Source organism: Oncorhynchus gorbuscha, unplaced genomic scaffold, assembly GCF_021184085.1.
Source record: "Oncorhynchus gorbuscha isolate QuinsamMale2020 ecotype Even-year unplaced genomic scaffold, OgorEven_v1.0 Un_scaffold_1284, whole genome shotgun sequence".
NCBI classification, from domain to species: domain Eukaryota; kingdom Metazoa; phylum Chordata; class Actinopteri; order Salmoniformes; family Salmonidae; genus Oncorhynchus; species Oncorhynchus gorbuscha.
Window position 1 is genome coordinate 39,314 of NW_025746105.1, and position 130,231 is coordinate 169,544.

Genomic DNA, 130,231 nt, shown 5'->3' on the forward strand with positions numbered 1-130,231 from the left:
AGACATGATAGAGGTGAATGGTTCACTACATAACATATCTTCTACTCTCAGACATGATAGAGGTGAATGGTTCACTACATAACATATCCTCTAAAAGTAGTCACCCAGTAAAGTTCTACTTTAATAAAAGTCTAAAAGTATTTGGTTTAAAATATACTTAAGTATGAAAAATAAAAGTAGAAATCATTTAAAATTCCTTATATTAAGCAAACCAGATGGCACCATTTTCTTGTTTTTTAAATTTACGCAAAGCCAGGGGTACACTCCAACACTCAGACATAAGCAAAGCCAGGGGTACACTCCAACACTCAGACATCAGCAAAGCCAGGGGTACACTCCAACACTCAGACATCAGCAAAGCCAGGGGTACACTCCAACACTCAGACATCAGCAAAGCCAGGGGTACACTCCAACACTCAGACATCAGCAAAGCCAGGGGTACACTCCAACACTCAGACATCAGCAAAGCTAGGGGTACACTCCAACACTCAGACATAAGCAAAGCCAGGGGTACAATCCAACACTCAGACATAATTTACAAATGAAGCAGTTGTGTTTAGTGAGTCCGCCAGATCAGAGGCAGTAGGGATGACCAGGGATGTTCGGTTGATAAGTGTGTGAATTTGACAATTTTCCTGTCCTGCTAAGCATTCAAAATGTAGTACTTTTGGGTGTCAAGGAAATTGTATGGAGTAAAAAGTACAATATTTTATTAAAGAATGTAGTGAAATAAAAGTAGTCAAAAATATAAATAGTAAAGTAAAGTACAGATACCCCCAAAAAGTTGCACTTTAAAGTATTTTTACCTAAGTACTTTACACCACTGACTACATAACATATCCTCTAGTCCCATACATGAAAGGGGTGAATGGTTCTCTACATAACATATACTCTAGTCCCATCCGAAATTCCTTTTTGATACTGTCGCAAAGCTAACTAAAAAGCAGCATTCCCCAAGAGAGGATGACTTTCACTTTAGCAGTGATAAATTCATGAACTTCTTTGAGGAAAAGATTATGATTATTAGAAAGCAAATTACGGACTCCTCTTTAAACCTGCGTATTCCTCCAAACCTCAGTTGTCCTGAGTCTGCACAACTCTGCCAGGACCTAGGATCAAGAGAGACGCTCAAGTGTTTTAGTACTATATCTCTTGACACAATGATGAAAATAATCATGGTCTCTAAACCTTCAAGCTGCATACTGGACCCTATTCCAACTAAACTACTGAAAGAGCTGCTTCCTGTGCTTGGCCCTCCTATGTTGAACATAATAAACAGCTCTCTATCCACTGGATGTGTACCAAACTCACTAAAAGTGGCAGTAATAAAGCCTCTCTTGAAAAAGCCAAACCTTGACCAAGAAAATATAAAAAACTATCGGCCTATATCGAATCTTCCATTCCTCTCCAAAATTTTAGAGAAGGCTGTTGCGCAGCAACTCACTGCCTTCCTGAAGACAAACAATGTATAGGAAATGGTTTTAGACCCCATCATAGCACTGAGACGGCACTTGTGAAGGTGGTAAATGACATTTTAATGGCATCGGACCGAGGCTCTGCATCTGTCCTTGTGCTCCTAGACCTTAGTGCTGCTTTTGATACCATCGATCACCACATTCTTTTGGAGAGATTGGAAACCCAAATTGGTCTACACGGACATGTTCTGGCCTGGTTTAGATCTTATCTGTCGGAAAGATATCAGTTTGTCTCTGTGAATGGTTTGTCCTCTGACAAATCAACTGTAAATTTCGGTGTTCCTCAAGGTTCCGTTTTAGGACCACTATTGTTTTCACTATACATTTTACCTCTTGGGGATGTTATTCGAAAACATAATGTTAACTTTCACTGGTATATGCGGATGACACACAGCTGTACATTTCAATGAAAGATGGTGAAGCCCCAAAATTGCCCTCGCTAGAAGCATGTGTTTCAGACATAAGGAAGTGGATGGCTGCAAACTTTCTACTATTAAACTCGGACAAAACAGAGATGCTTGTTCTAGGTCCCAAGAAACAAAGAGATCTTCTGTTGAATCTGACAATTAATCTAAATGGTTGTACAGTCGTCTCAAATAAAACTGTGAAGGACCTCGGCGTTACTCTGGACCCTGATCTCTCTTTTGAAGAACATATCAAGACCATTTCGAGGACAGCTTTTTTCCATCTACGTAATATTGCAAAAATCAGAAACTTTCTGTCCAAAAATGATGCAGAAAAATTAATCAATGCATTTGTCACTTCTAGGTTAGACTACTGCAATGCTCTACTTTCCGTCTACCCGGATAAAGCACTAAATAAACTTCAGTTAATGCTAAATACGGCTGCTAGAATCCTGACTAGAACCAAAAAATTTGATCATATTACTCCAGTGCTAGCCTCTCTACACTGGCTTCCTGTCAAAGCAAGGGCTGATTTCAAGGTTTTACTGCTAACCTACAAAGCATTACATGGGCTTGCTCCTACCTATCTCTCTGATTTGGTCCTGCCATACATACCTACGCGTACGCTACGGTCACAAGACGCAGGCCTCCTAATTGTCCCTAGAATTTCTAAGCAAACAGCTGGAGGCAGGGCTTTCTCCTATAGAGCTCCATTTTTATGGAACGGTCTGCCTACCCATGTCAGAGACGCAAACTTGGTCTCAACCTTTAAGTCTTTACTGAAGACTCATCTCTTCAGTGGGTCATATGATTGAGTGTAGTCTGGCCCAGGAGTGGGAAGGTGAACGGAAAGGCTCTGGAGCAACAAACCGCCCTTGCCGTCTCTGCCTGGCCGGTTCCCCTCTTTCCACTGGGATTCTCTGCCTCTAACCCTATTACAGGGGCTGAGTCACTGGCTTACTGGGGCTCTCTCATGCCGTCCCTGCAGGGGGTGCGTCACCTGAGTGGGTTGATTCACTGTTGTGGTCATCCTGTCTGGGTTGGCGCCCCCCCCTTGGGTTGTGCCGTGGCGGAGATCTTTGTGGGCTATACTCAGCCTTGTCTCAGGATGGTAAGTTGGTGGTTGAAGATATCCCTCTAGTGGTGTGGGGGCTGTGCTTTGGCAAAGTGGGTGGGGTTATATCCTTCCTGTTTGGCCCTGTCCGGGGGTGTCCTCGGATGGGGCCACAGTGTCTCCTGACCCCTCAGCCTCCAGTATTTATGCTGCAGTAGTTTGTGTCGGGGGGCTAGGGTCAGTTTGTTATATCTGGAGTACTTCTCCTGTCCTATTCGGTGTCCTGTGTGAATCTAAGTGTGCGTTCTCTAATTCTCTCCTTATTTCTTTCTCTCTCTCGGAGGACCTGAGCCCTAGGACCATGCCCCAGGACTACCTGACATGATGACTCCTTGCTGTCCCCAGTCCACCTGGCCATGCTGCTGCTCCAGTTTTAACTGACCTGAGCCCTAGGACCATGCCCCAGGACTACCTGACATGATGACTCCTTGCTGTCCCCAGTCCACCTGGCCATGCTGCTGCTCCAGTTTCAACTGTTCTGCCTTATTATTATTCGACCATGCTGGTCATTTATGAACATTTGAACATCTTGGCCATGTTCTGTTATAATCTCCACCCGGCACAGCCAGAAGAGGACTGGCCACCCCACATATGCTCTCTCTAATTCTCTCTTTCTTTCTCTCTCTCGGAGGACCTGAGCCCAAGGACCGTGCCCCAGGACGACCTGACATGATGACTCCTTGATGTCCCCAGTCCACCTGACTGTGCTGCTGCTCCAGTTTCAACTGTTCTGCCTTATTATTATTCGACCATGCTGGACATTTATGAACATTTGAACATCTTGGCCATGTTCTGTTATAATCTCCACCCGGCACAGCGAGAAGAGGACTGGCCACCCCACATAGCCTGGTTCCTCTCTAGGTTTCTTCCTAGGTTTTGGCCTTTCTAGGGAGTTTTTCCTAGCCACCGTGCTCCTACACCTGCATTGCTTGCTGTTTGGGGTTTTAGGCTGGGTTTCTGTACAGCACGTTGAGATATCAGCTGATGTACGAAGGGCTATATAAATAAATTTGATTTGATTTGATTTGATACATGAAAGGGGTGAATGGTTCTCTACATAACATATCCTCTAGTCCCATACATGAAAGGGGTGAATGGTTCTCTACATAACATATCCTCTAGTCCCATACATGAAAGGGGTGAATGGTTCTCTACATAACATATCCTCTAGTCCCATACATGAAAGGGGTGAATGGTTCTCTACATAACATATCCTCTAGTCCCATACATGAAAGGGGTGAATGGTTCTCTACATAACATATCCTCTAGTCCCATACATGAAAGGGGTGAATGGTTCTCTACATAACATATCCTCTAGTCCCATACATGAAAGGGGTGAATGGTTCTCTACCAGTGGTGTAAAGTGCTTAAGTAAACATACTTTAAAGTACTACTTAAGTAGTTATTTTTAGTTATTTGTACTTTACTATTTATATTTTTGATTACTTTTACTTCACTACATTCCTAAAGAAAATAATGTACTTTTTACTCCATACATTTTCCCTGACACCCAGAAGTACTTAAATCGTACCGTCTGGTTTGCTTAATATAAGGAATGTGAAATTACTTATATTTTAGCAATTACATTTACCTTTGATAAATAAGTATACTTAAAACAAAATACTTTTGGACTTTTACTCAAATAGTATTTTACTGATTGGCTTTTACCTTGACTTGAGTCGTTTTCTATTAGGGTTTCTTTACTTTTACTCAAGTATGACAGTTGGGTATTTGTTCCACCACTGTTCACTACATAACATATCCTCTACTCCCAGACATAGAGGTGAATGGTTCACCACATAACATAACCTCACCACAACATATTTAACAGCAAATTATATAACATGACATCTCCCTTAGAAAGCTACACTGTGGAGGAAGTGTGTATACACACCTGATTCAATAAATATGGTCTAAATTGAAGACCATGGTAAATTGCTTATTGAATCAGGTTAGAGTGGGTCTGGTCGATTTCTTGTTGAATCAGGTTGGAGTGGGTCTGGTCAATTGCTTGTTGAATGAGGTTAGAGTGGGTCTGGTCAGTTGCTTATTGAATCAGGTTAGAATGGGTCTGGTCAGTTGCTTGTTGAATCAGGTTGGAGTGGGTCTGGTCAATTGCTTGTTCAATCAGGTTAGAGTGGGTCTGGTCAATTGCTTATTGAATCAGGTTAGAGTGGGTCTGGTCGATTTCTTGTTGAATCAGGTTGGAGTGGGTCTGGTCAATTGCTTATTGAATCAGGTTAGAGTGGGTCTGGTCGATTTCTTGTTGAATCAGGTTGGAGTGGGTCTGGTCAATTGCTTATTGAATCAGGTTAGAGTGGGTCTGGTCGATTTCTTGTTGAATCAGGTTAGAGTGTGTCTGGTCAATTGCTTGTTGAATCAGTTTAGAATGGGTCTGGTCAATTGCTTATTGAATCAGTTTAGAATGGGTCTGGTCAGTTGCTTGTTGAATCAGGTTAGAGTGGGTCTGGTCGATTTCTTGTTGAATCAGGTTAGAGTGTGTCTGGTCAATTGCTTGTTGAATCATTGTCTTGTTGAATCAGAATTTAGAATGGGTCTGGTCAGTTGCTTGTTGAATCAGGTTGGAGTGGGTCTGGTCAATTGCTTCTGGGTCTGGTCAATTGCTTATTGAATCAGGTTAGAGTGGGTCTGGTCGATTTCTTGTTGAATCAGGTTGGAGTGGGTCTGGTCAATTGCTTATTGAATCAGGTTAGAGTGGGTCTGGTCGATTTCTTGTTGAATCAGGTTGGAGTGGGTCTGGTCAATTGCTTATTGAATCAGTGGGTCTTCGATTTCTTGTTGAATCAGGTTAGAGTGTGTCTGGTCAATTGCTTGTTGAATCAGTTTAGAATGGGTCTGGTCAATTGCTTATTGAATCAGTTTAGAATGGGTCTGGTCAGTTGCTTGTTGAATCAGGTTAGAGTGTGTCTGGTCAATTGCTTATTGAATCAGGTTAGAGTGGGTCTGGTCAATTGCTTATTGAATCAGGTTAGAGTGGGTCTGGTCAATTGCTTATTGAATCAGGTTAGAGTGGGTCTGGTCAATTGCTTATTGAATCAGGTTAGAGTGGGTCTGGTCAATTGCTTATTGAATCAGGTTAGAGTGGGTCTGGTCAATTGCTTATTGAATCAGGTTAGAGTGTGTCTGGTCAATTGCTTATTGAATCAGGATAGAGTGGGTCTGGTCAATTGCTTATTGAATCAGGTTAGAATGGGTCTGGAACTAAAGCCAGTGCACACAGCACCTACTGTTGGTAAACCTCAAGTCAGGGTGTGAGAACAACGCTCTCTAGTGGGGGGGAGAGGTGTCTGCATAAAGCCAACAATTCGGGTACTTTTGAGGGCCAGGCCTCAGAGAGCTGGAAACACAAAAGGAAACATTTCTGGGCCAAACACTGGAGCTAAACCTGATACAGAAAATATCCTATTAGAAAACAGTTCATCACTGATCTCAAGTGAGGTAGTACATAAAAGTTGTATATTGAGATATTGTATGTGGTGGTACATTAAAAATGCGTTTCTATATTTTTTGCAATGCATGTTCATATATTAATAAAATATTGATTTACATATTGTACATCTGTACAGTATGTAACATATAGAAACTATAAATGATGATAGAACATACAGTATATTAAATTAATGTGAACATCAAGACATGAAGTAGAGAGGGATACTTTTTTCAATAGTTTTTCTATGCTGAAGTCTGAAATATTCATGTGTGGATATGGTCCCTCTGGGCAAATGGCCTGTGAGACAAAATGAAAAATAGTGCTGCTACTTCAACCACTTGCTATGCAACTGTAAAAAGCTCAGTTTATGAAATCAATTAACTTTGGAAGGATTCATACCAAAGTAGGGTAGAGTTCCAGGGGCAAGTTTCTGTCATCTGTGCCACGAGGGTGGAGTGTTGGGCAGGGAACTGTCAACGGAGCTGGCTTGGTGGTGTTGAGGTGGTCCCATCAGAGTAGAGCATCCTGGGATATTTTTCCCATTGACCTGCTGTTAGACTAGAGGAAAGATGTTAGCAGGCAGGAGATCACCAGAGAAAGCGATAATTGGCTGGCACAGTATTTCAATTTAACCATTTTCACCTGCTTTCCTGAAGTAAGGATTCCCCCTTTGGGAAGACCAGAGTTCCCCAGATACATTCCCATCAGGGGAGGTGATACAGGCTTGTTCTGTAAACCACATCAACAAATTCTCCAAATGATTAGTACCATTCTCACAGTTAAAATATAATGATCAGCCGCTATTTTTAACTGACATGATATAAAGTGAATACCTCAGCCTTGGGGTCAGTTTTGTGTCTACAAAGAATATTTAAACAGGAGAACGGAGTTGTCTTTCTCATCAGATAAATTAATCTACTTTCCTCTCCTGAAGATCCATCATCCACTGTTCTGAAGCTCTACAGCAGGTGTCTCAGGCTCAGCCCCCGGCCGGCTGCCAGTCTGGCTCTGAGGGTTGGCCTCGGTGATGTTCATTATGGAACAATGCACCACATCTACTCCGGATATCTGTGACAAGTGGGAGAAGTCAGTCCACTCCACTCATGTCACCATACAGAACAACCACTAATGACATTTTTGATGTATTTTTATTGAACCTTTATTTAACTAGGCAAGTCAGTTAAGAACAAATTCTTATTTACGATGACGGCCTACGCCGTCCAAACCCGGACGACACTGGGCCAATTGTGCGCCGCCCTATGGGACTCCCAATCACGGCCGGTTGTGATACAGCCTGGATTCGAACCAGGGTGTCTGTAGTGACGGCTCTAGCACTGAGATGCAGTGCCTTAGACCGCTTCACCACTCGGGAGTAGCAATTTCATTACTCATAAAATAAAGTTTAAATGACCCTTTCTCTTGCAGTAGAAATCTCCACGTGGTATTCACTCCACCATTCCACATTGGTCCCACCATGGGGGTGATTAGAGATGGTGTTGGAGCATTGCACTGGCCGCAGGGACGCTGACTGTTGGGAGGGTTGTAGGGATGCCCACCCTCTGCGCAGGGATGATATCCTGGTATTGAGCTGCCCCTGCATGTACTTCATCTCCTGCTGAAAGTTGTTCAGCAGGACCTGAATCTCACCCTAGAGGACATCAGGAGATTTAGCAGACTGACACAAAGAGAGAGGCTTCACACCATGCCCATTGTACCATCTTTAGGATTCTTTCTCATACAACTCCATTTTCATGAGGACAAACCTTACCTTGTGAGATGCTTAATGACTGACGGGATGTGTCCCTGCTCCTGTGAGCTCTGACGGTACGTGTTCCTGCTCCTGTGAGCTCTGATGGGATGTGTTCCTGCTCCTGCGAGCTCTGACGGGATGTTTTCCTGCTCCTGTGAGATCTGACGGGATGTTTTCCTGCTCCTGTGAGCTCTGTCAGGATGTGTCCCTGCTCCTGCGAGCTCTGACGGTACGTGTTCCTTCTCCTGTGAGCTCTGACGGTACGTGTTCCTTCTCCTGTGAGCTCTGACGGTACGTGTTCCTTCTCCTGTGAGCTCTGACGGTACGTGTTCCTTCTCCTGTGAGCTCTGACGGTACGTGTTCCTTCTCCTGTGAGCTCTGACGGTACGTGTTCCTTCTCCTGCGAGCTCTGACGGTACATGTTCCTGCTCCTGCGAGCTCTGACGGTACATGTTCCTTCTCCTGTGAGCTCTGACGGTACATGTTCCTTCTCCTGTGAGCTCTGACGGTACGTGTTCCTTCTCCTGTGAGCTCTGACGGTACGTGTTCCTTCTCCTGTGAGCTCTGACGGTACGTGTTCCTTCTCCTGTGAGCTCTGACGGTACGTGTTCCTTCTCCTGTGAGCTCTGATGGAACGTGTTCCTGCTCCTGTGAGCTCTGACGGTACGTGTTCCTTCTCCTGTGAGCTCTGACGGTACGTGTTCCTTCTCCTGTGAGCTCTGACGGTACGTGTTCCTTCTCCTGTGAGCTCTGACGGTACGTGTTCCTTCTCCTGTGAGCTCTGACGGTACGTGTTCCTTCTCCTGTGAGCTCTGACGGTACGTGTTCCTTCTCCTGCGAGCTCTGACGGTACGTGTTCCTGCTCCTGCGAGCTCTGACGGTACATGTTCCTTCTCCTGTGAGCTCTGACGGTACGTGTTCCTTCTCCTGTGAGCTCTGACGGTACGTGTTCCTTCTCCTGTGAGCTCTGACGGTACGTGTTCCTTCTCCTGTGAGCTCTGACGGTACGTGTTCCTTCTCCTGTGAGCTCTGACGGTACGTGTTCCTTCTCCTGTGAGCTCTGATGGAACGTGTTCCTGCTCCTGTGAGCTCTGATGGGACGGGTCCCTGCTCCTGTGAGCTCCTACGGGACGGGTCCCTGCTCCTATGAGCTCTGATGGGATGGGTCCCTACGAGCTCTGACAGGATGGGTCCCTACGAGCTCTGACAGGATGGGTCCCTGTGAGCTCTGACAGGATGGGTCCCTGCGAGCTCTGACAGGATGGGTCCCTGCGAGCTCTGACAGGATGGGTCCCTGCGAGCTCTGACGGTACATGTTCCTTCTCCTGCGAGCTCTGACAGGATGGGTCCCTGCGAGCTCTGGCGGTACGTGTTCCTTCTCCTGCGAGCTCTGACGGAACGCGTTCCTGCTCCTGTAAGCTCTGATGGGACGTGTTCCTGCTTCTGTGAGCTCTGACGGAACGCGTTCCTGCTTCTGTGAGCTCTGACGGGACGTGTTCCTGCTTCTGTGAGCTCTGACGAAAAGTGTTCCTGCTCCTGTGAGCTCTGATGGGACGCTTACCTGCTCCTGTGTGCTCTGATGGGACGCGTCCCTGCTACTGTGAGCTCTGATGGGACGTGTTCTTGCTCCTGTGAGCTCTGATGGGACGTGTCCCTGCTCCTGTGAGCTCTGACAGGATGGGTCCCTGCGAGCTCTGACAGGATGGGCCCCTGCGAGCTCTGACAGGATGGGTCCCTGCGAGCTCTGATGGGATGTGTCCCTGCGAGCTCTGATGGGATGTGTCCCTGCTCCTGTGATCTATGATAGAGGAAAGTGAGCCAGATTAGAGCTCTATGATTCAGCAATGAAACATTCAGCACCCCATGACTATTGAAATGTACTAAAGTCAAACCTTGCTCCATTGCTAATTATTTACAGGGGTCCCCATCATTTTCCATTGCCCATATTGTGATTACCAAATTTTCCAGCTTTTACAGGAAAGTTACCAGAATTTTGCAATCAAAGAGTCTAAGAGTAGCCATTCTGTCCATATAATCTTATTCATATCAGCACTTCTCCTCTGGAACTCTTTGCTTTATGCGATGCAATATGATACAGTATCACAAAATTCCATGCCAGCATATTGGATAATTGTTAAGATATTTTATCAAGGTTTAAGATAAATGATTAAATAATTCTACCCAGAAACTTAACCATTAGGATTAGAGGTTATGTAGCATGAACAAGGAGTAATTAAAAATAACAGCTCCAACTGGGTTGGAGGGGGGAAGAGAGGAATGCATGTGTGTGCCTAACAAAAACAAAGAGGGTCCTTAACCTATGTTTGAACCGACTCAGCTATAACTTTGTGGATATAAAATCAGAGAGCGAGAGCCCCTCCAGGTTTTCCGTATCTGGGGTGGACTGGAACTGTCAGCTAAATGGTAATAAACTGTGGTGAGACTTCAGGAGGTAATCCAGATTTAGTGAGTAATGTATGTGCGTTAAGGGGTTGAATGGACTTTTGAAGCTGTTTTTTCTTTGTCGGAGAAGAGGAGAGACATCTAAAATGCTATTGGACAAAATGTGAGGTACATAAACCAATGTACATGGTATTATGACCAGAGCTCTCGGGAATAAATGCTATTGGCTAATTTTGGTTGACTGGTCTCTGTCTATTTTATGCAAATAAGGATCTTACAAATTCTCAGAAACTGACAGAGTTTTTTAAATTGAATTGGTTAATTAATACATAAATTAATAAATTCATCTAACAATAATTAATATAGCATGACTGGTAATGTAAGTCATTCTAGAGTTCCAAAGTGGCCTACAATCCCAGCATGAATGCCCACTGTCATTGGTGCACACGAAAGTCTAATAGCGCGAGGACACCATGTGTCCAGGTCAGAATGTAAAAGTTATAATTTCATTCATCTCAAGTTAAATCAAAGTCCCTTGTTTTAGATAGAAACCACAAATGCAATAGTTCTGATAACACGTATATAACATCTAACACACTAGAGGTTTCATGATGCTGGTATCTAAACCAAAGTAGATCATTTTAAGATTGTTCTACACATCTGTTGAATAAGCTTCAATATGAGGTCGTAAACCTAGCATGAAAGTGCATCCTTGTAGCTGTGTGGGCTGATTTAGTCAACATGTTTGCCTTGAGTAAGTTGAGCCAATGGCCATGGGGTAAGTTGAGCCAATGGTTGAACCAATGGCAAGTTGAGCAAATGTTTCTTCCCAGACGTAATACAAGGCATAATCACTGGGATATGAGGTAACAAGGAGCTCCAGCCTTAGAATTGGGGATGACGTACTGTCCTATGAGTGACAGAAAACTGAGCCAATCAGGCGCAGCGCTCTGTATTTTCCACTGGCTGCCCCACCACCACAGAAAGCACTGAGCTAGGCTGAAATACCTGCATTTTGGAGCTGCCTTACTCAAGAAAGCAAAAAAGAGATCATGTTTTTATGCGGATTTATTAACTAAATTTTTTTTTTTTTACATTGTTTGCAAACTGATATGTGTCACGTATTAATGCCAAAATAACATACAAAACAGGCAAGACCGCCGCCTCCCCCTAAAAAGTGTGGTCCCTGCCCCACCTGCTCTGAATGACGGGTCTCCACTGGTTGACATCATGTCCAATTTGTAAGTCGCTCTGGATAAGAGCGTCTGCTAAATGACTTAAATGTAAATGTAAATGTTTAAATGACTACCCTTTCTTCTGTCCATATCTGTAAGATCCCTCAGTCAAGTAGGGAGTTTCAAGCAGAGATTCAACTACAAAGACCACGGAGGTTTTCTAAAGCCTCATAAAGGGAAGTGATTGGTAGATGGCTAACAATAACAAATCAGACATTTAATATCTCGTTAAGCATGGTCAAGTTAATAAATGCTGTGGATGATGCATTAAACCACCCAAACCAGTGGAGGCTGCTGAGGGGAGGATGACTCATAGTAATGTCTGGAATGGAGTAAATGGAATGGTATCAAACACATCAAAGACGTGGTTTCCATATGGTTGATACCTCTCCATTGACTAAATTTCAGCCATTATTATGAGCCATCCTCCCCTCAGCAGTCTTTACTGGCCCAGACACACCAAAGATACAGTCGTCCTTCTGAACTGGAGGATAGGGAGGGAACTGCTTAGGGATGTCACCATCAACAGTGACAAGCCACGGGAGTCTGACAACTTGGATGGAAAATTACTGAAAATAATAGCGGACCATATTGCCACTCCTATTTGCCATATCTTCAATCTAAGCTTACTAGAAAGTGTTTACCCTCAGGTCTGGAGGGAAGCAAAAGTCATTCCACTACTCAAGAATAGTAAAGCCCCTTTTACCGCTCAAACAGCTGACCAATCAGCCTGTTACCAACAATAAGAATATTTCGAAGATAAATACACAATGCAGAGACAGAGGACGAGAAGTCAATAGAGTAACAACGATCAATGGAAATAGTGGTTTTTCTGTAATAGGGAATTATCTATGGAAATAGTTGGTTTTCAGTTCAACATCTGTTAGGAATGTCCGTCCTGAACTTACGGTGTGGCACGTTCCCATTGGTCCAACCTGAAATAGGATACAGTTTTATTGCAAGGAATTCTAATTGGTCAACCACAGGATAGGGCTGGGTTATAAACTACACCCTGTCCCTTTGTTCTGTGGAGAACCACAGGAGAGAATCACTGGGAGAGCATCACTGAGGACAGGGGAGAATCACTGGGAGAGCATCACTGAGGACAGGGGAGAATCACTGGGAGAGCATCACTGAGGACAGGGGAGAATCACTGGGAGAGCATCACTGAGGACAGGGGAGAATCACTGGGAGAGCATCACTGAGGACAGGGGAGAATCACTGGGAGAGCATCACTGAGGACAGGGGAGAATCACTGGGAGAGCATCACTGAGGACAGGGGAGAATCACTGGGAGAGCATCACTGAGGACAGGGGAGAATCACTGGGAGAGCATCACTGAGGACAGGGGAGAATCACTGGGAGAGCATCACTGAGGACAGGGGAGAATGACTGGGAGAGCATCACTGAGGACAGGGGAGAATGACTGGGAGAGCATCACTGTGGACAGGGGAGAATGACTGGGAGAGCATCACTGTGGACAGGGGAGAATCACTGGGAGAGCATCACTGAGGACAGGGGAGAATCACTGGGAGAGCATCACTGAGGACAGGGGAGAATCACTGGGAGAGCATCACTGAGGACAGGGGAGAATCACTGGGAGAGCATCACTGAGGACAGGGGAGAATCACTGGGAGAGCATCACTGAGGACAGGGGAGAATCACTGGGAGAGCATCACTGAGGACAGGGGAGAATCACTGGGAGAGCATCACTGAGGACAGGGGAGAATGACTGGGAGAGCATCACTGAGGACAGGGGAGAATGACTGGGAGAGCATCACTGAGGACAGGGGAGAATGACTGGGAGAGCATCACAGACTCGGGTGATCTGAGCTATCGGTTCCGGTTGGAGCGAGTGGTCGCATCTGCACGTCGCTCCAACGGGTAGTATAACTTTTTCATTATATTTCATTATATCACAACGGTTTGATTTGTCTTATCCTAGCAATTTCTTCTCAGCTAGCTACATAGCCGTCTTTGTATCAAAGATAATTGCGTAATTATCGTATTTCGCCGTCCTAACGTAGTCTTCACTAGCCAGCTAGCTAACGTCCACTGATTAGCTGCACTGGGAAAACTATTACACTCAACTGAACGACTTGATTAGTTTAGTGTTAGCTAGCTACATAGCTGTCTTTGCTGTCTTCGTATCATCGTATCCAAGATAATTGTGTTGTTTAGGTTTAGAGTGTGTAGTCTTAGAGTGATTATCTTAATTTACCGAGGTTAGCTAGCCAGCTATTTGTCGTCCTTAACGTAGGTGACTCTGCTAGCTAGCCAACAGCTAGCCAACGCTAGCCAACGTCTTCTGTATAGAACTCAACTACCCGGTCGCATTCACAGGTTGTATCACATTTTCATTTCATTACAGTACAACGGTTTGATTTGTTTGATCGTAGCTAGCTACTTAGCTAGCTACATAGCCGTCTTTGTATCAAAGATAATTGTGTAGTCTAGAGCGATTTTCTAGGTTCGCTAGCCATCTATTGTCGTTCTTTTAACGCAACGTAACGTAAACAACACTGCTAGCTAGCCTGCTAGCCCCGAATAGCAACACTGCAGAAACTATTACACTCAACGGAACGACTTGATTAGTGTAGTGTCAACAACGCACCCACTGCCAGCTGGCCTACTTCAGCAGTACTGTATCATTTTAATCATTTTAGTCAATAAGATTCTTGCTACGTAGCTTAACTTTCTGAACATTCGAGACGTGTAGTCCACTTGTCATTCCAATCTCCTTTGCATTAGCGTAGCCTCTTCTGTAGCCTGTCAACTATGTGTCTGTTTATCCCTGTTCTCTCCTCTCTGCACAGACCATACAAACACTCCTCACCGCGTGGCCGCGGCCACCCTACTCTGGTGGTCCCAGCGCGCACGACCCACGTGGAGTTCCAGGTCTCCGGTAGCCTCTGGAACTGCCAATCTGCGGTCAACAAGGCAGAGTTCATCTCAGCCTATGCCTCCCTCCAGTCCCTCGACTTCTTGGCACTGACGGAAACATGGATCACCACAGACAACACTGCTACTCCTACTGCTCTCTCTTCGTCCGCCCACGTGTTCTCGCACACCCCGAGAGCGTCTGGTCAGCGGGGTGGTGGCACCGGGATCCTCATCTCTCCCAAGTGGTCATTCTCTCTTTCTCCCCTTACCCATCTGTCTATCGCCTCCTTTGAATTCCATGCTGTCACAGTTACTAGCCCTTTCAAGCTTAACATCCTTATCATTTATCGCCCTCCAGGTTCCCTCGGAGAGTTCATCAATGAGCTTGATGCCTTGATAAGCTCCTTTCCTGAGGACGGCTCACCTCTCACAGTTCTGGGCGACTTTAACCTCCCCACGTCTACCTTTGACTCTTTCCTCTCTGCCTCCTTCTTTCCACTCCTCTCCTCTTTTGACCTCACCCTCTCACCTTCCCCCCTACTCACAAGGCAGGCAATACGCTCGACCTCATCTTTACTAGATGCTGTTCTTCCACTAACCTCATTGCAACTCCCCTCCAAGTCTCCGACCACTGCCTTGTATCCTTTTCCCTCTCGCTCTCATCCAACACCTCCCACACTGCCCCTACTCGGATGGTATCGCGCCGTCCCAACCTTCGCTCTCTCTCCCCCGCTACTCTCTCCTCTTCCATCCTATCATCTCTTCCCTCCGCTCAAACCTTCTCCCACCTATCTCCTGATTCTGCCTCCTCAACCCTCCTCTCCTCCCTCTCTGCATCCCTTGACTCTCTATGTCCCCTATCCTCCAGGCCGGCTCGGTCCTCCCCTCCCCGCTCCGTGGCTCGATGACTCATTGCGAGCTCACAGAACAGGGCTCCGGGCAGCCGAGCGGAAATGGAGGAAAACTCGCCTCCCTGCGGACCTGGCATCCTTTCACTCCCTCCTCTCTACATTTTCCTCCTCTGTCTCTGCTGCTAAAGCCACTTTCTACCACGCTAAATTCCAAGCATCTGCCTCTAACCCTAGGAAGCTCTTTGCCACCTTCTCCTCCCTCCTGAATCCTCCGCCCCCTCCCCCCTCCTCCCTCTCTGCAGATGACTATTCGTCAACCATTTTGAAAAGAAGGTCGACGACATCCGATCCTCGTTTGCTAAGTCAAACGACACCGCTGGTTCTGCTCACACTGCCCTACCCTGTGCTCTGACCTCTTTCTCCCCTCTCTCTCCAGATGAAATCTCGCGTCTTGTGACGGCCGGCCGCCCAACAACCTGCCCGCTTGACCCTATCCCCTCCTCTCTTCTCCAGACCATTTCCGGAGACCTTCTCCCTTACCTCACCTCGCTCATCAACTCATCCCTGACCATTGGCTACGTCCCTTCCGTCTTCAAGAGAGCGAGAGTTGCACCCCTTCTGAAAAAAACCTACACTCGATCCCTCCGATGTCAACAATTACAGACCAGTATCCCTTCTTTCTTTTCTCTCCAAAACTCTTGAACGTGCCGTCCTTGGCCAGCTCTCCCGCTATCTCTCTCTGAATGACCTTCTTGATCCAAATCAGTCAGGTTTCAAGACTAGTCATTCAACTGAGACTGCTCTCCTCTGTATCACGGAGGCGCTCCGCACTGCTAAAGCTAACTCTCTCTCCTCTGCTCTCATCCTTCTAGATCTATCGGCTGCCTTCGATACTGTGAACCATCAGATCCTCCTCTCCACCCTCTCCGAGTTGGGCATCTCCGGCGCGGCCCACGCTTGGATTGCGTCCTACCTGACAGGTCGCTCCTACCAGGTGGCGTGGCGAGAATCTGTCTCCTCACCACGCGCTCTCACCACTGGTGTCCCCCAGGGCTCTGTTCTTGGCCCTCTCCTATTCTCGCTATACACCAAGTCACTTGGCTCTGTCATAACCTCACATGGTCTCTCTTATCATTGCTATGCAGACGACACACAATTAATCTTCTCCTTTCCCCCTTCTGATGACCAGGTGGCGAATCGCATCTCTGCATGTCTGGCAGACATATCAGTGTGGATGACGGATCACCACCTCAAGCTGAACCTCGGCAAGACGGAGCTGCTCTTCCTCCCGGGGAAGGACTGCCCGTTCCATGATCTCGCCATCACGGTTGACAACTCCATTGTGTCCTCCTCCCAGAGCGCCAAGAACCTTGGCGTGATCCTGGACAACACCCTGTCGTTCTCAACTAACATCAAGGCGGTGGCCCGTTCCTGTAGGTTCATGCTCTACAACATCCGCAGAGTACGACCCTGCCTCACACAGGAAGCGGCGCAGGTCCTAATCCAGGCACTTGTCATCTCCCGTCTGGATTACTGCAACTCGCTGTTGGCTGGGCTCCCTGCCTGTGCCATTAAACCCCTTCAACTCATCCAGAACGCCGCAGCCCGTCTGGTGTTCAACCTTCCCAAGTTCTCTCACGTCACCCCGCTCCTCCGTTCTCTCCACTGGCTTCCAGTTGAAGCTCGCATCCGCTACAAGACCATGGTGCTTGCCTACGGAGCTGTGAGGGGAACGGCACCTCAGTACCTCCAGGCTCTGATCAGGCCCTACACCCAAACAAGGGCACTGCGTTCATCCACCTCTGGCCTGCGCCTCCCTACCACTGAGGAAGTACAGCTCCCGCTCAGCCCAGTCAAAACTGTTCGCTGCCCTGGCCCCCCAATGGTGGAACAAACTCCCTCACGACGCCAGGACAGCGGAGTCAATCACCACCTTCCGGAGACACCTGAAACCCCACCTCTTTAAGGAATACCTAGGATAGGTTAAGTAATCCCTCTCACCCCACCCCCCCTAAGTTTTAGATGCACTATTGTTAAGTGACTGTCCCACTGGATGTCATAAGGTGAATGCACCAATTTGTAAGTCGCTCTGGATAAGAGCGTCTGCTAAATGACTTAAATGTAAATGTAAATCACTGAGGACAGGGGAGAATGACTGGGAGAGCATCACTGAGGACAGGGGAGAATGACTGGGAGAGCATCACTGAGGACAGGGGAGAATGACTGGGAGAGCATCACTGAGGACAGGGGAGAATGACTGGGAGAGCATCACTGAGGACAGGGGAGAATGACTGGGAGAGCATCACTGAGGACAGGGGAGAATCACTGGGAGAGCATCACTGAGGACACTGGGGAGCATCATGACTGGGAGAGCATCACTGAGGACAGGGGAGAATGACTGGGAGAGCATCACTGAGGACAGGGGAGAATCACTGGGAGAGCATCACTGAGGACAGGGGAGAATCACTGGGAGAGCATCACTGAGGACAGGGGAGAATCACTGGGAGAGCATCACTGAGGACAGGGGAGAATCACTGGGAGAGCATCACTGGGAGAATCACTGAGGACAGGGGAGGGAGAGCATCACTGAGGACAGGGGAGAATCACTGGGAGAGCATCACTGAGGACAGGGGAGAATCACTGGGAGAGCATCACTGAGGACAGGGGAGAATCACATGGGAGAGCATCACTGAGGACAGGGGAGAATCACTGGGAGAATCACTGAGGACAGGGGAGGGAGAGCATCACTGAGGACAGGGGAGAATCACTGGGAGAGCATCACTGAGGACAGGGGAGAATCACTGGGAGAGCATCACTGAGGACAGGGGAGAATCACTGGGAGAGCATCACTGAGGACAGGGGAGAATCACTGGGAGAGCATCACTGAGGACAGGGGAGAATCACTGGGAGAGCATCACTGAGGACAGGGGAGAATGACCATCTACCTCCCCGTATGATTTGTTCTCTTCCAATAAACCTATTTTCCTCCCACTGATTTGCTTTGGGGTCTGTGTTAATAAAGAATAACATCAACTGCTAACACATCCCTTAATAAACTTTTAGAAAAAATTCTATTTGACCAGATACAATGCTGTTTTACAGTAAACAAATTGACAAAAGACTTTCAGCATGCTTATAGGGAAGAGCATTCAACATGCACGGCACTTACACAAATGACTGACGATTGGCTGACTGAAATTGATGATAAAAAGATTGTGGGAGCTGTTTTGCTAGACTTCAGTACGGCTTTTGACATTATCGATCATAGTCAATTGCTGGCTTGCCATATTGTTGATAAAGAGTTACCTGTCTAACAGTACACAGAGAGTGTTATTTAATGGAAGCCTCTCCAACATAATCCAGGTAAGATAAGGCAATCCATTTTTTTCAAAGCCAGTGTGTATGTAAGCGGATGACTCACCACAAACACATCAGCTACTACAGCGAGTGAAATTACTGCAACACTTAACAAAGAGCTGCAGTTAGTTTCAGAACGGTTGGCAAGGAATAAGTTAGTCCTAAATATTTCAAAAACTAAAAGCATTGTATTTGGGACAAATCATTCACTAAACCCTAAACCTCAATTAAATGTGGAAATTGAACAAGTTGAGGTGACTAAACTGCTTGCAGTAACCTTGGATTGTGAACTGGTCAAAATATGTTGATACAAGAGTAGATAAAATGGGGAGAAGTCTGTCCATAATAAATTGCACTCTGCCTTTTTAACAACACTATCAACAAGGCAGGTCCTACAGGCACTAGTTTTGTCGCACCTGGACTAGTGTTCAGTCGTGTGGTCAGGTGCCACAAAGAGGGACATTGGAATATTACAATAGGCTCAGAACAGAGCAGCACGACTAGCCCTTAAATGTACATGGGGAGCTCACATTAATCATTTTGTCATGACGTTTCCCTGTTGGGGGAGGTTTATGACCCCCCATAAATACCTTTCCCCCTTTTTCTCTCCACTCGACAGAATGGACTCTTAGAAAGCCCTTTTTTAACATAGAGAGAGTAATGTAAAATCAAAAGGTTGGGGAGAAAAAAAACTATCTTTTTGTAATCCAACCAGCTGAAAGTGTCCATTGGTACTTAAAGAATATGATGTCAGATCAGTTGTCTAGGATATTATATCTGATAGGACGACATAAATTGTATCTTGCAAAGTCTACACATTCTAGTTATCAGATTCACATGGAATTCTTGTGCAATTTACATTTTTAAATATGAAACTATTTGTGAAAATTTGAAATGTAATTTTAGCTTCTAAATGAAATAATTGTTTTCTTAAAAGTAAACTATGATCTCTCAGTGGCCACGCCCAAGTGAACAGACATTGGTTGAGAAATATGAAACACCCTTCAATCCCCCGCTACAAAAGCCTGTTGACGAAAGTCAACCTTGGGTTCCCGATGACATGAGGACTTATGTCCATACGTTTAAAAGGGCTAATATCAACTACAACCTATTAAAATTAACTTTAGTTCCCGACGACGTAGGACTGGTGTCCATACGTTCAAAAGGACTAATTTCAATGTGAAGGTGACGATCACCACGCTGGAAAGATGAATTGACTACACCAGCCAGAAAATAGCACAAGCTGAGTATGGCAACTTGGTATGAACTTTGAACTCTTATTCACTAAAGTGTGTTTTTTTAACGTGTTATTTCTTACATTAGTACCCCAGGTCATCTTAGGTTTCATTACATACAGTCGAGAAGAACTACTGAATATAAAATCAGCGTCAACTCACCATCAGTACGACCAAGAATATGTTTTCCGCGACGCGGATCCTGTGTTCTGCCTTACAAACAGGACAACGGAATGGATCGCATGCAGCGACCCAAGGAAACGTCTCCGAAAAAGAGGGAAACGAGGCAGTGTTCTGGTCAGACTCCGAAAAAGGGCACATCGCGCACCATTTCCCAGCATTCTTCTTGCCAATGTCCAGTCTCTCGACAACAAGGTTGATGAAATCCGAGCAAGGGTGGCATTCCAGAGGGACATCAGAGACTGTAACGTTCTCTGCTTTACGGAAACATGGCTTACTGGAAAGACGCTATCCAGGGCGGTGCAGCCAACGGGTTTCTCCACGCATCGCGCAGACAGAAACATACATCTCTCTGGTAAGAAGAGTGGCGGGGGCGTATGCCTCATGACTAACGGGACATGGTGTGATGAAGGAAACATACAGGAACTCAAATCCTTCTGTTCACCTGATTTAGAATTCCTCACAATCAAATGTAGACCGCATTATCTTCCAAGAGAATTCTCTTCGATTATAATCACAGCCGTATATATCCCCCCCCCAAGCAGACACATCGATGGCTCTGAACGAACTTTATTTAACTCTTTGCAAACTGGGAACCATTTATCTGGAGGCTGCATTCATTGTAGCTGGGGATTTTAACAAAGCTAATCTGAAAACAAGACTCCCTAAATTTTATCAGCATATCGATTGCGCAACCAGGGGTGGTAAAACCTTGGATCATTGTTACTCTAACTTCCGCGACGCATATAAGGCCCTGCCCCGCCCCCCTTTCGGAAAAGCTGACCACGACTCCATTTTGCTGATCCCTGCCTACAGGCAGAAATTAAAACAAGAGGCTCCCACGCTGAGGTCTGTCCAACGCTGGTCAGACCAAGCTGACTCTACACTCCAAGACTGCTTCCATCACGTGGACTGGGACATGTTTCGTATTGCGTCAGATGGAAATATTGACGAATACGCTGATTCGGTGTGCAAGTTCATTAGAACGTGCGTCAAATATGCCGTTCCCATAGCAACGATAAAAACATTCCCTAACCAGAAACCGTGGATTGATGGCAGCATTCACATAAAACTGAAAGCGCGAACCACTGCTTTTATTCAGGGCAAGGTGTCTGGCAACATGACCGAATACAAACAGTGCAGCTATTCCCTCCGCAAGGCTATTAAACAAGCTAAGCGTCAGTACAGAGACAAAGTGGAATCTCAATTCAATGGCTCAGACACAAGAGGCATGTGGCAGGGTCTACAGTCAATCACGGACTACAAGATGAAATCCAGCCCAGTCACGGACCAGGATGTCTTGCTCCCAGGCAGACTAAATAACTTTTTTGCCCGCTTTGAGGACAATACAGTGCCACTGACACGGCCTGCAACGGAAACATGCGGTCTCTCCTTCACTGCAGCCGAGGTGAGTAAGACATTTAAACGTGTTAACCCTCGCAAGGCTGCAGGCCCAGACGGCATCCCCAGCCGCGCCCTCAGAGCATGCGCAGACCAGCTGGCCGGTGTGTTTACGGACATATTCAATCAATCCCTATACCAGTCTGCTGTTCCCACATGCTTCAAGAGGGCCACCATTGTTCCTGTTCCCAAGAAAGCTAAGGTAACTGAGCTAAATGACTACCGCCCCGTAGCACTCACTTCCGTCATCATGAAGTGCTTTGAGAGACTAGTCAAGGACCATATCACCTCCACCCTACCTGACACCCTAGACCCACTCCAATTTGCTTACCGCCCAAATAGGTCCACAGACGATGCAATCTCAACCACACTGCACACTGCCCTAACCCACCTGGACAAGAGGAATACCTATGTGAGAATGCTGTTCATCGACTACAGCACCATAGTACAACACCATAGTACCCTCCAAGCTCGTCATCAAGCTCGAGACCCTGGGTCTCGACCCCGCCCTGTGCAACTGGGCACTGGACTTCCTGACGGGCCGCCCCCAGGTGGTGAGGGTAGGCAACAACATCTCCTCCCCGCTGATCCTCAACACGGGGGCCCCACAAGGGTGCGTTCTGAGCCCTCTCCTGTACTCCCTGTTCACCCACGACTGCGTGGCCACGCACGCCTCCAACTCAATCATCAAGTTTGCGGACGACACAACAGTGGTAGGCTTGATTACCAACAACGACGAGACGGCCTACAGGGAGGAGGTGAGGGCCCTCGGAGTGTGGTGTCAGGAAAATAACCTCACACTCAACGTCAACAAAACTAAGGAGATGATTGTGGACTTCAGGAAACAGCAGAGGGAACACCCCCTATCCACATCAATGGAACAGTAGTGGAGAGGGTAGCTAGTTTTAAGTTCCTCGGCATACACATCACAGACAAACTGAATTGGTCCACTCACACTGACAGCATCGTGAAGAAGGCGCAGCAGCACCTATTCAACCTCAGGAGGCTGAAGAAATTCGGCTTGTCACCAAAAGCACTCACAAACTTCTACAGATGCACAATCGAGAGCATCCTGGCGGGCTGGGCTGTATCACCGCCTGGTACGGCAACTGCTCCGCCCTCAACCGTAAGGCTCTCCAGAGGGTAGTGAGGACTGCACAACGCATCACCGGGGGCAAACTACCTGCCCTCCAGGACACCTACACCACCCGTTGTTACAGGAAGGCCATAAAGATCAACAAGGACATCAACCACCCGAACCACTGCCTGTTCACCCCGCTATCATCCAGAAGGCGAGGTCAGTACAGGAGCATCAAAGCTGGGATCGAGAGACTGAAAAACAGCTTCTATCTCAAGGCCATCAGACTGTTAAACAGCCACCACTAACATTGAGTGGCTGCTGCCAACACACTGTCATTGACACTGACCCAACTCCAGCCATTTTAATAATGGGAATTGATGGGAAATGATGTAAATATATCACTAGCCACTTTAAACAATGCTACCTTATATAATGTTACTTACCCTACATTATTCATCGCATATGTATATACTGTACTCTACATCATCGACTGCATCCTTATGTAACACATGTATCACTAGCCACTTTAACTATGCCACTTTGTTTACTTTGTCTACACACTCATCTCATATGTATATACTGTACTCGATACCATCTACTGTATGCTGCTCTGTACCATCACTCATTCATATATCCTTATGTACATGTTCCTTATCCCCTTACACTGTGTATAAGACAGTAGTTTTGGAATTGTTAGTTAGATTACTTGTTGGTTATCACTGCATTGTCGGAACTAGAAGCACAAGCATTTCGCTACACTCGCATTTAACATCTGCTAAACATGTGTATGTGACAAATAAAATTAGATTTGATTAGATTTAGAAGTGATACATCCTAGACGTCGAATTATCAGCAGCAACTGTAAACGTGCGTAGCCTAGGAAAGGACGGACAAACTCTTCAGAACGACAGGGTACTACACCGTATCCATTCTACCACACGACGACAGACTACAACGTATCCGCCCAGAAATATTATTCAAAGGACAAGGGAGATCTCTGCTGGTCAACCCAGCCTTCCATCTTTGACCAATCTATCGAAGCGCAGCTCAGAGTAAAAATGTTTCTTGCATTTTCCTTTTCCGAATGGGTGGTTATTTAGAATGCATAAGATTCCGTATTTACGATAGCATAGCTTCATAAGGTCCGATAGAGAACCAATCCTTTTGTTCCTCAGTCTTCCCGCTCTTTCATTCAAACCCAACCCCCTTTCTTTGTGTAACCAGCAGTCATATCGGTTTCGTCCTCTAGGGACGTTTTCTTTAATGAAATAATTAGTAATCAATGTATGATTCATCCTGTGCATATGTAATTCTGTGTGATTTATTTAGGTATTTAGTAAATAAATAATTAAACCAACTGTTGTATTGCTGATTCAACTTGTTAGCCAGGGTTCGTGACGATAACCAAGAATTTTACGACGTTCAGATGAGACTGAATTTTTTATTTTATTTTATTTCACCTTTATTTAACCAAGGTAGGCTAGTTGAGAACAAGTTCTCATTTGCAACTGCGACCTGGCCAAGATAAAGCATAGCAGTGTGAACAGACAACACAGAGTTACACATGGAGTAAACAATTAACAAGTCAATAACACGGTAGGAAAAAAAAGGGAGTCTATATACAATGTGTGCAAAAGGCATGAGAAGGTAGGCGAATAATTACAATTTTGCAGATTAACACTGGAGTGATAAATGATCAGATGGTCATGTACAGGTAGAGATATTGGTGTGCAAAAGAGCAGAAAGGTAAATAAATAAAAACAGTATGGGGATGAGGTAGGTAAAAATGGGTGGGCTATTTACCGATAGACTATGTACAGCTGCAGCGGTCGGTTTGCTGCTCAGATAGCAGATGTTTGAAGTTGGTGAGGGAGATCAAAGTTTCCAACTTCAGCGATTTTTGCAATTTGTTCCAGTCACAGGCAGCAGAGAACTGGAACGAAAGGCGGCCAAATGAGATGTTGGCTTTAGGGATGATCAGTGAGATACACCTGCTGGAGCGCGTGCTACGGATGGGTGTTGCCATCGTGGCCAGTGAACTGAGATAAGGCGGAGCTTTACCTAGCATGGACTTGTAGATGACCTGGAGCCAGTGGGTCTGGTGACGAATATGTAGCGAGGGCCAGCCGACTAGAGCATACAAGTCGCAGTGGTGGGTGGTATAAGGTGCTTTAGTGACAAAACGGATGGCACTGTGATAAACTGCATCCAGTTTGCTGAGTAGAGTGTTGGAAGCAATTTTGTAGATGACATCGCCGAAGTCGAGGATCGGTAGGATAGTCAGTTTTACTAGGGTAAGTTTGGCGGCGTGAGTGAAGGAGGCTTTGTTGCGGAATAGAAAGCCGACTCTTGATTTGATTTTCGATTGGAGATGTTTGATATGAGTCTGGAAGGAGAGTTCACAGTCTAGCCAGACACCTAGGTACTTATAGATGTCCACATATTCAAGGTTGGAACCATCCAGGGTGGTGATGCTGGTCAGGCGTGCGGGTGCAGGCAGCGAACAGTTGAAAAGCATGCCCATGCATAGCCCACAAGACATGCCACCAAGGGTCTTTTTACAATCCAGAACAGACTATGGGAGCCGCACAGTACTTCATGGAGCCATGACTACATGGAACTCTATTCCACATCCGGTAACTGATGCAAGCAGTAGAAATCAGATAAAATACACCTGATGGAACAGTGGAGTGTGAAGACACACATACAGTACACATGATAAGACACGCACTCTGCACACACGTACACATACATTTTGTATTGTAGATATGTGATAGTAGAGTAGTGGCCTGAGGGAACACACTTAATGTGTTGTGAATAGTGTTATGAAGTGTAATGTCATGTAATATTTTAAAATGATATAACTGCCTTAATGTTCCTGGACCCCAGGAAGAGCAGCTGCAAGAAAACTTATTTTCAAGCATGTAGGTGGCTGATTCATGGGTATGCTTGACGTCGGCAAATACTGGATAAAAAGAAACGGGATGGAGCTCGGCACAGGTACAATCCTGGAGGAAAACCTGTCTGCTTTACACCAGACACTGGTCAAGGAATTCACCTTTCAGCAGGACAATAACCTAAAACACAAGGCCAAATCTACACTGGAGTAGTTTACCTAGAAGACAGTGAACGTTCCTGACTGGCCAAGTTACAGTTTTGTACTTAGATCTGCTTGAAAATCTATGGCAAGACTTGAAAATTGCAGTTTAGCCAAGATCCCAAAAACCTGAAGAATTATGAAAATAATAAATGAACAAATATTGCACAATACAGGTGTGCAAAGCTCTTACTTACCCAGGAAGACCCACCGCTGGTGTTTCTAAAGCTCTTACTTACCCAGGAAGACCCACCGCTGGTGTTTCTAAAGCTCTTACTTACCCAGGAAGACCCACAGCTGGTGTTTCTAAAGCTCTTACTTACCCAGGAAGACCCACCGCTGGTGTTTCTAAAGCTCTTACTTACCCAGGAAGACCCACAGCTGGTGTTTCTAAAGCTCTTACTTACCCAGGAAGACCCACAGCTGGTGTTTCTAAAGCTCTTACTTACCCAGGAAGACCCACCGCTGGTGTTTCTAAAGCTCTTACTTACCCAGGAAGACCCACCGCTGGTGTTTCTAAAGCTCTTACTTACCCAGGAAGACCCACAGCTGGTGTTTCTAAAGCTCTTACTTACCCAGGAAGACCCACCGCTGGTGTTTCTAAAGCTCTTACTTACCCAGGAAGACCCACAGCTGGTGTTTCTAAAGCTCTTACTTACCCAGGAAGACCCACCGCTGGTGTTTCTAAAGCTCTTACTTACCCAGGAAGACCCACAGCTGGTGTTTCTAAAGCTCTTACTCACCCAGGAAGACCCACCGCTGGTGTTTCTAAAGCTCTTACTTACCCAGGAAGACCCACAGCTGGTGTTTCTAAAGCTCTTACTTACCCAGGAAGACCCACAGCTGGTGTTTCTAAAGCTCTTACTTACCCAGGAAGACCCACAGCTGGTGTTTCTAAAGCTCTTACTTACCCAGGAAGACCCACCGCTGGTGTTTCTAAAGCTCTTACTTACCCAGGAAGACCCACAGCTGGTGTTTCTAAAGCTCTTACTCACCCAGGAAGACCCACCGCTGGTGTTTCTAAAGCTCTTACTTACCCAGGAAGACCCACAGCTGGTGTTTCTAAAGCTCTTACTTACCCAGGAAGACCCACAGCTGGTGTTTCTAAAGCTCTTACTTACCCAGGAAGACCCACAGCTGGTGTTTCTAAAGCTCTTACTTACCCAGGAAGACCCACAGCTGGTGTTTCTAAAGCTCTTACTTACCCAGGAAGACCCAGGAAGACCCACCGCTGGTGTTTCTAAAGCTCTTACTTACCCAGGAAGACCCACCGCTGGTGTTTCTAAAGCTCTTACTTACCCAGGAAGACCCACAGCTGGTGTTTCTAAAGCTCTTACTTACCCAGGAAGACCCACAGCTGGTGTTTCTAAAGCTCTTACTTACCCAGGAAGACCCACCGCTGGTGTTTCTAAAGCTCTTACTTACCCAGGAAGACCCACCAGCTGGTGTTTCTAAAGCTCTTACTTACCCAGGAAGACCCACCGCTGGTGTTTCTAAAGCTCTTACTTACCCAGGAAGACCCACCAGCTGGTGTTTCTAAAGCTCTTACTTACCCAGGAAGACCCACCGCTGGTGTTTCTAAAGCTCTTACTTACCCAGGAAGACCCACCGCTGGTGTTTCTAAAGCTCTTACTTACCCAGGAAGACCCACCGCTGGTGTTTCTAAAGCTCTTACTTACCCAGGAAGACCCACAGCTGGTGTTTCTAAAGCTCTTACTTACCCAGGAAGACCCACAGCTGGTGTTTCTAAAGCTCTTACTTACCCAGGAAGACCCACAGCTGGTGTTTCTAAAGCTCTTACTTACCCAGGAAGACCCACAGCTGGTGTTTCTAAAGCTCTTACTTACCCAGGAAGACCCACAGCTGGTGTTTCTAAAGCTCTTACTTACCCAGGAAGACCCACAGCTGGTGTTTCTAAAGCTCTTACTTACCCAGGAAGACCCACAGCTGGTGTTTCTAAAGCTCTTACTTACCCAGGAAGACCCACAGCTGGTGTTTCTAAAGCTCTTACTTACCCAGGAAGACCCACCGCTGGTGTTTCTAAAGCTACCCAGGAAGACCTTACTGGTGTTTTACCCAGGAAGACCCACCGCTGGTGTTTCTAAAGCTCTTACTTACCCAGGAAGACCCACAGCTGGTGTTTCTAAAGCTCTTACTTACCCGAAGACCCACCGCTGGTGTTTCTAAAGCTCTTACTTACCCAGGAAGACCCACCGCTGGTGTTTCTAAAGCTCTTACTTACCCAGGAAGACCCACCGCTGGTGTTTCTAAAGCTCTTACTTACCCAGGAAGACCCACAGCTGGTGTTTCTAAAGCTCTTACTTACCCAGGAAGACCCACAGCTGGTGTTTCTAAAGCTCTTACTTACCCAGGAAGACCCACCGCTGGTGTTTCTAAAGCTCTTACTTACCCAGGAAGACCCACCGCTGGTGTTTCTAAAGCTCTTACTTACCCAGGAAGACCCACCGCTGGTGTTTTTCTTACTTAGCTGGTGTTTCTAAAGCTCTTACTTACCCAGGAAGACCCACCGCTGGTGTTTCTAAAGCTCTTACTTACCCAGGAAGACCCACAGCTGGTGTTTCTAAAGCTCTTACTTACCCAGGAAGACCCACAGCTGGTGTTTCTAAAGCTCTTACTTACCCAGGAAGACCCACAGCTGGTGTTTCTAAAGCTCTTACTTACCCAGGAAGACCCACAGCTGGTGTTTCTAAAGCTCTTACTTACCCAGGAAGACCCACAGCTGGTGTTTCTAAAGCTCTTACTTACCCAGGAAGACCCACAGCTGGTGTTTCTAAAGCTCTTACTTACCCAGGAAGACCCACAGCTGGTGTTTCTAAAGCTCTTACTTACCCAGGAAGACCCACAGCTGGTGTTTCTAAAGCTCTTACTTACCCAGGAAGACCCACAGCTGGTGTTTCTAAAGCTCTCTTACCCAGGAAGACCCACAGCTGGTGTTTCTAAAGCTCCTTACCCAGGAAGACCCACAGCTGGTGTTTCTAAAGCTCTTACTTACCCAGGAAGACCCACAGCTGGTGTTTCTAAAGCTCTTACTTACCCAGGAAGACCCAGGAAGAGACCCACCGCTGGTGTTTCTAAAGCTCTTACTTACCCAGGAAGACCCACAGCTGGTGTTTCTAAAGCTCTTACTTACCCAGGAAGACCCACAGCTGGTGTTTCTAAAGCTCTTACTTACCCAGGAAGACCCACCGCTGGTGTTTCTAAAGCTCTTACTTACCCAGGAAGACCCACCGCTGGTGTTTCTAAAGCTCTTACTTACCCAGGAAGACCCACAGCTGGTGTTTCTAAAGCTCTTACTTACCCAGGAAGACCCACAGCTGGTGTTTCTAAAGCTCTTACTTACCCAGGAAGACCCACAGCTGGTGTTTCTAAAGCTCTTACTTACCCAGGAAGACCCACCAGCTGGTGTTTCTAAAGCTCTTACTACCCAGGAAGACCCCAGGAAGACCCAGGAAGACCCACAGCTGGTGTTTCTAAAGCTCTTACTTACCCAGGAAGACCCACAGCTGGTGTTTCTAAAGCTCTTACTTACCCAGGAAGACCCACAGCTGGTGTTTCTAAAGCTCTTACTTACCCAGGAAGACCCACAGCTGGTGTTTCTAAAGCTCTTACTTACCCAGGAAGACCCACAGCTGGTGTTTCTAAAGCTCTTACTTACCCAGGAAGACCCACAGCTGGTGTTTCTAAAGCTCTTACTTACCCAGGAAGACCCACAGCTGGTGTTTCTAAAGCTCTTACTTACCCAGGAAGACCCACAGCTGGTGTTTCTAAAGCTCTTACTTACCCAGGAAGACCCACAGCTGGTGTTTCTAAAGCTCTTACTTACCCAGGAAGACCCACAGCTGGTGTTTCTAAAGCTCTTACTTACCCAGGAAGACCCACAGCTGGTGTTTCTAAAGCTCTTACTTACCCAGGAAGCAGCTGGTGTTTCTAAAGCTCTTACTTACCCAGGAAGACCCACAGCTGGTGTTTCTAAAGCTCTTACTTACCCAGGAAGACCCACAGCTGGTGTTTCTAAAGCTCTTACTTACCCAGGAAGACCCACAGCTGGTGTTTCTAAAGCTCTTACTTACCCAGGAAGACCCACCGCTGGTGTTTCTAAAGCTCTTACTTACCCAGGAAGACCCACAGCTGGTGTTTCTAAAGCTCTTACTTACCCAGGAAGACCCAGGAAGACCCACCGCTGGTGTTTCTAAAGCTCTTACTTACCCAGGAAGACCCACAGCTGGTGTTTCTAAAGCTCTTACTTACCCAGGAAGACCCACAGCTGGTGTTTCTAAAGCTCTTACTTACCCAGGAAGACCCACCGCTGGTGTTTCTAAAGCTCTTACTTACCCAGGAAGACCCACCGCTGGTGTTTCTAAAGCTCTTACTTACCCAGGAAGACCCACAGCTGGTGTTTCTAAAGCTCTTACTTACCCAGGAAGACCCACAGCTGGTGTTTCTAAAGCTCTTACTTACCCAGGAAGACCCACAGCTGGTGTTTCTAAAGCTCTTACTTACCCAGGAAGACCCACAGCTGGTGTTTCTAAAGCTCTTACTTACCCAGGAAGACCCACAGCTGGTGTTTCTAAAGCTCTTACTTACCCAGGAAGACCCACCCAGGAAGACCCACAGCTGGTGTTTCTAAAGCTCTTACTTACCCAGGAAGACCCACCGCTGGTGTTTCTAAAGCTCTTACTTACCCAGGAAGACCCACAGCTGGTGTTTCTAAAGCTCTTACTTACCCAGGAAGACCCACAGCTGGTGTTTCTAAAGCTCTTACTTACCCAGGAAGACCCACAGCTGGTGTTTCTAAAGCTCTTACTTACCCAGGAAGACCCAAGCTGGTGTTTCTAAAGCTCTTACTTACCCAGGAAGACCCACAGCTGGTGTTTCTAAAGCTCTTACTTACCCAGGAAGACCCACAGCTGGTGTTTCTAAAGCTCTTACACCCAGGAAGACCCACAGCTGGTGTTTCTAAAGCTCTTACTTACCCAGGAAGACCCACAGCTGGTGTTTCTAAAGCTCTTACTTACCCAGGAAGACCCACAGCTGGTGTTTCTAAAGCTCTTACTTACCCAGGAAGACCCACAGCTGGTGTTTCTACCCAGGAAGAAGCTCTTACTTACCCAGGAAGACCCACAGCTGGTGTTTCTAAAGCTCTTACTTACCCAGGAAGACCCACAGCTGGTGTTTCTAAAGCTCTTACTTACCCAGGAAGACCCACAGCTGGTGTTTCTAAAGACCCAGGAAGACCCACAGCTGGTGTTTCTAAAGCTCTTACTTACCCAGGAAGACCCACAGCTGGTGTTTCTAAAGCTCTTACTTACCCAGGAAGACCCACAGCTGGTGTTTCTAAAGCTCTTACTTACCCAGGAAGACCCACCGCTGGTGTTTCTAAAGCTCTTACTTACCCAGGAAGACCCACAGCTGGTGTTTCTAAAGCTCTTACTTACCCAGGAAGACCCACAGCTGGTGTTTCTAAAGCTCTTACTTACCCAGGAAGACCCACAGCTGGTGTTTCTAAAGCTCTTACTTACCCAGGAAGACCCACAGCTGGTGTTTCTAAAGCTCTTACTTACCCAGGAAGACCCACCGCTGGTGTTTCTAAAGCTCTTACTTACCCAGGAAGACCCACAGCTGGTGTTTCTAAAGCTCTTACTTACCCAGGAAGACCCACAGCTGGTGTTTCTAAAGCTCTTACTTACCCAGGAAGACCCACAGCTGGTGTTTCTAAAGCTCTTACTTACCCAGGAAGACCCACAGCTGGTGTTTCTAAAGCTCTTACTTACCCAGGAAGACCCACAGCTGGTGTTTCTAAAGCTCTTACTTACCCAGGAAGACCCACAGCTGGTGTTTCTAAAGCTCTTACTTACCCAGGAAGACCCACAGCTGGTGTTTCTAAAGCTCTTACTTACCCAGGAAGACCCACAGCTGGTGTTTCTAAAGCTCTCTACCCAGGAAGACCCACAGCTGGTGTTTCTAAAGCTCTTACTTACCCAGGAAGACCCACAGCTGGTGTTTCTAAAGCTCTTACTTACCCAGGAAGACCCACAGCTGGTGTTTCTAAAGCTCTTACCCAGGAAGACCCACAGCTGGTGTTTCTACCCAGGAAAAGCTCTTACTTACCCAGGAAGACCCACAGCTGGTGTTTCTAAAGCTCTTACTTACCCAGGAAGACCCACAGCTGGTGTTTCTAAAGCTCTTACTTACCCAGGAAGACCCACAGCTGGTGTTTCTAAAGCTCTTACTTACCCAGGAAGACCCACAGCTGGTGTTTCTAAAGCTCTTAGCTGGTGTTTCTAAAGCTCTTACTTACCCAGGAAGACCCACAGCTGGTGTTTCTAAAGCTCTTACTTACCCAGGAAGACCCACAGCTGGTGTTTCTAAAGCTCTTACTTACCCAGGAAGACCCACAGCTGGTGTTTCTAAAGCTTACCCAGGAAGACCCACAGCTGGTGTTTCTAAAGCTCTTACTTACCCAGGAAGACCCACAGCTGGTGTAAAGCTTTCTACCCAGGAAGAAGCTCTTACTTACCCAGGAAGACCCACAGCTGGTGTTTCTAAAGCTCTTACTTACCCAGGAAGACCCACAGCTGGTGTTTCTAAAGCTCTTACTTACCCAGGAAGACCCACAGCTGGTGTTTCTAAAGCTCTTACTTACCCAGGAAGACCCACAGCTGGTGTTTCTAAAGCTCTTACTTACCCAGGAAGACCCACAGCTGGTGTTTCTAAAGCTCTCTTACCCAGGAAGACCCACAGCTGGTGTTTCTAAAGCTCTTACTTACCCAGGAAGACCCACAGCTGGTGTTTCTAAAGCTCTTACTTACCCAGGAAGACCCACAGCTGGTGTTTCTAAAGCTCTTACTTACCCAGGAAGACCCACAGCTGGTGTTTCTAAAGCTCTTACTTACCCAGGAAGACCCACAGCTGGTGTTTCTAAAGCTCTTACTTACCCAGGAAGACCCACAGCTGGTGTTTCTAAAGCTCTTACTTACCCAGGAAGACCCACAGCTGGTGTTTCTAAAGCTCTTACTTACCCAGGAAGACCCACAGCTGGTGTTTCTAAAGCTCTTACTTACCCAGGAAGACCCACAGCTGGTGTTTCTAAAGCTCTTACTTACCCAGGAAGACCCACAGCTGGTGTTTCTAAAGCTCTTACTTACCCAGGAAGACCCACAGCTGGTGTTTCTAAAGCTCTTACTTACCCAGGAAGACCCACAGCTGGTGTTTCTAAAGCTCTTACTTACCCAGGAAGACCCACAGCTGGTGTTTCTAAAGCTCTTACTTACCCAGGAAGACCCACAGCTGGTGTTTCTAAAGCTCTTACTTACCCAGGAAGACCCACAGCTGGTGTTTCTAAAGCTCTTACTTACCCAGGAAGACCCACAGCTGGTGTTTCTAAAGCTCTTACTTACCCAGGAAGACCCACAGCTGGTGTTTCTAAAGCTCTTACTTACCCAGGAAGACCCACCGCTGGTGTTTCTAAAGCTCTTACTTACCCAGGAAGACCCACCGCTGGTGTTTCTAAAGCTCTTACTTACCCAGGAAGACCCACCGCTGGTGTTTCTAAAGCTCTTACTTACCCAGGAAGACCCACCGCTGGTGTTTCTAAAGCTCTTACTTACCCAGGAAGACCCACAGCTGGTGTTTCTAAAGCTCTTACTTACCCAGGAAGACCCACAGCTGGTGTTTCTAAAGCTCTTACTTACCCAGGAAGACCCACCGCTGGTGTTTCTAAAGCTCTTACTTACCCAGGAAGACCCACAGCTGGTGTTTCTAAAGCTCTTACTTACCCAGGAAGACCCACAGCTGGTGTTTCTAAAGCTCTTACTTACCCAGGAAGACCCACAGCTGGTGTTTCTAAAGCTCTTACTTACCCAGGAAGACCCACAGCTGGTGTTTCTAAAGCTCTTACTTACCCAGGAAGACCCACAGCTGGTGTTTCTAAAGCTCTTACTTACCCAGGAAGACCCACCGCTGGTGTTTCTAAAGCTCTTACTTACCCAGGAAGACCCACAGCTGGTGTTTATAAAGCTCTTACTTACATAGGAAGACCCACAGCTGGTGTTTCTACTATGTATCAACTCAGGGGGTTGAATACTTAAAGGTATTGTCATGACCTGGCAAGATCATAAAGATACAATTGTCCAGACAGAGGTTTGAGTTGACAAATTCACGGTTTATTAACCCAACTCCACACAGGCTACTGTTCGGCCATAGCCCACGCCAAATAAATGAAGGATATCCATACAAACAACTGTGACCAATTCAATTCAAGGGCTTTATTGGCATGGGAAACATGTGTTAACATTGCCAAAGCAAGTGAGGTAGATCATATATAAAGTGAATATATAAAGTGAAATAAACGATAAAAATTAACAGTAAACATCACACATACAGAAGTTTCAAAACAATAAAGATATTACAAAAGTCATATTATATATATACAGTGTTTTAACAATGTACAAATGGTAAAGGACACAATAGCAGATTGACTGGCATGTGGGACCCTGCGAACACTGCGTACTGGTAAGTACAACACAACCAACAGCATAATACATAACACAGCTGTTTGGGTCGCTACACTTTTTTTGTGTTATTTTTTCTTCCACTTTGGCAGAGTATTTTATGTAGATTGTTTTAAAAAAATGACAATTAAATACATTTGAATCCCACTTTGTAACAATAAAAAACATGCATTTGTCAACTAAAGCAACTCTCAAATTAACTAAAACACAATATTGGCTTCTGAATAAATTACTTATTCAAATTGTGATGCACAAAGTAAATGTGTTCTGTCGAGATCAAATTCACACACTGCTACTGTATCACACTAGTGTCTTCACTGTCAAATCAATGTCCACTAAATATGTGCATTTGTTTCATATCAGGTTTTAGTTACAATATATAAAACAATTATGAAAGAATAGGCTGGTGTGATTAACAACTACAGACAATGCTGCTAACAATTAGCTTGGTAGCAAGACAATGCGTGCACTCCATTTCTCCTGCAGAGGGGGAACAGAATAGTGTTGAGCCAGATTGCTCCCTCCTCCAGGCAAAGCATTCACATTCAGTTAGCGATGTGACATGAGAGACAGAGCAGACATGGCAACGACAGAGAAGAGAGCCCATGGCACCCCTGATAATACATCTGTCGCTACGGAAACGGTCCTGTCCTGGTGCTGGGGTTGTGCTCTGCTGGGACTGCTGTATCCTGAGGCTCTGGTTCCATAGGGGACAATAGGAACACTTATTTTTTCAATTTAACTAGGCAAGTCAGTTAAGAACAAATTCGTATTTACAATGACTGCCTACCCCGGACGACGCTGGGCCAATTGTGCGCCGCCCTATGGGACTACCAATCACAGCGGGATGTGATGCAGCCTGCCAACCACGGGAATGCCCGGAATTTAAAAATACATGTAATTTTTTACCTTTATTTAACTAGGAAAGTCAACAAATTCTTATTTTCAATGACGGCCTAAGAACAGTGGGTTAACTGCCTGTTCAGGGGCAGAACGACAGATTTGTACCTTGTCAGCTCGGAGGTTTTGAACTTGCAACCTTCCAGTTACTAGTCCAACGCTCTAACCACTAGGCTACCCTGCCGCCCCAGGGTAGCCTAGTGTTCTTGTGCTGGGCCTCCTGGTGGTTGGTGAGACATTTTATAAAGTGCATTTTACAGACATTTGATACACTCTGATAGTTTGGACAGGAATCCTCTTCCATTAGGTAGACAAATAACATACTCAAACATACCTTCTGGCACAACAGAGTCCTCTTGTATCAAGGGTTCATATGGAAAGAGAAACCAGAAGCAACCTTATACAAGGGTTGATACCGTGTGCTCTACCATGGTTTGTGATTTATCACTCACTGACAATACAATAACAAATTCTGAATTCCTATCTGGGAAGGAGGACAGCAATAGAGACACTAAAACAATTCAAAAACTAAGTTCAGTCCTCTTGTCTGAGCAGTTAGTTCTCCATTCCACTTATTCTATTGGGGGCGGTAGCCTAGTGGTTAGAGTGTTGGACTAATAACTTTAAGGTTGCAAGATCGAATCCCCAAGCTAACAAGGTACAAATCTGTCATTCTGCCCCTGAACAAGGCAGTTAAACCGCCATCATTGAAAATTAGAATTTGTTCTTAACTGACTTGCCTAGTTAAATAAAGGTCAAATAAATAAAAAATATCATGGCATTTAGCTAGGACAGGAAGTACTTAACTAATCTTCCCAGACAGTCTTTCTGCGGAGACTGTGAAAAGCAGGGTCATGTTCACTAGGCATGAAATGGAAAGAAGCAGTCTGAAATGGGGAAGAACTATCTGAATAACATCTTGAAGCGTTTTGCAACAGTGTGCCCTAATGGACATGACCCTGGGTGCTCACCTTGTCTGAGTCTTCTGGCTTGAAACAGCTTGAGAAGCAGCAGTCCAATGGCAAGAGAGCCTACTACCACACATACAGCAGCCACACTCATGTAACTGTTCTTTGGAATTTCCTGTTTATCCGCAACATTTCCAGGAACCTGGTGCTGGTCTCGTACTGTAACACACAAAATCAGAATCAATATAATTGAAAATCACGTCGCATTCAGGTGTGCAATCAACTAGGTCATGTTTGTAGGGTAAGTCAATTTATATTGGATACTAATAGAGGTTAATGTGAGAAAAGCAAGAATTCTTGATGGATCCTCTGCACAGTGGAAATCATGATGCAAAAATGAGAATACTAAATGGTCAGTGTTAGGGTGTGAGGAAGGCACTTTGAATTCAAATTCTGTGTAAAGCCCTTCGTTTTTCCTGACTGGGAAATACTCAGGGCCCTACCTATAAACGTTGGACTCCAAAAGCTTTGAGCTGACCTGTGAGCTGACCTGTGAGGTTAACTGTGAGCTGACCTGTGAGCTGACCTGTGAGCTGACCTGTGAGGTTACCTGTGAGCTGACCTGTGAGGTTACCTGTGAGGTTACCTGTGAGCTGACCTGTGAGGTTACCTGTGACATTCAGCATGAAGTTACAATTTGTGATTCCACTGTCAGTGTTCACCACACACTCATACGGACCCTCGTCTTCAGGCTGGGTTTCTTTTACCAACAGGGACACAACTTTGTCTTTCTCATTGGCAGGTGGAATGGGAAGCTGATATTTTGGGTTCAGCTGCAACCTGGGATTGAAGGATTGTTGATTGAACATGTTGCATTTGAACACAGGTTCACCTTTGTGAAGACCATTCTGGTCCAGCCTCCACCATGTGACGGCCCTGAATTTTTCTGAACCGTCTCAGTGCAGCTCCTTCCAATAGGGCGCTTTCCCTTTAATTCCCAATTAAATAGCCAGTATCAGCTGCGCAAAAAGGGGTTGTGATGGAGACGTGCAGGAGGATGTGTTCAACCCTCAGTTCCGAAGCTTCTCTATTCCGTTTGTTTTGTTGCCGTTAAACGTGTGTTTTGTAGCCTAAGAGAGTTTACCCAGGATCGGATCCACTCTTTGCGTCCCTGGACTACACCTCTCCGTTCTTCGTGGCCTTTCTCCGCGGGAGATCTATTGGCGGATTGGATTGTCTGACTGACCGACTGACTACCACCTTTTTGTATACGGTATTTCATTTGTTTGGATGTGATGTATACTGTGATTTGTGTAGTTAGTGGTAGTTGAGGACTTAATTAAGAGTTGATCCGCTTTAAGGTTCTGTGGTAAAGTAATTGTTATATTGATTGTTATATTGATTGTATGTTTAATACTGGGTTTACGCTACACGGAACGAACGGACAAACATCGCGTGACAAAAGTCACTTGAGTTCACTGAACTCCTTTACCGGGCAGGACTCTTTAGGCCCGAGGTACAGGACATTTCTGGAGGAACCAGAACTCATTGTGATATTATTATATGTGTGTAATCATTGTTGTTGCTAATACAACCCACGCAACAGAATATAATTGTTTTTGAAGTTCTTTTCAATGTTTTAAGGGTTTATGAAAAGTTTATTTCCATCCTGACTTTTACATACGTCCTTTGTATTGGTGTAGACTTGACGGACCAGATGGGACTCATTCCCACCCAAACTAAAAGGAGAAACTAATGTTTTCTCTGGTAGGCACAACCTACCTGGCACCCCTATAAATAATAACCTCAAGTCAAAACCGTTACAACCACACGACCTTCTCTATGTTTACATTACCAGGAGATATCCCATTGAAGTTCACAGAGCACTCTAGGACTGCATCCTTCCCAGAGTCCACCTGGATGACCTGCTTCAACTCTGGGCCCTGACTTAGACCTGTTTAAGCAATAGATAGAAAACCAAATTACACAGGACTGTAGTACAGAAAATGTTACAAATGACAAGTGTAGTTTGGATAAAACAAAACTCCTAGACCATTCAGTGTGAGCATTTTGGAAGTTATGTTGGTAGAAGTATTACAAATTGTGCCTGCATAATACCTTACTTTTGCATGTCTCAGTCCCAGTGATGAGAAACATGAGTGGACAAGCTGAAGACCAATGCCATGTTAAGGCCTTTCTCCTTCGTAGAAAAACAAACAGGGGGTTCTGAGAAACAGTGGTCTCTTCACAGGAAAAGGTTCACACCTGACAACAATCAGTGGTTGAGACAAATTAATCTGAGAGCCAACGTGGATAGCCTGAATAATATGCATTGACTAATACAAGCATTGACTCAACATGCCATTTGTGCTTACTAAGCGAGCAAGGTCAATGTACAAAAAAATAAAGTCTCACACTATATACACTCCCAACAATTTAAAGAGTAAACCTAACCCACCAACATTTTGGCAAAATTATAATTTGTCATAATACTTGTCGACTAACAGTGAAAATCTTACTTACGGGCACTAATCAACAATGCCGAAAACGACAGAGATCAAGATAAGATTGGGAATAGAGTTTAAGAAATAAATCACTGCATTGCCGAAACAATTGTTCTTAGGTTTACCCATTCAATTGTTGGGAGCATATAGTGTGATTTTACTGTTTTTCTAGACTGTTCAGTTACGACCAAAAATGACAACAGCAATAAACAAATACTTACAATTTGATTCCAGTCTCCCTATAGTCCAGTCCAAGTGGCAAATCTCACAAGCTAAGAAAATCCTTTCACTTTGTGGTTCAGCCTCGTTTGACTGTTCCCAGCAGTGGGAAGGAGGGGGGTAAGTCATTCCCACGCCCAATGTGTTCCAGACGGTATCAGCTCCACCGTGTGGACATTATTAAAAGTGCTTTGGAAGTGTCTTAACATGTAAAAATGGGATTTATCTGTAAAAAACAGGCTGACCAAATCGTTACTCATATCTTTCACTTATGGCTTCAAATAGTTGGCTTACAGTAAATTATCAGTGTGGTATAACATGCATAACTAAAAACATTTGAGAGCCACATAAAATACATCTTTCCTCCAATAAAAATAAAAAACCAGGAGCAAAATGAACAAATTCATATCAATCTTTATTGTATTTAGAAATTCACGCATCAAATCTTTTTTGAATACTTTTCTTTACCATTTACAACAGGGTGAGAATGAGACAAGCAAAAACATGCCTTTTCCATCAGGCGCAATATAGGCACACTACAGAATGGACTGACATGGGGGAGGGGAAAAAGAGATACATAAAGTGCTTCTGTCAACGGTTCTCTTTAATTAGAAAAAAAGTAAAAACATGAGGGGGTTGGCAGGTAGGGGGGCAAATTCCATGGCTCAGAGGGGACGTGGTGGATTGTATTAGACAGTGGGGAAGAACAGTGGGACTGAGGTGGGGAAGGGGGAAATGGGGGAAATTCTTTCAAAAATAAAAGCGTTCCAACAAAACCAGACCTCAACCCAGGATGAGGCTGGACATGCCCCCTGGGGGGTTTCTTCGGCCGGAGGGGGCGGCTGCGTTGGCGGCAGCTCCCGAGGGGGCAGAGGGCTGTGGTGCCTCCTCCTTCTCTTCAGGTTCCTCGGGGCAGTCTCCTTTACCACACAACACAGAGGAGACGACACTATCAGGGTCATCACTACCTGGCCCACTGATCAGAGATCTGATATGACTCAGGTTGCGTTCACACTGGCAACCGAACTGATCTTTGGCCCAATTATTGGCAAGAGAGTGGATCTGATTGCCCAAAAGGACAATTCTGGTAATAAAAAAATAAAAAAGAAGAAGAAAATCAGTATTGGGCTGCCTGTGTAAACACAGCCTATGATCTAGCCATGCTAGAATGGAGAGAGGCACAGCACTTAAACACTTATATCTTCAACAAAAATATAAAATGCTGCATGAAACAATTGTAAAGAATATACTGAGTTAAATTTCATATGACCCAAAATCAGTCAATTGAAATCTATTATTTAGGCCCTAATCTATGGATCTCACAACTGGGAATACAGATATGCATCTGTTGGTCACAGATACCTTCAAAAGAAATGGGCCTTGGGATCATACCATCTAAGCATTACAATTGTGTTCGTTGTCCTTAGCTTATCTGCCTATAACATAACCTCGCCGCCACAAATGGGGCACACTGTTCACAACATTGACAGTTAGCAAACCACTTGCCCACCATACACATGCTCAGCGGTTGGACATACTGCCACATTCCCTAAAACATTGGAGGTGGCTTATGGTAGAGAAATTACAATTAAATTATCTGGCTACAGCTCTAGTGGAGATTCCTGCAGTCAGCATGCCAATTGCAAGCTGCCTCAACTTGAGACATCTGTGGCATAGTGACAAAACTGGCCTTTTACTGTCCCCAGCACAAGGTGCACCTATGTAATGAGCAGGCTGTTTAAATCAGCTTCTTGATATGTCACACCAGTCAGGTGGATGGGTTCTCGTCAAAGGAGAAATGCTCACAATAAGGGATTGTTAACAAATTTGTTCACAATGAGAGAAGTAAGATGTTTCTTCATATGGAACACTTCTGGGATTTTATATTTCAGGTCATGAATCAAACACTTGACATGTTGCATTTATATTTATGTTCAGTGTAAATATCATCCAAACCTTGAATTGATAGGATATCTGATAACAGTAGCACTTTGGTTGAAGCAAGGACAACCTGATGGGTCCTGCTACCACTTTCCAAATGACAGCTCAACAAATAACAAGGGATAGATTCAGAAAATGTGTTGCTTTCAGTAAAATATGCATAAATGTACGAGCATAACTCAAATCAAAGCAGATGCAATAAATTGAACTCAACAGTCCTCCATGAGGCAAATGTCATCTGTAATGAAATCACACTGCTAGAGGCTGTCAATTGCCCATTAGTGATGTAGAATCTCAAAGTCAAATTTCCTGAGGGCCATTACAGTATGGAGTCGGTAGGGGCTTACAGCAGCACGTAGGCAAAGTGTGTTAAACCAGTGTTTCTAAGCCTATTTTATCAAGGAACATAAAGCTGTGTTTCTTCCTTCAGAACACTGCTTGGATTACATTTTACACCTGAGAATTGTACAGCATCAGTGTCAGTCAAACACTTGGAGGGACCAGACAAGATCCTCCCAGGGTCCGCTGCCAGTCCAGTACCATTTCAAGCCCCCGTATACAGTGCTTAGACAAGACCATAACAGCGGAACAGATGTAGTATCTATTTTTTTAATGCACCAAGATGTGTGAAGCCTTAACCCTGCATTATCCAAGAACACACTCTCACTAATGTTAGCAGCACCTGGAAGTTAATAAATAGCCTTGCTCGTCATAGGAACAGCATTCTAACATTACAGAACAGATGACTGACCACAGACATTATGAAAGGGCACAACTGGATCAAAGAGAATCTGATTGAGTTGACTACAAGGTGTCCCCTGAAACTAAATTATTTTAGTAGCAGTCAAAGGTTTGAACACACCTACTCATTCAAGGGTTCCTTTATTTTCACTATAGTAAAGTAAATAGTAATGGTAAAGACAAACTATTAAAATGGCATATGAAATCATGTAGTTAAAAAGTATATTTTTCAGGAACCTGTCTTTCAAAAATAATTGGTAAAAATCCAAATAACTTCACAGATCTTAAGTGTAAAGGGTTACAACAATTTTCCATGCTTGTTCAATTAACCATTAACAATTCAGGAACATGCACCTGTGGAACGTCTGTTAAAACACTAACAGCTTACAGACGGTAGAAAATTAAGGTCACAGTTATGAAAGCTTAGGACACTAGAGGCCTTTCTACGGATTCTGGAAAAACACCAAAAGAAAGATGGCCAGGGTCACTGCTCATCTGCGTGATAGTGCCGTAGGCATGCTGCAAGGAGGCATGTGGCCTGCAGATGTGGCCAGGGCAATAAATTGCAATGTTCGTACTGTGACGCCTAAGACAGCGCGACAGGGAGACAGGACGGACAGCTGAACGTCCTCGCAGTGGCAGACCATGTGTAACAACACCTGCACAGGATCAGTAAATCCGAACATCACACCTGCGGGACAGGTACAGGATGGCAACAACAACTGCCCGAGTTACACCAGGAACGCACAATCCCTCCATCAGTGCTCAGACTGTCCGCAATAGGCTGTACTGAGGGCTTGTAGGGCCTGTTGTAAGACAGGTCCTCACCAGACATCACCGGCAACAATGTCACCTATGGGCACAAACCCACCGTCGCTGGACCAGACAGGACTGGCAAAAAGTGCTCTTCATTGACGAGCTGCGGTTTTGTCTCACCAGGGGTGATGGGCGGATTTGCGTTTATCGTCGAAGGACTGAGCACCCCACTGAGCATTACAGGCCTGTACTCTGGAGTGGGATCGATTTGGAGGTGGAGAGTCCGTCATAGTCTGGGACGGTGTGTCATATTATCATCGGACTGAGCTTGTCGTCATTGCAGGCAATCTCAACGCTGTGCATTACAGGGAAGACATCGTCCTCCCTCATGTGGTACCTTTCCTGCAGGCTCATCCTGACATAACCCTCCAGCATGACAAGGCCACCAGCCATGCTGCTCATTCTGTGCGTTATTTCCTGCAAGACCGGAATGTTAGTGTCCTGCCATGGCCAGCGAAGAGCCCGGATCTCAATCCCATTGAGCACGTCTGGGATCTATTGGATCGGAGGGTGAGGGCTAGGGCCATTCCCCCCAGAAATGTCCAGGAACTTGCAGGTGCCTTGGTGGAAGAGTGGGGTAACATCTCACAGCAAGAACTGGCAAATCTGATGCAGTCCATGAGGAGATGCACTGCAGTACTTTATGCAGCTGGTGGCCACACCAGATACTGACAGTTACTTTTGACGCCCCCTTTATTTCAGGGACACATTATTGAATTTAGGTTAGTCACATGTCTGTGGAACTTGTTCAGTTTGTGTCTCAGTTGTTGAATCTTATGTTCATACAAATATTTACATGTTAAGTTTGCTGAAAATAAAACACGGTGACAGTGAGGACAATTCTTTTTTTGCTGAGTTTTAGAAGTAGCAAAGTAGCAACCCTTCGCCTTGATGACAGCTTTGCACACTTGACATTCTCTCAACCAGCTTCACCCGGTATGCTTTTCCCAACAGTCTTGAAGGAGTTCCCACATCTGCTCAGCACTTGTAGGCTGCTTTTCCTTCACTCCGCAGTCCAACTCATCCCAAACCATCTCAATTGGGTTGAGGTCAAGTGATTGTGGAGGCCAGGTCATCTGATGCAACACTCCATCACTCTCCTTCTTGGTCAAATAGCCCTTACACAGCCTGGAGGTGTGTTGGGTTATTGTCCTGTTGAAAAACAAATGATAGTCCCACTAAGCACAAACTAGATGGGATGGCGTATTGCTGCAGAATTCTGTGGTAGCCATGCTGATTAAGTGTGCCTTGAATTTTAAATAAATCAGACAGTGTCAGCAGCAAAGCGCCTCCACGCTTCACACTGTGAACCACACATGCGGAGATACTCTGTTCACCTACTCTGCATCTCACAAAGGCACAGTGGTTGGAACCAAAAATCTCAAATCTAGACTCATCAGACCAAAGGACAGACTTCCACTGGTCCAATGTCCATTGCTCCTGATTCTTGGCCCAAGCAAGTCTCTTATTGGTGTCATTTAGTAGTGGTTTCTATGCAGCGATTCGACCATGAAGGCCTTATTCACGCAGTCTCCTCTGAACAGTTTATGTTGAGATGTGTCTGTTACTCGAACTCTGAAGCATATATTCCGACTGCAATTTCTGAGGCTGGTAACTCTTATGAACTTATCCTCTGCAGCAGAGGTAACTCTGGGCCTTCCTTTCCTGTGGCGGTTCTCATGAGACAGTTTCATCATAGCACTTCATTGTTTTTGCGACTGCACTTGAATAAACTTTAAAAGCTCTTAATTTTCCAGATTAACACATGAAGGTCAGTCAAAGTAATGGACTGTAATTTCTCTTTATTTATTTGAGCTGTTCTTGTCATAATATGGACTTGGTATTTTACCAAATAGGGCCATCTTCTGTATACCACCCCTACCTTGTCACAACACAACTGATTGGCTCCAACACATAAAGGAAAGAAATTCCACAAAATAACTTTTAGAAAGATACACCTGTTAATTGAAATGCATTCCAGGTGACTACCTCATGAAGCTGGTTGAGAGAATGCCAAGAGTGTGCAAAGCTGTCAAGGCAAAGAGTGGCTACTTTGAAGAATCTCAAATATTAAATATATTTTGATTTGTTTAACACATTTTTGGTTACTCATGATTCCATATGTGTTATTTCACAGTTTTGATGTGTTCCCTATTATTCTACAATGTAGAAAATAGTACAAATAAAGAAAAACCCTTGAATGAGTAGGTGTCCAAACGTTTGACTGGTACTGTACATAAATACCATATATTAAAATACTGCCTTTCGAAATGGAACCAGAGATACTTACCATTGCTTGCCTGCTGGCACTCCTCAACCTGTCAGATGGAGAATAACAGTCAGCATTTTACTTTATTTTGGCTGAGTCATTTTACTACATCATCAGCATTTAAGTCAGTTCAAAAACACAGGACTGAGAATCACTGAAAACCATCCATGACAGCAGACTTGTAGAAACCAAGTCAAGTGTCTTATCAGTGGAAAACACACACATTACACCTATGAATAAAACTATGGCCGACATGACAGTGACCCCTCACCCTTACCCCTAAAGGAACGTTGATGGAGGTGATGACCTCGTCTGTCTCATTGTTTTTGGGGAAGAGGAGCGGCTGCTGGCACCGTCTAAGGGGGGCGGATGGTTCTCCGCACAGAGTACCCTTGGCCGTCCCGCCTACGGAGAGAAACACCTAGTTAATAAGTGATAACTCAGACTTCACAAATGAGTCAGAGCAGATGACCTCACTACTAGAGTTCTGTAAAGCAGACCTCCTCCGGGAGAACTACCTCCTGTAGGTTTTCCAGCACACCTGATTCTACTAATTAGCTGCTGACCAGGACCTTGATGAACTGACTCGGGTGAGTAACACAACAGGGTTGGAGTAATAGCCTGCATACACAGTAGCTCTCTGAGAGAAGGGTTTAGGTCAGTAATAGTGACTAGTGTTAGGCCTAATGATAGTTAATGGAGTGTCAATGCTAGAAGTGCTAATAAAAATATGACAGTTTCTATACGGTTTGTTTCCACTTTATATTTCATTAATCAAAAGGAACTATTTGCTAGGAACTATTTGCCAAGATGACATGAGAAAATGCGGAAAACCACTAATGCAAACACTAATGCAAACAAATCCGATGGCCTACCTATCAGTCTCAGACAGATACCAACAGACCAAGCAGCAAAGCAGCCAGTGGATGTAGGCTAATCCAGACTAATGCTGAGCCAAAACTCATAGGCTAACCCACATACCCCACTCAGCGAAAGGGCATTTTGGCCAACATTTAAACTAGGCTACAGTCCCATACAAACTCCCACTGAGCAACAACTGTAGAGCAGAAACAATGGGAAGTCAACAGATTAGTCTACCTGACATCTATGACTAGAAGGAACAAAGCCAGACAAAGGGATGATTCTTGGTCAATATATCACTGCTTGTTAATGAAGTGAGAGGAGAAAGCATTGTGAAGTAATGGCACAGTGACTCAACAAGGTTTCCTTTATTATGGCTCTGCATCTGTTTATCAGGCCCTGCTGAATGACTGCTTTACAGCTTTCACATTAGCCTTGGTAATGGGACATAAACCGTGGACATGGCCAATAAGTGATGCTTAATTGACTATAGTGCCATTACATTTAAATTAAACATTCAGATAGTACTGCAAGATCAAGATGTAGGTCTATATCAATGTTAAGCTGAAAACAACTGGATTTTTGGCCATTATGTAGGAGGTATTTCTCAACCAAATTTCCAGATTGTGATGTCATTAGGTAAACAGCAGCCTAAGTAAACATCCTGAAGCCTATTAACACAGAAAACAGTACGAGCCATTCGTGAATATCCAGACCTAAACACAGGCAAATAATCCAGGTGTATTCATGGGAATATATCAATGCAATTCTAATTAAATACAGGCAGCCTAGACCAAGTACTCAACTTCCAGACTTGATGGCACCGAAGCCAAACTAATTAAATAATCCAGGTGTATCCGGTGAATTGTGCATACCATTACACCGTTTGCTTGTCTGAACTGAATTTGAACTAGAGGTCGACTAATTAGGGCCGATTAATTAGGGACGATTTCAAGTTTTCATAACAATCGGTCGACCGATTACATTGCATTGCACTCCACGAGGACACTGTCTGATCACCTGTTACGTGAGTGCAGACAGGAGCCAAGGTAAGTTGCTAGTTAACATTAAACTTATCTTATAAAAGCAATCAAATCTTCACATAATCACTAGTTAACTACACATGGTTGATGATATTACTAGGTTAACTAGCTTGTCCTGCGTTGCACGTAATCAATGCAGTGCCTGTTAATTTATCATTGAATCACAGCCTACTTCGTCAAATAGTGGATGATTTAACAAAATTGCATTTGCGAAAAAAGGACAAATGTACCTAACCATAAACATCAATGCCTTTCTTAAAGTCAATACACAGAATTATATATTTTTAAACATGCATATTTAGTTCAAAGAAATTCATGTTAGCAGGCAATATTTACTAGGGAAATTGTGTCACTTCTCTTGCATTCATAGCACGCGTGGTCAGGGTACAGTATATGCAACAGTTTGGGTCGCCTGGCTCGTTGCGAACTAATTTGCCAGAGTTTTACATAATTATGACATAACATTGAAGGTTGTGCAATGTAACAGCAATATTTAGACTTAGGGTTGCCACCCGTTCGATAAAACACGGAACGGTTCTGTATTTCACTTAAAGAATAAACGTTTGTTTCAAAATGATCGTTTCCGGATTTGACCATATTAATGACCTAAGGCTCATATTTCTGTGTGTTATTATATTATAATTACGTCTACTATTTGATAGAGCAGTCTGACTGAGCGGTGGTAGGCAGCAGCAGGCTCGTAAGCATTCATTCAAACTTTACTGCGTTTGCCAGCAGCTCTTAGTAATGCTTGAGGCACAGCACTGTTTATGACTTCAAGCCTATCAACTCCTGAGATTAGGCTGGCAATACTGAAGTGCCAATTAGAACATCCAATTGTCAAAGGTATATGAAATACAAATGGCATAGAGAGAAATAGTCGACGCGAAATAATTCCCATAATAACTTCAACCTAAAACTTCTTCACTGGGAATATTGAAGAACTGGGAATATTGAACCACCAGCTTTCATATGTTCTGAGCCAGGAACTTAAACGTGAGCTTTTTTACATGACACATATTGCACTTTACCTTTCTTCTCCAACACTTTTTTTGCATTATTTAAACAAAATTGAACCGGTTTCATTATTTATTTGAGAGTAAATACATTTAATGTACTATATTATGTTAAAATAAAAGGGTTCATTGTTCATTCAGTATATATATATATATAAAAATCATCCGAATAATGTTATCGTCTTTTTTTGGTCCTCCAATAATCAGTATTGGCGTTGAAAAATCATAATCGGTTGACCTCTAATTTTAACCTAGCTTTAGACAATGTGGACAGAGTGTTAACACTGCATGCAGCTGTCGGCTCTGGCAGTGAGAGGTTACAGTTAACACACACATGCACACCACATTCTCCACACTTCATGCGTGGGCACGGATACGCCACTACACCAGTAAATGGATTACTACATAAAGGGGTGACTACAAAAAGAAAACCAGCCACGCCACGGACACCGACGTCTCGCTTTCAAACTAAAGACCTTCTTTGCCCGCATTGAGGATAATACGGTGCGCCACTGTCGCGGCCTGCTAACAAGGACTGCGGACCCTCCCCCTCTCCGTGGCTGACGTGAGTAACGTGTTACCCTTCGCAAGGCTGCTGGCCCAGATGGCATCCCTAGCCGCATCCTCAGAGCATTACCCAAGAAGACAAAGATAACTGAACTAAATGACTACTGCCACGTAGCACTCACTTCTGTCATCATGAAGTGCTTTGAGAGACTCTTCAAGGTTCATATCACCTCCGACTTACCTGCCACCCTAGACCCACTTCAGTTCGCATACCGCCCCAACAGGTCCACAGACGATGCAATCTCCATCACACTGCCCTATCCCATCTGGACTAGAGGTCAACCGATTAATCGGAATGGCCAATTTCAAGCATTCATAACAATCGGAAATCTGTATTTTTGGGCGCCTCTGGATAAGAGGAATACTTACTGCCAAGATTAAGTTTACTACCAGCCTCATTTACTGCTGATATGGCAGACTTGCTTAAACAAATGTGGTTTTCTACTGACAATTGAGATGTACAAACATGGCATTGAGATGTACAAACTATGGCATTGAGATGTACAAACTATGGCATTGAGATGTACAAACTATGGCATTGAGATGTACAAACTATGGCATTGAGATGTACAAACTATGGCATTGAGATGTACAAACTATGGCATTGAGATGTACAAACTATGGCATTGAGATGTACAAACTGGCATTGAGGCAAACTTGAGATGTACAAACTATGGCATTGAGATGTACAAACTATGGCATAAAGGGACAACAAGCGGATAAAAAGTGATCCGTAATTTCGATTAAGACATTAATGAGCAAGCGACAACAGACGTAGTCAATATAACTATTTGTTCAGCACTTTTGAAATGTACAGCGACAGAATTCCGAACATGGGCCGTTCTTAGTGTACTCCCTGTGAGGCACCTTGAACGCCGTTTGAGTCTTTGCGTGTCAAAAAAGACAAGTCATATAACACTATTTGACGCGTTAAATAAGCTTTTAATGTGACCCGTCAAATAACACAAGTCTATTTTAGAATGTTGTGTGTGCTGAATTTGCACGTCCAAGCCAAGCACCACAACTATGATGTTTTTACAATACTGTGTTGGTGAAAATAGACCAAATTATTAGGGTGAGGCACATGGGCTACTAACAGCTTACGACACAACATACACTTAGTATTACTTTCTTAGCTACAGTATACACTTCTCCCTGACATATTACATCATTTATGCAGCAGCATACAATACATTTTTGGACTCACCTTGTTAGGGTGGCACAGCAGTCTTTTGGACAAAATTTGTCAAAGTCGGGCATTCTCTGGATTTATGGTGGGAACTGGGGAGGGGGGGGGCACTGCCACTCCATTGAATAGCAGGCTAACATTAGTGGTTTCTTTGCAACGCTTGCAGTTTGCCACTTATTCCTTAAAAATGACTCATTGTTGAATTTAACATTGTGCAATCTTTATGTACAATGGCCGATGAGCACCAATACAATTTATCTATAATTTCTCTTCATTATTTCTCTTCGTATGACGAGGATTAAAAAGGATTTGCCAGTAGATTGTCGACAACTAATTACTGCTTGCTAAGACTTGGAAAGTAAGATGTTGACATGATCAGTCCAATCAAAGCTACTGTAGATGTAATGTGATTTGATGTAATGGGCACTTCTAACATAACTCTATGGCTAAATTTGAGCTCTAACCTTGGAATTGGGGATGACGTACTGTCCAATGAGTGACAGAAAACTGAGCCAATCAAGTGCAACGCTCTGTATTTTCCGGTGGCTAGCCCCACCACCACCACTGAAAGCACTGAGCTAAGCTGAAACAGCTGCATTTTAGAGCTGCCTTAAGAAAGACATTTTATTTTTTATTTTTTAAAGAGACCATGGTTACAGTCCAAGACACCCTTCCCCTCAGCCATCAAATTAAGTGGACACTTCTGATGACGTATCATGACCACCCTTGCCGGGTAATGAGTCACTCGTTCATCTCTCCGTACCTGTTTTTATTAATCACCCAACTTCTTGCAAATTATTTAAATAATAGTCCTGTACAAGGTATTTCCATAGCTGGTAAAGAAATTATTACAAGCCAGCTGGCTGATGATACTACTTTTTCTGACAGACGCTAACTAAATTCCCATATCGATCAATGTGATACAATCCTTTTCCAAAGCATCTGGTCTATACCTTAACATTAATAAATGTGAACTCATGGCTGTCAAAGATTGTGTGACACCTTCATATTATGGTATTGCAGTAAAAGAAGAACTTACATATTTAGGCAGAACCATTACAAAGGATCAGAAGTCTAGAGGCTTACTAAACTTTAACCCTCTTATTAAAAAACCCCAGAAGAAGCTAAATCAATGGCTACAGAGGGACTTATCTTTAAAAGGTAGAGTCCTAATAACCCAGGCTGAAGGTATCTCTAGACTAACATATGACACTATCTTTATATCTTGACAGTAAAATAAGCAAGGAGATAGACCAGATGCTTTTCAACTTTCTGTGGAGAAACCGTACCCATTACATTAGGAAAACTGTTGTAATTAACACTTGTGAAAATGGTGGACTGAATGTTCTGGACTTTACTACTTTAAATAATACTTTTAAGATCAATTGGATAAAACAATTCCTAAGAAGACCCACTTCTATCTGGAATTTTATTCCTCATGTCTTCTCTACTTTTGGTGGCCTTAACTTCATGTTGTTTTGCAATTATAATATTGACAACAAAAAAAAGTTAAACTTTCTGCTTTTCAACAGCAGGTTCTTGTCACGGTCCTTAATTTATAAACACAATTGTTCTCCAAACAGATATTATATATGGAATAATCGGGATATATTGTATAAAAATACTTCTTTGTTTTTAGAATATTGGTTCCGAAGTAATATCCTATTGGTGAGCCAACTGGCAAATGCAGAGGGTATTTTACTCAGTTATAAGAAATTCTTATCACTTTACACGGTCCCTGTAACACCTAAAGATTATGCAATTGTTTTAGATGCCATTCCCTCAGGTGTTTCTCTGTTATTCAGGAACGTGTCAAGACCTGACCCTCAGAGCCTACCTTCTATTGACCCTGTTGACTCATCAGTAGGAAAAACCTGACCCTCAGAGCCTACCTTCTATTGACCCTGTTGACTCATCAGTAGGAAAGATTTCTCTTTTGGTCCATTCAACAACAGAGCAATATAAACCTTGTTTCAGCAGGACCCATCTTGTCTGAGGAGTTAGTTCTCCATTACACTTATTCTACAGCAACATCCTGGCATTTAGCCAGAACAGAAAGTACTCTACTAATCTACCCAGTACTCTGCATTCCTCTCTGCGGAGACTGAAAAGCAGGGTCATGTTCACTAGGCATGAAATGGAAAGAAGCAGTCTGAAATGGGGAGGAACTGAATAACATCTTGAAGCATTTTGCAACAGTGTGCCCTAATGGACATGACCCTGGGTGCTCACCTTGTCTGAGTCTTCTGGCTTGAAACAGCTTGAGAAGCAGCAGTCCAATGGCAAGAGAGCCTACTACCACACATACAGCAGCCACATTCATGTAACTGTTCTTTGGAATCTCCTGTTGATTCGCAGCATTTTCAGTGCTGGTGTCGTACTGTAACACTAACGCACAAAATCAGAATCATTATAAATGAAAATCACATTGCATTCAGGTATGCAATCAACTAGGTCATGTTTGTAGGGTAAGTCAATTTATATTGGATACTAATAGAGGTTAATGTGAGAAAAGCAAGAATTCTTGATGGATCCTCTGCACAGTGGAAATCATGATGCAAAAATGAGAATACTAAATGGTCAGTGTTAGGGTGTGAGGAAGGCACTTTGAATTCAAAACTATGTGTAAAGCCCTTCGTTTTTCCTGACTGGGAAATACTCAGGGCCCTACCTATAAACGTTGGACTCCAAAAGCTTTGAGCTCACCTGTGACATTCAGCATGAAGTTACAATTTGTGTTTCCACTGTTAGTGTTCACCACACACCTATACAGACCCTCGTCTTCAGGCTGGGTTTCTTTGACCAACAGGGACACAACTTTGTCTTTCTCATTGGCAGGTGGTATGGGAAGCTGATATTTTGGGCTCAGTGGCATCCTGGGATTGGATGATTGTTGATTGGATAGGTTGTATATGAACACAGGTCCACCTCTGTGAAGACCATTCTGGTCCAGCCTCCACCAAATGACCTTCTCTATGTTTACATTACCAGGAGATATCCCATTGAAGTTCACAGAGCACTCTAGGACTGCATCCTTCCCAGAGTCCACCTGGATGACCTGCTTCAACTCTGGGCCCTGACTTAGACCTGTTTAAGCAATAGATAGAAAACCAAATTACACAGGACTGTAAGTACAGAAAAAGTTAGATCTGACAAGTGTAGTTTGGATAAAACAAAACTCCTAGACCACTCGATGTGAGCATTTTGGAAGTTATGGTGTTGGTAGAAGTATTACAAATTGTGCCTGCAAGAATGCCTTACTTTTGCATGTCTCAGTCCCAGTGATGAGAAACATGAGTGGACAAGCTGAAGACCAATGCCATGTTAAGGCCTTTCTCCTTCGTAGAAAAACAAACAGGGGGTTCTGAGAAACAGTGGTCTCTTCACAGGAAAAGGTTCACACCTGACAACAATCAGTGGTTGAGACAAATTAATCTGAGAGCCAACGTGGATAGCCTGAATAATATGCATTGACTAATACAAGCATTGACTCAACATGCCATTTGTGCTTACTAAGCGAGCAAGGTCAATGTACAAAAAAATAAAGTCTCACACTATATACACTCCCAACAATTTAAAGAGTAAACCTAACCCACCAACATTTTGGCAAAATTATAATTTGTCATAATACTTGTCGACTAACAGTGAAAATCTTACTTACGGGCACTAATCAACAATGCCGAAAACGACAGAGATCAAGATAAGATTGGGAATAGAGTTTAAGAAATAAATCACTGCATTGCCGAAACAATTGTTCTTAGGTTTACCCATTCAATTGTTGGGAGCATATAGTGTGATTTTACTGTTTTTCTAGACTGTTCAGTTACGACCAAAAATGACAACAGCAATAAACAAATACTTACAATTTGATTCCAGTCTCCCTATAGTCCAGTCCAAGTGGCAAATCTCACAAGCTAAGAAAATCCTTTCACTTTGTGGTTCAGCCTCGTTTGACTGTTCCCAGCAGGGGAAGGAGGGGGTAAGTCATTCCCACGCCCAATGTGTTCCAGACGGTATCAGCTCCACCGTGTGGACATTATTAAAAGTGCTTTGGAAGTGTCTTAACATGTAAAAATGGGATTTATCTGTAAAAAACAGGCTGACCAAATCGTTACTCATATCTTTCACTTATGGCTTCAAATAGTTGGCTTACAGTAAATTATCAGTGTGGTATAACATGCATAACTAAAAACATTTGAGAGCCACATAAAATACATCTTTCCTCCAATAAAAATAAAAAACCAGGAGCAAAATGAACAAATTCATATCAATCTTTATTGTATTTAGAAATTCACGCATCAAATCTTTTTTGAATACTTTTCTTTACCATTTACAACAGGGTGAGAATGAGACAAGCAAAAACATGCCTTTTCCATCAGGCGCAATATAGGCACACTACAGAATGGACTGACATGGGGGAGGGGAAAAAGAGATACATAAAGTGCTTCTGTCAACGGTTCTCTTTAATTAGAAAAAAAGTAAAAACATGAGGGGGTTGGCAGGTAGGGGGCAAATTCCATGGCTCAGAGGGGACGTGGTGGATTGTATTAGACAGTGGGGAAGAACAGTGGGACTGAGGTGGGGAAGGGGGAAATGGGGGCAATTATTTCAAAAATAAAAACGTTCCAACAAAACCAGACCTCAACCCAGGATGAGGCTGGACATGCCCCCTGGGGGGTTTCTTCGGCCGGAGGGGGCGGCTGCGTTGGCGGCAGCTCCCGAGGGGGCAGAGGGCTGTGGTGCCTCCTCCTTCTGCTCCTTCTCTTCAGGTTCCTCGGGGCAGTCTCCTTTACCACACAACACAGAGGAGACGACACTATCAGGGTCATCACTACCTGGCCCACTGATCAGAGATCTGATATGACTCAGGTTGCGTTCACACAGGCAACCGAACTGATCTTTGGCCCAATTATTGGCAAGAGAGCGATTCTGATTGCTCAAGAAGGACAATTGTGGTAATAAAAAAAATGAATAAAATCAGTATTGGGCTGCCTGTGTAAACACAGCCTATGATCTAGCCATGCTAGAATGGAGGCACAGCACTTATTCACTACAAAAACTTATATCTTGAACAAAAATATAAAATGCTGCATGAAATAATTGTAAAGAATATACTGAGTTAAATTTCATGACCAAAAATCAGTCAATTGAAATCTATTATTTAGGCCCTAATCTATGGATCTCACAACTGGGAATACAGATATGCATCTGTTGGTCACAGATACCTTCAAAAGAAATGGGCCTTGGGATCTTACCATCGAAGCATTACAATTACCATCAGTAAAATACAATTGTGTTCGTTGTCCTTAGCTTATCTGCCTATAACAACCTCGACGCCACAAAGGAGCACATTGTTCACAACCTTGACATTTAGCAAACCACTTGCCCACAAGACACCATACACATGCTCAGAGGTTGGACATACTGCCACATTCCCTAAAACATTGGTGGCTTATGGTAGAGAAATTACCATTAAATGATCTGGCTACAGCTCTAGTGGAAATTCCTGCAGTCACCATGCCAATTGCAAGCTGCCTCAACTTGAGACATCTGAGGCATGATGACAAAACTGGCCTTTTACTGTCCCCAGCACAAGGTGCACCTGTGTAATGAGCATGCTGTTTAAATCAGCTTCTTGATATGCTACACCTGTCAGGTGGATGGGTTCTCATCAAATGAGAAATGCTCACAATAAGGGATTGTTAACAAATTTGTTCACAATGAGAGAAGTAAGATATTTCTTCATATGGAACACTTCTGGGATTTTATATTTCAGGTCATGAATCAAACACTTGACATGTTGCATTTATATTTATGTTCAGTGTAAATATCATCCAAACCTTGAATTGACAGGATATCTGATAACAGTAGCACTTTGGTTGCAAGGACAACCTGATGGGTCCTGCTACCACTTTCCAAATGACAGCTCAACAAATAACAAGGGATAGATTCAGAAAATGTGTTGCTTTCAGTAAAATATGCATAAATGTACGAGCATAACTCAAATCAAAGCAGATGCAATAAATTGAACTCAACAGTCCTCCATGAGGCAAATGTCATCTGTAATGAAATCACACTGCTAGAGGCAGTCAATTGCCCATTAGTGATGTCCAGAATCTCAAAGTCAAATTTCCTGACAAGCCATTACAGTATGGAGTCCTTAACCCTCCATTATCCAATAACACATTAGGCAAAGTGTTTAAACCAGTGTTTCTAAGCCTATTTTATCAAGGAACATAAAGCTGTGTTTCTTCCTTCAGAACACTGACTTGACCATTACATTTTACACCTGAGAATTGTACAGCATCAGTGTCAGTCCGAAACACTTGGAGGGACCAGACAAATAAAAAGCCTTAATAAGGGTCCTCTGCCAGTCCAGTACCATTTCAAACCCGTATACAGTGCTTAGACAAGACCATAAAGTCAGGAACAGGATGACAAATATCTATTTTTTAAATGCACCAAGATGTGTAAGCCTTAACCCTGCATTATCCAAGAACACACTCTCACTAATGTTAGCAGCACCTGGAAGTTAATAAATAGCCTTGCTGTCATAGGAACAGCATTATATCATTACAGAACAGATGACTGACCACAGGCATTATGAAAGGGACAACTGGATCAAAGAGAATCTGATTGAGTTGACTACAAGGTGTTCCCTGAAACTAAATTATTTTAGTAGCAGTCAAAGGTTTGAAACACCTACTCATTCAAGGGGGTTCCTTTATTTTCACTATAGTAAATAGTAATGGTAAAGACAAACTATTAAATGGCATATGAAATCATGTAGTTAAAAAGTATATTTTTCAGGAACCTGTCTTTCAAAAATAATTGGTAAAAATCCAAATAACTTCACAGATCTTAAGTGTAAAGGGTTACAACAATTTCCCATGCTTGTTCAATTAACCATTAACAATTCAGGAACATGCACCTGTGGAACGTCTGTTAAAACACTAACAGCTTACAGACGGTAGAAAATTAAGGTCACAGTTATGAAAGCTTAGGACACTAAAGAGGCCTTTCTACGGATTCTGGAAAAACACCAAAAGAAAGATGGCCAGGGTCACTGCTCATCTGCGTGATAGTGCCGTAGGCATGCTGCAAGGAGGCATGTGGCCTGCAGATGTGGCCAGGGCAATAAATTACAATGTTCGTACTGTGACGCCTAAGACAGCGCGACAGGGAGACAGGACGGACAGCTGAACGTCCTCGCAGTGGCAGACCACGTGTAACAACACCTGCACAGGATCAGTAAATCTGAACATCACACCTGCGGGACAGGTACAGGATGGCAACAACAACTGCCCGAGTTACACCAGGAACGCACAATCCCTCCATCAGTGCTCAGACTGTCCGCAATAGGCTGAGAGAGGCTGCTGAGGGCTTGTAAGGCCTGTTGTAAGGCAGGTCCTCACCAGACATCACCGGCAACAATGTCACCTATGGGCACAAACCCACCATCGCTGGACCAGACAGGACTGGCAAAAAGTGCTCTTCATTGACGAGCTGCGGTTTTGTCTCACCAGGGGTGATGGTCGGATTTGCGTTTATCGTCGAAGGACTGAGCACTACACTGAGCATTAGAGGCCTGTACTCTGGAGTGGGATGGATTTGGAGGTGGAGAGTCCGTCATAGTCTGGGACGGTGTGTCACATTATCATCGGACTGAGCTTGTCGTCATTGCAGGCAATCTCAACGCTGTGCATTACAGGGAAGACATCGTCCTCCCTCATGTGGTACCTTTCCTGCAGGCTCATCCTGACATAACCCTCCAGCATGACAAGGCCATCAGCCATGCTGCTCATTCTGTGCGTTATTTCCTGCAAGACCGGAATGTTAGTGTCCTGCCATGGCCAGCGAAGAGCCCGGATCTCAATCCCATTGAGCACGTCTGGGATCTATTGGATCGGAGGGTGAGGGCTAGGGCCATTCCCCCCAGAAATGTCCAGGAACTTGCAGGTGCCTTGGTGGAAGAGTGGGGTAACATCTCACAGCAAGAACTGGCAAATCTGATGCAGTCCATGAGGAGATGCACTGCAGTACTTTATGCAGCTGGTGGCCACACCAGATACTGACAGTTACTTTTGACGCCCCTTTATTTCAGGGACACATTATTGAATTTAGGTTAGTCACATGTCTGTGGAACTTGTTCAGTTTGTGTCTCAGTTGTTGAATCTTATGTTCATACAAATATTTACATGTTAAGTTTGCTGAAAATAAAACGCGGTGACAGTGAGAGGACAATTCTTTTTTTGCTGAATTTTAGAAGTAGCAAAGTAGCAACCCTTCACCTTGATGACAGCTTTGCACACTTGACATTCTCTCAACCAGCTTCACCCGGTATGCTTTTCCCAACAGTCTTGAAGGAGTTCCCACATCTGCTCAGCACTTGTAGGCTGCTTTTCCTTCACTCCGCAGTCCAACTCATCCCAAACCATCTCAATTTGGTTGAGGTCAAGTGATTGTGGAGGCCAGGTCATCTGATGCAACACTCCATCACTCTCCTTCTTGGTCAAATAGCCCTTACACAGCCTGGAGGTGTGTTGGGTTATTGTCCTGTTGAAAAACAAATGATAGTCCCACTAAGCACAAACTAGATGGGATGGCGTATTGCTGCAGAATTCTGTGGTAGCCATGCTGATTAAGTGTGCCTTGAATTTTAAATAAATCAGACAGTGTCAGCAGCAAAGCGCCTCCACGCTTCACACTGTGAACCACACATGCGGAGATACTCTGTTCACCTACTCTGCATCTCACAAAGGCACAGTGGTTGGAACCAAAAATCTCAAATCTAGACTCATCAGACCAAAGGACAGACTTCCACTGGTCCAATGTCCATTGCTCCTGATTCTTGGCCCAAGCAAGTCTCTTATTGGTGTCATTTAGTAGTGGTTTCTATGCAGTGATTCGACCATGAAGGCCTTATTCACGCAGTCTCCTCTGAACAGTTTATGTTGAGATGTGTCTGTTACTCGAACTCTGAAGCATTTATTCCGGCTGCAATTTCTGAGGCTGGTAACTCTTATGAACTTATCCTCTGCAGCAGAGGTAACTCTGGGTCTTCCTTTCCTGTGGCGGTTCTCATGAGACAGTTTCATCATAGCACTTCATTGTTTTTGCGACTGCACTTGAATAAACTTTAAAAGCTCTTAATTTTCCAGATTAACACATGAAGGTCAGTCAAAGTAATGGACTGTAATTTCTCTTTATTTATTTGAGCTGTTCTTGTCATAATATGGACTTGGTATTTTACCAAATAGGGCCATCTTCTGTGTACCACCCCTACCTTGTCACAACACAACTGATTGGCTCCAACACATAAAGGAAAGAAATTCCACAAAATAACTTTTAGAAAGATACACCTGTTAATTGAAATGTATTCCAGGTGACTACCTCATGAAGCTGGTTGAGAGAATGCCAAGAGTGTGCAAAGCTGTCAAGGCAAAGAGTGGCTACTTTGAAGAATCTCAAATATTAAATATATTTTGATTTGTTTAACACATTTTTGGTTACTACATGATTCCATATGTGTTATTTCACAGTTTTGATGTGTTCCCTATTATTCTACAATGTAGAAAATAGTACAAATAAAGAAAAACCCTTGAATGAGTAGGTGTCCAAACGTTTGACTGGTACTGTACATAAATACCATATATTAAAATACTGCCATTCGAAATGGAACCAGAGATACTTACCATTGCTTGCCTGCTGGCACTCCTCAACCTGTCAGATGGAGAATAACAGTCAGCATTTTACTTTATTTTGGCTGAGTCATTTTACTACATCATCAGCATTTAAGTCAGTTCAAAAATACAGGACTGAGAATCACTGAAAACCATCCATGACAGCAGACTTGTAGAAACCAAGTCAAGTGTCTTACCAGTGGAAAACACACACATTACACCTATGAATAAAACTATGGCCGACATGACAGTGACCCCTCACCCTTACCCCTAAAGGAACGTTGATGGAGGTGATGACCTCGTCTGTCTCATTGTTTTTGGGGAAGAGGAGCGGCTGCTGGCACCGTCTAAGGGGGGCGGATGGTTCTCCGCACAGAGTACCCTTGGCCGTCCCGCCTACGGAGAGAAACACCCAGTTAATAAGTGATGACTCAGACTTCACAAATGAGTCAGAGCAGATGACCTCACTACTAGAGTTCTGTAAAGCAGACCTCCTCCGGGAGAACTACCTCCTGTAGGTTTTCCAGCACACCTGATTCTACTAATTAGCTGCTGACCAGGACCTTGATGAACTGACTCGGGTGAGTAACACAACAGGGTTGGAGTAATAGCCTGCATACACGGTAGCTCTCTTAGAGAAGGGTTTAGGTCAGTGATAGTGACTAGTGTTAGGCCTAATGATAGTTAATGGAGTGTCAATGCTAGAAGTGCTAATAAAAACATGACAGTTTCTTTACGGTTTGTTTCCACTTTATATTTCATTGATCAAAACAAACGTATTCACTGGCCGGATTTTACAATTTGGTTGAATGGGTCTAAATGGATTAAAGACTGGTGTGGAAGGCTGGTAACAGTTTGCTTTACCCTCTTGATTTGTGGTGCATTCCTGTTTTAGTGGAACTGAGTGACTAACATGTAGTATGGCAATGTTTTTACTGAGCATAATACTGCTAGGAACTATTTGCCAAGATGACATGAGAAAATGCAGAAAACCACTAATGCAAACAAATCCGATGTCCTACCTATCAGTCTCAGACAGATACCAACAGACCAAGCAGCAAAGCAGCCAGTGGATGTAGGCTAATCCAGACGAATGCTGAGCCAAAACTCATAGGCTAACCCACATACCCCACTCAGCAAAAGGGCATTTTGGCCAACATTTAAACTAGGCTACAGTCTCATACAAACTCCCACTGAGCAACAACTGTAGAGCAGAAACAATGGGAAGTCAACAGATTAGTCTACCTGACATCTATGACTAGAAGGAACAAAGCCAGACAGAGGGATGATTCTTGGTCAATATATCACTGCTTGTTAATGAAGTGAGAGGAGAAAGCATTGTGAAGTAATGGCACAGTGACTCAACAAGGTTTCCTTTATTATGGCTCTGCATCTGTTTATCAGGCCCTGCTGAATGACTGCTTTACTGCTTTTATATTCGCCTTGGTAATGGGACATAAACCGTGGACATGGCCAATAAGTGATGCTTAATTGACTATAGTGCCATTACATTTAAATTAAATATTGAGATTGATATAGACCTCCATCAAGCTGTACAATGTTAAGCTGAAACTGGATTGTTGGCCATTATGTAGGAGGTACTTCATGACCAAATCTTCACCTGGATTATTTTTTATGGAGTGTAATTCCAATATGTGCGTCACAGTTCCCATTTCTGAGGCTAAAAGATAAACAGGCAGAGATAAGTCACACTGGTCCAGTGGCTTGTTATGAAGCTCAGTACTTTTATTTAACTAGGCAAGTCAGTTAAGAACAAATTCTTATTTACAATGATGGCCTACGGTACTGCTCTGACTGCAGAATGGCTTGTGTGGGCCCTTGAATAAAACCCACTAAGGATCATCTCAAGGCCATGGTGAGTTTAACCGGGCATCACCAGAAAAGGCTATGGCAAAAGCAATGTAAGCAGAGGCCAACGGCTGAATTTAAATACCACAATGCTACATCGCGGCATATATTCTACTACACCAAGTGGGTGGAACTTCAACCAAATATGTCATTATGGTTGTGTAAAGTAAGTATGATCATACATGTTGAGGACTAGTTCACCATTTTACAACTTGACAATAGATGGTTCCTCCCTCTGAAAGTAGTCTATGAGCCAGGAGAAACTAATTCATGGTTCAGTTCTTTAGACAGACACAAGCAATGGAAGTGATGGGGGCATGCGAGCACGTTTCTATAATTCTATTTTTTTTAAAGGCCAAATCACCTTTAGGTAACAAACAAAATATGGAGTTGATTTGAATTTAATTCAGGTGATTGACATTTTGCAGTGGCTGAGGTTAGCTGAAGTTTGTAGTGGCTGTTTAAAGAAAACTGAACAACAGATTAATGTTTTTGTCTTGGCCCAGACAACATTCAGGGTGAGGAACCATCTAACAAAGTTGTAAAATAGTGAACTACTCCTTTAAGTATATATTCATGCATGGTCATGCATTCTAACCTCAAGGTTAGTGACCTCCCGTGACTATCCTTGAAGTTGAAGACCAAAGAAACAACGATACATTTTTGGCTATCTTCTACATTCACGGAGCCCAGAGAAATCTCTTTGGCTACATTTCCAGATTGTGATTTCATTAGGCAAACAGCAGCCTAAGACGACATCCTATAGCCTACTAACAGAGAAAACAATGCATGCAATCCAAGAATATCCCGACCTAAACACACCAGAAAATCCATGTATATTCATGGAAATATATCGACTAATGCAATCTTAATTAAATATAGGCTAGCCTAGACCAAGTAATCAAATTCCAGACGAGACGGCACTGAAGCAAACAAAACCAAATAATCCAGGTGTATCCATTGAAATGTGCATACCATGACACCGGTCGTTTGTCTGAACTGAACTTGAACCTAGCCTGAGACAATGTGGAATAGCAGGAAGGCAGAGTGTGAACACTGCATGCAGCTGTTGGCTCCGAAGGTCAGAGGTTACAGTTAACACACACATGCACACCACATTCTCCACCCTTCATACGTGGGCACAGATACACCACTACAACAGTAAATAGATTTCTACATAGAGGAGATGCGATTGTTAAAACATGTGAGATCAGTTCCTACCACACCCTTCTTTTACATGTGTAGGTGTACACTACTAGAGCCAGGGAGGGTCAGCCAGATCCAGCCTGACAGTGAGGTAGCTCCCCCATCAAGGCCCTGCTGTACTACAAGTCAGTCTATGTAGGTCAGGTGGAAAAACAGTACACTATGCACATTATCCAACGTGATTGACTGGAGTCTGGACACTGATTGAATGAATGCCCACATAGTTTTATCCCAAAGGGTCTTTGTCAGCATGATTCCCATTTTGGGCCCATTGTTCAAGCACTCAATGTGTGTGGGTATTCTTTTGCCATGCCACATTTTTGTACCCTGCCCCAGTGGATGTTTGTTGGATGTGTGTGTACACTGGTTCTGAACCAATGTGAGTAGCTAGGAAGTACCGGGTGGGTTGCTCCTCCGATGGGCGTGGGGATCGTCGGGCTCTAGGAAAATGTTGGAGCCCATTTTGTTCTTGCGTACAGGGGGGGTTTCGTCTGTGCCGAACGATATGTTGGAGGCCCCGCCCGGCGGCCGCAGCACCCTGCAGGACAACAAAGGGAGGGTCAGGACTGTCATCTGACTGACTGCCACACACACTATTGAACTGACACCCCCTCTCCCAGGACATGCTAAATACACAAAGACCACGTCACACACCAGTGATCAGCGGCAGCACTGCTGAAATCATTACACGACAAATACAAACATATTGCTCTGAAGCCACACAGACACCTCATTGCTCCAGTCCCCTCTTTCTCTCCATTCACAGTAAGGTCCACTCCCCTAAGCCTCAGCTGTCAGACCGAGGGATACTCACAATCTCTCCTGACTACAGCTGACTCCACGCGCCTGCAATCTGCCAGGCTAGACAGTCGCTGATTTGAGCTCGGCAGAAATTCCGCAGCAGTTACACATGGGATGGCTATCATTCCATAGCCGTTCCAACATTTGATTGGAGAAATCTAAGCTAGATCATGGCTGGACATGGCCTGCCCTTAAGCACATGGAACAATGTCAAGGTAAAAGAAAACATCAGATAGACTTAATATGTGATCTGAATAGCAAAAGGGCAAGAGAGGATAACCACAGCCCACAAAGCCCACTTCCAAACCGACATTCTTTCCTCCTAGCAAACAGAAGGGTCACAAGAATGAGAAGGAAAGCCTTTTCCCCCCTTGACTAAGGACAGTCGGGTGGAGGAATTGATGCGTTTGCAGAGCCATTCCCCGACCCCTCCTCCCCTCTATTCAGCTCCAGACTGCTGAATGCACCAGCTGACACCAGGCAGCTGTCCAAAGGCAGACGGGATACAAAATTCAACTTTCCTCCCACCATGGGGTAAAAAAAAACAAGACAGTGGCGAGATGAAAGAACTGGATTTGGTTATTGCTGGTGCTGTATGTATGCCACGATTAGTTCATGTAATGTCCAAAGCAGACTTGCTAACCCTGTGTGATAGCTAAGATGAGCTCATGCTTTCCACTAGGCTGAAAAGAGAAAAGGCTATTTGAGACCCCACCCAACAATGAAACGGCAAATATTTCCTGTGAGAGGCACTGTGGTTAGAAAAGTGGGACAACTCGACAAGTTGTTCAACAGTAACGTTAGATTGATTATAAAGATAGCGAGCCTGATGCTGTCCCATATATTGAAAGCCTTTGATGACCTTATCTGCTATTACCAAAGGCTGCCAAAGTTGGATTGCTGTCGGGAAAGCAAGCATTTCTAGACTGGTCAGCAGTAGGGCCGACCAAGATGGCTAAAGCAAAGATGAACCGAGCAAAGATTTGCAGGCTTAGCTAAGCCCCCACCCAAGTAAAACCCGCATTAGCCACCAATTAGTCGACAACGTAGCTAGCTGGAATACAAATACCGGAAAGAATGGTTATGATTTCACCGTTGGTCTACTTGTAGCAAAACTATCCAGCCCAAAACGGCGTTACAGCTCACGTTTTGGGTTAACAACGAAATAGCCTATTGTCCGGCCTGCCCGAAACGCAACACGGGTTGAAAAAACGGACTATTTTTCCTCCCCATGACATCCAGCCGCCGCAAAGTCAGGAGGTCCCATACTACAGCATGAATACACGCGGTGCATCAGTTTTTCTGGCAGTGAAACAAAGTTGATTGCGTGCAGACCCTTGGCCTCAAATAAGTGCTCAAAACGTAGACAATACATATTTTTAAAGGAGTTAATGAACTCCTAATAAATTGTTTGAGTCAGCCGTATTCTTAGAAACATCCATAAAAGGAGCTAAACTTGGCATGTAGGCAAATCTAGCTACCTAACTAACAAGTACCCAGTTTGGGGGCACCAGAGGCCTACAGACTATAGGGTTTGGAGCTTGCAAACGAAGAGCAAGTGCTTGTTTCTGCAAATAAAAGTGTTACGCGACAGCTGAGCTTGCTGCTAGCCAGAATGTGAGCTAGCAATCCATACCAGTCACTAGCTAGCGAAGTAGACAAGTTAACAAAACAAGTTGCAGTCCAGACAGACAACTACTATAGATAGCTATGTGATTAGCGAAGTTGTCCTCAAATTGTCCATTCTGTTTAAATGTGTCCTGATGCCGTGTCCTTTACACTAAACAGCTCATTTTCAAAGCTAAATCCCAACTTCCAGTAACGCCACGGGCCTCTGGTGTGGTAGATGGAACCGCTAGCAGTAGTAACCAGGTCGCTGATGCCGCTACTAGCCCAAATGCCCTCTTCACACCATCATATCAGCTAATTACAAAGACAAATTGTGCCATTAATACAATTTAGCTAAATCAGGAAAAATCCCCCGCCCAACAACTGGACGGTTAGCTTCCAATACTGGCTGGTAAGTGGATCCCATTTTCTTTTGTTTGTCCATGAAGATGTTTCGGATTTCATTTTTACCTGGAACTGCTTTTCGCACCGGGATCCATCCCTTGAAATGTTTTTGTCGTCGTCATGTCGACTGTCTAATTCACTACTTTCGTATTTCGATATGTAACACGGTAAACTACAAAAATGTGATTTTCTAAATCCTCCGCAGGATACACAGAAACTGAAATACTGACTCCACCCGACTGAGCGCCCGAGAGACCAGAAGGAAGAGCGCAGCGACAAGTTATCCCAGCCCATAAGTCCCAGCCCACCTCAGTTCCACTCGCTCTGGTTGGACGGACCCTTACCGACCCTCTTTCTGGTTGGTGGCACATACCACCAGTCGACGTCAATCGTTTTTCTTTGAAAGGCAACATTCTCCCCCCTGTGCGAAGCAATTGTCTCAAAAAGTCACCTTAAATCATATTAAGTGCTATTTTACTACCCTTTTCATTCCCATTCTGTATCTTCTATTAGTACTTGATTTAGATAAAAATGCTGTCAGTATCTTTACAGTATCAATATGTTATCCAATGATGATGAGTATGGACACAATGTTACTCAAGTTACTGTACTTGTTTGGCTTGTCTTCATACAATAGTAACACTGTCCTAACATCCTCTTTCCCCATTTTGAGTGACTCTTTACACTGACAGTGCCAACATTGCTACGTTGTATTTTATACAGTCAGTGGAGATCATCAAGCTTTACAGTTCAATCACTGTGTTGGTTTTTCGCTGATAAAATCTCCATAATTATGTTTTCATACTGAAAAGGGGGATTGGTGAGCATGAGCTGTTGTACGCACAAGGACACACTCTTAAAATGAATGATTACAAATATTTTCACCAGTTTTAATGACCCAGTCACCAACGAAACAGAGACAAAATAAATTGAGTTTGGTTAAAAAGAGAGAATAACTTTATTTTAACAAGACATTTATGAGACAATACAGATGTTTACCTGGACTAAAACATCTCTTCAGGGTTTCCTTATTACAAGCATGGCCTAGTCAAACTATGTTCAAGACGTGTTTCATTCTACACAACCACTACTATTATAAAAAAGATATAAAACCAATTTTCTGAAATCGACAACAGAAAATTAAGTTGAATAACAAACCAGTCTTACTCTCAAACAGTGAATGGGTGGAAAATAGCTTTTCTTGATCTCTGAATAAGTGAACCAACAAGTCACCAAAACAATGGACTTTTTAAGAGCTGGATCTTGTTGCGTTTATTCGCAGCACACCTTGTATGAATGTTACTCAAATCTGAGTTGTTTTAGAGGAGGTTGTTTATGTACAAAACAGGAAGGAAACAAAGGCAAGAATGAAAACACTATACATCAACAGTTATGTATAACTGTGAGCAGGAAGTCTTCCACATGGTATTGGTTCTGTGGTGGAAAATGGGACAAGCTGCAAAGCAGCCGTCTGGGGGGTGGAGGAAGATGTGGGGGAGTACTTGACATGCTAGTAGAGGCCTCCTGTCTGTTGCTGGAAAACGTCGATCGTATCTTCATCCTCCATTTCCAACTGTCACGAAAAAGGAAGGAAATTAAGTCAATTTGATATAAAAACCCAATTTCATTAGATGACATGTCATTCATGACAAAAATGTACATAAATTAGCCGTGAATGGAAAACTTTCGTTAGAAGACATTTTGCATTTAACATTCTTTTGACATGCACAAATGTTCATTGGTATTCTCAAAACAGGGAGGAACGTCTAATGTATTATTGCTGGAATGGTGTTGTTCAAGCGAAGTAGAGTGAATTGATGTAACAAATCAGTTCCTCCCATGAGACTCCAGGATTACCTGTGCAGGTGTGTCTGTCTCGTTTATAGGCTGTCCATCGAACCGGAACCGGATTTGCCTAATTGTCAACCCCTACAGACACAGACACACAGACACTAAATTCCATTAAACTGTCTGACACAAAACAATCTCTCCAAGTAAAATGTCCAAAGAAAACAACGTTTCCCCAACCCTTGCCAAGCAATCCATTAATAGTGTACGGCACTGAGGAAGCAAGGTTAGTCATTCCTTTAACAACTTCTGTCGCTTCTCTACTTTGTGAATGAAAACACTGCAGAAAGGAAGGAATAAGGAGATAGGGAAGGGCGTTACTATATTGCCACTCCATATCCACGTTGGCCGACATCATTTTTATCAGATAAAGGTAGAAACAACAGGATAGGGAGGGAAGTGGCTTCTACTCAACAAAGCCTGTAGAGCCTGGCCTACTTCCATGACTTCACTGGTCTAAAGAGACACACAAGATCCATTATGGGTGGGCACGCACACACTGCATTGAGATTAGGCCTGGGCAAGCCTGGATAAGACAGGCCTAGCACTAGAGAGCAAAGGCTCAGTTGCTACATCTCTGCCTCCATCTCTACATCTCTGTACTTGCCAGTGCAAGCAGCATGAACACAATCATTCAAAAAGACATGTAAAACAGAACAGCTCCAAGAGCACAAGGGAAGAGAACAAAAAGACATTTGATATGTTGGGAGAATCCAAAGCCAAGAACCCTATTTTAAAAGTACTTATTAGGTAATGCAGTGTAAATCCCCTCAATTAGCCTGTAAGCTCATAAATAGCACAGATCAGATTGGCCATAATGATTCAGCAGTAAGGCTTAGTATTTACTAATCAGCCTACAGCCAGAGAGATAGGCAAGTTAAGCTTAAGCCTTACTAATGCACATTGCATTGAATATGACAAGTACATTTGGTGCATATTAAAATAAAGGGTATTTGACCAAATAAAAAGTCTTTCAAGAACTAAAATCAGAAGAGTGGACAATACAGAGTCATTACTAAATTACGTTTGAGTCATTTAGCAGACGCTTTTATCCAGAGCGACTTACAGGAGCAATTAGGGTTAAGAGCCTTGCTCAAAGACACCAAAAATATATTTCACCTATTCAGCTCAGGGATTCGAACCAGCGACCTTCCAGTTAGTGGCCCAACGGTCTTAACCACACATAGAGCTGGACACTGGAATAATGAGGACGATGAAAAGGAAGATGATAATATGATGAAGACAACACAGCCCATAGCGCTCGTCTCCTGTCACAGACAATGTAGACTACATCTGACAGTGAACAGATCAAAGAGATACAAGTGTATAAAATGGTGCATGTATTGTGTTTTCTCTTCAATGAGTTTCCTTGTCCTCAATGGATAATATGAGCTGTCATCTTTCATCAACCCCTGTATTCCCATAGTTAGGGTCAGGACTTTTTTCAGGTCAGGTCATTAGGGAAAAGTTTGTGGGCCCATAGTCATAAAGCATCTCAGAGTTCAAGTTTATTAGTCATATACCTGTACACATGACATACGTGGAGTACACAGTGCAAATACATGCTTAATTACAGGTACACCTCTCGACAATAGGAAAGTAATTAAGTAAATAAAAGACTACTAAAAAGAAAACTCAATAAATAAAAACGAGGATTAAAATGTTACTAAGATACAAGGAGGCACTCAAACAAATTGAAGTAGGATATTTACAAATGTGCCAGGGAATTGTGCAATACAGTGTGCGATAATAAATTCTAAATAGACATTGTGCAGGAATATTAGTCATTCCTCTTCCTCTCTGGAGGAGAATGATGACATAGGACCAGTTTTGACTTGGCCCGTTTAGATCACAATGAATAAATGACAAGGACAGAGCGGGACCTGATCCTTGATCAGGTATAACCTTGATAGGTATAACCAATATGGTAGTAGCTCAACCTTGCCCTCTGATACCGCTGCTGATGTTGTGCACTCAGTGGCATCATCATGGTTGCCATGTCAGACTCACCTGTCTCTCACAGTACGCCTTCATGAGTTTGCTGAGCGGCGTGTGTCTCTTGATCTTGAACTGCACCACCGACCCATCCTGTCCCGCCACCTTCAGGTTTATGTGGTCATTGTTTTCTGTTTTCACTCCCTCCTGATGGACACAACAAACATTGGGGGTGTATTCAGTGAGATGAAACGCAGATACTGTATAAATGTAATGTCTAGAATTACCATGATACCCACTATTACATGTGACAAATAATCAAGCCTGTTAAAAGTCAAATAGTCCACCTAATTTCAGTTTAAGTGACAACAAAAGCAAGAATAGTGTAGAGAATTATTGTACCATTTAAACCGCTGTGAAATATCTTTTCCATAACCAAAAATATAGTATTTTCAGTTGTTTGAAGCTGGTGTACAAAAGTAAAAAAGTAAAAGACTAAAAAGTAAACTGAAGAATGGGAAGCATAGAAATAGCACACATAACATATTTAACACTTCTTAGACTTGCTTTCAATGAAAATGACATATCTATAACTCACATTTCTATGTGAATTTTGTCAGGTCACCCAAAAAGTGACATATTGCAGCTTTAAACATGGCTAGCTCATATAGACAAACACTGAATACAATATAAGGTAACCTAGCTGCTTTTAGAAACGCTAGTATTTACACACTAGGGTTGATGGGAATTAGCTTGCAAAAAACAGAATAGTCCACCAAAAGCCAGAAGTTAAATAAAATGAACCTTCATCTTACTCTGCCGATTGTCTGTAGGCTTCGACCTTATGTTGGGGGGAATTTGAGAAAAAACAAACATCTAATGGAACGTATAATTAAACACTTTCCAAACGTGGATCTGTTGTCGACCCATGCAGTTCCTCAGCGAGGTCAGTTCCTCTCTGCTTACCTCATGTCAAAATAAAAGTTCTTGCTATCTTTTGTGCTGGTATGGGGCCGTGCAGGACTTTTATTTTGACACGAGGTAAGGGAGAGTAATTGGGTCTACAATAGACCCACGTTTGGAAATTCTGAATGTTCTATTAGATGTTTTTTCCTCAATGTCCCCTCTGCATAAATACCAGCCCTACAGACAATCAACAGAGTAAGTTGAAATTGAATTTTATTTAACTTCTGTATTCTTGCAGACTATTCCATTTTTTTGCAAGGTAATTCCTAGTAACGCTAGTGTGTGAATACTAGTGTGTGAATACTAGCGTTGATAAAAGCAGCTAATGTTAACCTTGCCTGGGACGATCAGATACAATTGTTGCTTGGCTGATACAGTTGATGCAAAGCAAATTATTAGTCAGGTCCCAGGCTAATGGCAACCATGATATGACCATCATTGATTTTAGGCCAGCAGAAACATTTACACAGAGTATTTGTCAGCAGTGTACTGTCTGAATATAAGCAGTTTCTGAACAGTGAAAATAGACCAAATATTTAAAGTTTTATAGAACACTTACAAGGGCATTGGATAGTTCAGCAGTGACATGCAAGTTAATCTGTCTTGACTATTATTTACTTGTTCTAAAAGTTATGACGCTGTGGCAATGTAATGAGACAAGAAGTGTTTTTGGACAATGTTTAGTCTACAGAGTGGAATTTATCATGCTTGACTACAGGATAGGTGCTTTACACATTCTGGAATTCATCCATATGAGGACACATATTAAACATGTATGTGTCAAACATCTGATCATTGGTCAACACACACACACACACACACACACACACACACACACACACACACACACACACACACACACACACACACACACACACACACACACACACACACACACACACACACACACACACACACACACACACACACACACGATGCATTTCAAAATATTGATCATACTTTTACACATGAAAACACATAAACATGGTTTTTAACACTGTCTCAGTCACACCATTTCACTCATTTGTAACATGCTGTGATAGCTGGCTCCATAAGCAGATGAGAGGGACCCTTGCTGTAGCCATGAATGAATGTAACAAGTTTGCAACTGAAGAAATTGACAAAGTGATGACTGATACAACCACTTGGATCTGAACTGAGTTTGTCAGATTACATTTGCAAATACAAAAGATTAAGAACTGAAGAGAGTGCATGCATTGCTTACTGTCATGTTCAGCTAGCAAACGCTAGTTGGCTGCGATTCAAGCAGCAAGCCACGCGCCCATGCAGGCGCGTGCACAGGTCTTCCGGTGTCTCCAATGGAGTACTTGCATTTTCAAAACTTGAGTCTACTAAGATCTCAAGTAAGGAAATATTACATGTACATTTTTCCTTAGTTCTATTTGAGTTATGTATGTAAAAAAAAATGTGATGAGATGTAAGCATATTTTCAAGCAACTCACCTTGGGTTTCTCGTCAGCCATGGTTACTCTATTTGCGCTTCTCTACGCCGCCACACAACGAAATAGACGTGTACGCGCACGTACCCGCTCCCGATTAAAATACCGGCCCTACGTGCGCGATCACAAACACATGCTCGTGCCCTGTACTTCACATTCATTGGCCAACCTTGGTCACAGGGTAAGATGTTGAGCGCTGGCAGAGGGCGGGAATGTCGTAATGCGCGTTTCTGTAACACGTGCACGCGCATTTATAACACGTTCCCTTTTGTTTTGTTTTATGAAAATATTCACCGAAAACGTCCTAATGCTTTGATGTTAACCGTGCCATTGCTGTACATTTGCGCAATAAAAATCAGGTTATTTAAGAAAGAGTACTAAAAGGTCAATGTTTGGGAATTTAAACCATTCTGGAATTTTGTCATGGAAGAGAGGACTGATCCTCAGTAGCCATCTTGTTTTTATAGACCATAACATTCAGCCAACAAATTATGCAGTTGTACCACAGATGGAACAATGAAATATTTGGTTGTACAGTACTTGTACCAAAATAGACATGATCCAGCAAGAAACTAATGTTGCCCACACAGTATTAGATGGATGTTGATAAGGTCCAGAATGGTGCAACATTGTAAAAATGCCATATTTCCCTAGTATGCCATTGAAAATAGCCTAAATGTTATGAGGAGCCTTTCATTCGACAATTAATTATGACTAAAATCTGCACATTAGGGTAAATAAATAACTGTTTGCATCTGGTGGCCATAAGTTATTCCTACTTTGAGCAAATTAGTACCAAAACATTATAATTGGTAGATATTGGTATAAATCGATTTTATTAATTGGAATAATATATTCTCATGGTGACATTACTTGTCAAATTGACAACTGAGTAATTGTGTTCCCTTTAGTGCAAGCTTGCATTTCTAGTCAGGCACGACACAGAATTCCTATGACATCAGACATACGCACGCACGCTTTGGGGTCCTTCAGCTGAATGGTTGAAGCGCCTAATTTCTGTATTATATTATTTGAAATGTCAGTATTTGTATCGCTCGTGGATTAAGTTATATTTATTGATTCACCTTATTGATTTGATTAAAGTGGGTGGTAATGGAGGAGGTAGATGTGGAGCCAACAACTACTGTAAGTACCGCTTGTGCTCTGTTGTTGTGGAATCAAAATGTGTCCAGGGCAGGCTATGCAACTTGCTAACGTTAGTTCGCTAACTAGCTGACACTTCATTCAAACGTCTCTGAGCTCAAGTGTCCACAATAATACTGGCATCACTGCACAATGTTTATTTGTCATTTGTGATGACTCGTTTCAGTGGGTTGAAAGATACTGGCAGCAAGGCAGAATAATGTCTAGACGGTTAATCACCTAGCTATGTCCACATAAATAAACTAACGAGACGTTTCTCTCTTTCAGCCTATCCCTGGGTTCGACAGCAACCAAAAACACTTGGGATTTGTGTGGGGTCCTGGAGATATCCTGGTTTATGAGACCATTTACAAAGCATCAGGTAGATAGGAGAGTTGAATGTATAACTTGGTAGTAAAGTCATGACTCAAATCATGTCAAAGTACAAAGCATCCTCCTCTCTAACCCACTCTCCATGTGTGTCTCTTCAGGTGGATCTGCAGGGGGTTGTCCCTTTGTCCACGAGGTCAGGAAAGATGAGGACATCTATTCCCGATTTTGCGTAAACTCTTCAATGAGTCCCATCACATCTTTGTTGGTCTGCAGAGGATCAGAGAGGATCTGCCCAGCAAGAACAAGAAACCCCAGTAAGGATGGGATAGACTACTTTCTCTTGTAATTCAAACTAGGGCTCTGAGTTTTCCTTTGTCATGAGGTCAGGAAAAACTCCTGGTTCTAAATATAATCAAACAGTGGTGATGTGTGTGACTTAATCTCATAGTAATCTAAATGTTTTGCATTGTAATGGGTGTGCTCGTTTATCAATTTCACTTATTTATTCAGGTTTGTCAGTATTAGCAAGAACTACAGGTCTGTGATTCGAGCATGCATGGAGGAACTCCAGCAAGTCGCAGGTATAGTATGGCAACATTTCAACAATCGTATGTTTATCAATGCAGTTCATAGACAGACTTAAGTAACATGCTATTTCCTCTCACTTTGCAGTTTCTACACAAGATGCAGCATTGGCTACACAGTATGGAAATCAGGTAAAGTACCTGTCTGTGCCTATTCAGTTCGACTAACCACTTACCCTTATGTCAAGGAAACATAACCCAAGTAATATAACATTGAATCAGCAAACGTGAGAAATGATCTTGCAACAATGATGAAGATGAACATCTTTGTAATGTTATACAACTCAGACTGTTTTAGTGTATCATAATGATTCCCTTGGCAACACTCTTCTCTCCTGTTTTTCATGATAGGTGTCAATCCTGCTGGCAGTAGAGCTGATCTGGAATCTTTGTGAAGTGTTGTTCATCGATGCAGCTCCAGGTAGAGTTTATATTTTGTGTGTCAACCTTGATGTTGCATTGGACACACAAGCATCATCTAGGTATGAACCATAGAGCTAGATAGAAGACTCATATTTGTATCTGTGCCATTACAGTGTCTGTGATAGCATGGGCAGCACCATTGAGGCTATCTCCATTTTAACGTAATCCATTTTCTTATTTTTCATTGGCCGATTGCTCCCACAGGGGTCGCGTTAACGTAGGATTCTGCATTTTTCACACAGATCTAAAATGCTTCTTATTGTAAATTCTGCTAGGCTTCAGGTTTGCTCAAATAATCATGATTTGTAAAATTACTAATTTTGTGCTTCAGTTCCACTTCTCCACTTGGATGAAATATATTTGCTCTTGTCATTGGATCATCAGTGCCCTGGCTGATGTGTAGGCTACTTTTCTCCGGTCCTTTCTTCCAGTTAAGTTTTTCTCCAGTAGCAAGTTAAAATGCAGTATTAACTTCAAGCGAAACATTGGAAATATGATGGCCATGCATCGTCTTTGCAAAAAATACCTTTTTTATTGTAGGCTAATTTAATTATGTCTGGCTGTTTGCCAAATAGCGTTGCACCTCTGTCAGCTGATAAATGATTTTGCACGAATGTATTTTGTGTAAAGAAACAATAGTTGCAAGCCCCTGATCACTCTAGTGAAGCCAAAAAGCACGGTTGACTTTCAATATGAAACGCAGGTTAAATGGTTAAAAATGCAAAAAAAAAATTATGGTCTGAGTTTTGAAAATGCTGATTTCTGAAAGCTAACGCGACCCCTGTCCAAACTCATATAAATCCCCACCCAGTTGACAACTTAAATGGTGGAAGCCCTCATTGTCCACGCTAAAAGGGGTTATATCCATGATGAGTCATCTATCTCTATGGTGTGAACAAAACTTTAATATTTTCTGCACCCTGTTTGTTGTATGTGACCCTCTAGCTGGCTCCCTGGTGCTCCACCTGCTCGACTGGGTGAGGCTGCACAAGGCTGACGTGGATGAGAAGGCCAGGGAGGTGCTGGCGAGTGAGAGCCCCGCAGAGCACCAGGCCTACTGGGACGTGGTACGTACACATACACCCCTCTCCTGTCTCTCTCTGCATTTTTTAAATGCTATTGGCCCAGTGCGTAGATACGTCAGGCTGATTTTTGGCTCTACAGCGTGACCATTTTACTCAAATGTGCCTAAAAATAGATGTGTGCGAACTGAAAAAGTAATGTATGAGCGAGCATGTGATTCATAGTAACACAAAAAATGCTGCCGTAGCCATTTTCAAAGTAAACGTTCTGTTTTTGTTTCATAGCTGGTAGCTAATCACACACAGCACTACAAATACCATATAAACTCAGCAAAAAAGAAACGTCCCTTTTTCCAGGACCCTGTCTTTCAAAGATAATTCGTAAAAATCCAAATAACTTCACAGATTTTAATTGTAAGGGGTTTATCTCTGTTTCCCATGCTTGTTCAATGAACCATAAACAATTAATGAACATGCACCTGTGGGATGTTCGTTAAAACACTAACAGCTTACAGACGGTAGGCAATTAAGGTCACAGTTATGAAAACTTAGGACACTAAAGATGCCTTTCTACTGACTCTGAAAAACACCAAAAGAAAGATGCCCAGGGTCCCTGCCCATCTGCGTGAACGTGCCTTAGGCATGCTGCAAGGAGGCATGAGGACTGCAGATGTGGTCAAGGCAATAAATTGCAATGTCCATACAGTGAGATGCCTAAGACAGCGCTACAGGGAGACAGGACGAACCGTGGATCGTCCTCGCAGTGGCAGACCACGTGTACAACACCTGCACAGGATTGGTACATCCGAACATCACACCTGCGGAACCGGTACAGGATGGCAACAACAACTGCCCGAGTTACACCAGGAATGCACAATCCCTCCATTAGTGCTCAGACTGTTCACAGTAAGCTGAAAGAGGCTGGACTGAGGGCTTGTAGGCCTGTTGTAATGCAGGTCCTCACCAGACATCACCGGCATAAATGTCACCTATGGGCACAAACCCACCGTCGTTGGCCCAGACAGGACTGGCAAAAAGTGCTCTTCACTGACGAGTCGCAGTTTTGTCTCACCAGGAGTAATGGTCAGATTCGCATTTATCGTTGAATCGCTGTGCGTTACAGGGTAGACATCAGCTCCCTCATGTGGTACCCTTCCTGCAGGCTCCTCCTGACATGACCCTCCAGCATGACAATGCCACCACGCACAGAACAAGCAGTATGGCTGATTTCCTTCAAGACAGGACGGTCAGTGTTCTGCCATGGCCAGCGAAGAGCCCGGATCTCAATCCCATTGAGCACGCCTGAGTCCTGTTGGATCAGAGGGTGAGGGCTAGGGCCATTCCCCCCCAGAAATGTCCGGGAACTTACAGGTGTCTTGGTGGAAGAGTGGGGTAACATCATCTCACAGCAAGAACGTGCAAATCTGGTGCAGTCCATGAGAAGGCGATGCACTGCAGTACTTAATGCAGCTGGTGGCCACACCAGATACTGACTGTTACTTTTGATCCTCCCTTTTTTCGGGGACACATTCCATTTCTGTTAGTCACATGTCTTTGGAACTTGTTCAGTTTGTCTGTTTTTGAATCTTGTTGTGTTTATACAAATATTTACACATTTAAGTTTGCTGAAAATAAACGCAGTTGACAGTTATTTTTGCTGAGTTTAGCTTTCCCACCTCGAGCAGGACTGAGTGAAGTGCTGAAAAAAAAACATTTTTAGAAGCGCACAGCGTAGAAGTTGGTTGATTTCACCTGAAAGTCTACTAAAGTGTGACTTTCTTCTCATATTTCTTGGCTATTTACATTGTTTTGTTCACATGCTATGTGGTTTTTCAATGTTAGTTTGAGCTTGCTCAACTGCTAGCAAAGAGACGTCGTGGAACTCAAAGGGGCAGCTGAACATTGTCTCGCCTAAATGACTCATATTGGAGGGTACATTGTAGAGGTTGACCGATTATGATTTTTCAGCACTGATTATTGGAGGACCAATAATAATACTTTTTATATATATATATATATATATTTATATATTTTTTTGTAATAATGACAATTACAACAATACTGAATGAACACTTATATTAACTTAATATAATACATCGATAATCAATTTAGCCTCAAATAAATAATCAAACATGTTCAATTTGGTTTAAATAATGCAAAACTAAGTGTTGGAGAAGAAATTAAGTGAGAAAGCTAATGTTTAAGTTCCTTGATCAGAACATGAGAACATATGAAAGCTGGTGGTTCCTTTTAACATGAGTCTTGAATATTCCAAGGTAAGAAGTTTTAGGTTGTAGTTATTATAGGAATTATAGGACTATTTCCGTCTATACCACTTGTATTTCATGTTCTTAGGAACTTTAGTATTGCCAGTGTAACAGTATAGCTTCCGTCCCTCTACTCGCTCCTCCCTGGGCTCGAACCAGGAACACAACGACAACAGCCACCCTCGAAGCCGCGTTACCCATGCAGAGCAAGGGAAACCAGCACAGGCTCAGAGCGAGTGACGTTTGAAAAGCTATTAGAGCGCACTAACTAGCTAGCCATTTCACTTCTCGGTTACACCAGCCTCATCTAGGGAGTTGATAGGCTTGAAGTAATTCATAAACAGCGCAATGCTTTACGCACAACGAAGAGCTGCTGGCAAAATGCACGAAAGTGCTGTTTGAATTTATTTTTTACGCACGCTTGCTTCTGCCTACCACCGCTCAGTCAGGTACTTGTATGCTCAGTCAGATTATATGCAATGCAGGACACGCTAGATAATATCTAGTAATATCATCAACTATGTGTAATTAACTAGTGATTATGATTGATTGTTTTTAAGTTTAATGCTAGCTAGCAACTTCCCTTGGTTTACGGCATTTGCGTAACATGCCGTCTCCGTGTGGAGTGCAACGAGAGGCAGGTGGTTATAGCGTTGGACTAGTTAACTGTAAGGTTGCAAGATTGGATCCCTGAGCTGACAAGGTGAAAATCTGTCGTTCTGCCCCTGAACAAGGCAGTTAACCCACTGTTCCTAGGCCATCATTGAAAATAAGAATGTGTTCTTAACTGACTTGCCTCGTTAAATAAAGATTAAATAAAGGTGTAAAAAAAAGAAATGGCAAAATCGGTGTCCAAAAATACCGATTTCCGATTGTTATGAAAACTTGAAATCAGCCCTAATTAATCGGCCATTCTGATTCATCGGTCTACCTCTCGTACATTGTAATTGATTGAGTATGGAACACTCCAACAAACTTTTATTCTTAAACTTTTATTAATTTCTTATCATAAAAACACTTGCTCAAATACTTTCATTGTGCTCCTTAATTTCTTTGTGTGCTCCTACATTTTTCAATTTACGAGCACATGTGCTCCTTATAAAAAATAAACTGTCAGCTTAGAGCCCTGTTTGATCAAAACTAATTTAGTGGATCCTCAAGACCTCCAGTGAATTTGCCTTTTTAAATGGTTCTCCATGATTACTTCCAATGTGGTTGAAATAAACTCGTTGATATACTATGTATTTTATCTTTGCCCAGTTGAACTCCTTTAACTTATATCTGTGTAATCTGCTATTCATGTTTATTTGTGCACTAGTCTGTATGCAGATATTCTTTGTCCCCTATTGAACCCCCTCTGTGTCTCCAGGTGATCAGCTACGTGCTGCAGGGCCGGATGGACGAGGCCAGGCAGGTTCTGGTGAAACAGGCAGCTTTGCAGCCTGCAGCCAGGGTCATGTTCAAGCTGCTGGACAACTTGCTCATGAAGATGCCCATCTTCAATGTACATAGTGCATTTCTATCTGAACGTTTCAACCTCCTGAACAGCAACCAGTTTTAACCACAGAATCAAGTAGAAGACGTATATTATATGTATCTCTATGGTTGTAACTCTAGCGCTCTCTCCTCTATGACATCTTACTGTAGCCTGGTGAGACTCAGACCCTGACAGAGTTTGATGTAAAGTGGAGACACTGGCGCGAGGAGGTGGACCACTGTCTCCAGGACCAGTCCTTTGCCAGCAACCGCCACCTGGAGGACATCTGTAAGGTCAGTGGAACTGCCCAATACCTGCCCTGGCACACTTTACCTGCATCTGTGTGGTGACAGGTACCCACAGAGTGTACAAAACATTAGGAACACTGTCATAATATTGAGTTGCACCCCCTTTTGCCCTCAGAACAGTCTAAATTAATCGGGGCATGGACTCTACAAGGTGTCAAACATTCCACAGCGATGCTGGCCCATGTTGACTCCAATGCGTCCCACAGTTGTCAAGTTGTCAAGTTGTCATGATGTTCTTTGGGTGGTGGACCATTCTTGACACACACAGGAAACTGTTGAGCGTGAAACTCAGCAGCGTTGCTGTTCTTGACACACTCACAGTGCGCCTGGCACCTACTACCATACCCTGTTCAAAGTCACTTAAATGTTTTGTCTTGCCCATTCACCCTCTGAATGGCACATATACACAATCCATGTTTCAATTGTTTCAAGGCTTAAAAATCTTTCTTTAACCTCTCCTCCCCTTCATCTACACTGATTGAAGGTTTAAAAAATATATATATATTTATCCGTTATTTTACCAGGTAAGTTGACTGAGAACACGTTCTCATTTACAGCAACGACCTGGGGAATAGTTACAGGTGAGAGGATGGGGATGAATGAGCCAATTGTAAACTGGGGACTATTAGGTGACCGTGATGGTTTTTGAGGGCCAGGTTGGGAATTTAGCCAGGACACCGGGGTTAACACCCCTACTCTTACGATAAGTGCCATGGGATCTTTAATGACCTCAGAGAGTAAGGACACCCGTTTAACGTCCTATCCGAAAGATGGCACCCTACACAGGGCAGTGTCCCCAATCGCTGCCCTGGGGCATTGGGATATTTTTTTTATACCAGAGGAAAGAGTGCCTCCTACTGGCCCTCCAACACCACTTCCAGTAGCATCTGGTCTTCCAGCCAGGAACTGACCAGGACCAACCCTGCTTCGCTTCAGAAGCAAGCCAGCAGTAGTGTGCAGGGTGGTATGCTGCTGGCAAACCAGGTGACCTCAATAAGGGATCATAGCTTTCACCTGGTCAGTCTGTCATATAAAGAGCTAAATGTTTTGTCGTCAGTGTAGCTACCTGTAGTATACGATGTATACCTTAGCCAAAAGTAACTCTCTCTGTACATGTAGAGTCCATTGGCTCTGTACCTGCATCTGTGTGAGCGTGAACTGTTTAGGAGCTAAAATAATCTCTTGTTGGTGCTGTCTGTCTCTTCCAACTACTATCCATATGTTCCACCTGTTGTATCCATCCATGGATTATCCATACCCTCCTAAATAAGTATCCATCCATGGATTATCCATACCCTCCTAAATAAGTATCCATCCATGGATTATCCATACCCTCCTAAATAAGTATCCATCCATGGTTTATCCATACCCTCCTAAATAAGTATCCATCCATGGTTTATCTATACCCTCCTAATTATCCATGTAGATCCTGGTTGGTGATGAGGATGTTCTCCTGGAGTACAAGGAGCTGCTGAGTACCTGGTATCACTTCCTGGTCACCAGACTGCTGTTCTCCCACCCCACTGTCAAGCCCACAGAGCTGCACTACTACGCACAGGTACTTACTACTACACTATACATGATACAGAGTTGCACTAGTATGCCCTGGGACTTACCACAACACTATGATTAAGTGTCCTGTCCTATGTGTGTGTGTTCCAGTCTAGCATGCACATGTTCCTGGACACGAGGAGTGTCCCAGAGCCCCTGGACAGCATCCTGCTGGCAGCCTTTGAGTTTGACATCCACCAGGTCATCAAAGACTGCAGGTGAGGAGGAGCGTCTATCGACCATAGAAATACAGAAACCAAAGGAATTATATTTCTATGGTATAGAACCCAGGGAGAGTAGCTGTGTTGTTGCTAAGGTAACAGTAACTGTTAATGTGGATAAGATGAAATAAATGTGGGGCTAGACACACAATGTGATTTCCCCTCTGTCACTCATGTAAACTACTGTTCAGTTTCTTATGTTGTGATATTTATGACATGTTGTTTGTGCTTTCCAGCATTGCTCTCAACAACTGGTGGTTTGTGGGGCATCTGACTGACCTACTGGACCACTGTAAACTGCTCCAGTCTCACAACCTACAGTAAGTTAAGGACACTACTGTCCCACGAAAGGGTTGACATTAACTGCCAATATTGTTCTCATGGTAACATTGATCAGAATCATAGAAAGTGAAGTTGGCGTGCTCAGCTCAAATGTTTGTGATAACAGGAAGTATTTGGGTGCCGGATTCAAAGGGCATACACTTAATAAAGAACCCACACGCAATGAAATATTTAGTGTTTTTTAGCAGCAGAGGTCCGAACAAACTGAGGTGTTTCGGTGGCAGCCTTCGTCACCGTTGACCATAATAACGTGTTCTCTGTGTTGTTGTAGTTTTGGCTCCAACCTGAGAGAGTTTCTACTGCTGGAGTACGCCTCAGGACTCTTCACCCATCACAGGTGAGACAGACCCACTAGTCTGGTTAGTAATAGATTGGACTATATGCATCACTCCCAGTGCCAACATGTCTGTTTTTCTAATAGATAACTGTCACACATATAGTCACGTCTGCAAAACTACACATGCTGAGGTCCACTGTGTTCAGTAGTTATCTTTTCTAGAGAGTGTTGTCGGCTACGCGTGTAGGCCTCTTCCCCTGTTTGACCTGCTCCAGTGCTGCTCCTATTGGATGATCGGTTAAGCTGTGCATGATTAACCAGCTATTTCTCTCTGGTCCTCAGCCTGTGGCAGCTGGCTGTGGACTACTTTGACCACTGTCCAGAGTTTGGCCGTGTGTACCTGGAGCTACAGATAGAGCGTGTTCCTCTGGACACGGAGCGCAAGGCCCTGAAGGTGATCAGGATCTGTGAGCAGAGGCAGATGACTGAACAAGGTAGATATGATGTATACACGTACGTACGCAGGCATACTCACGCGCTCTTATCCAAAACAGTTGTCCATCTTACTCTCATGCATGAAGCTCTCACTGAGACCCACATTCTGTCTCACTCCCTCAATTTCAACATGGACACTTACTAAAACACACGTGGAAAATACATTCAAACTCCCCCTGATTTCTGTCATGCCTGTTGTGTATATCACCCCCTAACTCTTTGGTATAATGTGTCTCTCTGTGTTGCAGTGAGGAGCATCTGTAAGATCATGGCCAAGAAGGCCCTGAGGAACAACAGACTGGGCTCTGCTCTCTCCTGGAGCATCAGAGCCAAAGATGCTGCCTTCGCCACCCTCATATCAGAGAGGTGCTGTATGTCTACATGAGGTTTTACTGATCCTGACCATGTGACCTGTTCAGGAATGCTGTTTTTATTTGCTGGACAGTCGTCGGCCTGTTTTCAATACTTAGAAAATTCCTTCTTCCTTCCTCCTTTCCTTGATGTAACCACTGATCTAACATGAGGGGGTTGATGAAAGCTACGTAGTGGAGTCACCACGTTAGATCTGGAATTACTTCAAGAAGGGCAGCAAAGATGTCCCCCCATGACATCTGCTTCCACACCACTAGCTACCAGACCACCCTGTAGTCGCTCACTCTCTCGCTCCCCACCCTCCGTGGGTTTAACCCCGTCTGTATCCTAGATATACGGTGTCTCTCTGGTCTATAGATTTATCTCTATGGTCTGTATCCTAGATATACGGTATCTCTGTGGTCTATAGATGTATCTCTATGGTCTGTATCCTAGATATACGGCGTCTCTCTGGTCTATAGATTTATCTCTATGGTCTGTATCCTAGATATACGGCGTCTCTCTGGTCTATAGATGTATCTCTATGGTCTGTATCTCAGGTTTCTCCAGGACTACTGTGCCAAAGGGACCTTCTCTGATCTGGACCTGATTGACAACCTGGGTCCAGCCATGCTGCTCAGTGACAGGCTTACTTTTCTAGGTATGGAGTGCAAACATGTACATACACAGGCATGAAGGACTGTGAACACACAAACAAGCCAACACTCCTTGGCAGGGCTCTAAGCTGTTTTACAAGGAGCACCGTGTGTTAAGTTGAAAAATATAGGTGCACACAAAGAAATTCAGGAGCACAAATCTAGATATATTTGAGGTAATAAAGTTAGAATTGTATGTTTTTCTAGGCACACTGGTGCTCTTCAATAAAAAATCCAGGTCCCACAGCAACATATTTAGGTGCATATGCCAGTAAAATGGTCGCATTGTAGAGCCCTGCTTGGTCTTGCATGTTAACTTGACATTCAGTCAGCCACATATCACTCACATGCGCACACACACACTCACACACACACACACTGGATCAAACCCATGTTATATTTTGGCCTTTCTATTAAATGATTCTCTCACGTAGGAGAAAAGTGGTCCATATAAGGCTGCAGTCTGTGGCCTAATACTGTTGTAACAGCTGATGATAACCTACAGCTGGGGAAATGTAACGTGAGTGTAATGTCTCACTTTACAATTAGTCACTCATGAAGGCAGAACTATGATGTATATAATGTTATCTTGTTCTTAACCAATCAAGTGGAACCACGGTGTATTTACATTTAGGCCATACAAGTTCTACCAGTGCTGTAGCGAGTAGAATGAGAATTCAAATTCTAAACAATTCTACAGTGACCATATTGGGTGTCCCAACTGGCATCATGTGTGACTGATAGATGGTTCTCACATCATTTCTGGGAATTCGGTGCAATTCTCAGTTCTATACTTAAAACTGTGGCAAATACATTTTACACCATACTATGCCATTGATACTGTGTCTGTGTAAATCAAATCAAATCAAATTTTATTTGTCACATACACATGGTTAGCAGATGTTAATGCGAGTGTAGCGAAATGCTTGTGCTTCTAGTTCCGACAATGCAGTGATAACCAACAAGTAATCTAACTAACAATTCCAAAACTACTGTCTTATACACAGTGTAAGGGGATAAGGAATATGTACATAAGGATATATGAATGAGTGTAACCAATGATACCAATGAGAGAGCATCATGTGATTGTATCCATTAGTTCATTCTGTTCCCCTCCTGTCCTGGGTCATATTCATTAGGCACCATTTACGGAAGGAAACAGGATGGACTACCTGAACATGTCCAATAAGAAATGCGCGTTAACGCTTTCTGTAGAGAAACTGTTTTTCCTACGCTTTGCCTTGATGGATGTGATCCTGTTGTCTGCAGGGAAGTACCGTGAGTTCCATCGGCTGTACGGCGAGAAGCGTTTCTCGGATGCCGCCAAGCTCCTCCTCTCCCTGATGACGGCCAAGATCGCCCCACATTCCTTCTGGATGACTCTGCTGACCGACGCCCTGCCCCTGCTGGAGCAGAAAGAGGTCAACTGGCCCACAACATTAACTTCCATCCTTGACTTAACGTTGAAATTAACGTCTTTCTACTTACCTAATGTGTAGCATATTCCATAGATTGAATTTACCTTTTTTGGGGGGTTTACTAACTAAATATGAACTGCGAAACATCTTTGTAATCTTAAAGAAAATATATTATATAATAAATATGATTTAAATTAAGAGATCTCCTTACCTTATTGATTCCTATCAGATCTGTAGGTCTGAATATATGCTCGTAGTTTTGTAGATGGTGCCTCTTTAGGCTAATAGCCTTTTGTTGCAGTCAGTTGGCTAATCTCTGGGCTTGTCCTCTTGCAGGTGATCTTCTCTGCTGATCAAACTCATGAGCTGATGTTCTGTCTGGAGGAGCTGACCTCAGGAAGAGTGTTCCCACCCCAGACAGACCCATGCAGGTACTGGGTTACACACCCCCTTACCCTCTATCTAATGTCTGTTTCCCTTTCAATCTCCTAATACTGTTTAATAATATGCTCTAATCTCTACAGTTTCTTAGCCCGGGGTTAGCAACTGTTCACACTGCACTAAGAGCCTCCTTAGCCCGGGTTAAGCAACTGTTCACACTGCACTAAGAGCCTCCTTAGCCCGGGTTAAGCAACTGTTCACACTGCACTAAGAGCCTCCTTAGCCCGGGTTAAGCAACTGTTCACACTGCACTAAGAGCCTCCTTAGCCCGGGTTAAGCAACTGTTCACACTGCACTAAGAGCCTCCTTAGCCCGGGTTAAGCAACTGTTCACACTGCACTAAGAGCCTCCTTAGCCCGGGTTAAGCAACTGTTCACACTGCACTAAGAGCCTCCTTAGCCCGGGTTAAGCAACTGTTCACACTGCACTAAGAGCCTCCTTAGCCCGGGTTAAGCAACTGTTCACACTGCACTAAGAGCCTCCTTAGCCCACGGCTAATAGTCTATTCACACTTGCACATTTTAACATCAACTTTAGCCCAGGGCTAAACTGGCCCTGCTCCAGAGAGGGGTTAGCACAGACTTTTCATAGTTAGCCAATCGCACAGTTCCATTGTCACCTAATTTGAATATTGTATTCCAGAAAAGTGACTGTTGATTTCATTAACATAAAGTATTATATAATTATGAAAAGGGCTTACCAAGAACATTTTCCAAAAGGATTCATTCAAGGTAGAAAGTAATAGTTGGAGCACTCAACAAACAATCTGATATTTATTTTAGCTCACTTTTCTCTTGAGTGCTCCTTTCTACTTCGAATTAGTCCTTTTGGAAGTTTTTCTTGGTAAACTCTTGTCATGATTTGTCATTGTTGTTTAGCAGCCCTCCTTTCCTGTTTGCTGAAGCGTGAAGGCCCAGTTGCACCATTACATCATATTGAATATGGAATCACTAAAAACATTCTGATGAGGATGATCCATTAAATGTGTTTCCCTGTGCGTTTTCAGGATGAGGACATCGAGACGACAAAGATTGAGCTCCTGCGGCTAGCGCTAGCTCGTAACCTGGCCATGGCCATAGTTAAGGAGGGGACAGTGGAAGTTTGACCAACACTTAAAGAAGAGCACTTGTCTTTTTATACTGTACATAAAACAAATCAAGTCTGATCAAAATGTGCTATTTGATAATAAAGAAATGTTTTGACATGAACACTGGCCTGGATTTAAATGTGCACTGTCGACAAGCACACTGCACTGTCGACAAGCACACTGCACTGTCGACAAGCACACTGCACTGTCGACAAGCACACTGCACTGTCGACAAGCACACTGCACTGTCGACACAAGCACACTGCACTGTCGACAAGCACACTGCACTGTCGACAAGCACACTGCACTGTCGACAAGCACAACTGCACTGGCAACAATTTCCTTGACATTCGCTCAAATCAAATTCACAGTCAACGCTGTGGAAGCCGGCATAAGTATGACCTTGAAGTCAACCTGATTTACTAGCCTAAGTTATGTATAGAGAAGCAATGCACTGACAACAAAGACCAAAGAGTACAATAAGCTAAATTACACCAGATCAAAAATCCTTTAATTCCTCATGCAACAAACAAATAGCATTATGTACAATCGTAAAACATCTTTCAAGACATTTACACATCACATTGACCTCTACACATCTCCTGACTACAGACGATAAGTACACCTATGTACAGAGCTATTGTGCCTCTCACAATGCTACAAGTCAGGGACAACCAGAGAGAGGACATGGGGAGGAAAGGGGCAAACTGACTGTTTTCCCAATTCCCTAACCTCCCTGAAGTGTGGATTTAAAAGCAATGTATTAGTGCAAGCATGGGTAAGACGTTTCACCATATTCTCATATCCGTCCATTCCTTTGAATGTTAGGATGAAGGTTAGCGAATCAACCTTTCACCATCGATGAAGTATGAAATCACTGTCCTATTGTGGGCTCAATATTACTGGATGATTTTGACCTCATGGTTTCTTCACCTTCCTCCATGTTAGTTCCAACTTGTGTCAGATGACACTTTCAGCCAGTGTTAAGCTTGGTCAATTCAGTGATGCACTGAAATACAACTGAAATAAATAAAAAAATACAATTTCAATACTGACAATGGAGAAAATAATACACATCCTAAAACTCAGTACTAATGGATATCTTAACTCTGGTTGACAGACCACTTTGAAAGCTTAAACACCATAGTTAAACCAGATGGCGAGCATCAGAGGGAGCATAAGAAGAACCCGTACGTTAAACCATAGAATAAAACCAGCTACGGTATGCATTTATGATAACTTACAGAAGCACGCCAGGAGTAACCACAATATTGATTACAGTGTTGCTAGGAAACCCAGTCATCAAAATAGTAGCTGTATATTAGTCTGTAGTAAGACCTAGAAGGTCCAGAAAACCCATTAACTAATATAATTGAGAAATACAATATACATCACTTTAAAACAATGTGATAATAATAATTGCCACAATTATGTCTAATAAGCATGATCACTGGATATGTACTGAAGAAATATTGAAACACCTCATGGAATCATGTTCAAGGCCTTTGTCAACAGCCAGCTAGCACCCACATCTAATCAACATAACTTTCTGTATCTTGACTCAAGCTAAGTATGAGCTACTCTGAGCTAACATACTAACTAGCAAGTCCTCCGGATAGGATTACCAGATTTCACCAAATTATATTCCAGTTATAGGATTAATCAATAATTTCCCCCTAGTTATAAACTCAATAAATGTCATTTCTAGAATGCCCTTCTAGCCACTTAGAAACAAGTATTCAACAATGCTGGGGTATAAACATTGACATATATACTGTGTGTGTATATATATATATACTGTGTGTATATATATATATATACTGTGTGTATATATATATATATACTGTGTGTATATATATATATACTGTGTGTATATATATATATATATATATATATATATATATATATATATATATATATATGTATATATATATATATATACACACACACACACAGTATATACACTGTATGTATGCATCTCGTCATAATAATGGATGTAGTGTTAGTTATATTTCCTTTGCCAGCATGTCTTGTGGGCGGGACTACGTTTGTTAGGAAATGTCCTGCAGTGCTGTATATAAGGGACGACTGACTGGCCTGCTAAAATACCTTGTAGATGTTCTCAGTTAATAAACACACTTAATAACAAATAAAGAGTGACACTTCTTCACATCTTTGTATCAATTTCTGAAACATGGAAAAAGCACTTGTATCCCTTCAGTTGAGATGCTGTCCTGCAATAATATTCAATACAAGCTCTGGAAGCTATTGTAAAACTGGCTTGAACTTCAGTGTGTGCCATGTATGCTATATTATGCTTACAAAGTTACAATTGTCTCAATAGCAACTGGGCAAATACAAAGACGGTAAATATCAAAACAATCTAAAAGAAACAGAATGGTTGGCTGGTAGGTAGCACTATGTTGGTACTGTAACATTGCAGCAGTTCTCCCACCCTATCCTCTCCTTGGCTCATCTCTCTCTGGGGTATGTGTGGTTAACACCCCCATCATGGAGTGTTGGTTTGGCCCGTCCTGGCTCAGCTCTGTGGTGTATGGGGGTGGCTATAGGTGACCCCATCTGTCTGGCGGGGGGAACTGGTCCACCTCGCCCACCTCTGAGCACTGCCTGTTTCCGAGAGTGAACGCCAGCTTGTAGCGCAGACGCACCTTCTCCTGCAAGAGGCAAACGTTGGAAGAGGGTTAGCAAGTGGTTTCACAAAGACTACAAAGAGGATGGAAGCCCAGCAGGTCCAAAAAGACCTAGCCCCTCTCTCAATGAATATTTCCTTAATTCCTCAAATCCTCTCTCTTCGTGTCCCCAAACCGCATTGGATAAGAAAGTCAGAGAGGAGGGACCTTGAACCTCCAATACTGTTAAGGAGATAGAGCCCTAGTCCTACAGTGACTCTGGCTTGTGTATTAGAGAAGTGGGCTGCTCCCTAACCATGTGACCTTAATCAGAAAACCGCTGGGCCCTAGGAAGATCATATGACTGTTCCCTGACCATGTGACCATGAAATACTCGTGGCCCTGCTCTTACCTTCAGGGGATTGGCCAGCAGCATGACCTGTGTGATGGAGGCCGGGGAAGGGTGGGGTTAAAGGGAGGCAGCTCTGTTCCTGACGGAGGCTGCAGCTTCACCTTCATGGACTGGAGGACAAGGAGAGGAGGGGTTAAGGAGTGTGTGAAAGTTACACACTGAAGATGGCTGCAAAGCCGGCGTACTCGATCCCTGATGCAGTGAAAATAATACAAATAAATACAAAAATGAAGCTTTATGCAACATATTTTTGAGTGAGGACCCCATCACCTTTTGTTTGGATGAAATGATATGTTTGAGTGAGTAAGTATACAGGAGTGGACACATGTGTAAGTATTATACGAGTGCAGGTGTACACATTGCCCTGAGACATGGCTGTAGGCTCCTATGGCACCTAGACAGAGCAAGTGTGAACAAAGTGTGTGTGTGTGTACCATGTGTATATTGCACCTGTGTGTTACCTTGGGCACGGCGGCCTGAAGGACCACGTTCTGAACGTGCAGTGGTGCAGTGTTCAGCATGGACACCACTAACACCAGCACGTCTGGTCTGCAAGGGGGACAGTCTGAGGCAAAGTTCAACAGCACACGCACCCCATCCTTATCATAGGCCGTTACAGGGAGCCCTTTACCTGGAGGGGACAGAGGCAGTGAGAGGCTATATCAATGTTATCCAGACATTGTACTGTGGACATCAAATGGTTCAAAAAGACCAACAACGTTCAATTTCACAGGAGGATATATAGCATGTCCCATTTCCCTTTACACACTTCCCTCTCTCTACCTCCCTCCCCTATCTCCAGTACTCACTGGGTCTGATGGCCTCCAGGGGGACGTGCACGTTGCCCAGGGAGGTCTCCGGTCCTAGCCCCCTGGCTGGGCTGCCCCCCTGGAAGGAGGAGTGGTGGAAGGGGGAGAGGGAGCTGAACAGGGGGCTGCCTGGGGCAGAGCTCAGCGTCTGGGCTTTGGTGTGGGACAACGCAGGGGAGCCAGGCATGGGGCCAGGGAGGAGGGAGGTCGAGGAGAGGGGGACCTGGGGTACCATGGCCCCCAAGGAGGGTGGTACTACGGCTCCCATAGAGGCTGCCATCCCGAATCCGCCGCCAACACGCAAACTGAAAATGACAGAAAAACAACATGAGCTCTCTCTGGAAACATAACTAAATCAAACAAGCAAGTGTGCAATCAAGATCATGTTGATTTGTACCATATTCAGGATAATGTTGAGTAGCATCTAGTAATGTAATGATGTGACACACTATTAATGACAACCCTGAGACTTCGGATTACCTCAGAAGTGTTGCTTCACTTTAGCCATGCGCTGAAGCACCTGATCTAATTCAATGTGGGTAATATAATACCTTGAAGTGATCTACAATATTTCTAGTGAAGTGAAGAGAGTAAGGTTAGTTGAGCACCTCTTTGGCTCTCCAAAGTCCAGCATGGCCAGGTCTTGGAGGTCCTGGAGGCTGTGGGTGGCAGGGGCCGTGGCGGGGGCTGGCGCTGGCTGGACTGGGGGAAATACTGGGCCTGGCCCTGCTATAGTGCCAAACAAGTCCAGGCCAGGGTCAGGAGCCTGGAGATGGATAGAAGGGAGGAGACACTTACAAATCTACCCAATGTATCACAAGAGTTGTTCAAAACTCCTCACTGGTAAAGACAGGAAATGACAGTAGAAAAAAAGTCATGCTTTTTAATGCTCTGACCATTGTGGTCCTCATCAGGAAGAACTACCTGTAAGGAGGTCCACGGATTCGCTATTTCATTCAGCGTTGGTTTTGATTGGCTGTTCAGAGAAGGAACTGGATCGTTCAGGCCTGAAAAAACACACAAGGGACATGAGTAGTGACCCTTCTTTTACCAGGTAAATTGACTGAGAACATATCTTTTACAGCAACGACTTGGAGAATAGTGACAGGGGGGAGGAGCGGGATGAATGAGACAATTGGAAGCTGGGGATCATTAGGTGGCCATGATGGTATGAGGCCTAAAATTGGGAATTTAGCCAGGACACTAGGGTAAACACCTCTACTCTTACAATAAGTGCTATGGGATCTTTAGTTTAACGTCCCATCCCGAAAGACTGCACAAGATGCAGGGCAATGTTCCCTTCACTGCCCTGGGGCATTGTGATCCCCTTATACCAGAGGGAAGAGTACCCCCTATTGGCCCTCCAACACCCCTTCCAGCAGCATCTGGTCTCCCATCCAAGGATCTGCTTAGCTTCAGAGGCAAGCCAGCAGTGGGATGCTGCTGGCATAATGAAATTAAGTACCATGGGGCATTGTCTGAACATTGGTGATGAATACATTTAGAATACAAATCAAATAGGAAATATGGCCTATATTTAACAAGAATACATTTACACATAACATCCATAAAATGCAAGGTCAGTGAGCTACCTAAGGATAGCAGCTCATCGTCAAGGAGAGAGAGAGCGTTGAGGGCCTTGTCGGTGGCTGGGTGGCTGGGGCTGCTGTTCTGACTGGCATGCAACCCGGCCAACCTTTTTGGAGGAGGAGGCAAGACAGGGATTGGGAACCCCAGGTGATTGGCTGAAGTGGGATCGGAGACCAATGGGAGAGGGGCAGGCGGAGCAGAGGTGGAGTCTGGAACGTCAATGCCAGCCAGGTCAATCAAGGTCTCTGTGTTGTCACTGTTCCCTGTGGTCTCTAGAATAGAGAGGAAAAGAAGGAGAGGTGGAGAGAGGTAGAAGGAAGCAGATAGAGGTAGAAGGAAGCAGAGAGAGGTAGAAGGAAGCAGAGAGAGGAATTGAAATCGAAGGAGGTAGAAAGGAAACAGTTTGCTCTGAAAGTGATATGAAAAGATGTGAAAGTGTGTGTGTGTGTATACATTACGTGCCATCACTCACCTTCACCAGCTGCAGATCTAGCATCCTCGATGTCTCCATTCACGGTCTGTCCCTTGACAATCTTCTTGTAGGAGTTGATGACCCGTGAGAGGTCATCGCTGGCCTGCAGGATGTCACCTGGAGGGCAAAGGTCAGAGGTTAAGAGATGGAACAACAAATAACAATCTAAGAGGTTGAAACACATTCAAATAACAAATGTATTTCCTCACCTAAACTTGTGTCGTTATCTTCAGTCTCTGTGGCCATTTTGAAAGCAGCGCGTCTCAACTTGTCGCAGCGGTCGTATAGTTCCTGGTATTACAGAACGACGACATGCTTCAATCAGCCACTGACAATTTACAATTCTAATTCATTTCACATAACATCAAAGTCTACCACGCTCGTATCATTCTAGCAGCCATTCCTAATTCGCTCCCTACCCCTTTCCCGTCCCCTTCCCATTGGTCCTAACACTTTGGTGTTTGCAGATAGGTAAGGAGTTAGCAATATGATAGAAGCTCCACCACTAAACTGCTTATACCTATCCAGAGGAACAAATTGGGACGAGCTGTAAAATTGTTTTAAGGATGGCTATAGCCTGAGGTGATACATAAGGTCCTTAATGCCTCACAGCAAGCAAAGAGGACAAGTATCTAAGTAACACACAGTTCAGACGCCAAACTTTTGGCGAGTAGAACTGAATAGACCTGAAGAACGGGCAGGCATGGCTGAGAACTCTGGTGACATACCAATTGGTTTCATACAACCGCTCTCTCAACACTGCAGACATACTCGTTGCTTTTGGGTTGAATTCAGGTGTAACAGTCACCTCTCAGACGTCCTCCGCCTGCGTATCAGCCATGACTGTGCTTCCGTTGTGGGTGTGGTAGCCAAGCAACCTTTATTTGCACGCAATTAACATATATTAATATGCATGACCATTTTTCCTGACAGTGGAAGAACTGCTCGGGCAGAACTACATGAAACAGAGGCGTGCCTCACCCGCACCGCGCCGAAAGAGCAGCAGAGGCAGACCAACTATTGTCAAAAGACAGACGAGGCACACTATGGCTTCACAAGGCACTCCACTCTCCCAAAGAGAAAGTGAAATGCTTTAGTTCGGTGCGGCGATAGAGCGGTGTTTGAACTATGGCTAAGTGTGATGTGTGTGGAGTCTGAACGGAACACACACCTTGATGATCTCTCTGTCTGACTGGGAGGACCTGTCCTTGTCGTAGTGGGACAGCATCTCACTCAGCAGCTTGACGTTGATACCCACCTCTTCCAGAGTGTGGATGCGTTTGGTCACTTTCTGAACCCTGACATCGTCCTGGGATAATGAGGGTTAATAAGATGTTCGAGACTTGTTACACATTGCTATAAAAGCCTTATATGCATGCGCAACAGTTATATTGTAAATGCATTCAGCCGTCCTGGGAAACAGAACAATACAAGTGTTATAGAAAACTACTAACATGGACGCATGATCGGCTATGATCACATTTTCTAAGCTCCATCTGTGTGTAATTCTACAGTGTATTTATTATCCCATGATGAATTATTAAAGCAATAGGTCACCTCGGGTTTGTGGTATTTGGCCAATTTACCACTGCTAAGGGCTGTTCTTATGCACAATTCACCACGGAGGGCCTGGATACAGCCCTTAGCCGTGGTATATTGGCCATATACCACAACCCATTCTGTGACCTATTGCTATTATAAACCGTTTTCAAACATCTATAAGAACAGTAAAAATAAATGTTTCCTCATACCTGTGGTCTCACATACCATGGCTTTCAGCCAATCAGCATTCAGGGCTGATAAAATACTCTATAAGCATGTATTACCTCTCAAAGCTAGTTAGAACAGTCTTATGAACCCATTATGACTATAAACACATAGGTGGTATGTCACAGGCTGAGTATGAGCATTCACAACAGCTTACGGCTCTTTACAACCGCCTTTATATGCACTTAAAGGGCATGTCGTTGTCTCTCACCTCCTTCACCATGTTCTTGATGAGCCTGTTGGCTTCCTGCAGGTCCTCTGGGTTTTTGCTCCTCAGAAGCTCTGCTAGTAGCTAAACACACATGAAGGCATGTCTCTGTCAAATCACCATGGTGACACTGACATCTGCTGGTTTGACTCTATCTGTACATCAGTGGTCAGCAATGCTGGTCCTAGAGACCTAGAAGGAATGCAGGCTTTTGTTCCAGTCTGATAACCCCTGTTTTAGCAAATCGAGGTTTCAGTGATTTGTTGTAAGTAGGTGTGTTAGTGCTAGGCTGTACACCACATATACAGTAGTTCTCTAGGACCAGGATCCTAGAGATCCAGGATCAGCGTTAAAGACCAGTACTGTGGATGCACTCAGTCTGAACCCAGTGACTCACCTTGCCCATGTCCTCATTGTCAAACACAGGGTTCTTGGGACGTGTGGGGGGTGAAGGAATCAGAGTCTTGTCCACTGGGAGCTCAGGGTCCATAGTTACAAGGCCTGAAGAACGGAAGGTAGTTCACAGATAAGATTTTTTTAAATAACTCAAAATAACTCTATGGGACTATTCATCACAGAGTTCCATTTCAAATCAATGAGGAAAACTGAGGAAGACTATCAGTTCACTTCCTGATTTGAAATTAAATGGTATTAAGCAGGTAACCTAGCGGTTAGAGCATTGGGCAAGCAACCGAAAACCGACAAGGTAAAAAATTGGTCGATGTGCCCTTGAGCAAGGCACTTATGCCTAATTGCTCAAGGATTGCCGTTGATAATGGCAGACCCTGGCTGTGAACCCACTCTCTGGGAGTTCGGATATGCAAAAAACACATTTCCAATTCACACATGAGTATAATACACACGTGTACATGTCTGAAACAGGACAAATATAAGCATGTTATTATTTCCTGATTGGAAACAGTGTTCCATTTCAAAGCATTGAGGAAAATTGAGGTAGAATAACCTATCACTTCCTGAATTTAAAATGGTATTGAGCCCGAGTCCAATCACACAGAAAGAAATAGTAGAGGGTATTTCCTGATTGGAGGAAAAAAGGTGTGGGGGGGATTGATACAGTGACATATCAGGATATAATTATTATTATTTATTTTTTTACCCCATTTTCGTGGTGTCCAATTGTTTTAGTAGCTACTATCTTGTCTCATTGCTACAACTCCCGTACGGGTATTAGGATATAATTTGATGATATATATTGTATTGATAATATCCAAATATTATTTTTGCGCTAGTTTACTGTAGCTAAAACCAAAACTCCCATATTTTTCCTTCATAGCTTGTTCTCCATCTTCTTTTTAAATAGGGAGCAAATTTGTTATGAGCTATTTTATTTCCATGACTGATCAAAACGTGTTCTCATGGCTTTCTTGGCCCTCTGCAGCAGACATATGGTGAGCAATATGTTTGGAACATCAAATCGCAATAAAATTACAGTATTTAATCGCGAGAATTGCAATACATATCATATCGGCAGCTAAGTATCGTGAGGCCCCTGGCAATTCACAGCCATAGTGGCTGTGGTAACTAGTGGAGACCAGGTCTTACCCTGTCTCCTTAGTGTCTGGTATGCTTCGTTGATTTTGGCCTCGTTGGGGAAAGCCACTGTCCAGCTGTACAGCATCTCAATAATCTTTGTCTTTACCTTCTCTGGTACTCTGTCTCCCATGTACTAGATAGAAGTGTACCAGATCTTTGTCAGTGAGGTATTCACACACAGAACAATAGGAAAATAGAATAAGAATAGAATAACACATTCAGGATACCAAGTCCACTCACCTTAGGAGAAACAACTTTGATCAGCTCGTTCAGAAACCGATATTTCCCGATTTCATTATGAAACCTTCTCCCGCAGTTCTTCATACATGCTTCTAATACCTTGGAGAATTACACATGGACATTTTGTCAAACACATGGACACATAGGTAGCCCTGAGACAAGGCTGTATACACCATATGAGTACATACAGCTATGCCTCAGGACTAGAACAGAATAGTGGATGAAATTAAATATTACAAACAAACAATACTCACTGTTAAAGCCTGAAGCGCCTCCCATTCTTGTGGCGATTGGATTTTGTGAACCAGCAACCTGACAGATATCTGGGGACTGCACAAAGAGATTGGGTTAAATTTGCCCATTTCCTATACATACTATAGCAATGGGTCAAATGAAGCTAATACATACTGAATCTCTGTATTAGCTAATACATACTGAATCTCTGTATTAGCTAATACATACTGAATGGTATCAGGTGAATCAGGAAATAACATACCCTTCCAATTCCTTATTAATCTGGTCACAGAAACCGATGATGTACTCCCAATCCTCCTGTCGGTTTGTTGGATGGGTGGCTTTATCTATAGTGAGATCAAATAAAAATAAAACATGTTTAACACATGTCTTTACAGTTGAGAGTTGACCGACTTGTTGAAAGGACAACACATGTGAGCAACCGGACACTGTCATCCATCCTCTGTCATCATCCACATTGCACTGGCTACTATACCACAAAGCGCATACATGCAGTGAAGCCACCACCAAAGATGTTTTATCTGTGCCACCAGTTCCTCGAAAGGCTATCAATTATATCTGTCAACCAACACAAGATATGCGCTTGATATCAAAATCACAATCCTCAATTTTGCTGTCTTAACTCTCGATATCGAAAGGGAGCTCAGCTGAGGTGCAGTGGCCACATCCCCTGGGTTTATGCTTGAATGTCCGCCTCCCACAACTGATCCAGATTCAGTGCTCAGCTTTCCTGAAACGGCTGCTTCGAACGACAACGCTAACACAGATCTTATAACGGGGATGCCTCGAAGGCAGTAGCCCTGGAGGATTGCAGACAGTTCAACAGATTGCACTCTTCATTACTTCATTCATACATTCACTCCATTCATTCAATGCAATATGCTAATAATATAAATGAATTGACTGGATACATAGGTTAATTCACTCACTGAGCCAGGATTCTAGCGTCTCCCCTTCCTGGTACGCCATAGCATTGGAAACATCGCGTGATGACATCACCAATGTGTGCAACTATGCGCGAGAATCACGCAGTCTGCGTTTTCAATAAAACCTAGAAATATATGCATTTATTGTTTGGTGTGAAATTTAGAAATGCAAATATTTAGCTGAATAATGCTTTATTTTGGAAAATAAATCACAGAAATTAGTTTTGCTTTATGGCATCTACCAGGGAGCTTACCCAGGGGTCTTCGCACCACACTTTCCAAGATGGCTGCCTCCGTCACAGGTTTACTAAAACCTTGGACACCAAGGTAATTATAATTTTGCTGATTAACGACGCTATGGATGTGTATCTTAACACTGTGATACTGCACAAGTATGACACTTGTCATTGCACACGTTTATTACAACTACGTTAGCTAATTCAGCTACCTACAGTCAGTGACATTTACATGAAACTTTTTAGTATTTATTTAGACATGCCGCCCACTGTATTCATTGTAGCAAAATACAAAATCACCCGTCCTGTAAGAACACGTTTGTGAATCAGTGTGAGTGAGTGAGTGTGGCTGGCCACGATTTGTTCATGTAGATTTTAACAAGCACAAACACTGTAGCTCTGATCCAGGGCGCGAGGTGACAGTACCAGAGTTAAGAAACACTAGTTACCCCATATGTTTCTGCAAACAACATTAGATGGTTAAATGATCATGTATAGATAGTGTCCATGATATGCTATAACCATTGCATTGTATTTGACTATTAAACATGAAGTGTCATCATCTTCTGTTGCTCATGCTTCTCTAGGGTACTCCTGGTGAGATGGAGCAGGTACAACCCTTACTACCTGGAGCCTGAGCCTAGGAAAGAGGTGTACCACATCCCAGAGACTGAGCTCACACCTGAGCAGAAAGAGGAGAGGGAGCTGAAATCTGTCAGGCCCATAAAGGCAGCCACCAACTCTGTTACCAGCTCTGTTTTCAACGACCCTGTGCTGAGGTACCTAAACCAAACACACATTAATGCATAAGCCTACAAACACTGAAATACATGTAGCTCAGTGATGTAGTTGTATGTTTACCCTGTCAATAGTCTGAATTACAGCTCATCACTATTTATTCTCTTCACAGCAAGTTTGTCAACATGATGATGAAAGATGGTGACAAGATTATTGCCAAAGGTATCATCACACAGGTATAGTGGGATTCTTTGGGACTGTTTGATATAGTTTGCCAAGTAATGTAAATATACACTAATGCCCATCCTCCTCTTCTCAGACATTGGAGAACATGAAGAGAAAACAGGTGGAGAAGTACCACAAAGCCCCCGAGGGAAAGAAGGCAGAGATTGAGTGTAATCCATACGCCATCTTCCACCAGGCTCTGGAGAATTGCAAGCCTGTCATTGGCCTGGCTAGCATTCAGAAAGGGGGCAAGTTCTATCAGGTCAGTACTCTCACCATTTCTACAGAGTCACCAGGGTCTTATTCATTAGTTCACAATGTAGCAAAACATTTTGCATCGTAGCAAAACGTTCTGTAATAAAAACAGGGGTTCTGGTAGTCCCTCCCTGTTTGTCTTTTTTCATGTCTTTAGTGCCTAATGAACACAACCTTGGGGTGATAGTTTGTAGAAAAATATACATCAACTCTTTATTCTCCACAATAGACATGACAAATGTAATTTCTTTAGTCTCATACAGTATGTGTAATGACATCCTGTATTGTCCCTCTCCACTCTGCAGGTGCCCATACCTCTGACAGACAACAGGCGGCGCTTCCTGGCCATGAAGTGGATGATCACAGAGTGCCGGGACAACAAGCACAGACGCACACTAATGTACGAAAAACTATCTCAGGAACTGCTGGCAGCCTTCTCAAAGGAGGGCAACGTGGTCAAACGGAAACACGAACTGCACAAGATGGCTGAATCCAACAGAGCCTATGCCCACTATCGCTGGTGGTAGTCGACTTTGAAGTCTTGAGTGTAGCATTCAAAATGGGACCTTTTGGACTGGAAGGAATTCAATCCATTGTCCCTTTGGTCAAACTTGAGGTGGAATTCCTTGTTGGAAAATAAAAACATCATGGACATTTGTGCAACACATCATGGGAGATAGCCTGTCAATGCCCTACATTGAAGACAATGTAAATATAAATCTCTTGGACTCTTGTGAAATATTTGGAATGGTGTGAATCCAAGTATACTGACCACAAACACAGTTACTGTAAATGTGGCTTATTTTACTACCATTGTATTATGGTTCAATAAAGAATGATTGTGAAAACATTACAAATGACATGATCACATACTGTATTTAGAATATAGGTGTAATCAGTGACATCTTCAAATAAATAAAAGCTTAGGTAAAACCCAGGTCGATTTTATTTTAATGTGATTTTATTCATCTTCAGTCAATGTACAGCAGTAGCAAAAATGAAATTGACCAATGTTGGTACTTCTGACATTGGAACAGATACCCAACTACAGTAATGGAAATATTTATAGGAAAATATACACTGAGCTCTGTCTTCACGCAGTAAACTCAAACTTTCTATATATCTACTTGGGTAGATAAATGTACAAAATGCTCAAACTTATTTGGTAATTCTGTGTAAAACAAATGGCATGTACACAAACCACTAGTAGGCAAATTGTGAGTGCTGCACTTCCTGTCCAAATTATGTTTCTACTGAATGACTTTACTTTGAATACTTGGTCTTTAAGTCGCAATAGGCCCTATAGCATATACACATTTACTTCAATAATCTTCTTTCAACATCATGGCCCTATAAAATATGCTCAAACTAGTGGATGACCAACAAGTTTATTTTAGTGCTTGCTTAATGTACACTGAGAACCACAGTTTTGAATGAAAACTGTTGAGAAACACTGATCTAGTGAACTAAATGTAAAACAATAGAAAAGTTATGTCAGTCACCCAAGTGTTACTATTCCGATTCCACAACTACTATTACCAAATAAACTTTTCAATCTATTCGACAACTGTCCACGAAGGCCAACAGAGGTTACTAAAATAGCCTAACTAACACAATATTTGTGATCATATCTTCAAAAAAATGATATGGTTCTTCCCTCTTCAAAGAGATTCATTCAGTCAATGTCCCTGCTGGAATTATCAACGATTCCCCATGCCTCCCTCACTTTCTTGCTGACATAACTAGGGTAGGAAAAATATCTGCAATGGATCACATTAGATCAGTGATTACTATGAGGAAGGAAGGATAGATGAATGTTAAAGATATTGGAGCAGGACCTAGAAATAGTCTGCTGCTTGATTGTGGTCAGTGGTTTTTCCAAGACACCGTGTTTGGTTTTGTGAGCGTATTAAAGCACTCAGGTCAGCACACAGTGTAAACATTATAAAACATACATATTCTGAACTACAAAAACTAGTAGATGTGGACTTGTTCAATAAAGTGAAGCTGGTAAAAGCTTAGTGCTGGTGGAATGAATCTCAGACGTACTACTGTTTTGAAAATCTAACAGCAACGAGTAGTGAACAGCCAGACAGAACTTATAAAGTCACTATAATGCAGTAATATTCTCAGCTTCCAAACGGAATAAATGTTTGCATTGTGGTGCACAGTTTTCCCAAGCCGAAAGCGAAAAGCCAGCATCCATTTTGTAGCACCAAAGTGTGGACCATGTCGTTTAAAAGAGGTACAGTACCTCTTAGAGACTTGTGAATACAAAAACATCTGCAAAACTAGTTCTTATTAGAATCAGAAAAAACTGACTAGAACTTCCAGCTTTGATGATATTGCTGTCTATATTGGCATCACATGTACTACAAAACTATTTTTCAGATAAACTTGTGATATTAACAATTCAGAAACTAGGATTCAGACCATAAAAAGTCAAATATATTAATATGTCAGAAAGGAAATATTACAAATTACTTATGACAAATCTCTTGGTCCCAAATCCTAATAATACCAAATTGTCACCCTCTCTTGTCATGTGCTTTTTGACCTCAGAGGAAACGAAGAGGCTTAAGAGTCATTGGCAGCAGGGTGGACCCACGTGGAGTTACATGCGTTGTGTTAATCTTTTGTTTGATTGATTTTGTCAAAAATCCCTCAACTCTAGCCAAAATGCTTTTCAGTCATTTTAATCTACCACTCAAACAACAGGTGCGTTTAAAACAAAAGTTGACTGTAAAGTATTTTGTCCAATTGATGTGGACCCTATGGCTGTATTTAGACAGGCAGCCCAATTCTGATATTTCACCTAATTATTGTCAAAATAGTTCATCTGTAAAAACACAAATTACTGGTAAAACAAAATAAAGTCCAGAATTGGGCTGTCTGTGTAAAAGCAGACTATTTTGTAAAGCATTGATTGTAAAGATCATAATTTGATCCATACATTCACTTGGGCCTAATGAATGTCTAAGCTCTCGAAAAGTTCTACAGACCTCTCAAGATTCTTTGTAGAAAAATTTACAAAGATCATCACCTTTGAAAACAGTATCAGTAACGACTGGCAGAAGATCTATAAGATTAACTCAAACATGGTCAAGCCAACGTGACTGGAATGTGTGTCTGAACTACTTATGTAGAATAGTGAAATGTCTCATAACATTGGAATGTCAGAAAGCAAAGGGATTAATAATAAATAATTAGACTGGAGTAAAAACTGCAATTCGAAACCCACAAAATATCCTGAATTTCAGTCAAACTTGCTTCAAACCAATCCAATTACACCTCTCGCCAAAAAAAAACCTTTTAACAACCATTTACAATTGCACATTTCAAACCGACTATCTGGCTAGTGGAAAATCCCTGCTGCTAACCAGACTGACTAGTGGCTACCCCATGGCAAAGCCCAGCAAAAAAAGTGTCCTTTCTGGAATCATCCACAATGCAGCCCCTTTCCCAATACTATCATTCAGGGTCACATTCAGTAGACACGAAACGGGAGATTCCAACCCGAGCTCGTCCAATCCCATGTTGTTCCTATTGAACACCACCCACCTACTGTAAGCCTGGCCTAGCCTCAGTCTAGTCGGTGACTTCGCTATAGTAGTATTTCTGGGCCGTGTCGCTGAGCATCCAGCCCCGGCTCTGAACTCCAGGATCTCCAGTAGCAGAAGACGGGCCATGGAGCTCAGGCCCTCCTGCAGTAGGAAGCCGTCCCGCAGCAGGTAGAAGAGCTCGTCCATCTTCTGTCCGTCCATCTTCTCCAGCTGGTCCCCGATGCGGTGCAGCTGGAGCACCAGGCAGTCTACCTGGGGGAAGGAAAGGAGAAGCAAAGGAGCACCAATATTAAACAAACGGATATCATTATCAGAGAAGGGGAAATCACATTCAGAGATGTACTCAGGCTATAGCATGTACATTTGTTTTCAGATTTCAAACAGTACCCACTATATAAAGCCGGACATTTTAGCAAAAACATTTAAATTTGGTTCTCCCTTTAATCTGAAATGTATGTTTGGTAAATAACCAACATATTGCGCTTTAAGAAGTGAGAGACAATTGAAATATGTCCTCAGTTGAAATACTAAAAAAGGTACTGTGCCATATTTAACCCACCTCTTCCTCGTTGTTCAGCGAGTCAGGCTGAGCCAGCCTTAACAGGCAGTCAAACACAGGATGCACCAGAGCCACCATAGGCATGTTGTTCACCTGGGGAGGGGAAAACACAAGGACCTATTCACATTTCATTGATAAGAAAAGCTTCTATGCGTATATATTTTGGGGCGGCAAGGTAGCCTAGTGGTTAGAGCGTTGGGCTACTAACCGAAAGGTTGCAAGTTTGAATCTCCTAGCTGACTAGGTACAAATCTGTCGTTCTGCCCCTGAACAAGGCAGTTAACCCACTGTTCCTAGGCCGTCATTGAAAATAAGATTTTGTTCTTAACTGATTTGCCTACTTAAATAAAGATTAAAAAATAAAAAAATTCCATGAAAAAAATAGCTCAAATAAAACTGGCGAGTACGATGCCCGATTCACACTATAGGGATGAACCGTACTGCGCAGGTTTTGGATATTGTCCTTGTACAATGTTCTTTCCAGCACGGTTCCAGCAATTATGACAGATGCCCAGCACAGCTTGGCTCAGTTCAGTCTTGTGAATAGGTTGTTAGATATCTCCAGTTGGAATATGAATAGGGATTCTGGAATGTTTTGGCTCATACCTTGAGGTAGTCGAAGACGTTGCAGATGAAGGTGACGAAGCAGACCCACTCCTGCAGCGAGCGAAGCCGTGTGTCCTCCCGGGCCACGAACTCCAGCTGCAGCCGGTTGAGCAGATTCCGCCGGAACACGTTTCCGTTGTTGTGCTTGGCCTCAGCCTGCAAGGTATGGTAGACAACAAGATCACACACAGCCATAAGCATCTGTATGGTTCCAGTCTATGGATATATACAACTAGGAAGTTAAAGCCCTGATCCCGGGGAGCAAAATAGTAGGATTGGGTTGAGTAGGATTGAGTTGCCATTTGACAATGATAAACCCCTTGATCCCCACCACCCCTAAGCTGCCCACCCACCAAATGGTTAGGATTTGAAGACAGTAAGCTGATCTTAGATCTGAGCTTCTAGAGATGAGCTCATTTGACCTTGTTTACAGTCAAACTCCAGCTTTAGTTCACACCATGTTCTAGGCCTAGGTGTGAAGCCCTAGTCAAAGATAATTCCCCTTACTGTTGTTACCACCATTACTATCAGCCAGAAAGGCAAGTAGTTTTAAGGTGATTATTACCATACCTGAACGATAGTGTAGCAAATGCGTCCTGCCTCTTTGCTGAAGACCTGGTCCTTCAAAGACTGGTCCACGATGACATTGGACACCTTCTCCAGGTCCACCGTGCTGGGCTCTGAGGGCAGAGAGAGGGCTAATCCAAAGACAGCCACACTTACACTTGCTACTGGGTCACGTTCAATAGGCACAAAATTTGATAATAACGCTCTGAAACGGCAAGGTTGCATCTGAGCATCCCCAATAACAAAGTTGTTTTCTATTTCTGTTGCAAAAATTTTGAAATATATTGCTACGGTTTGCACTAATGAACATGACACTGTACTATGTACTTAAATTGTAAAAACAAAACATTATCAATCTGACTGTGTTGATTTTTCACACAGACCTTTATATACATCTTCACAGAATCACTACATTAGGGACTGACCTTTCAGGGCCGTTTTCAGCAGATTCTGGGTCTCCAAGTCAAAAGACTGAATCTTGTAGTCCTCTTTACAGTTTTCCATTTTTTACAAGTGATACTGAAAAAGACCATGGATACAGACAGACTATGTTTTCAAACATCATTTCAAGCGAAATTCATTAGACAGAACTATGTCTCAGCACAAAGCTGTCTAACGCTGCTGTCATCAATCTGGCTGCCCCCCAGGCCTCTTTCATAGGGGGATATGGGGGATTAAGCCAACATACGCAGTTCCTCTAATATTGCCCAAATAAAAGGTAGTTTGCATACAAGCAATGTATGCAATGATTTATCATATCTTCAAATACCAATAGTTCATTGCCATTTGTATGTTAGAGGATGCATTTTCCACCCATCCATTGTAAAAAGTCACAATGAAATTGCATGACTTCTACTGGGTCAGGAGTTGCATTTTCAAACAAACGAAACCTTTGCAGCAGCCTAACCTCGTTCCCAGGATATGGAAGGGCAGCAAGTCTGGTGCACGAGACTAGCAGCAACCTGTCCCGTTGCATCAAACTGCACTACATGCCAGCCCAGCAATAAATACCGGTAACAGTTAGCGGTATTAATATTTCGCCATAAGAGATTGGATCGAGCTACCTAAAAAAAAATTGGCTGCTACTAAACATGCACGCAATTAATGCAAAAAGTCCGTACAATTTAGCTAGCTATCTAACTAGCTGATAAAATTAGTAACGAAACAACTAGCTAGCTAGTTAGACTTGTTACACAGATAACGTTAGTTACCAAGCGAATATGTTTGAAAAGGAGTTGTTGAGGGGCTAGCTAGCTAAGCTAACTGACTTGCCAAGTCTGATTTACAAGAGCTCAAATTATGTTCGTTCAGGTTTCTAAATATAAACTGAAATCAAGACTTACTTTCATAAAGTTAAGTTTGAAGCAGTGATTACATTGTACATACACCCTCCACTGTGCTGTGCTGTTTGTTCCTCACTTCCTGAGTGCTTTCTGCGCACGCGCTGTGTTCCACCTGTATGGGACAAAATGCGCAATGACGCCTAGGGAGAAGTGTCCAGTGACGTTCAATAAACTGTTTACCCATAGACGAAACCCACATTATTAAAATCTGTTCTATTCTGACTATATCATTCCAATGACAGGTTCATTTGCATGCATTTTCTTTATTCAAAAACAGTTTTAAAAAATAACAAAACATGGGTAAGTACGATACAATGCGTTTGAAATAAAAACCCAAATATAGACTGACACACCTGCCACCACTTTGTACAGTACATCAGTAGCCGACACAATGTTACACATAGTACAAGAAATTGTCCCACCAAGTGCAATCTTTCCAGCATTAAACATACATAGAATAAATATTCAATTTTAAATACAGTGTTAGATATGCTGTGTTTAGACGTTTACATTTTAATAATTTAGCAGACGCTCTTATTCAGTTGGTCATATATTTAAAACTAACGTACACCATCATCATGCTTCTTTAGTCATAATTTAGCACTGAGCAAGCGCCAGTTTGAGAAATGAGCAAAAAAAATCCAATGCTGACCCATAAAAGCTGTTACAACAGGTTACTTGAAATTAAAGTACAGTACATCAAAGAAAAGCAAACTGAAAACAACATAGATGGTAAATGTACTTTTGTTATTAAATAAGCATTACCAACCATATAGAAATGGTCATTTAGAGTGCATGTTAACTAACTGTGTTAGCATAGACTCAGTTAACATCACAACTTTTAGCTGAAATGTATTGAATCGTCCCTATTAAAGAGCATTCCGTGATAGGATCAACTTTGACCTGGTTCTGACTATTTATTTTAGCCTAGATCAAGCATCTCTTTCCCTTTGCTCCATGGTATCTATCGGTTTCAAGAGCAACCATCTGAGCTTATCAATTTAACACACAAACATTGAAATGGAGAATTTAAGTGATTTCCCCCCCTTCCGCAGCTGTCAAACACAGAAGAACACTTCCTGAGGTATATTCTCAGTACATCATCTAAGACAATGGTTATATCCACCTTATGCTGCCCATCAAATAAGGCAATTCTGCAGGTAGTTGAAACAGAACACATTGTTACGATAGCGGTTACAAATATGGCCATTTTTGGTCAATTACAAAAGTCTTTAAAAGCAATAGGCTTCCTGTCCTCAATATAGACTGTGCACCACAAACCATGAGTATAGTGTAAAAACAACAGCAAAGAGTTCCAGTATAGACATACTAACATCAAGGTGTTTGGACACTGACAACAAACACACGGTAAGGTGAGGTGACATCATTCCTTATGTGGAAGGTCCAGAGCAGCACCACACCTAGACTTTCCCAACTTATAGGATACACTATAGGTAAACAGCAGTAAGGAGAGGCTTTTTTTCTTCTTCCCAGCAATGTTGACTCCTATCACCAGTGGGAGGGGGATATGGCATGTACGATGTAGATGTGCGTGATTCTGCCATTCCCTCTCATTCCCTCCTTTCTTTTCCAGTGCTTTGAGTTCCTCTGCTTCTTCAGTTCCCCCTAAGCCAGGGTTTCCTAAACTCGATTCTGGCCCCCGGGTGGATGTTTTGGTTTTTGCCCTAGCACTACACAGCTGATTCAAATCATCAACTAATCATCAAGCCTTGTTCATTTGAATCAGCTGTGTAGTGCTAGGGCAAAAAACAAAACGTGTACCGAGTTAGGGAAATGCGGCCCTAGACACTGCTCTATGGTCCATTTTCACATTTCCCCATATTGGTTGAGATTAGAATTTGGAGCAGTTGAGATGATCCTAGATCTGTGCCTAAAAGCAACTTCTACCCAGAGTTCCTCTGCTCACTGGCTGCCCTTCAGGTTCTGTATGGCATTAAGGAAGAACTCATACCAGAAGAAGGTGAAGCCCGTAGAGACAGCTGCTTTCACTAGGCTGGGAGATAGGCCTTTGAGAAAGCCCCGGAGACCCTCCTCTCTGGCGATCTGGGACACACAGTCTACAAAGCCACCATACTTCCGCACCTGCACACAGTAAGCAGAGACAACACACTTCAATGTCATGTAGATGGATGCCCCGTATGACAGCCATCTTCGCTCTAATAGAAGACCTGCTGTCAGGCACATGACTGAATGAGACAATGTAATAAGATGTCTACCGTACCTGTCCAAAGTGGACTCTGGCTTCTTCAAACCCTCCCACCTGCAGTCTCTTTTTGATGAGGTCAAAGGGGTAGGTGATTGTCTTGCTGATGACTCCAGCACAGCTTCCACATACCAAGCTTCTGAGGTTGCCTACAATAGAAAGGAAACAAGCAGTAATGTTCAGGTAGTTTCTAGGCCACTATCCTTCAAAGTCATGTATTTGTGTTCAGTCAGTGGTACTGGGCACTATCCAGGCCCTAGTTACAAAGTTAGTTTCCTGTTTGCTAGCCAAACCGAGGTTATATTCCAGTTTCTAGGCCCTATACCCTTAACAGTCATTGCTATGTGTACAGTGTTGTGTATTTAAACAGTGTCATGTTATCAAAGGCATGACCATCCCTACACTGGCCACTGACCTCCGACGTTGCTGTCCTTGGGCGGTGGTCCCATGAGGTTCTTGAGGACCTTGTAGAAGAAGAACTGCAGGCCTGCGTAGGGGAACACTGCCACCAATGTTGGGCCCAGGCCACGGTAGAACCCCAGGGCCCCCTCAGTGCGGTACATGGTGGACACAGCATGTCTCAGGCTGCCATACACCTATGTTACAGATGATGCCTGTGGTTAGCTAATAGCTATCAGTAGCACAAGCCAAAGATTCAATGATAACACTTTAACAAAGACAAAGTGTGGATTGCAGTCACTCCTTGTCCATAGACTGCCTTCAAGGTAAGGAAACAAATATCTAAATGATCCTTTTAAGGGGTTAAGTAGTTTGACAGTTAATTATTATACCTAGTTTACTATAAATGTATATTTAGTTTATAAATAATAAATTACTGGTTGAAATTGTGTGGTTGTCGTTTTGGTGCTTGGCAAATTATGGGTTGCAGAGTTAATGGACTATTACTGCTTTTGATAATGGTACAATAAAGCTCATGCTTTTTGATAGATTCATACTGTATGTTTTTCTTTGTCTCTCACCTTGGGCTCTCCCTGAGCTGCGAAGCGTGTTCGCAGTGTGTCTAGTGGCTGGCAGGCTACAGTGGCAGAGCAGGCGGCCAGACCGCCACACACAAAGTGCACCCCTGCTGTCTGGCTGTCATATGCGGTGCTCTTGTGGGTCATCTCAGTCAGGAACTCAAAGCTGGCAAACTATGGAGGGATGAAAACACAGCCTTAAAACACAACCTTAAAGCACAGATGAAAACACAAAATTCAGACAACAGTTCCAAGTTATACAGCACAGCCATGAATTGAGATCACAGGGATAAAAACAAGAGAGAGAGAAAAAAAAAGTGAGGCACATGACTATATATTATAATCTATCAACCCACTACCATGTGAGAGATGCTATTGAGGCGTTACAGGGCAAAGGCTAGCTAGGGACACAGAGTTGAGTCAGAAAACAACTCATTCAACCACAACACTGTGTGACATACAACAGGACATTCTGACAGGAAAAATGCCCCAGTGTATGTTCCCTACCTGTACTGCCCCGAAGCAGACAGAGAGGAGCTGGGCGGGGACATGTCCTTTCCAGAAGGCAGGCAGCCCCTCCTCTGCCAGGATACAACGAGATGCCTGGAACAGACCCCAGTACTTCCCTTCAGGGTGCCTTGACGATACGCGCTCTATCTGCAACTGTGTACGCAAGGAGGGGTGTGTAGTGTCAGACAGGGAAAGAGGACAATCTGCTATAGACATTCTTGTGTAGAACTAAATACACATATGCACATGCACACAGTTGTAAGTCATTCCCTAGCAAATGCTGAGCACATCATCAGTGTGTGTTGCCATGGCCACCAGTGTGTTGTGAGAAACTGGGCATGCCCAGTGGTGTCTGAGTGTCTGGGTGTGGTGCTGTGACTCACATCAAAAGAATGCAGCACAACCAAACAATGGTTAGTAGCAATGAAACAAACTTCTTCAGGACAAAAAAAGCTTGATTTCAGTGAGTGTCACAACACTGAGCTTTTTGGTTCGAGTCATAAAAGCCTGGGCAGCGGTTATCATGCACAAATAACCAAGTTGTATGTTTACCAGAACCACTAGGGTTTGGCCACAAAAACAGTGCATTTGGAATGTATTCAGACCCCTTTTCTATGAGACTTGAAATTGAGCTCAGGTGCCTCCTGTTTCCATTGATCATCCTTGAGATGTTTCTACAACTTGGAGTCCACCTGTGGTAGATTCAATTGATTGGACATGACTTGAAAGGGCACATACTTGTCTATATAAGGTCCCACAGTTGACAGTGCATGTCAGAGCAAAAACCAAGCCATGAGGTTGAAGGAATTGGCCATAGAGCTCCGAGACAGGATTGTGATGAGGCACAGATCTGGGGAAGGGTACCAAAACATTTCTGCAGCATAGAAGGTCCTCAATAACACAGTGGCCTCAATCATTCTTAAATGGAAGAAGTTTGAAATCACCAAGACTCTTCCTTGAGCTGGCTGCCCAGCCAGACTGAGCAATAGGGGGAGAAGGACCTTGTTGGACCCGGTGGTCACTCTGACAAAGCTCTCGAGTTCCTCTGTGGAGATGAGAGAGCGTTCAAGAAGGACAACCATCTCTGCAGCACTCCACCAATCAGGCTTTTACAGTAGATTGGCCAGACGGAAGCCACAATGAAAGCTCGCTTGGAATGTGCCAAAAGGCACCTAAAGACACTCAGACCATGAGAAACAATATGCTCTGGTCTGATGAAACCAAGATTGAACTCTTTGGCATGAATGCCAAGCGTCACATCTGGAGGAAACCTGGCACCATCCCTACTGTGAAGCATGGTGGTGGCAGCATCATGCTGTGGGGATGTTTTTAAGCGGCAGGGACTGGGAGACTAGTTAGGATCAAGGCAAAGATGACCGTAACAAAGTACAGAGAGATCCTTGATAAAAACCTGGTCCAGACCGCTCAGGACCTCAGACTGCGGCGAAGGTTCACCTTCCAAAAGGACAACGACCCCAAGCACACAGCCAAGACCACACAGGAGTGGCTTCGGGACAAGTCTCAATGTCCTTGAGTGGCCCAGCCAGAGCCTGAACTTGAACCCGATCGAACATATCTGGAGAGACCTGGAAATAGCTGTGCAGCAACGCTCCCCATCCAACCTGACAACTCTTGAGAGGATCTGCAGAGAAGGGAGAAACTCCCCCAAATACAGGTGTGCCAAGCTTGTAGCATCATTTCCAAGAAGACGCAAGGCTGTAATCGCTGCCAAGGGTGCTTCAACAAAGCCCTGAGTAAAGGGTCTGAATACTTATGTAAATGTGATATTGCAGTTTTGTATTTTATAAATTAGCTAACGTCTAAAAAACCTGTTTTTGCTTTGTCTTTATGGGGTATTGTTTGTGGATTAAGGGAAACCACTATATAATACATTTTAGAATAAGGCAATAATGTTACAAAATGTGGAATAAGTAATGGGGTCTGAATACTTTCTGAAGGCACTGTAGTTCCAACTTACATTATGTTGCATTTAATTGTGTAGTAAATTAGGGTCCAAAGTGGCCATGCAACTAAAACATGCACCACAATAATATCCATCTGATGCTTACTGTACCTGGAATCTTATCTTGATAACATCCAGGGGGCTGATCAGGGCTCGGGTCACCATGCCTGCGGCTGACCCAGACAGGGCTGCATCTTCTGGGGCTGGAGCAGCGCCCTTAGACCCTGGGTCATAGCCCACCATGATGACTCCACGGCAGCCTCACCAGAGGACCTCAGGTCTGGGGAGAGAACATGTTATACAGCACAGGAGGTTGGTGGCACCTTCATTGGGGAGGATGGGCTTGTGGTAATGACTGGAGCGAAGTCAGTGGAATAGTATTCAATACATCAAACACATGGTTTGATGCCATTCCATTTGCACCGTTCCAGACATTATTATGAGCCATCCTCCCATCAGCAGCCTCCACTGTATACAGGGTGACTAGTAGTTTCTCTGAGAGACAGTCACTGTAAATATGGATAGGCTATTGTGATTCACGATTCAGTATGTTGCTATTTTTATTGGAAGCCAATTCTGTATCACTTATTTGTGCATCACTGCCACTAGAGATAGTTAGTAGCTGTATAAAAGAGTCATCAGGCAAATTCCACTGATCAATCATGTGTGATGGAAGTTGACTCTGCTGATGTTGACATGACACCTGCATCTAGCTGACAGCTACAGTAACTTACTGTTGTTGAGTTGCCTAACTAGCTAACTAACTACCAAGTTATTGATCAGCCCTTCCTCCTAATCAGACACATGTGGAGATCACACACGTTGACTGCAATTGATGATCACGTCCTATTCTTCGGTACATTAGTTGTAGTTATTATTCATAGTAAATACAGTAGGCATTAACGTTCTTCAAAAAATACCATAGAGGACAGGACCTTGGCATAACTATGAGGTTAGCTAGCGTAGCCACTCAATCTGGTTTACTTCAATCTAGCTCGCAATTTATAGCTAAAATGTGTAGAACTGTCGACTCACTTTTATGTGCTGCTCTTCCATGGAAATGTGTGAAAGAATAGTTAGTGAAGGACTGATAAGGCTACATGTACTTCTTCTTTTCATACAATTTAGCTTACTCAAACCAATCTGGAGACTGGAGAATGGTGCAAATCGAACCAATCCGCATGGAGGGATGGATCACGTGACCATGCAATCCCAGTTGCACTACATGTGTTCCCCTTATGACACGAGATGTCACTGTTAAGTAACCAGTTTCAACATTCAGTACTGTATCACAGCAGTCTGCATAGTTTAAGGTAAAGTATATTGTACAAAAGTCATCAAATAAATGGAAACAAGACAGCCTAAGGTTGCTCTACAACAATATTGTTAAAGGTCCAATAACATTGATTTACTGCACAATTCTGTTTTATTGACTGTAGAATTTATTTTTTTAAATAGTCTGACCAAGACTCATGATATTGAAACAATCACATTATGTTAAAGTACATTAGGACAATAAAATCAGAGCTGAAAGTCTGTTTGAATCCCAAGGTCATATAGATGATGTGACGTTTATTATAATCATTACAGAGTCAACGCTGGTGAGAAAGAGCCAACAAAGTAGACATTGTTCTGTCTCAATATAGTGTGGACGGAGGTGGTTGAGACCTGAAGACTTACGTTATTTCCCAGAGTGCCTTTAGATCAGTGGGCTAAGGTGGTATTGAGCCATGCAGATGAACCTGGTTGAATACCTGGTCGCTCACACATACAGTGGGGAGAACAAGTATTTGATACACTGCCGATTTTGCAGGTTTTCCTACTTAAAGTATGTAGAGGTCTGTAATTTTTTTATCATAGGTACACTTCAACTGTGAGAGATGGAATCTAAAACAAAAATCCAGAAAAATCACATTGTATGATTTTTAAGTAATTAATTAGCATTTTATTGCATGACTTAAGTATTTGATACATCAGAAAAGCAGAACTTAATATTTGGTACGGAAACCTTTGTTTGCAATTAGAGGTCATACGTTTCCTGTAGTTCTTGACCAGGTTTGCTCACACTGCAGCAGGGATTTTGGCCCACTCCTCCATACAGACCTTCTCCAGATCCTTCAGGCTTTAGGGCTGTCACTGGGCAATATGGACTTTCAGCTCCCTCCAAAGATTTTCTATTGTGTTCAGGTCTGGAGACTGGCTAGGCCACTCCAGGACCTTGAGATGCTTCTTACGGAGCCACTCCTTAGTTGCTTTGGCTGTGTGTTTCGGGTCGTTGTCATGCTGGAAGACCCAGCCACGACCCATCTTCAATGCTCTTACTGAGGGAAGGTGGTTGTTGGCCAAGATCTCGCGATACATGGCCCCATCCATCCTTCCCTCAATACGGTGCAGTCATCCTGTCCCCTTTGCAGAAAAGCATCCCCAAAGAATGATGTTTCCACCTCCATGCTTCACAGTTGGGATGGTGTTCTTGGGGTTGTACTCATCCTTCTTCCTCCAAACACGGTGAGTGGAGTTTAGACAAAAAAGCTCTATTTGTCTCATCAGACCACATGACCTTCTTCCAATCCTCCTCTGGATCATCCAGATGGTCATTGGCAAACTTCAGACGGGCCTGGACACGCGCTGGTTTGAGCAGGGGGACCTTGCGTGCGCTGCAGGATTTTAATCCATGACGGCGTAGTGTGTTACTAATGGTTTTCTTTGAGACTGTGGTCCCAGCTCTCTTCAGGTCATTGACCAGGTCCTGCCGTGTAGTTCTGGGCTGATCCCTCACCTTCCTCATGATCATTGATGCCCCACGACGTGAGATCTTGCATGGAGCCCCAGACAGAGGGTGATTGGCCGTCATCTTGAACTTCTTCCATTTTCCAACAGTTGTTGCCTTCTCACCAAGCTGCTTGCCTATTGTCCTGTAGCCCATCCCAGCCTTGTGCATGTCTACAATTTTATCCCTGATGTCCTTACACAGCTCTCTGGTCTTGGTCATTGTGGAGAGGTTGGAGTCTGTTTGAGTGTGTGGACAGGTGTCTTTTATACAGGTAACGAGTTCAAACAGGTGCAGTTAATACAGGTAATGATTGGAGAACAGGAGGGCTTCTTAAAGAAAAACTAACAGGTTTGTGAGAGCCGGAATTCTTGCTGGTTGGTAGGTGATCAAATACTTATGTCATGCAATAAAATGCAAATGAATTACTTAAAAATCATCCAATGTGATTTTATGGATTTCTGTTTTAGATTCCGTCTCTCACAGTTGAAGTGTACCTACGATAAAAATATTACAGACCTCTACATGCTTTGTAAGTAGGAAACACTGCAGATTTTGCAGGTTATCAAGTACTTGTTCTCCCCACTGTATGTGCAAGTCCAAGACCATATAGACATGAAAAACACCCCTTGGCAAGATAACCATAGTCTATAATACTGTTCTCCTTGCCCCCTGCAGTGTCCAAACGAGATAAGCAGGAACTCGTGCAATCCATGGTGGCCCAAAATTTATGTCCAGCCTGGCCCCAGCTGTACACACACACACACACACACACACACACACACACACACACACACACACACACACACACACAAGACCTCATAGTTTGACCAATTTGACTTCAGATTCCGCCGTTTGTCCACATTTCTCCAAACGTCAAACATTTTGAAGTTGCTCCAAATGTCAAATTTCGAGGTGTTTTGGACACCACAGGTTGTACCCCTGCTGTCACATGTTTAGGCATTCATTTTGAATGGTTAAGTTAAGGGTTAAGGTTTGGAATAGGATTTTTTTTTAATCAAAGGAGTGCCTATACTTGGCTTTGAACACACCCTGAAGGTGGCTGAAGTTGAGGTCATTCTGAATTAGTTTGGGGTTAAAACAAAAACAACTCCACAGTTAAGTTTAGGCCATCATTCTGAATGGTTAAGGTTTGGGAAAGGGTTAAAACAAAAACATTTAAAACAAGTGTCTGTCACTGGGACTGAATATACAACCTTCAGAGCTGGAGCTCGCAGTTTACACCCATCTGCCACCCCGGTCCGCAACGCTCACTGTTGCCCTTAATGGCCAGTTTTGGGTACCTGGATGGATGTCGGATGTCAAAGTGGATCATGAGCGACCTGGCTGCACACACACACACACACACACACACACACACACACACACACACACACACACACACACACACACACACACACACACACACACACACACACACACACACACACACATACATACATACATACATACATACATACATACGTATATACACTCAAGCAAGCATAACCAAACACATATACACACATCCTGCCAGGCCCCAGCTGTGCTCACACACACACACTGAGGCATGATGGATGGGGAGGCAGATGAACAAAACCCCCACTGGATGTAGATGGATAAAAACAGAGGGATGAATTAAGCAGCAGCAAGACGGTTGAAAAATAGTGGTGAAGTTATATTTTACTAGAAACAATGGCTATATATTATTCATGTAAAAGTTTTAAAAATGTATGTACCAATTCCAGATTGCTCCTGTAATGGAGAATACATTGGTTGTGATTTATCATTCAACTTCACCTGTCCAAGAAAACTACCATAGTAGGTTCATCAGTTGGATAAATCAGTATCCCCGATGGACACTTTTAACCAGTATGAGTCTGAAAGGAAAATATCCCATGGTGATATTGGATTTCTTTTGATGTGGTGTACAGTATTCACAGAGGGGTTACAATGTTATTCTACATTGGTTTTACCTTCAATTTAATCCATGCATTTACATAACTCTACTTCATTACACTGCTAGAAAGACCTGGATGCGTTTTTAGAAGTGATGGTTTGAGAGGCTGACCAAAACACGTGTGAGTGAAGATCCTATCCTGTAGACAAGTGTGACAGTATTTTAATACTGAGCCGAAAACAACATAGGTGCTGCTGTACGACTGTTTTAATCTGGATTAGTGTTTCTCTCCCAGGACTCTAATAATCCGATTATTCAGAGTTCGCTTGGCGCTTCTTCAAGGGGGAGAAGATGATGGAGACGCGAAGCAAGGGCTCCTCGGTTATATGGCGGTGTCTCGGCGCATACCGTTACTGTTCATGCTGGTTCAGGCGATCTGCACTTCTGAAGTGAGGCTACGAGAGGCTATCCGTGCTATTAAATCGATTGGAAGTTTTTTTCTACGTCATGCAAAGCAAATCGAACGCGTCCCTATGCAAAACGTGAGCAAAGTTATTTTAACAGGGTTTCTATTCTAGTCAGTCCACTGCAGTGCATCCCTGTGCAGTATTCGGACATATAGAATGCTGCGCTCTGCTCTGCAGTCAGACTGCGGCTTTGACAGAGTTTTGAGAGCGAAATCGAAAGACAACTGAATTTAATGAGAGTGACTTGGGTCTTTTTCCATACCTGTCAATCAACGGGGATAGCGGTATCGACTATAGCCTACATTATGGGTCCTTCATTGTCGTTTTGATGGTGTTCAGGTGAGTAGCCCTAAATTCGAGTGGGTAGGCTATGTTTTGACATCGCCAAAGATATTGAAATAAATATATGTTTTATCAACAAAATATAGGCCTTTGTTTAGCAGTTATTTAGCCTACATGGCTGAGCCCTGAAATTGGACTTGAATTAGCCCATATTGAAGTTTGATCATGTTTACATTTTCCATGTAGGCCTGTAGACGTTTGAATAACAAAAACGAATTATAAATTACATTTATACCTATGGGTGTCATGGGAATAATAACCAAAACCAAAACACAATATGTCTGATGCAACCGGTGGATAAACACTCATCAACCACTTTTGTGTGTAGCCTTATGCCCTAATGTCAGGACAGCTTTATTGTTCTCCAGGATAATCCCATCAGATTATTTGTCTGATGTAGGAATAGGATGCCCATCAATTAGACATAATTCGTTTAATCCAGACTTAGTTAGATTTCTCTGCCTGCCTGCCCTCCTGCCAGGGCCCCACATTAAGAGGCCTACACAGGCATGCACAGGTCAGGTAAGGACAGTGGTGTTTAGTTTATCAGGATCCCCGTAAACTACTAAAAATGCAGCAGCTTCTCTTCCTGGGATCCACATAAAACATACAAATACAGGGCCTTCATTACATTACATCTTAAAGGGGGGGGGGGGGCTTCAGAAAGTATTCATATGTATTTTGTTGTGTTACAGCCTGAATTCAAAATGAATTACATCTATTTTTTCTCTCTCAGCCATCAACACACTCCCCCATAATTACGAAGTAAAAACATGCTTTACATTTTCCGGGCACATTGTTTCATGAAGAAATACATAAATACTCTATCTCATTTAAATAGTATTCACACCCCTGAGTCAATACATGTTAGAATCACATTTGGCAGCGATTAAATCTTTGCAAACCAGGGTTGTACAATATTTGTGCACATTATTCTTTAAAAATTCTTCAAGCTCTGTTAAATTGGTTGTTGATCGTTGCTAGACAGCCATAGATTTTAAGACGATTTAAGGTCAAAACTGTAACTAGGCCACTCAGAAACATTCAATGTCGTCTTGGTAAGAAGCTCCAGTGTATATTTGGCCTTGGGTTTTAGGTTATTATCCTGCTGAAAGGTGAATTTGTCTTCCAGTGTCTGGTGGAAAGCAGACTGAACCAGGTTTTCCTCTAGGATTTTGCCTGTGCTTAGCTCTATTCTGTTGTTGTTTTTTTTATCCTAAAAAGTTATTGCCAATGACAAAAGTTATTGCCAATGACAAGTATACCCATAACATGATGCAGCCACCATCATGCTTGAAAATATGAAGAGTGGTACTCAGTGATGTGTTCTATTGGATTTTCCCCAAACATAACGCTTTGTATTCAGGACATAAAGTACATTTCTTTGCCATATTTTTTGGCAGTTTTACTTTGGAGCCTTATTGCAAAGAGAATGCATGTTTTGAAATATTTTTATTCTGTACAGGCTTCTTTCTTTTCACTATGTCATTTAGGTTAGTATTGTGGAGTAACTACAATGTTGTTGATCCATCTTCAGTTTTCTCCTATCACAGTCATTAAACTCTGTAATGGTTTTAAAGTCACCATTGGCGTCATGGTGAAATCCCTGAGCGGTTTTCTTCCTCTCCGGCAACTGTGTTCAGAAAGACGCCGTATATTTGTAGTGAGTGGGTGTAGTAGTACACCATCCAAAGTGTAACTTCCCCATGCTCAAATAAATATTACATTTCAGCTTTTTTCTTCTTCTTCCCATCTGCCAATACGTGCCCTTCTTTGCGAGGCATTGGAAAACCACCCCGGTCTTTGTGGTTGAGTATGTGTTTGACATTCAATGCTCAACTGAGGGACCTTACAGATCATTTTATTTTATGCGGGGTACAGAGATGAGATAGTCATAAAAAAATCACGTCAAACATTATTGCACACAGAGTGAGTCCATGCAACTTATTAAGTGACTTGTTAAGCACATTTTCACTCCTGAATTTATTTAGGCTTACCATAACAAAGGGCTTGAATACTTATTGACTCAAGACATTTCAGATTTAAATTTTTTATTAATTTGTAAAGATTTATAAAATATAATTCCATTTGGACATTATGGGGTATAGTGTGTAGGCCAGCGACAAAACAATCTCAATATAATCCATTTTGAATTCAGGCTGTAACACCTCAAGATGTAGAAGAAGGTAAGGTGTGTGAATACTTCCTGAAGGCTCTGTACATGACAAAGTACAGAACAGATAGACGAGGACATGAAATAACATTGTATATACAATATATACACAACAAAAATACTATTTACACACTATTATTACATACTCATATTCTTATATACAGTTCAATTAGATCTTTAGAAAGAGGAGAGGAAGCTGTGATACAATATATATATATATTTTGGACTAAGTTTAATCTGAAACATCTGGACACAGAGTTGAGGGGAGGAGAGGAGGGGAGCAAGCTGCCCAGTAAGTATGCCAGAGGTGGCCTAGCTGCTTTGGTCTCTGTAAACTCATCGAAGTCAGTCCTCTTACATTACTTCTCCTGAAATCAACTATTCACCTTGGTCTCCTATCTCTTCCCTTGGACAGTCACCCATAGAGGACAGTAGTCAACTTTTCACCTTGGTCTCCTATCTCTTCCCATGGACAGTCACCCATAGAGGACAGTAGTCAACTTTTCACCTTGGTCTCCTATCTCTTCCCATGGACAGTCACCCATAGAGGACAGTAGTCAACTTTTCACCTTGGTCTCCTATCTCTTCCCATGGACAGTCACCCATAGAGGACAGTAGTCAACTTTTCACCTTGGTCTCCTATCTCTTCCCATGGACAGTCACCCATAGAGGACAGTAGTCAACTTTTCACCTTGGTCTCCTTTCTCTTCCCATGGACAGTCACCCATAGAGGACAGTAGTCAACTATTCACCCTGGTCTCCTGTCCTTGTTCAACACACCACATCGATACAGTATGCATAGCGTTCTAATCAATATGACCATTTTCTCACACGATACTGCAGAAACAGTGCTGTTACACATTGACTGTGGCTAACCAGGTGTAGGTGAGAATTGCAGATAACCTTGACAGACGATGGCTGTCAGAGTTGCAGTAGGCCTATAGATCCAGCCTGTACACAAACGGAATACTACTCATACCAACTAAAAATAGTACATGTTTTCGTTAATGTATTAATTATGTATCTTCTTATAATGATGAATAAAGAATTGAAGCATGCATTCTTTTTAGTCCGTATGGCTAACTCACTACCCACAGAATTCCATGGACCCATATCAGTGCCTGTGGCTGCAGTTTCAGTTTCTACTAAACCTGTCCACTAAGGAGTATGTCTGAAATGCTGCCAAACGTTTGCTGACTCAAGGATTTCGAAGGTAGAGAGTTTTACTATCCCTGTCAGTGTGGATTGATCTAGATTGACTGTGAAGTCAAAATTGATTAAGATAATGCCATTGGTATCTGTTATAGATTAGACCCATGTCTAGGCTCTCACATCAGCCTGATTGTATACAGTGGTTCAGTATGAAAGGCTAAAGGTTCTCAATCTCAATTGGTTCTATCCTGATTCCTCTTTTCCTCTGTCCTTGTCTCCTTCTCAAAGCACATTAGAGCAGGATATATGTATTTTTTCAAGGGGATAGGTCAGCTATCATTTCCAATCCCCTTTTTATATATATAGACTACCGTTCAAAAGTTTGGGGTCACTTAGAAATGTCCTTGTTCTTTAAAGAAAAGCACATGTTTTGTCCATTAAAATAACATCAAATTGATCAGAAATACAGTGTAGACATTGTTAATGTTGTAAATGACCATAGTAGCTAGAAACGGCTGACTTTTCATGGAATGTCTATATGGCTTTTTTGCAACTCTGCCTAGAAGGCCAGCATCCCGGAGTCACCTCTTCACTGTTGACGTTGAGACTGGACAGAGGAACTCTGCCTAGAAGGCCAGCATCCCGGAGTCACCTCTTCACTGTTGACGTTGAGACTGGACAGAGGAACTCTGCCTAGAAGGCCAGCATCCCGGAGTCACCTCTTCACTGTTGACGTTGAGACTGGACAGAGGAACTCTGCCTAGAAGGCCAGCATCCCGGAGTCACCTCTTCACTGTTGACGTTGAGACTGGACAGAGGAACTCTGCCTAGAAGGCCAGCATCCCGGAGTCACCTCTTCACTGTTGACGTTGATACTGGACAGAGGAACTCTGCCTAGAAGGCCAGCATCCCGGAGTTACCTCTTCACTGTTGACGTTGAGACTGGTGTTTTGCAGGTACTATTTAATGAAGCTGCCAGTTGAGGACTTGTGAGGCGTCTGTTTCTCAAACTAGGCACTCTAATGTACTTGTCCTCTTGCTCAGTTGTGCACTGGGGCCTCCCACTCCTCTTTCTATTCTGGTTAGAGTCAGTCTGTGCTGTTCTGTGAAGGGAGTAGTACACAGCGCTATAAGAGATCTTCAGTTTCTTGGCAATTTCTCACATGGAATAGCCTTCATATCTCAGAACATTTAATAGACTAATGAGTTTCAGAAGAAGGGTCTTTGTTTCTGGCCATTTTGAGCCTGTAATGGAACTCACAAATGTTGATGCTCCAGATACTCAACTAGTCTAAAGAAGGACAGTTTTATTGCTTTTTAATCAGAACAACAGTTTTCAGCTGTGCTAACATATTTGCAAAAGGGTTTTCTAATGATCAATTAGCCTTCTAAAATGATGAACTTGGATTAGCTAATACAACATGCCATTGGAACACAGGAGTGATGGTTGTTGATAATGGGCCTCTGTACTCCTATGTAGATATTCCATTAAAAATCAGCCGTTTCCAGCTACCATAGTCATTTACAACATTAACAATGTCTACACTGCATTTCTGATCAATTTGATGTTATTTTAATGGACAAAAAAATGGCTTTTCTTTAAAAAACAAGGACATTTCTAAGTGACTCAAAAAATGTATAACGGTAGTGTATATTGTATTTATTATTATTATGCCCCTCCCCATAGTTGGAAAACTAGGTGAAAAACATAACAATTCAAGCAGAAGATCTTATGTTCCTCTCCTTAAATCTTATCCTCCAATGGGTTTTGCAAAGGAGGTAACGAGAGGGACCCGAGGAAACAAAGACATAATTGAGACTCACCCACTGCCAATATCAAAAGTAAAAGAGACAGAACCCAAATGATCCCATCGGCGGAGCAGCAAGAACTGTGGTCTGGGACTGAGGACATCTGATATAGGTACAATATATAGAGCACATTCATAACCACTTTGATATGTATTATGGCACTATAATTGGTTTCCATTCAGCTTTGAATGTGGGACATTTGTTTGGATATATCTGATGTAGTCTGACAAGCAGTGAAAAGGGTGGTTGGTCTATAGAAAGAGAATGAATAGAACGGGCTTGGAACCGCGCTGATCTTGGCAATTTGACTGGTCAATCATTCTACTCATTCTAGGTTAGAACCATATACATAAACCAGTTGTCCTATCTCTATGGTAGAACAGTCAATGTTTCAGATTTAAAGGAGAGGATCACTGTCCCTGTACTCAGGAGTGTCACTGGCCCAGACTTAACATGTTTAACAGAAATAGAAATAGGAAAGATTCTTCCAAATACCCTGGGTCTGGATTATGCGAGCTAAGTAGAGCTTTGCCTGATATTCATTTGTCAGTTATTATATTCTGAGCCCTCACTCAGCATGGTTACTCATTGGAACGCACACTGTCAACTGTCACAACTGTGCCACGGTGTGCTATGACAGTGTGTGTGCATGTACTTTGTGTGTGTGTGTTCAGCCAGTCAGTCACTGTGTAAGCCTATGTATGTGTGTGTAAGCATGCAATGTGTATGTGTGTCTGTCTGGCTATGTGTGTCTGGCAGTGTGTATTCCCTGTGATTCACATCCTAAGTGACATACAGCTTTTAATATGGAGGATTAAAGATAATCCAGTCTGACATGTGACCCATGGTGATGATGGTAACTGTCTCGTTGACATGTGACCCATGGTGATGATGGTAACTGTCTCGTTGACATGTGACTCATGGTGATGATGGTAACTGTCTCGTTGACATGTGACTCATGGTGATGATGGTAACTGTCCTTGTTGGCATGTGACTCATGGTGATGATGGTAACTTTGTCCTCGTTGACATGTGACTCATGGTGATGATGGTAACTTTGTCCTCGTTGGCATGTGACTCATGGTGATGATGGTAACTTTGTCCTCGTTGGCATGTGACTCATGGTGATGATGGTAACTTTGTCCTCGTTGGCATGTGACTCATGGTGATGATGGTAACTTTGTCCTCGTTGGCATGTGACTCATGGTGATGATGGTAACTTTGTCCTCGTTGGCATGTGACTCACGGTGATGATGGTAACTTTGTCCTCGTTGACATGTGACTCATGGTGATGATGGTAACTTTGTCCTCGTTGGCATGTGACTCATGGTGATGATGGTAACTTTGTCCTCGTTGGCATGTGACTCATGGTGATGATGGTAACTGTCTCGTTGACATGTGACTCATGGTGATGATGGTAACTTTGTCCTCGTTGACATGTGACTCATGGTGATGATGGTAACTTTGTCCTCGTTGGCATGTGACTCATGGTGATGATGGTAGCTGCGTCCCTCATCGCACCTTATTTCCTACAAAGTGTATTATTTTTCCCCAGGGCCCTTTTCCCCAGTACTCCGTTTGGGACTCATATGAGGTTCAGCTCTTGAGTTAGCATTAGCATAGCATTAGCATCACCTTCTATTTCTAATCTCCCTATAAGACAATGATTGACAGGTGGAGACAAGTAGGTGAAAGCTTGTTTCACTTTTACAGATTTTCCACTCCGACAGGACTCCCTGATTTCCCTAGGGAGAGTCCATTGAGTTGATTAGGCCTAATGTCAGCAGTGCACCAGGGGTGTGTCAAATGGCAACATTTTCCTTATACAGTGCACTACTATTGACCAGAGCCCTATAGGCCCGGGTCAAAAGTAGTGTACTATATAGGGAAAAAGGCACCATTTAGGACACACTGCAGCACTCAGCGTTCTGGAAGGAAACCAGCTCTGTTTAATGACCACCCGCCCCTCTCTAGAATTTGCATAACCATAGCTGACTGGTTAAATTCATCTTTGACTCATTATGGCAAAATGTACGAGGCTCTTTCCTCGGCTGCAATGTGTCATCAGCTTAACAAACTGTTTGATGTGTGTGTGTGCTTTCAATAAACATGGTGTTCTATCGTAGCGGGCTGTCAATGTGTGTCTAGAGGCACTCGTCATCCTCCGCAGTGTTTGGAATGTCTATTTTCCTCTCTCTCTCTAAGACACACACACATACACACCCGCAACACACAATCCGTGTGTAAACCTGTAATCTGACTGGGGTAATGGTCCATAATGAGAGATTAGGAGTGTCCGCCCTTGGACAACAGTGGGATTAAACCCTAAATTCGTTCACTGTCCTACTTCTCAGATTAATCCAGAAAGTGAAGGGACTCACCAATGTTGGAATCTCTCTCTTTCTCTCTCTGTAGGACACACACACACACACTCACACACGCGCAAGCATGCACGCAGACATGCACGCAGACATGCACAAGTGCACACTCAAAACAGTTTGCTTCAGAAGGGAACAGCCCACCATGCCGCCTACCACCCACCCATATTCTATTTATATTTACATCCACAGTCAGGGCTGATGCTGCCTGACAGACCAGAGCAGTTCCCCTCTTCACCTAGAGGGAAGGAGGAAAGGAAAAGATAGAGGAGAGGAGAGGAGAGGAGAGGAGAGGAGAGGAGAGGAGAGGAGAGGAGAGGAGAGGAGAGGAGAGGAGAGGAGAGGAGAGGAGAGGAGAGGAGAGGAGAGGAGAGGAGAGGAGAGGAGAGGGTGAAAAGGAAAGGGAGGAGAGCGATGGGAAGAGAGGAGATGGTGAGAGGGAAAGGGAGGAGAGCGATGGGAAGAGAGGAGATGGTGAGAGGGAAAGGGAGGAGAGCGATGGGAAGAGAGGAGATGGTGAGAGGGAAAGGGAGGAGAGGGATGGGAAGAGAGGAGATGGTGAGAGGGAAAGGGAGGAGAGCGATGGGAAGAGAGGAGATGGTGAGAGGGAAAGGGAGGAGAGGGTGATAAGGAAGAATAGAGGAGATAGTGAGAGGGAAAGGGAGGAGAGCGATGGGAAGAGAGGAGATGGTGAGAGGGAAAGGGAGGAGAGGGATGGGAAGAGAGGAGATGGTGACAGGGAAAGGGAGGAGAGCGATGGGAAGAGAGGAGATGGTGAGAGGGAAAGGGAGGAGAGCGATGGGAAGAGAGGAGATGGTGAGAGGGAAAGGGAGGAGAGTGATGGGAAGAGAGGAGATGGTGAGAGGGAAAGGGAGGAGAGCGATGGGAAGAGAGGAGATGGTGAGAGGGAAAGGGAGGAGAGCGATGGGAAGAGAGGAGATGGTGAGAGGGAAAGGGAGGAGAGCGATGAGAAGAGAGGCGATGGTGAGAGAGAAAGGGAGGAGAGCGATGGGAAGAGAGGCGATGGTGAGAGGGAAAGGGAGGAGAGCGATGGGAAGAGAGGAGATGGTGAGAGGGAAAGGGAGGAGAGGGTGATAAGGAAGAATAGAGGAGATAGTGAGAGGGAAAGGGAGGAGAGCGATGGGAAGAGAGGAGATGGTGAGAGGGAAAGGGAGGAGAGGGATGGGAAGAGAGGAGATGGTGAGAGGGAAAGGGAGGAGAGCGATGGGAAGAGAGGAGATGGTGACAGGGAAAGGGAGGAGAGCGATGGGAAGAGAGGAGATGGTGAGAGGGAAAGGGAGGAGAGCGATGGGAAGAGAGGAGATGGTGACAGGGAAAGGGAGGAGAGCGATGGGAAGAGAGGAGATGGTGAGAGGGAAAGGGAGGAGAGCGATGGGAAGAGAGGAGATGGTGAGAGGGAAAGGGAGGAGAGGGTGATAAGGAAGAATAGAGGAGATAGTGAGAGGGAAAGGGAGGAGAGCGATGGGAAGAGAGGAGATGGTGAGAGGGAAAGGGAGGAGAGCGATGGGAAGAGAGGCGATGGTGAGAGGGAAAGGGAGGAGAGCGATGGTAAGAGAGGAGATAGTGAGAGAGAAAGGGAGGAGAGAGATGGGAAGAGAGGAGATGGTGAGAGGGAAAGGGAGGAGAGCGATGGGAAGAGAGGAGATGGTGAGAGGGAAAGGGAGGAGAGCGATGGGAAGAGAGGAGATGGTGACAGGGAAAGGGAGGAGAGGGATGGGAAGAGAGGAGATGGTGAGAGGGAAAGGGAGGAGAGGGATGGGAAGAGAGGAGATGGTGAGAGGGAAAGGGAGGAGAGGGATGGGAAGAGAGGAGATGGTGACAGGGAAAGGGAGGAGAGGGATGGGAAGAGAGGAGATGGTGAGAGGGAAAGGGAGGAGAGGGATGGGAAGAGAGGAGATGGTGAGAGGGAAAGGGAGGAGAGGGATGGGAAGAGAGGAGATTGTGACAGGGAAAGGGAGGAGAGGGTGATAAGGAAGAAGAGAGGAGCGAGAAGAGATGGACGTGGACGAGACAGGAAGGGAGAGGAAAAGAAAAGAAACAAACAAAATGATAGAGAAGAGGAGAAGGGGCTGAACCTAAAGCCATTAGTCAGGGACAGGGCACTCTAGTGTTTGATGGTGTGGGGGGAACAGTCTGTCTAGTGTTGGATGGTGTGGGAGGTGCAGTTTGTCTAGTGTTGAATGGTGTGGGGGTAACAGTCTGTCTAATGTTGGATGGTGGGGGGGAACAGTCTGTCTAGTGTTGGATGGTGTGGGAGGTGCAGTTTGTCTAGTGTTGAATGGTGTGGGGGTAACAGTCTGTCTAATGTTGGATGGTGTGGGGGGAACAGTCTGTCTAGTGTTGGATGGTGTGGGGGGGGACAGTCTGTCTAGTGTTGGATGGTGTGGGAGGAACAGTCTGTCTAGTGTTGGATGGTGTGGGGGGAACAGTCTGTCTAGTGTTGAATGGTGTGGGGGAACAGTCTGTCTAGTGTTGGATGGTGTGGGGGGGAACAGTCTGTCTAGTGTTGGATGGTGTGGGGGAAACAGTCTGTCTTGTGTTGGATGGTGTGGGGGGAACAGTCTGTCTAGTGTTGAATGGTGTGGGGGGTCTGTCTAGTGTTGGATGGTGTGGGGGGTACAGTCTGTCTAGTGTTGCATGGTGTGGGGGGGTCTGTCTAGTGTTGGATGGTGTGGGGGGTACAGTCTGTCTAGTGTTGGATGGTGTGGGGGGTACAGTCTGTCTAGTGTTGGATGGTGTGGGGGAAACAGTCTGTCTAGTGTTGAATGGTGTGGGGGTAACAGTCTGTCTAATGTTGGATGGTGTGGGGGGAACAGTCTGTCTAGTGTTGGATGGTGTGGGGGGGACAGTCTGTCTAGTGTTGGATGGTGTGGGAGGGAACAGTCTGTCTAGTGTTGGATGGTGTGGGGGGGAACAGTCTGTCTAGTGTTGAATGGTGTGGGGGGAACAGTCTGTCTTGTGTTGGATGGTGTGGGGGGAACAGTCTGTCTAGTGTTGGATGGTGTGGGGAAACAGTCTGTCTTGTGTTGGATGGTGTGGGGGGAACAGTCTGTCTAGTGTTGAATGGTGTGGGGGGAACAGTCTGTCTAGTGTTGAATGGTGTGGGGAAACAGTCTGTCTGGTGTTGGATGGTGTGGGGGGTACAGTCTGTCCAGTGTTGGATGGTGTGGGGGAAACAGTCTGTCTAGTGTTGGATGGTGTGGGGGGGGGCAGTCTGTCTAGTGTTGAATGGTGTGTGGGGGGGAACAGTCTGTCTAGTGTTGGATGGTGTAGGGGGAAACAGTCTGTCTAGTGTTGAATGGTGTGGGTGGTACAGTCTGTCTAGTGCTGTACGGTGTGGGGTGTGGGGGGGGACAGTGTCAGATACCCAGGATGAAGAAACGTGCAGGGCGCTATGTCCCAGACACGGATGCTATGTCCCAGACACGGATGCTATGTCCCAAATGGCACCCTGTAGGGAATATGGTTCCACTTGGGACACAACCTCTACTGTCCTCCTTCAGGGATGTGTGTGTGTGTGTGTATGATTAACATCCATCATCCTCAACCAGGGTGATGTTACTAAAATGAGTGTATTCTTACGTTATATAACATTTTTGATTGATGTTTGATGAATAGGAAAATATCACTCAATGTCGCCTTTCTTTCTTCCCCATGTCTCCAGAGTCCTGTGGTTGAGTGACGACTCAGACTGGGGAAGAGAATGCTACTCACCGTGCAGCACCCACTGAGCCCCAGCACCACCCCAGCACCATGTCTTACTACCCTACAGCCAACCACTGTGTTTGGGGGACCACGTCTCCATAGCTACAGCAGCTAAATATACACATCTTCAATACATGAAAACTGAGAGAGGGATGGAACCATATTTCAGATTGAATGTGAGTACTGTGCATATTAAGTAACAAACACAGTCTTACAAACTGTCAGAGGCAGAGAGAAGAACAGCATGGAGGACAGTGAGCTTATCTTTCTGGAGCGCCATGATGAGGGCGAGGGCCCTACCGTGGCCTTCTCCAAAGACAAGCCTGGAGTCAGGAGGGTCCTACCGTGGTCTTCTCCAAAGATAAGCCTGGAGTCAGGGAGGGCCCTACAGTGGTCTTCTCCAAAGACAAGACTGGAGTCATGGAGGCCAGGGACAGTAGGCCCGACTCAGGCCTGGGGCTAGGTTTGGGGCTGGAGCCAGGCCAGGGACGCCGCTCCTCGGGCTTCCACATCCCCTCTCCCCCTCCTCTCCGGGCTCCCTGGCTGACCTGGCCATGGCCTCGTCACCACCCCCGGCCTGGTGAAGTCCTCCTCCACAGAGCTGCAGACCAAAGAGACTGGTTCCTTGAGAAGCTCCAAACCCCTCCTCAGCCTGGTCAAGTCCCTCTCCACCGAGATCTCCCACCTCGAGCCCGAGGTCTACCTCTCCAAGTCGGACTCCAAGCTCCACATGCACCCCTGGAAGCAGTTCACCCAGACCCAACCCAAGCTCCAGGAGGCTGGTTTTGGGAATGATAGCTGGATGGCACCCCGTCCCCGTTTCACCCACGGAGCCCAAAGGAAGTTCCCTGATGACCGAGTTCGAGGACACGCGGAGGAAGTTCTCGGAGGCCATACAGGACCCCATGAGCATGTGGGGTAAAATGATGGGGGACGAGTCGAGCTCGGGGAGCCCCAAACAGAAGGTGTCTGGGGGGGTCGGGGAATCACCTGCCTCCTTTGGTAGCTGTGGAGGTGGTGGGAGTGGGACCCCATTGAACATTGAAGATGGGAGCACAGAGACACAAGTAAGATACAGACGTGGAACAGACAGTGAACTGGGTGTGTGTGAAACCCCACTAAGGAGACCCAGGAAGGGCCTTCTGAAGCCCTCACTTTCCCCAGAGCACCATAGCCAGCTGGGGGATAGCCTCTACGAGATCTGCACCAACGGAGACCTCATCCAGGTGGTAGAGGTCCAGGGGGTCGGAACCAGTGGAGCTGGTACCAGAGGTCAGCATCGAGGAACCCATCCCCAGGCTCGAGGCAGGATTCCTGGGGTTCCTGTAGCCTCAGTGCCTGTCCGCTGGCTCTTGTTTGTGGGCGTACTTGCCTATGGCTTCTTTGTGCTCCCTCTGCCCTCCTATGTGACTGGGCTGTCCCTGGGGATAGCATGTGGGTTCCTGTTAGGGTTGGTGGTGGTCCTGGTGTTAACGCCACGTCCGCGCTCCAGATCTTTGCCCCCCTGGGGCACTACAGGGGCCCGGTGGTCCCAAGACAACAGCCTGCTGCCCTCGGACCCTGTTGGTGGGCTGCACACAGATGCAGAAGTCCTGGAGGTGAGTTTGAGGATATGGGAGTGGTCACACACACAAGTAACATAGATAGAGTTACAGTAGGACAACACAGACAGATGGACGGACGGACAGATTGTCATAGACAGACAGACAGACAGACAGACAGACAGACAGACAGACAGACAGACAGACAGACAGACAGACAGACAGACAGACAGACAGACAGACAGACAGACAGGCAGGCAGGCAGGCAGGCAGGCAGGCAGGCAGGCAGGCAGGCAGACAGACAGACAGACAGACAGACAGACAGACAGACAGACAGACAGACAGACAGACAGACAGACAGACAGACAGACAGACAGACAGACAGACAGACAGACAGGCAGGCAGACAGGCAGATGGTCAGCCCTTAAAAATACAAAGAAAACAGGCTTTCATCAATTTTTTTATATTTTTATAGTTGATACATTTCTGTCTCATGAACCAAAGCACGAGCCACATGCTGTATGGTAACAATCATTACTACTGTCTTGGTCTCTATAGAGTGGAGGAGTAGAGACCTTTGTTTCTGTGAATGGGTGAGTGAATGAGGCCAGGTGCTGATTAGAGAGGATAGTGAGAACTGAGGGGCTTAGAGCCATGGGGCTGCTTCCGCAATAGCAGCCTATTCCCTTTGTAGTGCACTACTTTTGACCAGGGCTCTGTTAAAAGGTTGTGCACCACATAGGGGATAGGATGTCATTTGGGACACATACCATCTCCCTCAGTTGTAGCCCATGTAGTTCCTGTACATCCTCTGCCCCTTGGCCTTTGATTAGTAAGGAATGAGGGGCTTATAGCCGCCCGGTCCAGATAGATCCCATGTCAGTCTACTGTAGCCCAGGAAGTCCCTGTGTTCCCTCTGGCCCTTGGCCTTCTTGAGCTGGAGCTACGCAGTGCTAATAACCCCCAGAGCCCAGTTTAAAACCCTCTGTATCTAGGCCAGTTGACTTGCTAGTCTGATGGATTGATTGTGGATTGGTTGTGGTTTAACGTCTGTCTATCCTCGTGGCAGACCTGTGTTGTCACTCTGTGCTTTGTATCGTGTCCCATCTCCCAGTCCATTAGCTGTAGCAGCTGTGATATTTCTGTCTTGATTAATTCAGTTTGCTCTAAGCTGAACCCAAGACATAAGAAACACAAATTAGCTCAGTAGAACACTACAAAACAGTCAAATTAGGTTGAAGCTTTTAAGGCTATAAGCCAATACAATGTTGCATGCTGCATTCAGTGTTGTATTTCAGTTTACAGTATGCATGTATACAACTTAGTACATAAAATGCAAGTATCTGTATTTGTATTTATTAATAATTATTTATACAAATGTAAAAACATTACAATACATTCACAGACCGTGTGCCCTCAGGCCCCTACTCCACCACTACCACATATTTACAGTACAAAATCCATGTGCGTGTGTGTGTATAGTGTGTATGCCATCGTGTGTGTGTGTGTGTGTGTGTGTGTGTGTGTGTGTGTGTGTGTGTGTGTGTGTGTGTGTGTGTGTGTGTGTGTGTGTGTGTGTGTGTGTGTGTGTGTGTGTGTGTGTGTGTGTGTGTGTGTGTGTGTGTGTGTGTGTGTGTGTGTGTGTGTGTATGTGCCTATGTTTGTGTTGCTTCACAGTCCCCGCTGTTCCATAACGTGTATTTTAATCAGTTTTTTTTAAAATGTAATTTTACTGCTTGCATGAGTT

At 43.8% G+C, this 130,231-nt stretch overlaps 6 protein-coding genes, 1 long non-coding RNA gene and 2 pseudogenes across 19 annotated transcripts; 3 read left to right on the forward strand and 6 right to left on the reverse strand.

Moving 5' to 3' along the window:
• Positions 1-34,099: 34,099 nt before the first annotated feature.
• Positions 34,100-39,072, reverse strand: LOC124022062. Of its 7 annotated transcripts, XM_046337119.1 has the most exons (8): positions 38,981-39,072; positions 38,379-38,520; positions 38,083-38,209; positions 36,926-37,179; positions 36,794-36,829; positions 36,319-36,474; positions 35,682-35,700; positions 34,100-35,144 (listed from the first exon to the last, which is right to left on the reverse strand). In XM_046337119.1, the coding sequence occupies exons 2-8, from the start codon at positions 38,410-38,412 to the stop codon at positions 34,997-34,999; spliced, it is 774 nt and encodes a 257-aa protein (XP_046193075.1). In that variant the 5' UTR covers positions 38,413-38,520; positions 38,981-39,072; the 3' UTR covers positions 34,100-34,996. The 7 variants fall into 7 exon arrangements, with proteins under 7 accessions (XP_046193075.1, XP_046193078.1, XP_046193074.1 ...); XM_046337122.1 differs by lacking the exon at positions 36,794-36,829; XM_046337118.1 differs by having other exon boundaries at positions 35,682-35,702; positions 36,794-37,179.
• Positions 39,073-39,374: 302 nt separating this feature from the next.
• Positions 39,375-65,268, reverse strand: LOC124022063 (jupiter microtubule associated homolog 1-like). Of its 5 annotated transcripts, none has more exons than XM_046337125.1 (7): positions 53,285-53,376; positions 52,683-52,824; positions 52,128-52,508; positions 51,654-51,809; positions 45,023-45,150; positions 44,767-44,794; positions 39,375-39,895 (listed from the first exon to the last, which is right to left on the reverse strand). In XM_046337125.1, the coding sequence occupies exons 2-7, from the start codon at positions 52,714-52,716 to the stop codon at positions 39,762-39,764; spliced, it is 861 nt and encodes a 286-aa protein (XP_046193081.1). In that variant the 5' UTR covers positions 52,717-52,824; positions 53,285-53,376; the 3' UTR covers positions 39,375-39,761. The 5 variants fall into 5 exon arrangements, with proteins under 5 accessions (XP_046193081.1, XP_046193079.1, XP_046193080.1 ...); XM_046337123.1 differs by having other exon boundaries at positions 39,375-39,898; XM_046337124.1 differs by having other exon boundaries at positions 39,375-39,898; positions 52,683-52,759; positions 53,285-53,350.
• Positions 65,269-65,922: 654 nt separating this feature from the next.
• LOC124022067 (small ubiquitin-related modifier 2) lies at positions 65,923-71,360 on the reverse strand. The gene is made up of 4 exons (XM_046337129.1): positions 71,206-71,360; positions 68,852-68,983; positions 66,851-66,922; positions 65,923-66,566 (listed from the first exon to the last, which is right to left on the reverse strand). The coding sequence occupies exons 1-4, from the start codon at positions 71,224-71,226 to the stop codon at positions 66,504-66,506; spliced, it is 288 nt and encodes a 95-aa protein (XP_046193085.1). The 5' UTR covers positions 71,227-71,360; the 3' UTR covers positions 65,923-66,503.
• A 789-nt stretch (positions 71,361-72,149) lies between these two features.
• On the forward strand, positions 72,150-85,719 carry LOC124022069 (annotated as a pseudogene). The gene is made up of 19 exons (XR_006836341.1): positions 72,150-72,348; positions 72,634-72,727; positions 72,837-72,992; positions 73,189-73,259; positions 73,351-73,394; positions 73,614-73,683; positions 74,631-74,752; positions 78,344-78,478; positions 78,622-78,744; positions 80,186-80,317; positions 80,422-80,528; positions 80,768-80,851; positions 81,145-81,210; positions 81,493-81,644; positions 81,894-82,011; positions 82,557-82,657; positions 83,922-84,073; positions 84,407-84,501; positions 85,518-85,719. The product of XR_006836341.1 is annotated as a nuclear pore complex protein Nup85-like (transcript).
• A 2,359-nt stretch (positions 85,720-88,078) lies between these two features.
• On the reverse strand, positions 88,079-96,586 carry LOC124022058 (ADP-ribosylation factor-binding protein GGA3-like). The gene is given in 18 exon segments (XM_046337113.1): positions 88,079-88,273; positions 88,641-88,693; positions 88,696-88,750; positions 89,102-89,271; positions 89,450-89,754; positions 90,058-90,215; positions 90,374-90,456; positions 91,042-91,311; positions 91,512-91,628; positions 91,721-91,802; positions 92,683-92,820; positions 93,490-93,570; positions 93,884-93,987; positions 95,050-95,173; positions 95,281-95,379; positions 95,535-95,610; positions 95,777-95,861; positions 96,465-96,586. Coding segments are annotated over 18 exon segments (2,178 nt in total). The 5' UTR covers positions 96,532-96,586; the 3' UTR covers positions 88,079-88,162.
• Positions 96,567-101,087, forward strand: LOC124022060 (28S ribosomal protein S7, mitochondrial-like). Its single transcript, XM_046337114.1, has 5 exons — positions 96,567-96,788; positions 97,285-97,476; positions 97,608-97,671; positions 97,755-97,922; positions 98,221-101,087. The coding sequence occupies exons 1-5, from the start codon at positions 96,745-96,747 to the stop codon at positions 98,440-98,442; spliced, it is 690 nt and encodes a 229-aa protein (XP_046193070.1). The 5' UTR covers positions 96,567-96,744; the 3' UTR covers positions 98,443-101,087.
• Positions 101,088-101,356: 269 nt separating this feature from the next.
• Positions 101,357-104,684, reverse strand: LOC124022061 (annotated as a pseudogene).
• Positions 104,685-104,802: 118 nt separating this feature from the next.
• LOC124022065 (mitochondrial thiamine pyrophosphate carrier-like) lies at positions 104,803-111,418 on the reverse strand. Its single transcript, XM_046337128.1, has 7 exons — positions 111,263-111,418; positions 110,339-110,507; positions 108,262-108,417; positions 107,758-107,928; positions 107,193-107,373; positions 106,796-106,926; positions 104,803-106,656 (listed from the first exon to the last, which is right to left on the reverse strand). Exons 2-7 carry the CDS (start codon positions 110,468-110,470, stop codon positions 106,477-106,479), a joined length of 951 nt encoding a protein of 316 aa, XP_046193084.1. The 5' UTR covers positions 110,471-110,507; positions 111,263-111,418; the 3' UTR covers positions 104,803-106,476.
• Positions 111,419-115,059: 3,641 nt separating this feature from the next.
• LOC124022068 lies at positions 115,060-119,658 on the forward strand. 2 transcript variants are annotated; one of them, XR_006836340.1, is made up of 3 exons: positions 115,060-115,703; positions 118,977-119,092; positions 119,598-119,658. It is a non-coding gene; the product is annotated as an uncharacterized LOC124022068 (long non-coding RNA). The 2 variants fall into 2 exon arrangements; XR_006836339.1 differs by having other exon boundaries at positions 119,595-119,647.
• Positions 119,659-130,231: the final 10,573 nt, after the last annotated feature.

Coding starts and splice junctions, on each gene's coding strand:
- LOC124022065 (XM_046337128.1), bottom strand. CDS start 110,470: ATGGTGGGCTATGACCCAGGGTCTAAGGGCGCTGCTCCAGCCCCAGAA. Junction 107,374..107,757: donor CAGCTCAGGGAGAGCCCAAG/GTGAGAGACAAA, acceptor TCTGTAACATAG/GTGTATGGCAGCCTGAGACA. Junction 106,927..107,192: donor CAAGGACAGCAACGTCGGAG/GTCAGTGGCCAG, acceptor TTTCTATTGTAG/GCAACCTCAGAAGCTTGGTA.
- LOC124022060 (XM_046337114.1), top strand. CDS start 96,745: ATGGCTGCCTCCGTCACAGGTTTACTAAAACCTTGGACACCAAG. Junction 97,672..97,754: donor CCAAAGGTATCATCACACAG/GTATAGTGGGAT, acceptor TCCTCTTCTCAG/ACATTGGAGAACATGAAGAG. Junction 97,923..98,220: donor AAGGGGGCAAGTTCTATCAG/GTCAGTACTCTC, acceptor TCCACTCTGCAG/GTGCCCATACCTCTGACAGA.
- LOC124022063 (XM_046337123.1), bottom strand. CDS start 52,716: ATGTTTCTCATCACTGGGACTGAGACATGCAAAA. Junction 52,509..52,682: donor TGGGACTGAGACATGCAAAA/GTAAGGCATTCT, acceptor TTGCTTAAACAG/GTCTAAGTCAGGGCCCAGAG. Junction 51,810..52,127: donor CTTCATGCTGAATGTCACAG/GTGAGCTCAAAG, acceptor TTTGTGCGTTAG/TGTTACAGTACGACACCAGC.
- LOC124022067 (XM_046337129.1), bottom strand. CDS start 71,226: ATGGCTGACGAGAAACCCAAG. Junction 66,923..68,851: donor AGGCGTACTGTGAGAGACAG/GTGAGTCTGACA, acceptor CTGTGTCTGTAG/GGGTTGACAATTAGGCAAAT. Junction 66,567..66,850: donor AGACAGACACACCTGCACAG/GTAATCCTGGAG, acceptor TTTTCGTGACAG/TTGGAAATGGAGGATGAAGA.
- LOC124022062 (XM_046337115.1), bottom strand. CDS start 38,412: ATGTTTCTCATCACTGGGACTGAGACATGCAAAA. Junction 38,210..38,378: donor TGGGACTGAGACATGCAAAA/GTAAGGTATTAT, acceptor TTGCTTAAACAG/GTCTAAGTCAGGGCCCAGAG. Junction 35,703..36,318: donor AGCCAGAAGACTCAGACAAG/GTGAGCACCCAG, acceptor CCTTGATACAAG/AGGACTCTGTTGTGCCAGAA.